Here is a 144,179-nt window from a genome sequence, read left to right as displayed (position 1 = left end):
ATACTCCAGCAGGGTACTCACCCATCCTCCTTGCTGTCGGATCCAAGCGGAGACATTTTCCCTGATGAACTGTAATACCCAGCTAATAACCTTCTTGATGATTTCTAAGTGGTTCTGTGTCAGTGCCTTGGAAAGGGGGATAACAAATATACATATAGTGTAAGGGGAGATTCATTCTGCTTTATTTGATTCATTTTTTTATTTAACCAGGTAAGTTGACTGAGAACACATTCTCATTTACAGCAACGACCTGGGGAATAGTTAAAAGGGAGAGGAGGGGGATGAATGAGCCAATTGTAAACTGGGGATGATTAGGTGACCGTGATGGTATGAAGGCCAGGTTGGGAATTTAGCCAGGACACCGGGGTTAAGTGCCATGGGATCTTTAGCTACCAGAGAGAGTCAGGACACCCGTTTAACGTCCCATCCGAAAGATGGCACCCTACACAGAACAGTGTCCCAAATCACTGCATTGGGATATTTTTTTTTAGACCAGAGTAAAGGGGGCCTCCTACTGGCCCTCCAACACCCCTTCCAGCAGCATTGGGTCTCCCATCCAGGGACAAACCAGGACCAACCCTGCTTAGCTTTAGAAGCAAGCCAGCAGTGGGATGCAGGGTGGTATGCTGCTGGCATTTAAAAACTTTACATTTGTAAGTTTCAATGATTTCATATTCAGTAACAGGCACATTCCAAGTATTACCTTGTAAATAAGCTTGTAGGCCAAGTGAAACAGGGAGACCACTCTGCCCCAGTTGATACCATCTGCAAAGATTTCCCTGGCCACTGAGAAGAACACATCCTGGGCACAGTTCACCTGGACTGTGCTTATTAGGCTGTCAGAGGAAGGAGACACAAATAATTAGAAACTGAGGAAAAGTAAGAGAGTTTCTCTTTCCATGTTTCTTGTTGTCAAGGAAATGAAACAATGATAAAATAATACAGTTCTACATTTGATGACACTTTGCCAAACCACTACAATAGGATATGGGAATATACTCATTTGTGTTCACATCCAGGCTTATATTCTTTGTTGCTTGAGTAAAATAGTACATGAAACCACCACCATCACATACACCAGCCAAATACAGTACCTTCAGAAAATATTCACACCTCTTGACTAATTCCACATTTTGTTGCATTACAGTGTGAATTTAAAATTGATTAAATTGAGATTTTTTTTGTCGCTGGCCTACACACAATAACCCATAGTCAAAGTAGAATTATGTTTTACATTTTTTTTATGTTTACAAATTAATTAAAAATGAAAAGCTGATGTCATGAGTCCGTAAGTATTCACCCCTTTGTTATAGGAAGCCTAAATACTGTAAGTTCAGGAGTAAAAATTTGCTTAACTACATAAGAAGTTGCATGAACTCCCTCTGTGTGGAACAATAGTGTTTAACATGATTTTTGAATAACTACCTCATCTCTGTACCCCACACGCACAGATAATTGTAAGGTCCCGCAGTGGAGCAGTGAATTTCAAACACAGATTCAACCACAAAGACCAGGGAGGTTTTCCAATGCTTCGCAAAGAAGGGTAGATGGGTAAAAAACTAAACAAGACATTGAATATCCCTTTGAGCATTGTGCAACTATTAATTACACTTTGGATGGTGTATCAATACACCCAGTCACTACAAATATACAGGCGTCCTTCCTAACTCAGTTACCGGAGAGGAAGGAAACCACACAGGGATTTCACCATGAGGCCAATGCTGACTTTGGAAGAGGAAGCCTGTACAGAATAAAAATATTCCAAAATATGCATCCTGTTTTCAACAAGGGACTAAAGTAATACTGCAACAAATGTGGCGAAACAATTAACTTTTTGTCCTGAATACAAGGTGTTATTTTTAAGACAAATCCAATACGCCACATTACTGAGTACGTCTCTCCATATTTCCAAGCATAGTTGTGGCTGCATCATGTTATGGGTATGCTTGTAATCGTTAAGGACTGGGGAGTTTGTCAGGATAAAACAGAAATGGAATAGAGCTAAGCACAGGCAAAATCCTAGAGGAAAACCTGGTTCAGTCTACTTTCCACCAGACACTGTGAGATGAATACACCTTTTAGCAGGACAATAACCTAAAACACCTAGAGCTGCTTACCAAGAAGACAGTGAATGTTCCTGAGTGGCCGAGGTACAGTTTTGACTTAAATCTACGGCAAGGCCTGAAAATGGCTGTCTAGCAATGATCAACAACCAATTTGACAGAGCTTGAAGAATTTTGAAAATAATTAAGGGGAAATGTCCAGGTATGGAAAGCGCTTTGTGACTTACCAAGAGAGACTCACAGCTGTAATCGCTGCCAAAGGTGATTGTACAAAGTATTAACTCAGGGTTGTGAATAGTTATGTTAATGAAATATTTCTGTATTTCATTTTCAATCAATTTGCAAACATAAAAATAAAAACTTTTGTCAAGTGGGATATTGTGTGGAGATGGGTGAGAAAAACAACAATTTAACCCATTTTGAATTCAGACTGAAACACAACAACATTTTGAATAAGTCAAGAGGTATGAATACTTTCTGAAGGCACTGTATCTAATATGTTAATTCAGAAGAAAATCATGTCATACTGTTGTAGCTCAGCATTTCTGTTCAGGTCATCAGCGATCAGCAGCAGCTGGTGTACCACGTCTTTGACTTGGTGGTCCTCTTGTTCGTTGGGTCTGCCACCAAGGTCCTCTGGAGCCAAACGCCTCTCTGGGTTTTCTGCACTGACCCTCTCGATGACATACCTTCATGGATAAAAATGTACAAATATTTTGTGAAAATGGATAATGCGATCATCAGGATGGATACTAATGGTAGTGCTAAGTTGATTTACCCTCTTAAAACAACAGCTCCTTGTTCCATAATTCTGTCGTCGATGACATCTGTTACAAAGAAGTTGTTAGTGATTTTATGTTTTTATTAATGTTTAATGACATTGCAGTTTATTGTAGTGATAAGATAGATGTGTTAATCACGCATTGTGCTCCAATTCAATTGGCAGATACTTTTTCTCTCTCCCAGGACCTGCATGTTCCCTTTATGATGTAGACTTTGTATGCCACTTCACCTGGGGGTTGAGTTATGCCGCGTTCAAAACAACTGGAAGCTCGGGAACTCGGAAATCTCTAACTTCCAACTTCAGTGCGTTCAAAACAACTGGGAACTCGGAAAAAAACGATCTCCGACTGGGAAAAAAACGATTTGAACAGTCATCCAACTCGGAATTCCAACTCGGGGACTCGGGCCTCTTTCTAGAGTTCGACTTTCCGAACTTATGATGTTGATTTGACCAAGTATTACACTTTTTGTTTCACATTTGTTACAGTGAAGTGACGTCAGAGGACATTCCTATGGCCTTCCAAGCTCAAAGTGTGTAGCCCAAAATAGTTCTAGATTTTTTGTGCTAGATTTTTTCATGTTGAAATAGCCGACCTCACTAACACTGTTTTCACCATTTCGCTAATTAATCCTACATGTTAAAAGATCAGGGAAAAACTAAGTCTAACTTCGACCGCAACTAAGGATTCTGACGGGACCCTATACATTGTGTTAGTTTACAATATTTTAGATAAAAACTTCAGGTGACGATCTTTCAAAGTATCAAGCGCATATTCATATTTACCTTCACCCCCGTCTGCACCCTGAGGCTCATCTTCGCCGGTTTTCCTTCTTTCTCGGGAGTCTGCCATCGACGAGAAGTACTGGGGTGAAGAAGTCCAACAGCTCCTGATCGCCTCAGCGGGTCTTGACGAATCAGTAACCGCAAGGCGGGGATCTAAAGAAAACACTTATTAGACGTATGTGTCGCTCGCATTGATAAGTAGCCGAATCAAAAATGTTTTACCGCTGTCTACACATTTCTCTCCAGAAAAATACGAAAGATAAGACAGAACAAGGAAGTAACACGAAAATACACAGTGGGTTGTGTAAATGCCCTGGGCTGCTTGTTGGGTGGGTAAACTGCGCCTCTTCTTCGTGTTTCTTTCCGGCAGACTAGACAACATGTTGCGTATTGCTGCCTTTCACAGTTTGGAAAGTGCATTGCACATTCGTCCACAAAGAAAATGTGTTGCACCACCATCTAACCCAGGGATGGGCAACTCTAGTCCTCGGGGACCTGATTGGTGTCACACTTTTGCCCCAGAACCAGCTAACACACCAGACTCCAATACTCAACTAGTCATGATCTTCAGTTTAGAATGCAATTTGTTTAATCAGCTGTGTTTGCTAGGGATGGGGAAAACGTGTGACACCACTCCGGCCCCCGAGGACCTGATCTGAATGTACAAAACATTAAGAACACCTTCCTAATATTGAGTTCATTTAAAAATGTACATCGATAAGGGATCATCGTTTTTTCCTGGATTCACCCGGTCAGTCTATATGTCCTCATATTTTAGTGCAAAAGAACTACAGGGGGTTTTGAGAGAAGGGTGTCCAGCCTCCCAGGCCAACGGCCTGGTGTAGGATCTGTTTGGGTCAAAGTAGTGGGAAGGGGTGTGTTGGGGATGGTGGTATATACACTGAGTGTACAAAACATTAAGTACACCTGCTCTTTCCAGGACATGCAGTTGAAGTCGGACGTTTACATACACCTTAGCCAAATACATTTAAACTCAGTTTTTCACAATTCCTGACATTTAATCCAAGTAAAAATTCCCTGTTTTAGGTCAGTTAGGATCACCACTTTATTTTAAGAATGTGAAATGTCAGAATAATAGTAGAGAGAATTATTTATTTCAGCTTTTATTTCTTTCAACACATTCCCAGTGGGTCAGAAGTTTACATACACTCAATTAGTATTTGGTAGCATTGCCTTTAAAATTGTTTAACTTGGGTCAAACGTTCCGGGTAGCCTTCCACAAGCTTCCCACAATAAGTTAGGTACATTTTGGCCCATTCCTCCTGACAGAGCTGGTGTAACTGAGTCAGGTTTGTAGGCCTCCTTGCTCGCACATGCTTTTCCAGTTCTGCCCACAAATATTCTATAGGATTGAGGTCAGGGCTTTGTGATGGCCACTCCAATACCTTGACTTTGTTGTCCGTAAGCCATTTTGCCACAACTTTGGAAGTATGCTTCAGGTCATTGTCCATTTGGAAGACCCATTTGAGACCAAGCTTTAACTTCCTGACTGATGTCTTGAGATGTTACTTTAATATATCCACAGAATTTTCCTCCCTTTGATGCCATCTATTTTGTGAAGTGCACCAGTCCCTCCTGCAGCAAAGCACCCCCACAACATGATGCTGCCACCCCTGTGCTTCAAGGTTGAGATGGTGTTCTTCGGCTTGCAAGCATCCCCCTTTTTCCTCCAAACATAACGATGGTCATTATGGCCAAACAGTTCTATTTTTGTTTCATCAGACCAGAGGACATTTCTCCAAAAAGTACGATCTTTGTCCCCATGTGCAGTTGCAAACTGTAGTCTGGCTTTTTTATGGCAGTTTTGGAGCAGTGGCTTCTTCCTTGCTGAGCGGCCTTTCAGGTTACGTGGATATAGGAGTCGTTTCACTGTGGATATAGATACTTTTGTACCTGTTTCCTCCAGCATCTTCACAAGGTCCTTAGTTGTTGTTCTGGGATTAATTTGCCCTTTTCGCACCAAAGTACGTTCATCTCTAGGAGATAGAATGCGTCTCCTTCCTGAGCGGTATGACGGCTGCGTGGTCCCATGGTGTTTATGCAGTGAGGGAAAAAGTATTTGATCCCCTGCTGATTTTGTACGTTTGCCCACTGACAAAGAAATGATCAGTCTATAATTGTAATGGTAGGTTTATTTGAACAGTGAGAGACAGAATAACAACAAAAAAATCCTGAAAAACGCATGTCAAAAATGTTATAAATTGATTTGCATTTTAATGAGGGAAATAAGTATTTGACCCCTCTGCAAAACCTGACTTAGTACTTGGTGGCAAAACCCTTTTTGGCAATCACAGACGTCAGACGTTTCTTGTAGTTGGCCACCAGGTTTGCACACATCTCAGGAGGGATTTTGTCCCACTCCTCTTTGCAGATCTTCTCCAAGTCATTAAGGTTTCGAGGCTGACGTTTGGCAACTCGAACCTTCAGCTCCCTCCACAGATTTTCTATGGGATTAAGGTCTGGAGACTGGCTAGGCCACTCCATGACCTTAATGTGCTTCTTCTTGAGCCACTCCTTTGTTGCCTTGGCCGTGTGTCAGTAAAATAACAATAGCGAGTCTATATACAGGGGGTACCGGTACAGAGTCAATGTGTGGTGGCACCGTTTGGTTCGAGGTAATTGAGGTAATATATACTGTACATGTGGGTAGAGTTATAAAAGTGACTTATGCATAGATAATAACAGAGAGTAGCAGCTGTGTAAAGGGGGGGCTTTGCAAGTAGTCTGGGTAGCCATTTGATTAGATGTTCAGTAGTCTTATGGCTTGGGGGTAGAATCTGTTTAGAAGTCTCTTGGACCTAGACTTGGCGCTCCGGTACTGCTTGCCATGCGGTAGAAGAAATAACAGTCTATGACTAGGGTGGCTGGAGTCTTTGACAATTTTTAGGGCCTTCCTCTGACACTGCCTGGTATAGAGTTCCTGGATGGCAGGAAGCTTGGCCCCAGTGATGTACTGGGCCGGTCGCACTACCCTCTGGGTCGGAGGCCAAGCAGTTGCCATACCAGGCAGTGATGCAACCAGTCAGGATGCTCTCGATGGTGCAACTGTAGAACTTTTTGAGGATCTGAGGACCCATGCCAAATCTTTTAAGTCTCCTGAGGGGGAATAGGTTTTGTCGTGCCCTCTTCACGACTGTCTTGGTGTGCTTGGACCATGTTAGTTTGTTGGTGATGTAGACACCAAGGAACTTGAAGCTCTCAACCTGCTCCACTACAGCCCCATCGATGAGAATGAGGACGTGCTCGGTCCTCCTTTTCCTGAAGTCCATCTCCTTAGTCTTGATCATGTTGAGGGAGAGGTTGTTGTCCTGGCACCACACGGCCAGGTCTCTGACCTCCTCCCTATATGCTGTCTTGTCGTTGTTGGTGATCAGGCCTACCACTGTTGTGTCATTAGCAAACGTAAACATGGTGTTGGAGTTGTGCCTGGCCGTGCAGTCATGAGTGAACAGGGAGTACAGGAGGGGACTGACCACGCACCCCTTAGGGGCCCCCGTGTTGACATTCAGCATGGCGGATGTGTTGTTACCTACCCTTACCACCTGGGGGCGGCCCGTCAGGAGGTCCAGGATTCAGTTGCAGTGGGAGGTGTTTAGTCCCAGGGTCCTTAGCTTAGTGATGAGCTTTGAGGGCACTATGGTGTTGAATGCTGAGCTGTAGTCAATGAATAGCGTTCTCACATAGGTGTTCCTTTTGTCCAGGTGTGAAAGGGCAGTGTGGAGTGCAATAAAGATTGCATCATCTGTGGATCTGTTAGGGCGGTATGCAAATTAGGGTGTCTAGGGTTTCTGGGATAATGGTGTTGATGTGAGCCATGACCAGCCTTTCAAAGCACTTCATACAGGCAGGTTACCTTAGTGTTCTTGGGCACAGGGACTATGTTGGTCTGCTTGAATCATGTTGGTATTACAGACTCAGACAGGGAGAGGTAGAGGCTGTGATTCACTTTGTAGTCTGTGATAGTTTGCAAACCCTGCCACATCCGACGAGTGTCGGAGCCGGTGTAGTACAATTCGATCTTAGTCCTGTATTGATGCCTTGCCTGTTTGATGGTTTGTCTGAGGGCATAGCGGGATTTCTTATTAGCTTCCGGGTTAGAGTCCCGCTCCTTGAAAGCGGCAGCTCTACCCTTTTGCTCATGGTGGATGTTGCCTGTAATCCATGGCTTCTGGTTGGGGTATGTACGCACAGTCACTGTGGGGACGACGTCATCTATGCAATTATTGATGAAGCCAGTGACTGATGTGGTGTACTCCTCAATGCCATCGGAAGAATCCCGGAACATATTCCAGTCTGTGCTAACAAAACAGTGCTGTAGCTTAGCATCAGCTTCATCTGACCACTTTTTTATTGACCGAGTCACTGGTGCTTCCTGCTTTAATTTTAGCTTGTAAACAGGAATCAGGAGGATAGAATTATGGTCAGATTTGCCAAATGGAAGGCGAGGGAGAGCTTTGCATGCATCTCTGTGTGTGGAGTATAGCTGGTCTAGAGTTTTTTCCCTCTCTGGTTGCACATTTAACATGCTGATAGAAATTAGGTAAAACGGATTAAGTTTCCTTGCATTAAAGTCCCCAGGCCACTAGGAGCGACGCCTCTGGATGAGCGTTTGCTATTTTGCTTATGGCGGTAATATAGCTCATTGAGTGCGGTCTTACTGCCAGCATCGGTCTATGGTGGTATGTAGACAGCTACGAAAAATACAGATGAAAACTCTCTAGGTAGATAGTGTGGTCTACAGCTTATCATGAGATAATCTACCTCAGGCGAGAAAAACCTCGAGACTTCCTATGGATATCGTGCACCAGCTGTTCTTTACGAATATACATAGACCACCACTCATTGTCTTTCCAGAGGCTGCTGTTCTATCCTGCTGATGCAGTGTATAATCTGCCAGCTGTATGTTATTCATGCTGTCATTCAGCCACGACTCAGTGAAACATAAGATATTACAGTTTTTAATGTCCCGTAGGATATACGTGCTTTTAGCTCGTCCAATTTATTTCCCAGCGATTGTACGTTGGCCACTAGTACGGATGGCAAGGGCAGATTAGCCGCTCTTCGGCGGATCCTCACAATGCACCCCAATCTCTTTCTCCCCTTTTTTTCCGTCTCTTTCTCCTACGAATGACGGGAATGAGGGTCTGTTCGGGTGTCTGGAGTAAATCTCCCTCGTCCGACTCATTAAAGAGAAATTCTTCATCCAGTTCAAGGTGAGTAATCACTGTTCTGATTTCCAGAAGCTCTTTTCAGTCATAAGAGACAGTTGCAGCAACATTATGTACAAAATAAGTTACAAAAAAATTGAAAAAACAAACAAAAATGGCACGGTTGGTTAAGAGCCCATGAAACGACGCCATATGACACATTCTGCACTGCTCTCACCTTGGAAACTTCCATCTGTCTCACTTGTGGACATTTCTGATCCCCAGCAACATTGCCACCCCCATTGCACCAAACGTCTGTGTTGCACCAAATGGCGCGCATCACAGACAACAGGGATCCCAAACTTCGGTCGATCCAACTTAACACTTAACTACACCCCAGTTATCACTCCTTTCAGTGGCGCTCTGCTCCGGAGAGCAAAGCAGGACCGGTGGCAAGACACTGCTTTCATCCCGAGTCTCGAATCGCCCTCTCCCTATGAGCAGTTGACACACAGAAAAATTCTCCTCAGGATACTTTGATTGAATTGACAGAACCCAACTCCTTCCATAAACAGATCATCCAAAAGGCATGGATCGACTTTCTCCACGAATCGTACTCCCACTGGACCACAGTCATCCCGGGCATTTTCCTGATCATTAGGGTGAGATTCGGAAGCCTTCACCTCACCTGACGACGCAGGTTCTTCCTCCTCACTTTTGTCAGGTTCAATTTCAAGTTCACTATCCATCGACTGCTATGTTTTCAGGCGCGTAACATGCCATTTTCTGTCCTGAACTTGACCCAAAGGAGAAAGTACTCTGCTTGTATTTCGCAGTTTGTGTTTGCACCTCACACCCTTCTGCTTCTTCTCGCCATCCACCCTCTTCTTTGCCTGGGCCTCCAACATGAATTCCATCTTCATGTGGGACTTCAGGAAACTCCATATCTAGCCGCTGGTACTGCCATGCTCCCTTCCCTGATCCTATATTGTAGTACAGTGTAGCCCAGGGGTTTTCAAATTGTGATTCGTGGCCAGATAGAAAGCATGCAGAAAGATAGAAAAAACTATATACAGTATATTTTTTAATAATACCATCTTTGAGAACTAACAATCAAATAAAGACTAGACAGCCAGGGAGAATCGAAAATGAAAAACGGGTATACATGACACATGCTCATTAATTTTGTTGTTTGAGTAAAGGAACACAGCATTAGCTATGGCAAAATGCATAGAATTGCAGGAAATTAGCTTTAAAACCACAAAATTGTCTTTCAGCTCCAGGTGAAACTGTGTAGAATTGCAAGAAATTAGCTTCAAATCTGCAAAATGTTCTCTCAGCTCAATGGAAAAATGTGTAGAATTGCAGATCATTAGCATTACAACAGTAATATGTCTCTCCACTGCAATGATACCTTTCTAGCTAATAGGCTATGTTAGAATTTACACTTCCACTTCCAATTATTATGTGGGGAGGTCAAATAATGAAACTGTCTACCAAACCTATTAATTTTAATTACCTGGGTCGCCGGTTTGCTTGGACGGGGGTCCCTGTGGAAGAAAAGTTTGAAAACCCCTGATGTAGCCTTGAGTAGCCTAGGCTAAATGATTGTCTTGCATGATTTAAAAGCTACATGCGCATGCATTACACGGACTGTCACTCACATCCTTAAATTGACTTAATTACGTTTAAATAGTCTAAATTACACAATAACAAACAGAACATTCACACACATGATTTAAATTAACATTTTAGTTAGTGAATTTGCGTTTATGCAGACACTGCAGTGCTTTATTCGTTTGAATTAAATCATACATTGCGTTCATGGGATTTACCTTTTCGCAAATTTTAAAACTCAAACTACAAACTTGTCAGGGGATGTCGCTGTTGCCTTATGGAATTATCCTCTACTGGAGATAACCTATCTGTAAGACGACACTGACCCAGAGCAGCACCAAAATAAACACAGCATTGTTACATGGTCACTAATAGCCTAGCCCTATAGGTGGTGCTGCGTCATTTCTGTTTTGATGAGCAGACATGCGATTTTAGTATCACAACCCACCTCTTTCACACTCCACCTGCTTCCCTCCAGCCAACTTGCTTGTCCGTTTTTTTCTACCACATAACAAAAACCCAATGGACTGTCTCACAATGCCTGCATGGAAGACACATGGGGTATTAGGCTCTACCATCAGCTCCTACATTGCCTATACACTCTAAAAACAAAAGGTTCCTGGAGTATCCTTTAGGGGTTCTTCAAATTGAAAATATGTGGGAACCCCTATAAGTTCCTTGAATAACCTTTTGAAGAGCCTTTTGGGGTACATTTTTGAACTACCCCCCCCCCCCCCGTTGTCATTATTATTATCATCCATAATGTATAGGCCTATGGGATATTCATTGAAGAGGTGTCACGCCTGCTCCCGCCCTCTCTCCCTAGCGCTCAAAGGCGCCAGGCTCCCTAGCATTACGCACTCCTGCCACCATCATTACGCACACCTGCTTTCCCTCGTCCCGCGCATCAGCAATTATTGGAATTACCTGAACTCAATCACCTGTGTCATTACCTCCCCTATATCTGTCTGTTCCCAAGCTCTGTTCCCTGCTTCAGGATTAATGTACGTATTTCGTTATGTTTACCCGGTGCTGACGCTGTTCCTGATTTTTGAATGTTACATGTGAATGATGCTTTATAAATGTGTTATGGAGGTTATTATGAATGATACTGCAACATCCACGAAGGAGTTTTTAATGGTTTCATAAAGGTGTTATGTATGCATTGTGTATACCCCCTTCATTTAAAGTGTTTACCAAAACACACATACTGGTACCAACACATAAAGACTCAACATGCATTACAAACACTCACAGGCCAGTAGCGGTGCCTGGGTAAATTGACTGGGGAAGCCAAGCCAGAAAAAAAAGCCATATTACAACTTATGTGTTGTGATAATTGCGTTGTTTGCTTTATAACCTGTTAGTTCATATGCCTTGCCATCGTGATATATGGGCCTAAGGCTAAGACAATAAGAAGACACAGCGGCACAACAAATTCAACCACACCTTTGTTTCATCACAAAACCGGAGAGCAACCTCTGTCCGGTGATGTCCACAAAGCATATTGCATGTGACAAACAGCATGCTCAAGCAAGTTAATGTTACCAACATTTTTGGACTACTAAACAACTGGAGAGTTAAGAAAACAAAGAAAACAGGAGCTGCCTCCACTAATCCAGCACCATTTCAACATTTTTTTTTAACATAATCAAATCACCAATGCTTAGTTTATTACAATGACAACTAAAAGATACCAAAAACCATTTAGTCCAGTCAACATAAGCTAAATACGATGTTGCTGTCCATGGATTTGATTTCTGTGTGTGTGTGTGTGTGCGTGTGCGTGTGTGCATTCGTGCAAGTAGAAAAAAACATGTTGACTCATCCTATTTGTAGAGAAGCGTCAATGCCATCCTCCTCTCTTTCATGTCGACGAAACGCTCTATGACTCTGTCATACAGTACACGCTTTTAGTTTTTGTTGTCCTGGGCTACATGGCTAAAATGCTTGCTCGATAGCCTAACTTCTGTTCATGGGCAACGATGAGCCAACTAGTTAACATTAGCCTACTACATCTAGCTACATATTGAACTTCATCCCTCTCAGGTCAGGGGCGCAATGTATGAATTTATGGTTGGATCAGAACCGCCATAATATTCATTGGCCAGTATGGAGAATTAAGTAAAACCACAAGACCAAATCCCTATTTCCATCCATATCCATGGCTAATTTAATAAAAGGACAATTCTAGCTACCTAGCTAGCCACCAGGGGACAACGACACAATGAGATGTAACAATTCAAGTTTTTTCTGTCAACGATGTTTTGCTTTTGAGGTGATTGGTATGAAGTCAAACCCAAACTGGCTTCCCTTGACACTTTCTTTTGGTGCGCTAGGACCATTCACAGTTGAGCACACACAGTTTATCTCAACGCAGATTGGCTATTATTTTATACTTTTTTATCAAGGGAGGCCAAATGCTCGCTGACTTCCTTTGCATCCAATTTTACGTGCGGCAACAATGTCATACTCTTTTTAACCAAATGAGATATAATTAGACAGCATTAGATATATGGGCTACACATACAAAGACAGAGGGGCACTGTTTCGGTCGCTCGGATGCTTTCACTGGTGAGATACATTCAGCCTGTTGCAAATTTAAGGAACATTATAAAACACAGAAAGACGAAAGATACATAGTTTTTTTTGGAGAAGCCTGGCATCCATGAATACACACCACTGTCACAGGCACACATAGGCATGTGACAAAATCACACAGAGACATACTAAGGCAAAACAAATATCTAAACAAAAGTCCATTGTATAATGGTCACAGTACCCAACCCTATGACACACCAAACACAGAAAAGTATTTGCAGTTTAGGGGCAAAGTGCCTTACTCATGGCAGTAGGGGGATGACACCTGAAAAAGCAATGTAGGTGTGGAGTAAACTTGTCTGAGAGCTTAGATCTGAAGACTGAGATTTTGCCTATGCTTAAACTTATCAGCGTTGTGGCCTGAAGAAGTGGCCTGAAGAAGACCTAGGTTAGAAACCAGTTAGAAACCAGTCTGTCCCATTAGTGCCGTGACCCAGATTTGTGAGCAGAAGGTGAAATGGGTGGTGGAGCGTAATGAAGGTGGCTCTGTAAACCATTCTTTGGTGTTGAGTAACCTGTCTTGATACCTAAAGAGGTTAGAGTGGCCGGCCAGTAACTGGAAGGTTGCCAGTTTGAATCCCAAGGCTGACATAAACAATCGGGGGTGGGGGGGGGTGAACCAGACAGTTGCTGGTGTTATCAACTGAGTTCAAACCTGTGCATCTTGTTACCTTGCTGAACTATGCTGGTTTAAATTCTGGGCCTGATGGGGAAAATCTGGTGGATGTGACCCTGCAACTGGAAGGTTGATGGTATCTAATCTTAGATGCTATTTCTTGCCGTTGAAGCACAGTTGGTAGAGCATGGTGCTTTTAACGCCAGGGTTGTGGGTTCAATTCTCACTGGGCACTAATATAAAAAAATATGAAAATGTATGCACTCACTACTGTAAGTTTCTCTGGATAAGAGTGTCTGCTAAAATGTAAAATGTTGTTCCCTTGAGCAAGGCACAACCACAAAACGGTTCCAAGGTGTAATCTTCTTTATCTTGGAGGAACTAACGCAAGTCTTCAGGTATCACACAGGGTTACTCAACACCAAACTACCTGTTACACTTCACCCCCATTCGGCTTCCCCTTCCTAGCAGAGACCCATCCTGGCACAGACTGGATACTAACCCTGGTCTCCTGTGCACCACAAGGTCTCAAGCAAGGTTACTCATCAGGATACACAGCCTGTTGTGTTTGGTGTGTCAGGGGTTGAATAATGTGACATCAAAAATACAAGTTTCAGTTGTACAATTCAACTTTTATTTAGAAAATCTCTCTCCACTAAAGGTGCTATGAATGCCTATCTATAATCAAGTATAGTGTTACCTGAGAACGTGTGTTTGTTTGTATGTGTGTCAGTGTGGTCATCGCAGGGACCAACAGGCGGAATTCCATCAAGACCGCCATAGAGGCAGCCGATAGAGCCTCTATGTGGCTGTGGATCAAGAGAAATGATCAGTGAGTGACAGTGCTACTTGGACACATGTCGGGGCTTGATCAACCCCAGCTGGGTCTCCTGGGCGAGGGTGTCTGATGCTGAAAGACCCGAAACACCCAATGACACCACATTATATCACTGATGATGTGTCCATGTGCATCGCAGGATTTATTTTTCAAAACCCTTTAGTATGACATACCCGAACAAGTAAAAAAACAGTGTCAAACTTTAGTGTGTGTGTGTACACATCTGTGTGGGTGCACATTGCGCGTGTGTTTATTGAGTTGTCATGTGCGTGTGTGATATAGTATGAGATTGTAATGTAGAATCATTAGATTTATCACAGACACAGTAGATGTTTTCCTTCTTGCTCAACACACACTTACAGGATTGGGCCTTTAAGAAGTGGCAGACACTTTTTTCTCACCTATGATGTTTATAAATATTCATATGTGGCAGTATTAAAGTCTCAGAGAGAGTTAGAGCAGAGAGACCCTTCAGACACTGAACATTGAGATACGCATCAGTCAGCTGGGTAAGACAGAGACTTTGTGTAGCTTCTTTTTAAAATGATCAATGGGGCTGTCATGGATTGTTCTTGCATCTACAGCACTGTCTATGAATTTGAAAGCGGTTTCCTCAGCCCCATCCCCATACATCAACAGAGTGGCTTGCTTCTGAAGTTAAACAGGCTTGGTGCTACTTGCTCCCTGGATGGGGACCAGGGGCCTCTTTTGTAAAATGTTTGTGTGCACAGATTTGACCATAAATTGTGGGTATGTTGAAATCCACAGCAAAAAAATTTAAACATTTCGTTGTTGAGCCAATTAACATTTTTGATAGAATCGAACGAGCCATGACAAAGACAGAAATAAATGTGGAACTACAACAAACATGACCCACAATCACAATATCAGATTACAGGTAATCATTTCAATCGGATAGATACGTCTGTTTTACTGTTAATTGAGATGATCAGGAAGATCATACTTTCTTGTGTTGATGACTTTTAGTTTAAAAAAGAGGTGGCATAACTAGGTCCATTTTGGAACAGAATGAGAAATGTTTTGATATAAATTTCACTTTCAGTATATCTTATAGAACAAGAAAAAAAACAGTGTCACACTGTTGTGCGTGTGTGTACATTTCAGTGTGTTCTTGTGAGTGTGTCTCTAAGGCTGCGTTTACACAGGCAGCCCCATTCTGATATTCCTTTCCACTAATTGGTTCTTAATTTGATCTGATTGGTTAAAAGACCAGAATTGGGCTGCCTGTGTAAACGCAGCCTATGTATGAGTATTCCTGTAAGATGTGCATGAGTTTGTTTGTGTTTGTAATTGGTGGTTAGTGGTGGTATGTGCATCAAATTGTGGTAAGTAATACATAAAAACATAGATTTTGGTATGTTATTACATGATCGGTTGAAGTTATTACATTATTCATCCAAAAAGTTGTGACTCACCTGATAACCTATTAACCACTGGATAACATATTAACTTGTTACATTAAGCAGAGAAAGTTATTACATTAACTGTGTTATTATATTAACCATTGTTACAAGCCCTTAGCTGTGGTAAATTTAAGCAATAAGGCCCGAGGGGGTGTGATATTTAAGTGATAATGCCTTAGAAGCCGGTGTTGGAGGATATATTGGTACGGGTATTGTTAGGCCCGAGACGAGGTCGTTCGTTCTAAATGTTCCATTGCCGTCCTTATCCCTTGCTTGCTAGCTAGTCAACTACAGGCTAACTTACAGTAATGTCAAAAAGTGCAGCCAGAATAACAGCAAAGTAGCTGCATTTGCATTTGTTTAAGCTGTTTTCTAGTGACATTTATTTGGATACATCCATCACTATAAACGCGATTTCACCTGGCATAGAAAATGTGCTCACTCGTCAAGACAATGTTGTTCAGATGAGCTAGCCAACAACACAGCTCCAGTAACACAATCACTTCAAGCTGAGGCTGGAAAGACTGCAAATTAGCTGCGTTTCGTTGTAGCTTTTTTAAAAATGATGACAGCTGAATCATAATTTCGACTGGATAAGAAACGCTGCCTGCCTGTCTGTTTCATCTCGACTCCCGACACATTCATTATGATGGGTCAGCAGATCGAATTTGAATATTGAAACAATGTTGCAAATGTCGGAGTGACAGAAAGCAAGGTTTATGCAAATCTCCGCTATTGAAAACGAAATGTTAGTCTAAAAAAAAAAGTGAGATAATATCTAGATGCTTTTTATAGTGGAGATCAAGTTTATAATCCCCCTCCTCTCCCCTGTAACTATTCCCCAGGTCGTTGCTGTAAATGAGAATGTGTTCTCAGTCAATTTACCTGGTAAAATAAGATGTTAAAAATAAGTTGCTGGGTTGACGAGACAATGGATTGCGCAGTGAGATGGAACAGAGTAAATAGTCATTTTAACGTCATAGCCGGTGGCAACTTGTGGAATAGAAACCGCTGGAATGCGGTTTTAACCAATCAACATTCAGGATTAGACCCACCCATTGTGTAAATAGCCAGCATACCACGGCTAACAGCTGTTCTTACACATGACGCAAAGCAGAGTGCATGGATACAGCCCTTAGCCGTGGTATATATATATAAAAATAAATGTTTTTGTCATACCTTATACCAAGGCTGTCAGCCAATCAGCATTCAGGGCTCGAACCACCCAGTTTATAATAGCCATCATACCACACCCCCTTGGGCCTTGTTGCTTAATTATAGTTTAGAGACCCTTGTGTACATCTCCCAACGTTTTTGTAACATGCCTGCTATTGGTTGATATACAGAATTGGTTGTACAATGTCGTGACCTTGTATTAGTTAATTTTGCGACTGCTGCTCATCGAATGATTAACGGGTTACAATTGCGTGATTAAATGAATCAGGCAATTATTAACTCATTAACCTGGGGCACCATGGGAAAATTAGTTTTTATTGAGTTTCTATTTCCCAAATTAACTCAAGAATATCAGAATATTGATTTTACAACAGTCGCTAATTAATCAATTTCCTCTACAGTCTCATTCTGAACGTCACATAATCCGGGAATCTGCACAAACCCGGGTCCCACCAATGAGTTCGTACCACACCAATCTTAGTTGATTATTTATTTACTAGAAAGCTAAAATGATAATAAAAGATACACATACACAAAATCACAGTCTAGGCTATTGATTAGACCTTAGTATAACGGGCCAACACACTATGACGCGTGTTACCCAAAATGGAGATTTCAAAAAGAGAGAAAAAGAGAAAGTACACGAGAGAAACATAAATTTGGATGCATTTGTCAGCTATGCTTATTTGAACCCTAACCTTGCCCCGAACTGCCGCTCTTGTGGGTCAGAATATAATGATGTAATTACGTGTTGAAGGTCTCCGTGGATACTCCGCGTGGACCGTTAATACTTCTCAATGACGCTCTTCTCTGGTGCAAATCTCTGTGTGTCCTCACGATGTCAGTGTCCTTTTGGCTTAGTGGCCTGATTCCTCGCCCTTGTTCTGAAAGGGATCTTCAGAGGACAGCCAGCTCTGTAGCTCAGAGCTCACAGCGTAGGAATGGAAACAGTGTAGATACCACGTAGGAATGGAAATAGTGTAGATACCACGATTCGATGGGGAGTGGAGACCGGGTGGTCCGGCTTGAGTTCACCCGCTTAGACACAGCTACTCATCCGTAGCATGGGTAGAAAAAATATTTCTTTGTCTTCAACCTTGTGTTGTGTTTTGGGTTCGTTGACTTTTCAGACCTTAGCTGCAGCACGGGTCACTTAGTCTGATATGTTAATTCTTAACTCACATGTCTTATACCCTCGGGTCAGAAGTGGACGTAACCGCCTTCTTTGGGATAGGTGGCAGTATTTTCACGGCCGGATAAAAAACTTACCCGATTTAATATGGTTACTAATCCTGCCCAGAAACTAGAATATGCATATAATTAGTAGATTTGGATAGAAAACACTCTAAAGTTTCTAAAACTGTTTGAATGGTGTCTGTGAGTATAACAGAACTCATATGGCAGGCCAAAACCTGAGAAGATTCCATACAGGAAGTGCCCTGTCTGACAATTTGTTGTCTTTCTGTTGCATCTCTATCGAAAATACAGCATCTGTGCTGTAACGTGACATTTTCTAAGGCTTCCATTGGCTCTCAGAAGCCGCCAGAAAGTGGAATGGAGTGTCTGCTGTCTCTGGGCGAAGAACAGCAGGAGAATTTGTAAGTGGTCAGGCTGGGGACAGTGAGACTGAGAGGCGTGTTCACGAGAATTCTCAATTTTTTTCTTTCAGCCTTTGAATGAATACAACGTTGCCCAGTTGGAATATTATCGCTATTTTACGAGAAAAATAGCATAAAATTTGATTTTAAACAGCGTTTGACATGCTTCTAAGTACGGTAATGGAATATTTAGAATTTTTTTGTCACGAAATGCGCTCGCGCTCACCCTTCGGATAGTGACCTGAACGCACGAACAAAACGGAGCTATTTGAATATAACTATGGATTATTTGGAACCAAAACAACATTTGTTGTTGAAGTAGGCCTGGGAGTGCATTCTGATGAAGAACAGCAAAGGTAATCCAATTTTTCTAATAGTAATTCTGAGTTTAGTAAGTCCCAAACTTGGTGGGTGTCAAAATAGCTAGCCGTGATGGCCGAGCTATGCACTCAGAATATTGCAAAATGTGCTTTCGCCGAAAAGCTATTTTAAAATCTGACACCGCGATTACATAAAGGAGTTCTGTATCTATAATTCTTTAAATAATTGTTATGTATTTTGTGAAAGTTTATCATGAGTAATTTAGTAAATTCACCGGAAGTTTTTGGTGGGTATGCTAGTTCTGAACATCACATGCTAATGTAAAAAGCTGGTTTTTGATATAAATATGAACTTGATTGAACAAAACATGCATGTATTGTATAACATAATGTCCTAGGAGTGTCATCTGATGAAGATCATCAAAGGTTAGTTCTGCATTTAGCTGTGGCTTTGGTTTTTGTGACATATATGCTTGCTTTGAAAATGGCTGTGTGATTATTTGTGTCTATGTACTCTCCTAACATAATCTAATGTTTTGCTTTCGCTGTAAAGCCTTTTTGAAATCGGACAATGTGGTTAGATTAACGAGAGTCTTATCTTTAAAATGGTGTAAAATAGTTGATTGTTTGAGAAAATTGAATTGTGGTATTTTAGTTGGTTTTGTATTTCGCGCCGTGCGATGCCATTGGCTGTTGGCTAGGGGTTCCGCAGGCGGAACGGGGTTCCGCTAGCGGAACGTCTGTCCTCAACAGGTTAAGGCAATTCTCTGGGCGTACCAAGTTAAGAGGCAAGGTCTAGATTTAACTCCAATCCAATTTTAGACAACTAACATCACATTTCATCTTTACCAAAACATTCTCTTTGATTTGAACATTTTCCACACAACGTACAATGTATAAACATCAAGCATATACTAGGAAAACTCTTAAAGTTACAATGTTTCCGTAATAACATCGTCCTTTAACCTTTAATAACCAGATAAAAATGACATTCATTTTCATATTCCATCTATCGTCATGACCACCATTGTGGCTGACGGAAACCATTGTTCCAAAGTCCCTTTATTGCATGTCTAATGTTCTGAGGCTGGTTCTCCATAGTGAGAGGATGTTACAACTTCCGCCGGAGTCGGTCCCTCTCCTTGTTCGAGTGCCGTTCGGCGGTTGACGTCACCGGCCTTCTAGCCATCACCGATCCACTTTTCCTTTTCCATTTGTTTGGTCTTTGCTTTTTACACACCTGGTTTCAATTCCCCCATTACATGTTCATTATTTAACCCTCTGGTTTCCCCCATGTTTGTGTGCGTGTTTGTTTTATTGTAAGGCTGTATCTGACGGCTGGTATATTGTTACCGGGTTTTGTTATTACGTCATTTATTTCGTGGTACCGGTATTTTTCCCGCACCATAGTATTGTGTTTATACTGGTGTTTTCTTGAATTAAATACCTTGTCCACGCATCTCAGCTCTCCTGCTCCTGTCTCCTTTCACCAGTTACCCACAGCCTTGACAGAAACACACACCAAAAAGGAATGGAGTCAGCAGGAGCAGGTGCCCCTGCAGTAGGGTTTGAGGAGCGAGTCCGGAGGAGGGGCCGTTCCATGCACCATCTGTGGCCGCAGAGGGCACACTGCCGGTCGGTGCTGGGGAGGTTCCTCTGGGAGTCGAGGCAGCAGGCAGGGCACTCTCGTGTCACCCCAGGTGAGTCGGAACCAGGCTCACCCAGAGCACCCTATTGCTCACATGTTTTTGTTTATTAATTTTCCTGAGTTTTCCCCGCATTCACAGCGTAAGGCGCTCGTAGATTCCGGCGCATCTGGTAATTTTATTGACAGATCATTTGCCCATAGTTTAGGGATCCCCATTGTTCCTGTGGATATGCCCTTCCATGTGCACGCCCTAGATAGTCGACCATTAGGGTCAGGGCTAATTAGGGAGGCCACCGCTCTACTGGGCATGGTTACGCAGGAGGGTCACAAGGAGAGAATCAGTCATCCCCTCTGAATATGCCGATTTGGCTCTCGCCTTCTGTAAAAAGAAGGCGACTCAATTACCACCCCATCGACGGGGGGATTGTGCGATAAATCTCCTGGTAGACTCAGCACTTCCCAGGAGTCACATGTATCCCCTGTCACAAGAGACGGCGGCTATGGAAACATATGTCTCCAAATCTCTGGGGCAGGGATACATTCGGCCCTCCACTTCACCTGCCTCCTCGAGTTTCTTTTTTGTGAAGAAGAAGGATGGAGGTCTGCGCCCATGTATTGACTATCGAGGCATCAACCAAATCACTGTGAGGTACAGTTACCCGTTGCCTCTCATAGCTAGTGCGATCGAGTCAATGCACGGGGCGCGCTTCTTCACAAAATTGGATCTCAGGAGCGCTTACAACCTGGTGCGTATCCGGGAGGTGGACGAGTAGAAGACGGCATTTAGTACCACCTCAGGGCACTATGAGTACCTCGTCATGCCGTACGGGTTGATGAATGCTCCGTCAGTCTTCCAGGCCTTTGTAGACAAGATTTTCCAGGACCTGCACGGGCAGGGTGTAGTGGTGTATATCGACGACATTCTGATATACTCCGCTGCACGGGCCGAGCCTGGTGCGCAGGGTGTTTGGTCGACTGTTGGAGCATGACCTGTACGTCAAGGCTGAGAAATGCCTGTTTTTCCAACAGTCTGTCTCCTTCCTAGGGTACCGCATTTCCACTTCAGGGGTGGAGATGGAGAGTGACCGCATTACAGCCGTGCGTACATGGAAGTGCAGCGGTTTCTAGGGTTTGTTCATGAAACGGGTTGAAAGTAAAAGATGTGCCAGCCACAGTTCTTGTCTGATTGAAGCACAGCTTTAGAAATGTTCCACAAAAATTGTAAACAATTCTAACTCAATGGCTCCTTGCATTGCAAAGTAGCTTTATTAGCCATTCATTTAAATGTTCATGTAGGAGGTGAACCCCAGTCTCCCGCTTAAAGCTTAAAGTCTCCCAACGTCATATCCAGTAGACCAAAATAATATTATTAAATCCCAGGCAGGGCTACCTCAACATAAAATAAAATGGTCATATACACATATTTTGCAGATGTTATCGCAGGTACAGTGAAATGCTTATGTTTCTAGCTTGCACAGTAATACCTAACAATACACACAACTCCAAAAAATATAAACAAGCAATGTCAGAGTACGGAATATTAGAACAATGCCCACATTCAATAAGTAGATTGAACGGGATCTTAAGCACTTGCAAATTCATTGGCATTCGTAACATTATGATTTGCAGGAATGTACACACACGCACTACCGTTCAGAAGTTTGGGGTCTGTTATGCGGAGTAGAACCCAAGAGCGGACTCAGACGAGGAGACTGGGATGAAGTAACCAAGGTATTTAATAAAACACAGGGGGAGATGGAGTGCAGGTCAGGGGAAGCTTGGGCAGGTTGCTGGAAACCAGGTGTGGAGGCTGAGGCTGGAGCGAGAGGGGTTGAGACAGGGTAAGCAGGTCCAGAGGGGAATCCAAGGGAGTAGTCGAGTGGGGAATCCAGGACAGAGTAGCAGGATGACGAGATGTGGGACTGGAGACAGGGACCAGAGCAGGCAGAACTGTAGCGGAGAGGAAAACAGCAACAGGCAAGGGAAACCAGGAACTTACAGATAACAGGCTCTGAATAGTAACAAACGGCTAAAAACAGACTGACTGAGCAGAGATTACGATCTAGCAGCGTGGAAGTGGCAGGGCTGAGTACATGTAGAGGTCTTGATTATGGAACAGGTTGCAGCTGGTGGGGATCTGCTCTGACTCCAGCACACCTGTCTCCGCCCATACAATCACACACACAACAGAGAGAGAGAGGGAGAGGGAGAGAGTACTGGGGGAGTGGTGGCAGGTCAAGGAGACACATGATGAGCAGTAGAGGGCGTGCCAGGAGCAGATGTGACAGGGTCACTTAGAAATGTCTTTGTTTTTGAAAGAAAAACAATTTTTTCGTCCATTAAAATAACATCAAATTATCAGAAATACAGTGTATTTGGGGTATTGCGTGTAGATTGCTGAAGGAATTGTTTTACTTAATCCATTTTAGAATAAGGCTGTAACGTAACAAAACATGGAAAAAGTCAAGGGGTCTGAATACTTTCCGAAGGCACTGTATATACAATATGTATGTACAGACAGTATGGACAGTATATGAATATAAAAGGTGTGTTACAGCAGTAGTTATAACGGACGAGCCTTGCCTAGAATACAGTATTTACATATGAAGTGGGTAAAACAGTATGTAAACATTATTAAAGTGACCAGTGTTCCATGACTATATACTGTACATAGGGCAGCAGTCTCTAAGGTGAAGGGTAGAGTACCGGGTGGTAGCCGGCTAGTAACAGTGACTAAGGGTCAGGGCAGGGTGTTCAAAATCACCTCCGCTGGAGATGCAATCCCATAAATATTGTTTTTCTACAATTTGGCCTACACGACTGCTGTATTTCCGTCTGACCCTCGTTGTATTATACTGTGTGTAACTGCAAAATCTTTTGGTTTTCCGGAGATCCAGGCCAAGAATTATAGGCCATAACTTTTTGTATATTAAAGGTTTGTAAAATAGTGGTACACCAGTACGGGCCATTTTGAAATATGGCTGCCTTGACCCCAGGGGCCAAATCTGGGGTGGCTCCATATCTAATTATTTTAAGGGTACATAAAACAGCATCTCTGCCAAATTTGGTGCTTTTATTAAAAAGTGAATGATTTATCAGCTTAACCGCCCCAATAGAGGTGATAAGTGAACTAAACATTAGCTTGTTTAGTTATGTTAAAATGGACAGAGGTTTGTATAGCAGTTGAAAACAGACATACTGTAACTGTGTGTTATTCAAATATGCATTCATAAATAAGCCTTAACAACAGTAGATAATATGATTTAATAATGACCCCTCACATACTGGGGTCAATCATGGGGAAAAAAATAGCTTGATGTCAAAATGTTACCTTAATACATAATGCCCAGGCACTTTGATGTCTCTTACAGACTATCTTCCAATAGGGAAGCTTTTAAAATGTATTACTGATTTCGCCCACAGTTGTTGCCTTTTAGAGTATTTGTTTTTCCTCTGCCTTTATGGCTGCAAGTGGACTTTAGAGAGGCAGTATACTGTGGTCGAATAACCTGAAACGAGTGCCTCCCACATGTTAGGGCACGGCTTTTTCTGACATCATCACATTGTGTAAACATAAAACACCATGTCTGGCAACTTGTGGAAAGGCGTTTATGACTACTCTTTAGAGTAGACATAGTGATCTCCCATAAAATAACACTTCACTTGCCCTTAGGGCATCACACTAACCAAAGTGATTAACTTGTGTGTCTGAGAATTAGCCTGTGATATTTGCCTCCAAGTCTCCAGAAAGGGGAGAGCCAAAGCATCACAAAATGGAAGTAGCCACAATCCACTACACTGCCCCTGTACTTGAGGCAAGTAGTGTATGTTTCTATTTTTGGGACAGCAAAATAACTCTGAAATTGTGAAAATTATAATAATGCCCTTTTAGTGTAAGAGCTTAAAGAAGAAATGCCTGGAATTTCAGTCTCTTCAGTTGGGATGGAGTTTTTGGCCCACAGCATGACATCACAATCTGATCTGATTATTCTGACCAATGACCAGTCATCTTTTATTTGCATATGTATCCTCCTACTTTGAAGGGGTGAGCAGGGTTGGCTCTAGAACAGGCCTGGGCAAAGGACACCTGGACTCCATCACCTCCTTGATTACCTGCCCTATTTATGTCACTCCCTTTGATTCCTTCCCCAGGCTTAATTTTGTTTCTGTTTCATGTCGGTGCACTATTTGTGTTTTCTTATTTATTAAATGTATTCACTCCCTGAACTTGCTTCCCGACTCTCAGCGTACAATGTTACAGAATAACACCTCAACAAAGGTAAGCATCAGATAATGTTTTTTTGTGTTGGTAAGTCGGGTCTGGGTTCCGCTGCCAGAGCAACCGAGGATGCCTCAGCCAGCTCTTCAGGCTTTCATGCTGGTACATCGGGGTGTCAAGACTCGGTTGGCGGGTCAAGCGTCTGTTGCCGAGTCTACTGAGGATGTCTCGGCTAGCTTGTCAGGCTTCCATGCCTTGGCTAGCTTGTCAGGTTTTCAAGACTCGGTGGGCTTGGCAGGCTCCCATGCCACAGCTGTCTCGCCAGGCTCCAGCGCTTCAGGCTGCTCGTCAGGTTCCTGTGCCTCTACGGAGGCGACCCGTCCACTCCTGATCCTCGGGAACGTCCCTTTGGTCGGCGTCCTGCTGCTGAAGCCGTGCGTCAGAGAGGGGGTGCTGTTTCGTCTGCTCCTTCTTTGGCGCTCTAGGTCACCGGGCGCCCCAGCCGGCTCGACAGGTTCCCGCGCTTCGGCAGAGGTGGCCGGTCCACTCCTGATTCCCGGGATCATCCCTGTTGTCTGCGTCCTACAGCTGAAGCCGCATGTCAGGGAGGGGGTACTGTCACGTATACTCCCTCTCTGGCCTCTAGGTCACCAGACTACCAATTATTACACACACCTGTCACTATTGCCACGCGCACCAGCGCTTATTGACACCTGGACTCCATCTCCTTGATTACCTGCCCTATTTATGTCACTCCTTTTCGTTCCTTCCCCAGGCGAAATTGTTTCATGTCGGTGCGCTGTTCGTGTTTCTTGTTTTGTTCATATTCACTTATTTATTAAATGTATTCACTCCCTGAACTTGCTTCCCGACTCTCAACATACAACAGTACCTATCCCAAAAAGGCTAATTGAGCATTGCATTAGCCCGTTAGTCTGCTAGCTACCCTGCCCCACAACTACACACACAGCCCAAGGAAAATGTTCTGCACTCAATGGAAACAGAAATGCCTCTTCCAGTCCTCACTATGTGTCCCAAGAAATGTCAAGTGTAGAGAAATATGACAAAGACAAAATGAGTGGCAGAGAAATGTTGGTTTGTTCAGAATAGATATAGGCAACACCAGCCCTCGGGGGCCGGCCAGTCGTGTATAGCCGTAGCAAGAATTGTGACCTTTTCTGCCTTGTTTTGAGACATGGTTCGATCCCACCCAGGGACATGATTATTTACAATACTTGTTACACAGTACTCAAAATGAATCATATGATAAAATACTGTTTTAAAATACTTATTACAAGTTTAAACTTTATTATTTCAGTATATGAAATGCTTGTCTTCAATTATTTTATAATAACGTAAATTTCACTGAGACCAAATAGTTTTAGAGAAGGGAACCCACTGTGCATAACTAGTTTTACAGGAGAGACGGGGACCCACTGATTAACTGAATGCCTCTGTAATGCCCTGATCTGTTTTACCTGTCTTTGTGCTTGTCTCCACCTCCCTCCAGGTGTCGCCTGTCCTCCCCTGTGTACTTATACCTGTGTTTTCTTTTTTTTTTTTTTTTTCCAGTTCGTCTTGTTTGTCAAGCTTACCAGCATTTGTCCTGTCGGCTCCTGTTTTTTCCCAGTTCCCAGACTATTTCTCACCCTCCTGGTTTTTGACCCTTGCCTGTCCTGACCCTGAACTCACCCGCCTGACCACTCTGCCGGCCCCTGAGCATGCCTGCCGTCCTGTACCTTTGCCTCTGAGGTAATAAACTTTGTTATTTCAACACGGTCTGCATCTGGGTCTTACCTTATCCTGATAGCCTCTCAGAGCAAGTACCTATATCCTGTGAGTTGTCAAAAAAATAAGTGAAGTAAAATATTTATCTGGAGACAAACACCCAATATTCTACCTTTGCAATTACATGCTTCATGATCAATACCAATTAAATTTCTTCATGCATCAAACCAGGATAGTTGTTTTAGGTCTGTTTAGTGTAAACAGTTTGAATGTAAATACATTGCTTTTTATTTTCTTAATGGCACTCGTCTGCTTTTCACCTCATATAACAACTGATGTACTTAGCGGCACATCTCAATAAGTGGTCCAGGTAAGTCATGACATACAGTGGCATGTGAAAGTATTCACCCCCTTGGCATTTTTCCTATTTTGTTGCCTTACAACCTGGAATTTAAATAGATTTTTTGGGGGGGGTTGTATCATTTTATTTACACAACATGTCTACCACTTTGAAGATGCAATCTTTTGAGAAACAAACAAGAAGTAACACAAACAGAACTCGAGTGTGCATAACTATTCACCCCCCAAAAGTCAATACTTTGCAAGTCTCTTGGGGTATGTCTCTATAAGCTTGGCACATCTAGCCACTGGAATTTTTGCCCATTCTTCAAGGCAAAACTGCTTCAGCTCCTTCAAGTTGGATGGGTTCCACTGGTGTACAGCAATCTTTAAGTCATACCACAGATTCTCAATTGGATTGAGGTCTGGGCTTTGACTAGGCCATTCCAAGACATTTAAATGTTTCCCCTTAAACTACTTGAGTATTGCATTAGCAGTATGCTTAGGGTCATTGTCCTGCTGGAAGGTGAACCTCTGTCCCAGTCTCAAATCTCTGGAAGTCTGAAACAGGTTTTACCTTAAGAATTTCCCTGTATTTAGCGCCATCATTCTGATCAGTTTCCCAGTCCCTGCCGAAGAAAAACATCCTCACAGCATGATGCTGCCACCACCAGGGGATGGTGTTCTCGGGGTGATGATAGGTGTTGGGTTTGCATCAGACATAGTGTTTCCCTTGATGGCCAAAAAGCTCCATTTTAGTCTCATCTGACCAGAGTACGTTCTTCCATATGTTTGGGGAGTCTCCCACATGCCTTTGGCAAACACCCATTATTTTTTTTTAAAGCAATAGCTTTTTCTGGCCACTGTTCCTTAAAGCCCAGCTCTGGAGTGTACAGCTTAAAGTGGTCCTATAGACAGATACTCCAATCTCCACTGTGGAGCTTTGCAGCTCCTTCACAGTTATCTTTGGTGTCTTTGTTGCCTCTGATTAATGTCCTCCTTGCCTGGTTTGAGTTTTGGTGGGCGGCCCTCTCTTGGCAGGTTTGTGGTGACATATTCTTTCAATTTTTTTAATAATGGATTTAATGCTGCTCCGTGGGATGTTCAAAGTTTTTGATATTTTTTTTATAACCCAACCCTTATCTGTACTTTTCCAACTTTGTCCCTGACCTGTTTGGTTAAGCTCCTTGGTCTTCATGGTGCTGCTTGCTTGGTGTTGCAAACTCTGGGACTCTTTCTGAACAGGAGTGTGTGTGTATATACACTGAGACCATGTGACACTTAGATTGCACACAGGTTGACTTTATTTAACTAATTATGTGACTTCTGAAGGTAATTGATTGCACCAGATCTTATTTAGGGGCTTCATAGCAAAGGGGTGAATACATATGCACGCACCCTTTTTTCAATTTTTTTTATTTAAAAGAAATACGTTTTTTTTCACCCCACCAATTTGGACTATTTTTCATGTCCATTACATGATATCCAAATAAAAATCTACTTAAATTACAGGTTGTAATGCAACGAAATAGGAAAAATGCCAACGGGATGGATACTCTTCCAAGGCACTGTTTCAAATGTGGGGGCTTAACTCATTTGTTCTCTATTGTTCCTCATGCAAGATGACATCAGATTCCCCTCAGACCAACACCTTGAATGACTAAAACATTGTCTGAGCACTTGTTAAAATGTATTTTATAACCTGTGTACTTTACTGTATTTATAGCTGGAATATCGCTCAAAAGTTCAGACATCGCTGGTGTCACGTTGTATAAATTATTGGATACAGGCGCAGGTATACGTAATAGGGGGTTTTAATACTCCACCTAACTACAACATGCCATTAAAAAGGCACGGGGACCAAGCCCAAAACAAACACGTATACAAAAACACAGATGTAACCCAAACGAGCGAGGTAAACCTCTAATAAATACACGGGACGAGACCCGAAATAAGTGCATGAAAGCCGTGACGACAACGACGCACAGGTACTCACAAGACCAAACGGGAACAATAACCGACCAAACGGGAACAATAACCGACCAAACACTGGGGAACAGAGGGCACATACTAATCAGGGGAATGGGAACTAGGTGTGCCTAATTACAGTTCAGTGACGCCTAGAAGGCCGGTGACGTAGACATCCAGAACTGGTGCACGGAATGAGCAGCAGTACCGGGGGTATCCGTGACAGCTGGAGGACGTCTTGCAATTGGATGACGTTACATCTACCATTGTAATGCACATGAAGACAATATAAAAAAACAAGAGAAGATTGCTTTACGTTGGGGTTTAATTTTATGAAATCATACTTGAGTAAAAGTAAAGTTACCTTAATAGAAAATTACTCAAGTAGGAGTGAAGTTCACCCAGTAAAATACTACTTGAGTGAGTCTAAAAGTATTTGGTTTAAAATACACTTACTTTTGATACTTAATATAAGGAATTTGAAATGATTTATACGTAAGTAAACCAGATGGCACAATTTGTTTTAATTTACAGAAAGCTAGTGGCACATTCCAACACTCAGACATCATTTACATACAAAGCATTTGTGTTTAGTGAGTCTGCCAGATCAGAGGCAGTAGGGATGACTAGGAATGTTCTCCTGATAAGTGTGTTAATTGGACCATTTTCCTTTCCTGCTAAGCATTCAAAATGTAATGATTACTGTTGGGTGTCAGGGAAAATGTATGGAGTAAGAAGTACAATATTTTCTTTTGGAATGTAGTGAAGTAAAATTTGTCAAATATAGACAGCCCAAAAAACAACTTAAGTAAAAATACTTTAAAGTACTTCACAGCACTGATAATATATACAGTAATGTGAAATAAATACAAATCGAACAAGAGTCCAAACTACTTCCATCAATGGAAATACATTTTCAGCTCCTATTTATTTGTGTGTGTAGAGTCACTCCCCCTTCCCTACCATCCATCTCTACTTTTCAGTCTCATAAAAGGCAGACTGTTGGAGCTCCTACCTGTGCCAGGTACAGGGAAAACACTTTGGCTAGGCAGTAGATATTTTCCTGCCACTCAAGGAAAGCCTGTGTGTGATGGCTGTTGGGGCCTTGTTTCAGTGACTGGTGGCAGAACCTGTACAGACGGACGGAGGGATTCTGCTCTAAGAATTCTCAGTTCGCTCCTTCCTCACTGCCTCCCTCTGCTTTGAGGCCTCCAGCTCCCATTGAAAGAAGGCAGCGGCAGCAAAATCCTCAAATAGCATCCTTGAATTGGTGAGGCTTTCTGCTGTGTAAGTGCAGGTGGCAGGGGACGTGACTGGGACACTGACCATTTTACTCTCTGCAGTAACATAATGCCACAGCTGTGTGTCCCTAGAAGCTTCTCTGGGCTGGTGTTAAGAGAAAAGCAGATGTACCCACTTCAGTATCTTTTCCTCCCCGTGGTGCCTGGCCAGTAGGACATCATTGGCAGCTCTAATGGGCTCTGTCCATCGGCCGTGGTCCAAGATGAAGAGGCAACCTCATCTCTTGATGGGTCCAGTGGAGAAGCTTTCAAGGGCAGTGGTGGTGTGGCTGGCAGAGGTGTGCTTGGAAGATCTTATCAATATTACTTTAATGACAGTCTTTTTATTATACACTAACCTAAATCAAGTGTGCGCTTGTGTGTGTGTGTGTGAGAGAGACAATGAGTTAGTGCCTGCACACTATGTGTGTGATGACCCTCCCACTCTGTCTGCCGTATTCTCTCTCTTTGTTCTTGTTTCCTTATTAGGATGCCGGTGGACGGAGTTGGAAGGGTCGTCAGCTAAATGGGAAACACCTGGGCCCGGGTGTGTCCCAGGATAAAGAGACCTCTTCCAGTGTCATTGGGGAGACTCTCTCCACGCAGACACTGTTGTTGATTGTAGTATTTTTGTGGCTTTTTGGTTATTTGCTTTGGCACCTTTCAACACCCTGCACTATTACATGCAGGCATGCAAAACACTCACTTACACTACTGAGTACTGATTACACACACCATTGTTAATTGTATTTAGTTTACTTTAGTTAATAAATATGTATTTTTGATACTCCTTGTCTCCACGTTGTCTCCCTTTTGTTGCGAACTCTGAGCCGGTTCGTAACAAGTGGGGGCTTGTCCGGGATCTTGAACTTGTGTTTGGGAGAAAACGTGGAGGTATGTTAAATTCTGTAGGTGCTTCGTTTGTATATTTTATTTTGAGTTTGGTGTTCCGTACTGGTTGCCTTTATTTGTTTGGTTTGTGTGCTGTGTTGGAGAGAGTACATTTGGTTAGTTTCCAGGCCCCTGCCTAGCCTGGAAACGCTTGTTCTACTCGCTGTTGGGACATTGGTCTGAGGAGGTGAGTGCAATCATCTGTGTACCTCAGTGGGAGATTTGGATAGGGTAGTGAACCTTACTACCCGGAGCTATAGCCGATAGGCTTAGCGACGTGTTTCATTTTGGAATATGTTGGGCATTGTTAATGTTTGTTGTTTTTGTGTGGTGTCTGTAGACTGAGCAGTTGTCTCGGGGGCACATCTGTGGCTTGGTGGAATCTGCCAGTGTGCTGGGGCGTTACTTCCTTGCCAGCGGGCTACAGTGCATAATTACCCACTGCAAATCTGCATGAAGACTAGGGTTGAGTTATTGTAGGTTTTGGGGAAGCTCCATATCTCATCTCTCTTTCTGTGGTGCCAGTGTGATTGTCATTTCTCTTGCTGTGGTCTGGTGTGCTCAGCAGAGGGGTTGAGTGAGAATTATTATTTTTTTCTCTCTTATGGTGTCTAATGTAGATGAGTTAATTTGGTTTCCATCAGAGGAACTGTTAGACTTATGTACTAAAGAACAGCTGTTGAAGGTTGCTGAACACTACAAGGTTGAAATTAGTGATAAACGTTTAAAAAAATCTATTAGGTTAATATTGAAGGCCAATCTGATGGAGAGTGGTATTCTTGAAGATACCACTGGGGCAGCCTCTGCTGAGGTCTCGCCGTCTCCCCGATATGTTACAATTACCGCTCCATCGGTTAGTCCTAGTAGTCTTCTTTTTGAACAGCAGAAAGAGCTGCTTCTGTTACAGCTAGAGCACGATCGTGTAAAATATGAAAAGGAATTGGAATTTAAACAGGATATGGAGCGTGCTAAAATAAAGCTGCGACTAGAGTTGGTTAGGGAAGGAAAGCTCTCAGGGGAGAGTTTGCTCTGGGAAGGTGACGCAGATTTACCTAGGAGTCGTTCCTCTTTTGGTCGTGCCCCGGACACATTTGACATTGTTGGGAATTTACAGTTGTCTCAGGGTCCCTTTCATTAAACTGAGGCATTATTTTCGTTGTTTGAACGTGTTGCTGATGCTAGGAGTTGGCCTGATTCTGACCGCACTTTAATGTTGCAGTGTGTGCTGACTGGTAAAGCGCAGGAAGCATATTCAGCTCTTAGTGTAGCCGACAGTGTTAGTTATGATAAGATTAAAACGGTGGTGTTACAGATTTACAAATTGGTTCCTGAGGCTTATCGCCAACGATTTAGAACTTTAAAAAGGGATGATAAGCAGACTCATGTTGAATTTGCGTGAGAATTATCTTCACAGTTTAATCGCTGGTGTTCCGCCTCTGCAGTTATGACTTTCCAAGGGTTATGTGAGCTGATTATGTTAGAGCAATTTAAGGACACAATCCCTGATCGTATAGCGACGTACATTAACGAACGAAAAGTAAAGACTGTCGCTGAAGCTGCGGTTTTGGCGGACGAATATGTTTTGACTCACAAAAGTGTTTTTGCAGAACCCCGTATTCGGAGTGAGTGGGGGGGTTTGGAGAGATTTGGACCTCGCTCACCGAGATACTTTGGTTCACGAGCAGAGTTTCATTCAACTAGGGTTGAGCCTGACTCCCCTGGTAAAGCTGACTTTGGTCAAGAGTGTCACTACTGTCAAGGCTCAGGTCATTGGAAAAACGAATGTCCGGTTCTCAGGTCTAGGGGTAAATTCAGCACGTGTGTTAGCGTTAAATCTAGGCCTACGGCGTTAGCTGCGCCTGTTCCACATCAGTTTACCCATGACACATTGTCTCAGGCCCAGGGGCATGTGAAAGTCAATATTGACCCAGACTATTTACCTTTCATTACGGAGGGTTTTGTGTCTATGTTAGGAAGTAAGAAGCTAGTGCCAGTGAAGCTCCTACGAGACACAGGTGCCTTGGAATCGTTTGTGTTGGAATCTGTTACCCTTCTCTGCTGAGACTGATTCGGGGAATAGTGTTCTAATTAGGGGAATAGGTTTGAACAATCTGTCAGTTCCATTGCATAAACTGATATTGGATTGTGGACTGGTGAAAGGTGAGGTTGTTGTGGGGGTGCGTCCTTCATTGCCTAATGAGGGTATCGACGTTAACCTTTGGAATAACTTGGCTGGTGAGCGTGTGTGGCCTGTTGTTTCCATCTTTAGTGGTTTCCACTAAACCGTCAATTGTAGGGATTCCTGATGAGAATGCGCAGTTTCCCAGAGGTGTTCTCTGCGTGTGCAGTGACGCGGTCTATGAGCCATGGTGACCTGGTCCCTGCTCCGGTAAATGAGAATACCACAAAGAAGTCTGTCACTGTTTTCCCTGTTATCCCGTTATCTGTATCCCGTTCCGATCTAATCGACGCGCAGCGGACTGACCCCACATTAGAAGAGTTGCGTGACCAAATTGTGCCTGTGGAACAGTTGGGAGATGTCGCACATGGATATTTTCTCTAAGAGGATGTCCTGATGAGAAAGTGGGTGTCTCATGGTAGTAGTTTTCTGGGGGAGGTGATTAGTCAGATTGTGGTACCAGTGAAGCTTCGTGAGTTGGTGTTGACAACTTCTCACAACGACGTTGATGGACATATGGGTGTGAGGAAAACCTACAATCGCGTATTAAGACATTTCTTTTGGCCTAGATTAAAGAGGGATGTTTCTGATTTCATCAACTTGTCACACCTGTCAATTAACTGGTAAACCTAATCAAGCTATTAAGCCGGTACCACTGTTTTCTATTCCTGAACTCAGCCAACCTTTTGAGTATCTGATTGACTGTTGGTCCTCTGCCTCGTTCTAAAAAGGGTAGTAATTATTTGTTGAATGTGATGTCAGACCACTAGGTTACCTGCTGCCTATCCTCTCTGGTCTATCACCACTAAGTCTGTGCTAAAAGCGTTGACTCAGGTTCTCTCACTGTTTGGAATCCCTAAGGTCATTCAGAGTGATTAAGGATCTAATTTCACATCTAATCTGTTTGGTCAGGTTCTCCAACAACTTCATATTTAACACAATTTGTCTAGCGCCTATCATGTGCAACGTCAAGGAGCACTGGAACGTTTCCATCGAATACTTAAGTCTCTGAGAGCTTATTGTACTGAGATGGATAAGGATTGGGAGGAGGGGTTGCCTTGGTTACTGTTTGGACATGGGGTGCTTGGACTTATCTGTTCTCCAGGATGACTAGAAGTCTCCCGAGCCTCCTCAGTCCCTGTTATCGTATGTGTCTGATTTCCGGCGACGCTTGTACTCCACTGGTGGAATGGTTAAAGAGAAGCTATCATCTTCACAGGACAGGATGAAGAGCATATTTGATCGCCGTAATGAGCCTTGTCACTTTAGTCCAGGTGACCAGGTTCTTGCTCTGCTGCCAATTGTTGGTTCTCCTTTTCAAGCCAAGTTTCAAGGTCCATATACAGTGGCGTGCCAGTACCCTAAGCAAAATTATCTAGTTGCCACTCCAGAATGGAGAAAAGCACACCAACTGTGCCATGTAAATTTGTTAACCCTATTATGCACGTTCCTCTGCGACTGAAGAGTGGGAGTTTACAGAGGATGGTAAACCTGTTCGTTTGGCTGATACCGTTACTTCCCTTGGTTATTGTAATGCTAGGTCTGTGCATGAGGAGGATGTTCCTGGTCCCGATGATTGCATACTGCAGGGTAGACTGAAAAATTCAGAGACACTGAATATTTTGAATAGCCCTCTTACTCATCTACCTGTTGATGGGCGGAAAGAGATGGTTGGTCTGATTCGGAAAATTCCAGGTTTGGTTTCTGATACACCTACACGTACAAACTTGATAGAGTATGATATTGACATTGGAGATGCTGACTCCATTCGTCAGCGGTTCTATAGAGTTTCTGTAGAGAAACTGTGTTGTCTGGATGCTGAGGTCAGGTACATGCTGGAGAGTAAGATAGCAGAGCCTTCTTTCTCCAGTTGGGTTTCTCCCTGTATCTTGGTCAGTAAACCGGATGGAACAAACAGATTTTGTACGGCCTACCGGAAGGTAAACGGTGTCACTAAGCCAGATTAATTTCCTCTTCCTCGGCTGGAGGACTGCGTTGATCAAGTGGGCGCAGCTAAGTTTGTGAGCAAATTTGACCTGTTAAAGGGCTATTGGCAGGTGCCACTGACGAGTAGGGAAATCTTTGCCTTTATTACACCCGCTGGTCTGTACTCGTATTCGGTTATGAGTTTCATGACTATGAATCGTTGAGAAGTGACTATGAATCGTTGAGAAGTGACTATAAATCGTTGGGAGATGTTCTATTCGTTGGAGCTGGTAGCTGACGGTCTCTTGTGTGCCCTGTTCCTGAATGTTATTGGACTGACCATTGTTTGGTTTGGTCATGTTCTATCTTTCCTCTTAAACTTGCTCCCTGTGCGTAAAGGTTGCTGAGGTCTGGGGAGGAGGAGGTTAGCTGGGGCAAAGGGAGGTGTGAACACGTAACCCCTCATTAATTTGGGACGTAGAGGCTGGTACGTTGTTCCGGGGTCCTTGTTGGTCCCCGGTTTTATGTCTGCCGCATTCGCTCTCTTTGTTCTTGTTTCCTTATTAGGATGCCGGTGGGCGGAGTTGGAAGGGTCGTCAGCTAAATGGGAAACATTTAGAGATAAATAGATAAAGAGACCTCTTCCACTGTCATTGGGGAGACTCTCCACGCTAACACTGTTGTTGATTTTGGTTGTAGTATTTTTGTGGCTTTTTGGTTATTTGCTTTGGCCCTTTTCAACACCCTGCACTATTACATGCAGGCATGCAAAACACTCACTTACACTACTGAGTACTGATCACACACACCATTGTTAATTGTATTTAGATTACTTTAGTTAATAAATATATATTTGATACTCCTTGTCTCCACGTTGTCTCCCTTTTGTTGCGAACTCTGAGCCGGTTCGTAACATGTGTGTGATGTCATTGGAATTACCCTGTATCCAGCAGGAACTCATCAGAGGAATCCTCTTTTGATGTGGCTGGAGCTGGTGTCAAAGGGGAGCGGATCAGGACAGCCTCATAAAGATGAACTGTGTGATCAATCATGTTGCTGTGCTTTTCTTTTTTGCATTCAGTCGCTAAATGTAAAATATTAACTTGTCCCGACTGATCAGTTTACCCGCCCTGGCAATCCCTGTTGTGTTCATATGACAGAAGTTTGTCAAGCTGACTCAGTCCTTGTAGTAGGACATTCAATGATTAGCTTTGGCATCAACTACTATCAATAGTGTACAGTAAAAAAGAGAAAATATTGAGATCTGTATTGACATAGGCGTAATCATGTGAACTTACAAAACCTGTTGGGCTTAGTCCTCACTCAAGTTTAACAACGGATGTAGATTAGTGTGTACGCACCTCTTGACCATTGTGATATGCATTAATTGGCACAACAGTTGCTGGCAAATGCATTACATATCCATTGTTCCACCTGAGTGTAGACTTAGCCTGGTCATGCTCCAATTCATGTCAGTTACTCTAAATCTAAATATCACCTTTAAAGATATCCACACAACTTAAGTGGCCACATTTTATTAATTAAATTAGATTTGAATGCGATATTTACCACCACTGTCTACACGGCACCCACAATGGTGGCGGCTTTTTGTTTGCTGTGTTTAAAAACAACAGCACATCGTTAAACCATGAGCAATAAAATATATGGAAATCATTCTCAATCTAAGTAACATCTATAAATGAATGAGACTAGGTGTGTCTCATCTGATTTGAGAATTGCTGATACCTTCTGTCTATTTTCTTTAGAAAATCTGGCACTAAACCACACACTTCTGTCTAGTGAGGGTGCACAGAACATTTTAGCTTTAATTACCTGGATGTCCCATTGACGTCAACATCACTTTTTCATGGGAGACCTGCTAGTATGAATAAATGCTTAAGTATTTTCACTCTTTAAAACAGATAAATGGCTAAACAAGTGACACCACCACAGTTGCATGAATTGCGATGCAGTTCCTTAGACCGCTGCACCACTCGGGAGGCTATATGCCTATCTTCCATTGTGCGAGCAAGGAGGCCTACAATCCTGACTCAGTTACACCAGCTCTGTCAGGAGGAATGGGCCAAAATTCACCCAACTTATTGTGGGAAGCTTATGGAAGGCTACCTGAAACGTTTGACCCAAGTTAAATAATTTCAAGCCAATGCTACCAAATACTAATTGAGTGTATGTAAACTTCTGACCCACTGGGAATGTGATGAAAGAAATAAATGTTGAAATAAATCATTCTTTCTACTATTATTCTGACATTTCACATTCTTCAAATAAAGTGTTGATCCTAACTGACCGAAGACAGGGAATTTTTACTAGGATAAAATGTCAGGAATTGTGAAAAATTGAGTTTATATGTATTTGGCTAAGGTGTTTGTAAACTTCCGACTTCAACTGTATGTGTTTGGCCGATTCGAGAACAGAGTATCGACAAGTTAAGGTTGGTTAAAACTTCTCTGTGCTACCCCAAACAGTACCTATCCTGTAATGGCTAACTGAGCATTGCATTAGCCCGTTAGTCTGCTAGCTACTCCCGGTTAGTCTGCTAGCTACCCCCCCCCCCATTCACTCACACACAGCACCAGGAAGATGTTCCGCACTCATTGGAAACCGAAACTCCTCTTCCAGTCTTCACTTTTTTTTCATCGTTCAATGAAGGGTGTGTCCAAAGCAATGTCACACCAGGAGGTGTAGGGAAATATGACAAAGCCCAAGGAGTGGCAGAAAAAAATGTTGTTTGTTTAGAGTAGGGATAGGCAACACCAGCCCTCGGGGGCTGGCTAGTCGTGCATAGACATAACAAGATTTGAATTGCCTTATTTGACGTTTTATGCCTTGTTTTGAGACATAGTTCGATCCCACCCAGGGACACATGATTATTTACAATACTTGTTACACTGTACTCAAAACATGAATCATATGATAAAAGTTTACTCTGTTTATTAAAATAAACATGAGTTTATTCCCTCAGAAGTTGGTGCACTGTACTTAAAACAATAATTACACATTTTAATAAGGTTGAATCCATTTATAAAATGTTTTTGTCTTCAATTCTTTATTATAATAACTTACAATTCCCTGAGACCAAATAGTTTTACAGGAGGAGGGAACCCAATGTGAATAACTAGTTTTACGGGAGAAGCAGGGACCGACTGTGATTATTTAATTTTACAGGATAGAGTGCCTCTTCAGAGCATGGCATCTATATCTTGTGAGATGTAAAGTTAAAAACCAAATATCTGAAGATAAACATACTTTCAATATTCTACCTTGGCAGTTCCATGCTTCATGATCAGCACCTATTTATTAATTTCTCTTTGCAACAAACCTTGATAGTTGTTTTAGGTCTGTTTAGTGTAAACAGTTTATGTGAATGTAAATACATTGAGTGCCATTTTAAGAAAAGAAAAAGCATCTGCTTTTCACCTCATGTAACACCTGATTTACTTAGAGGCACATCTCAATCGGTGGTCCAGGTAAGTCATGACATGAAAAAGATGGGGGCTATCCTCATCTGTTCTATATTTTTCCTGTATTGTTCCTTAAGCAAGATGACATCAAATTCCCATCAGACCAACACCTTGAATGACTAAAACATTGTGTAAATTTTTTTTAAAATTTGTATACTTTGTACTTTACTGTATTTATAGTTGGAATATTGCTAGGTAAAAGTTCAGATATCGCTGGAGGACGTCTTGCATTTGGAGGACGTTACATCTACCATTGTAATGCATATAAAGACAATATAAAAAAACGAGAAGATTGCTTTATGTTAAGGTTTAATTTAATGAAATCATACTTGATTAAAAGTAAAGTTACCTTAACCCTTGTGTAGTCTTAAAATGATGTATACTCCCCTTGTCTTAAGGGTAAAAAAAATACCCACCTTCACTAAACCCCTAAAATAAAGCAGCTTAATTTAATTTTAAACCCCAAATCTATTTTACATGAAGACACAACCTGTCATTCATCACAAACTTTGTGAATATCTGGGTTTTCCCTCTTCACAATGCAGAAAGACTGCATTTAATCAGTGGACACCACTCATTGTATTACAACACACCTGTCAATTGTTTTCTTTACTAAAGTAGAGGTTTATTGTTATTGCTAAAGGAACTGCGTTGGTGTAAACTATTTTTTGCAAGAGATAGCACTTGTATAGCCTAAGAAAGTTGCAGAAACTAGTTTTGAATGCATTTTTTTGAAGGGAAACAAGTCTTGAACTTTTTTGGCAACATAGTGATATATTTGTGTATATACTGTACAATGAGGAATTCAACTACAAAATACTAGTCTTCTCACATTTTTAAACCATTGCCCCCACCCACAAGGTGTATAAATAAGAATAAAATAAGATAATAGATACAAAACAAAAACATGAAGAACATAAATCAATCAACTCTCATTAGCACATGGAGGACAGTATGCAAGGACATGGACTTTGCAGATGTATTTATAACATGTGCAGCACATAGTATTTGTTTTACAGTCCTTCTTGGGGGCGCAGAATTGACATCTCCTATTGCCTGCCCCAGCTGTAGCCTCAGGTGGATCAGAACAAGATTCAGCCCCCTGAACAGCTTTCACAAGCGCTGCAGAGGCTGCTGTGTGGGGGTGGCTCTTTCTTTGAATGTTTTGGGGTTACAAGTGCCTTTCCCAGCTGTTCCAGGAACACCCTCCTCTTGTTTTGCTTATCAGGCATCCAGGTAGGGTTGCTCTTGTTCCATATCACGAAGGCATTGTATGAGGATACATCAATGATGTTATGGAAGATGACCAGGGGCCAGCGGGCAGTCATGCTCCTACAGCTGTACGTTCCAGTCACCTTGTCCAGGTTGTAGTCCAGGATGATGGCTGTCTTCCTGTCCTCACGATCACTGATCTCAGATGTTTTGTGCAGTGTGCTCAGGAGGACCACATTCTTGTTCCTCTTTGGGAGGTAAGAAACTAGAGTGGTGGTGGGGGTGAAGGCAAACTTTGATGAGAAGGCCTCTCTCCCCCTTGTTGCGAGGAGTGCAGGGGGGAACTCAGGCTTGTTCTTTCTAACTGTGCCAACCATGGTGATCTTCCTCTTCAGGAGCGACTGGCTGAATTCAATCAGTAGCACACACAATCTCAATTTCTTGTGTGTGTGCGTGTGTCTGACTGTTTTTTTGGTGTGTAAATGATTTTATAACTGTTTTAGGGTCATTTTTGACCCGGCAATCTTTGTACCCTGGTGGTGTACAGCTTTCATGGAAATATGAACAAAGGCGATGTTTCACTTTTTCAAATGTTGGGGTGACTCCAGGAAAAGTCATCAAATTTCAAGTTGAAAACATATTATTTAGGGAGTTTTCTCTGCTGTTAAACATAGTGGCGGGTCAAGACAACACAATGTTTAAAAGAAAATGACTCAAGTAGAAGTGAAGGTCACCCAGTAAAATACTACTTGAGTAAAAGTACAATATTTTCTTTAGGAATATAGTAAAGTAAAATTTGTCAAACATAAATAGTAAACTACAGACACCCGAAAAAACGACTTAAGTAAAAATACTTTAAAATACTACTTAAGTTTAAGTACTTTACAGCACTGATAATATATACAGCAATGTATGTACAGTAATGTAAAAGAATGAACAGTACCTGTGAAATAAATACATATTGAACAAGAATCCAAACTACTTCCATCAATGGAAATAGATTTTCAGCTCCTATTTATTTCTGTGTGTGTGTAGTCACTCCCCCTTCCCCACCATCCATCTCTACTTTTCAGTCTCATAAAAGGCAGACTGTTGGAGCTCCCGCCAATGCCCTGTGCCAGGTAAAGGGAAAACACTTTGGCTAGGCGGTAGATATTTTCCTGCCACTCAAGGAAAGCCTGTGTGTGTGTGTGTGTGTGTGTGTGTGTGTGTGTGTGTGTGTGTGTGTGTGTGTGTGTGTGTGTGTGTGTGTGTGTGTGTGTGTGTGTGTGATAGCTGTTGGGGCCTTCTTTCAGTGACTGGTGGCAGAACCTGTACAGACGGACGGAGGGATTCTGCTCTAAGGATTTTCTCAGTTTGCGCCTTCCTCACTGCGTCCCTCTGCTTCGAGGCCTCCAGCTCCCATTGAAAGAAGGCAGCGGCAGCAAAATCCTCCTCAAATGGCATCCTTGAATTGGTGAGGCTTTCTGCTGTGTAAGTGCAGGTGGCAGGGGACGTGACTGGGACACTGACCATTTTACTCTCTGCAGTAACATAATGCCACAGCTGTGTGTCCCTAGGAGCTTCTCTGGGCTGGTGATAAAAGCAAAGCAGATGTACCCACTTCAGGATCTTTTCCTCCCCGTGGTGCCTGGCCAGTAGGACATCACTGGCAGCTCTAATGGGCTCTGTCCATCGGCCGTGGTCCAAGATGAAGAGGCAACCTCATCTCTTGATGGGTCCAGTGGAGAAGCTTTCAAGGGCAGTGGTGGTGTGGCTGTGTGGCAAAGTCTTATTCTACACTAACCTAAATCAAGTGTGCGTTTGTGTGTGACATCAGAAGGAACTCTTCAGAGGAATCCTCTTTTGTTGTGGCTGGAGCTGGTGGCAGCTTTTTGTTTGCTGTGTGTTTAAAAACAACAGCACATCGTTACACCATGAAATCATTCTCAATCTAAGTAACATCTATAAATGAATGAGACCAGGTGTGTCTCATTTGATTGAGAATTCCTGATACTATCTTTGTCTATTTTCTTTAGAAAATCTGGCACTGAACCACACACTTCTATCTAGTGAGAGTGCACAGAACATTTTAGCTTTAATTACCTGGATGTCCCATTGAAGTCAACATCACTTTTTCATGGGAGACCTGCTGGTATGGATAAAGGCTTACGTATTTTCACTCTTTTAAACAGATAAATAGCTAAACAAGTGAAACCACCACAGTTGCATGAATTGCGATGCAGTGCCTTAGACCGCTACACCACTCGGGAGGCTATATGCCTATCTTCCATTGAGCTCCATTCTGAACGTATTGTCCATAGACTACATTCTAGGTGTACCTCATGATCGATAGAGACAAATGTCACGCCTGTTCCTGCTCTCCCTCTCTGGCACTTGAGGGCGCCAGGATGCCCTTCATTACGCACACCTGTCACCATCATTACGCACAGCTGCGCAATATGGGACTCACCTGGACTCACCTGATTACTTTGTTGATTACCCCCTCTTTATCTGTCTGCTCTTCACTTTGTTCCCTGTGTCAGCATTGATGTCGTTATTTTTCCCCTGTCCAGACACTGTTCCTGTTCTGTTTCATGTCAGTTGTTTCATTAAATATTCACTCCCTGTACCTGCTTCTCATCTCCATCGTTGATCCTTACAGAATGCTGACACCACTAAAGGAAGCATCAGGGAGTTTGGCGTTTTTGTTTTGGTTGGTGACGTCGGGTCCGGGTGCCGTTGCCGATGGAACCGGGGGTAGCTTGTTGGGCTTCCACGCCTTAGCTGGCTCGAGAGGTCTTCTTGCCTTCGTGGGCTCGGCAGGCGAACACCCCACGTCATGCTTCACCCGGCCCATCAGGCTCCCCCGCCTCAGCCAGTTCGCCAGGCTCCCACGCCTCAGTCAGCTCGCCAAGCTCCCACGTCTCAGCCGGCTCATCTGTCTTGTCCAGCGCCCATGCCTCTGCCAGCCCATCAGGCTCGCCCAGGTGAGACACCGGGTGGCGCTCCAAGAGCGCGGTGCTGTCACACCTGCTCCCGCTCTCCCTGTCTGGCGCTCGAGGGCACCAGGCTGCCCTTCATTACGCACATCTGTCACCATCAATACGCGCAGCTGCGCAATATGGGACTCACCTGGACTCCATTACTTTGTTGATCTATACCTGTCTGCTCCTCACTTTGTTCCCTGTTTCAGCATTGATGTAATTATTTTTCCCCTGTCCAGATGCTGTTCCTGTTCTGTTCCATGTCCGTTGTTCATTAATTGTTCACTCCCTGTACCCGCTTCTCGTCTCCAGTGTCGATCCTTACAACAAATGTAAAACCAGTAATATGGCAGAAAACTGAAGCATTTCCACTGTGAAGTTTATGAAATGCTAGTCTTATAACTTGCAGGAGTTGAAGAAAACAAAAACAAAGGCCCTGGGGCTATCATTTATTAATCTGGCCCTGCATGCGCAAATGACAGCCCACTAAGCATTTACCATTTGGGTCGACCTTGGAGAGGACCCAAATGACACACCTCCCACTTGGCAAAAACTGGTTGAATCAATGTTGTTTCCACGTCATTTCAATCCCCCAAAATATGTAATGAATTCTAGTTCTGTGATTTCAACAAACAGAACTCACAAGTGTTACATTAGCAAATCAAGTTACACCCCAGAGACCATTGTGACATATAGAAAATGTTGCCATTTATAAAATTGTTCTAGAGTAGCTCAAAAAGTCTGGTATACTTGGACCGTTGATGGTTGAAATGTGATGCTTCTCAAGCTGAAGGTGTGCGCTGAGTATGGGCACGGTGCAGGAACCCTGCAGTCAGAGCTAAGCTCTAAACCAGGGGTGCCCACTGGGCACAGACGTCCATTCAATGTCTATTCCACATCTATTCCATATTTCAACGTAATTTAATTGAATTGATGTGGGTACAACGTTGATTCAACCTGTGCGTGCCAGTGGATGGGCATTCCAATTTTGTAACTCAATATTAGGAAGGTGTTCCTAATGTTTGGTATACTCAGTGTATATATCTTTTTTTTAAGATGTAACATATCATACAACATGGATGACGTTGTACACAATTGTGCACAATTTTTGGGAACCCATTTTGGCTGGTGAGCGCTACTTTCAAAACAACCGGCTGAAATTATACAAAACCTTTAACGCATCTTTAAGAAGGTTATACAATAGACACCTAACAGCTGTAATTTAAGGGTGCTTGTGTAACCCTGGTTCTCTGATAAGTGAGAGACCTCACTCAAATATGGGGATTACGCCCTTCTAGGCAGATTCACAGGAAGCTCCAATCACACAACATCTATCGGAAACCGACAGGAAGCATGGTGAAAAGTGGGGAACCCCATTCATTATAAGGTGCCAGGGTCCCATCTTGTAGAAGTCTCAAAATAAATGAGGGGTAACCAACGTACCGGATAATACGTCTCTATACGTAGATGCTGCAAGCGATGCCCTTGAGTTGTCCTGAACACGGTAGCAAAGAAACCCTCAAGCCTCACCAGGGTAGCATACCCGTGCCAACTTAATGGGAGGCGTCATGCCCCTTGGGGCGGCACTCAGGAGACAGGGAGAGCAGTTCTCATGTCAAGCCCAACTGGAAAACCCCTCCTCCGCTTTAGGGGGGGGTCTGTCTTCTGCCCGAGAAGGGGTAGGGCCGAACACTGTATGAGCTGTGCCCTGCTCCTCTCCGCCGCTGGGAACGGATCCCTAGGTCAGGACTTCGAAGAGACTGCAGTGAAGGACAGCTTGCCCCAGGACTGCGTCTGTGGGGTCTGGAGCCCCTGGATGCCGAGAGCCTTCCACAAGCCTTCCACAAGCCTTCCACAAGTCTATAAAATCCCACAGAGGTAGGATTTTATAGATATATCAAGTCTCTGTGCGCCTTTGCAAGGGGACATAGAGTGATATATTTCTGGAGGCAGGGTGCTGTAGGCATGGAGTGGGGACAGTGCATGGTGGCAACTGATATTTACCCGTCCAGCCTCGGCTTGAACTTAAAGCGGTACCGAGGGGAGAGCTTTAGCTTGGAGGGCACTTGTGCCCAGAACAAACCATGTTTTAGCCCAGCTTTGGCTAGAGGTTGTTAAAACTAGCCTTGACGCGGTAGCTGGCTTGGTTTTAGAGTGTCTTGGATCGGAGGACCTTGTAAGTGGGACCAGTTAAGTAAACAAGGACGACCGACTGAACGTAAGTGATCTATGCAAGAGAGCTAAGCTAGCCGTGTGCTAGCTGAGGTACTCCGCGTGAGAGTTTAGCTTAGCTCAGGTTAGCAGTGGTAACGCTAGCCTTGCGCGTTAGCTAGCCTGTTTTATGCTGTCCCGTGGACTGAATCAGTGAGTAGTGGGACCGGTTCAAACAGTAAGCACAAGCAACTGGGTGCTAGGCGAACTATATACTAGAGTTAGGCTAGCAATTTGTCAGACTGTAGCTTATACCGAGCTGGCATTCGCCGCAAGGGCTAGTAACCTGGCTTAAGCTACTAGCCTGGCTTAAGCTGACACAGACCAGTTCTAGATAACGCTGTACAACACTCAAAGGACTCGGGTCACCGAGAGCCGCCTGAGCATGTTAACCGGGTTATGCATGTGCTAGACGATGCTTAGCTGTGAGGTTCTTGTAATTGGCATTATCTAGCTAAGAGGTCACCAAGTGGACTACTAGCTTAGCTATAGCTAGCACAGTGTTAGCTGAAGAGAACCATGTTGCTATTCGGTCTAGAGAGCCTCTTTTGACCTTACTTCCCTGCTGTGTAACTGGTCAGTTTAGCCTTAACTAGTTATTTCAGGAATTTGAGTGCTTGGCTTTGTTCGCCCAGTACGGGGAAGGTGTAGCCGTAAACTCAGAGAGAGACTGTTCTGTCAGCCAGGTTATGTGTGTACTAATCAAAGCTTGAACGTTGGGTCTGTACAGCTTAGCTAGCTAGTAGCATCCTAGTGGGTTAAACGCCTAGCTGTAGTTAGCACTTCGTTAGCCGGAGTGCACTGTGTGGGGGTGTTCCTCTACAAGCTGAAAATCTCCCACAACCGTAGTATGGAGAGACAACACCAGTTAGTCTAGCTACTGCGGGCGCTGATAAGCTAAACGAGGAGAGAAGTAATGCTACAAACTGTAGGTAAAAATAACTAGTAGAAAGAGTGAGCTTTAATCGTTTGCTGGCCAACCTTAGCTGTGGAGCTAGTCCTGGCTCGGTGGCTGAACAGGTCACCTGTGAACAGTTAAGCGGGACAGAAGTGGTTCAAGTCATGCTGAGGAGAGATAGAGATCTTACCTTTGCAGTAAGGAAGAAAACAAATCATAAAGTAGAGGATGGGAGCGTGGCGCCTTATAAGGAGTGGGGTTCTCTGACAGACATTGTGTGACTGGAGCTTCCTGTGACTCTGCCTAAAAGGGTGTGGTCCCATAGTGAGAGACCACAATTAGTATTTGAAAGAGATGTTTACATATCTTGCATTACTCGTCTCACATGTACATGTATATACTGTATTCTATACCACCTATTGCATCTTGCCTGTGCTGCTCGGTCATCGCTCATCCATATGTACACTACCGGTTAGAACACCTACTCATTCAACGTTTTTTCTTTATTTGTACTATTTTCTACATTGTAGAATAGTAGGGAAGACATCAAAACTATGTATTAACACATATGGAATCATGTAGTAACCAGAAAAGTGTTAAACAAATGAAATATATTTTATATTTGAGATTCTTCAAATAGCCACCCTTTGCCTTTATGACAGCTTTGCACACTCTTGTTATTCTCAAAGTCTTGAAGGATTTCCCACATATGCTGAGCACTTGTTGGATGCTTGTCCTTCACTCTGCGGTCCAACTCATCCCAGACCATCTCAATTTGGTTGAGGTCGGGGGATTGTGGAGGCCAGGTCATCTGATGCAGTACCTAATCAATCTCCTTCTTGGTAAAATAGCCCTTACACATCCTGGGAGGTGTGTTGGGTCATTGTCCTCTTGAAAAACAAATTATAGTCCCACTAAGCACAAACCAGATGGGATGGCATATTGCTGCAGAATGTTGTGGTAGCCATGCTGGTTTAGTGTGCCTTGAATTCTAAATAAATCACATTCACCCACACAGCGTCTCACAAAGACACCCCGGTTGGAACCATAAATCACCAATTTGAATTTCCACTGGTCACATGTCCATTGCTGATGTTTCTTGGCCTAAGCAAGTCTCTTCTTCTTATTGGTGTCCTTTAGTAGTGGTTTCTTTGCAGCAATTCGACCATGAAGGCCTGATTCACACAGTCTCCTCTGAACAGTTGGTGTTGAGATGTGTCTGTTACTTGAACTCTGTGAAGCATTTATCATCATAGCGCTTGATGGTTTTTGTGACTGCACTTGGAAGAAACTTTCAAAGTTCTTGAAATGTTCGGTATTGACTGAACGTCATGTCTTAAAGTAATTGTCGTTTGTCTTTGCTTGTTTGAGATGTTCTTGCCATAATATGGACTTGGTCTTTAACCAAATAGGGCTATCTTCTGTATACCCCCCTTACTTTGTCAGAACTAAACTGATTGGCTCAAACGCATTAAGAAGGAAATAAACTCCACAAATACATTTTTAAGAAGGCACACCTGTTAATTTAAATGTATTCCTGGTGACTACCTCATGAAGCTAGTTGAGAGAATGCCAAGAGTGTGCAAAGCTGTCATCAAGGCAAAGGGTGGCTATTTGAAGAATCTCAAATATAAAATATATTTTGATTTGTTAAAAAAAATGGGTTACTACATGATTCCAAATGTGTTATTTCATAGTTTTGATGTCTTCGCTATTCTTCTACAATGTAGAAAATAGTAAAAATAAAGAAAAACCCTTGAATGAGTAGGTGTTCTAAAACCTTTGACCGGTAGTGTACATATTCTTATTCCATCCCTTTACTTAAATTTGTGTGTATTAGGTAGTTGTTGCGGAATTGTTAGATTACTTGTTAGATATTACTGCACTGTCGGAACTAGAAGCACAAGCATTTCGCTACACTCGCATTAACATCTGCTAACCATGGTGTATGTCACCAACAACATTTGATTTGATTTGTTGATGCACCTTTTGGCAGCGATTACAGACTTGGTTGTTCTTGGGTGTGACGCTACAAGCTTGGCACACCTGTACAGTGCCTTGTAAAAGTATTCATTCCCCTTGGCGTATTTCCTATTTTGTTTCATTACAACCTGTAATTTAAATGGATTTTTATTTGGATTTCATGTAATGGACATACACAAAATAGTCCAAATTGGTGAAGTGAAATGCAAAAAATAACATGTTTCAAAAAATGCAAAAAAAATGTCAATGGAAAAGTGGGGCGTGCATATGTATTCACCCCCTTTGCGATGAAGCCCCTAAATAAGATCTGGTGCAATCATTTACCTTCAGATGTCACATAATTAGTTAGATTGCACACAGGTGGACTTTATTTAAGTGTCACATGGTCTCAGTATATATACACCTGTTCTGAAAAAGTTCCAGAGTCTGCAACACCACTAAGCAAGGGGCACCACCAAGCAAGCGGCACCATGAAGACCAAGGAGCTCTCCAAACAGGTCAGGGACAAAGTTGTGGAGAAGTACAGATCAGGGTTGGGCTATAAAAAATAATCTGAAACTTTGAACATCCCACGGAGCACCATTAAATCCATTATTAAAAAATGTAAAGAATATGGCACCACAACAAACCTGCCAAGAGAGAACCACCCACCAAAACCTACGGACCAGGCAAGGAGGGAATTAATCAGAGAAGGATACATAGAGACAAAATATAACCCTGAAGGAGCTGCAACGCTCCACAGTGGAGATTGGAGTATCTGTCCATAAAAAAATAAAATAAGCAAACACAATTGGTGTTCACCAAAAGGCATGTGGGACACTCCCCAAACATATGGGAGAAGGTGCTCTGGTCAGGTAAGACTAAAATGTAGCTTTTTGGCCATCAAGGAAAATGCTATGTCTGGCGCAAACCCAACACCTCTCATCACCCCGAGAACATCATCCCCACAGTGAAGCATGGTGGTGGCAGCATCATGCTGTAGGGATGTTTTTCATCGGCAGGGACTGGGAAACTGGTCAGAATTGAAGGAATGATGGATGGCGCTAAATAGAGGGAAACTTGTTTCAGTCTTCCAGAGATTTGAGACTGGGACGGAGGTTCACCTTCCAGCAGGATAATAACCCTAAGCATACTGCTAAAGCAACACTTGAGTGGTTTAAGGGGTAACATTTAAATGTCTTGGAATGGCCTTGTCAAAGTCCCGACCTCAATCCAATTGAGAATCTTGGTATGACTTAAATACTGCTGTACACCAGTGGAACCCATCCAACTTGAAGGAGCTGGAGCAGAATTGAAGAATGGGAAAAAATCCCAGTGGTTAGATGTGCCAAGTTTATCGGCACCTACCCCAAGAGACTTGCAGCTGTAATTGCTGCAAAAGGTGGCTCTACAAAGTATTGACTTTGAGGGGGGTGAATAGTTATGCACGCTCAAGTTCTGTTTTTGTGTGTTATTTCTTGTTTGTTTCACAAGAAAAAATATTTTGCATCTTCAAAGTGGTAGGCATGATGTGTAAATCAAATGATACAAATCCCCCCAAAATCTATTTTAATTCCAGGTTGTAAGGAAACAAAATATGAAAAATGCCAAGGGGGTGAATACTTTCGCAAGTATGTGGGGCAAAAAAGTATTTAGTCAGCCACCAATTGTGCAAGTTCTCCCACTTAAAAAGATGAGAGAGGCCTGTAATTTTCATCATAGGTACACGTCAACTATGACAGACAAAATTAGAAAAGAAATCCAGAAAATCCCATTGTAGGATTTTTAATGAATTTATTTGCAAATTATGGTGGAAAATAAGTAATTGGTCAATAACAAAAGTTTCTCAATACTTTGTTATATACCCTTTGTTGGCAATGACACAGGTCAAACGTTTTCTGTAAGTCTTCACAAGGTTTTCACACACTGTTGCTGGTATTTTGGCCCATTCCTCCATGCAGATCTCCTCTAGAGCAGTGATGTTTTGGGACTGTCGCTGGGCAACACGGACTTTCAACTCCCTCCAAAGATTTTCTATGGGGTTGAGATCTGGAGACTGGCTAGGCCACTCCAGGACCTTGAAATGCTTCTTACGAAGCCACTCCTTAGTTGCCCGGGTGGTGTGTTTGGGATCATTGTCATGCTGAAAGACCCAGCCACGTTTCATCTTCAATGCCTTTGCTGATGGAAGGAGGTTTTCACTCAAAATCTCAGGATACATGGCCCCATTCATTCTTTCCTTTCAGTCGTCCTAGTCCCTTTGCAGAAAAACAGCCCCAAAGCATGATGTTTCCACCCCCATGCTTCACAGTAGGTATGGTGTTCTTTGGATGCAACTCAGCATTCTTTGTCCTCCAAACAAGACGAGTTGAGTTTTTACCAAAAAGTTATATTTTGGTTTCATCTGACCATATGACATTCTCCCAATCCTCTTCTGGATCATCCAAATGCTCTCTAGCAAACTTCAGATGGGCCTGGACATGTACTGGCTTAAGAAGGGGGACACGTCTGGCACTGCAGGATTTGATTCCCTGGCGGCGTAGTGTGTTACTGATGGTAGGCTTTGTTACTTTGGTCCCAGCTCTCTGCAGGTCATTCACTAGGTCCCCCCGTGTGCTTCTTTGATTTTTGCTCACCGTTCTTGTGATCATTTTGACCCCACGGGGTGAGATCTTGCGTGGAGCCCCAGATCGAGGGAGATTATCAGTGGTCTTGTATGTCTTCCATTTCCTAATAATTGCTCCCACAGTTGATTTCTTCAAACCAAGCTGCTTACCTATTGCAGATTCAGTCTTCCCAGCCTGGTGCAGGTCTACAATTTTGTTTCTGGTGTCCTTTGACAGCTCTTTGGTCTTGGCCATAGTGGAGTTTGGAGTGTGACTGTTTGAGGTTGTGGACAGGTGTCTTTTATACTGATAACAAGTTCAAACAGGTGCCATTAATACAGGTAACGAGTGGAGGACAGAGGAGCCTCTTAAAGAAGTTACAGGTCTGTGAGAGCCAGAAATCTTGCTTGTTTGTAGGTGACCAAATACTTATTTTCCACCATAATTTGCAAATAAATTCATTAAAAATCCTACAATGTGATTTTCTGGAGAAAAAAATTATCATTTTGTCTGTCATAGTTGACGTGTACCTATGATGAAAATGACAGGCCTCTCTCATCATTTTAAGTGGGAGAACTTGCACAATTGGTGGTTGACTAAATACTTTTTTGCCCCACTGTATTTGTATTTGGGGAATTTCTCCCGTTCTTCTCTGAAGATCCTCTCAAGCTCTGTCATGTTGGATGGGGAGCGTTGCTGCACAACAATTTTCGAGTCTCTCCAGGAAATATTTGATCGGGTTCAAGTCCGGGCTCTTGCTGGGCCACTCAAGGACATTCAGAGACTTACGTTGTCTTGGCTGTGTGCTTAAGGTCATTGTCCTGTTGGAAGGTAAACCTTTGCCCCATTCTGAGGTCCTGAGCGCTCTGGAGCAGGTTTTCATTAAGGATCTCTCTGTACTTTGCTCCGGTCATCTTTCCCTCGATCCTGACTAGTCTCCCAGTCCATTTCCACCATACCAAACTGTTAACTGAGGCAAAACACACGTTGATTGTTACTCAGTTGATTACTACATGAAGTTATTGAATGGATACATTCATTGGGATTGTGGTTTGAGAAGACCGCAGCCTCTATCAAAGGACTGATATCATGAAAAGACTACAGACAACTCATCAAATGAACAATACAAGGATACCAATGCTTGGATAAATTTGAAGGGGGAATTATTTTTGTTACCACCCAGAATGATATCCCTTTTATTGTATATTTCACTTGTATATAGTAATTACTGTGTTTAATGCTAGTGGTTAGCAATTGAGATAGGCCTGTAGTTTATGCACCAGCATTTCACCAGATCACTGCAGGAAACATTTTGCATATGTAAAGTCACGGTTGTTGCAGAAGCATTTGGTAGGAAAATATATGCAGATTTTTTTCAAACGAATTACATCCACCCCCTCAACAGGTATTTCCATTCCATTTTCCATCAGTATCTTCAACATTTTCAACAAGACTGTATGCAGACACAGGCTACTTTTTAAAGAACAGGTGGTTGAATCCAGATGTGAATTATGCGCAATATTATACTTTTCTATGCATGTACATTCACTTTAGTTAGAAGTCTCAGGTACTCTGGCTCTGATCTGAGAACAGCTGGGAATGTCATCCTTTTGGTTCTTATTCCATGCTTCATAAGAGTCCCTACACGGCCAGGCTGGAATGTGTGTGCAGAGATTACATTTGAAAACATTCCTAATGTGTTGTATTGCGTTTCCTACTGTCATCCTAGGCCTACCTGATATTGATATATCATTATTCTGATTCACAGACTTGCAAGACTATTTGTGAGCTTAATTCAATGCCAAACTCTGTTTGTTGTGTCACTAAGGTGACGACGACAATTTTACATTTCCTGATTCTCAAGGAGGGAGTAGCAGGGACGTTGCGAACAGGTAGACACAGTCAGAGAGGAAGAGGCGAAGGGAGAGTATTTACTCCGCTCAAAATCTGTCCGCGTGATATGAGCCTGGAGGTCTATAAGAGAGGGTCGAATTAGGTAAGGCATATTTCATCAAATATAAGTTTCGTAATGTTTAGGCTTTTACAAATGTATTGACATAAGTGAATGCAAGTGGCATTCTGGTAACTTTGAGAAAAACGACTTAGCCTACGCGTGTGAACATGGAACAACTATCTGCCCTCTCATTGGCTAGAATGGTCCGACCTGATCGCGCTTGCCCGTAATCATTGAGGACATGTATTTCCATTATTAGAGCGGTCATTCGGGTATCTTGTCACTTTAACAGATCATCTTTGACACAGGTGAGTAGCTGACAAAGGTGATACTGGAATCATGTGGGGAAGTGAAGTTTTGTTGACTTGTGTGTCTGGACATCATTGCTTTATTGTGCTTAACTAAGGTAGGCCTAATTGCTGTCTTTCAGTAATTTCAGTAAATATTGTTTGGTTTGACCAAGTTGGTTCAAAGCCCAGATGCGCCTTGTTTTCGGGGTGGGGGTTTCCCTATAAAATACCAGTTTTTCCCTGTGTTATCCTGGTAGCCTACTCTTAAAGAGTATACTTTCCAGAATGTTTCAAAAACGGATTATCCACATGTAAATATAGGTCTAACATCGTACACGGATATAGTCTATCAAGTGTGTTTTTATCACGACGAACTATTGCGACATATACATTTTTTTTAAAATATTTTGTTATGGAGATTTACATTTGTACCATGATGATGCGCCTGGCAAATTTAAGCATCGTACAGAACGAAGTTGTTTCCACTCAGGCTGCGTAAAATTCAAATTCCGCGGGTATCGAGAATGTCCCTCATGAAAGTTAGATATAGTGGGCGATTGGGCATCTACATTTGACATGCTGTACACGTTATAGGCTACTTCTGACATTTTTCGCGAACGCTTCATCTCTGACTGTCACTCTGGGTTCCTATTTGAAGAGAGAGTAGCCTAAATTTATTGGACACACAAGCGTTGCGTTGCGCACGGACTGTTGTCTCCAGGTATTGACGTGGTCGCCAGGCTCGAGGTAAATTAAATGCCCTCATTTGAATTCCTCTATAATGGGTTCTTTCGTTGAAAATGTAACCATTGATTAAGTCCATTTGCTGATTTTGGGGGTTCACAAAATCAGTAATCGAGTTTTTGATACGAGTATGAAAAGCTGAGTGCATGACAGTACCGGCCAAATAATGTGCAGGTCAAATCATGACATTATTAGAAATCATATAACCATATGCACTGTAAGATGTTGCCGCGTTGCTCAGTCAAATTAGTCTATCGTAATTCATGTATTTCAAGCATGAAACATCCCCTGTGTTTGACGGATAGCCTCACACCTACCCATGTTGGAGGAGACATCAGATCGTGGCGTGGGCGGCACCAGCTGTCTCTTGCTGGTGCTCTCACAACCATATTGACCATCCTATTGATGCACTGCACTGAAATATATTACAGCTATTTTGCACGACGTGTTGTGGGAGGGCACATAATGGACATGATGTAGTTCGTAACGCGTATGGATTTGATCTATTGTTTAGAGAGAGAGAGAGAGAGAGAGAGAGAGAGAGAGAGAGAGAGAGAGAGAGAGAGAGCGAGCCTCTGTAGTAGGCTAGCCTTCGTGGGGAGGCAGGGGGACGTTCTGTGGGAAACCCATCGTTTCCATGCCACACCGCAGCATTGAGCCCACGGGCGCAGTGAAGGCATCGACTATATGGTTTTCAGAGCGTGGAGGAAAGAGAGAGGAAATCTGTTGAGATCACCGGTGTAAATAGTCTGTTCAAATGGAGAGACATGGTGATGATGATGATGATCCGATGCAAACCATAAACAGTCATGATAAAGTCTCTGGTAAGTTAATGCTGTTTGATTAATGGTTAATTTGAAATTATTTTCTAAATGTACAAGCTCCAATAAAAAAGAAGCGCACCACAGGTAGGATATGGTTGCATAAGGTATAGAGCTACATTTGATGGATGGATATGCGGCAGGTTAGCTGTTAAGAGCGTTGGACAGTAAGGTCGCAGGTTAGAATCCCCAAGCCGACTAGGTGAAAGATCTGTCCATGTGCCTTTGAGCAAGACATTTAACCCTAATTGATCCTGTAAGTTGCTCTTGATAAGTGTCTGCTAAATGACTAAAGTAAATGTAAAATGTAAGAAGGCAGGCTGTAGCCTAATCTTTAATTATACGAAAGCCCACTCGATATATTTTTAACACATAATTTTTGCATGTTTATATTTTAGGCATTTTTGGGGGTTGGAAACGATTTATTACACATTTGTCATAATGACCATTCACTGTAAGGTTATAGCCTACTGTAATGTAGCTTTGAGAGGTTTGTTTACCTGGCTGTCAGTGCTGAGCAGTATTCCCGAGACAAGTGTTCACTGTGTTCACACCCTCGGCTACAGTAGCTGATAGAGAAAGACGCACAGACGGATATATTTATGGAAGCACGACTCCATTTAAGCATGCCTTATACTGTCATCCAAACTATTATCACTTGAATTCATAAAAACAAATGTGTTAACAAATATGTTTTTGATATCTTTTGTTATATACAGTGTCTATCTACGACTACTATTGAATTATTCTAAATGTTGAATGGGATGAGGAATGGAATTAGCAAGTATGAAGACTGGTTCATAGTTGGGAAATCTAATTGGTGTAATTTAATTTTGCTTTAGCTACTCCATCCCATTATATTCCTTCAGCTCTCAATAAGTTCACATAGTTTTGTTTCATGTTGATATAACAAATCAAGCTTCTAAATCGAAAAATAAAAAACTACTATTTGGCAATTTTGATCAATATAGCATCTTTATGGAGAGATACAAAATATATTTTTTGTATCATTACTGAATATTACTGAACTGTAAATTCCAACATACAATGTTGCAGTGCAAGACAACATCAGGTCAGTAGTTTTGATTGAATGGAGCTGTCAGTGTAATTATATAATGTAATCCTTCAACCTATTATGCTCCATATCAGGCTCCTGCTCATTTCAGCACACACTCTTTTTTTCTCTCCTAAAGAGCACCCAAGGGTCCTTATCTGTGAAGGTTATTACAAGGACTTGACTTACGGCATATATGAGTCTTTAACTGTCAGAAGCTGTCCCTAGCATTGCCAAGGGTAGGGGAATCCTTGTGAGTCATTGCCCAAGAAAAGGCAGACACTTGGTGGAGTTCCTTTGTATTCCCTCTAAAAGGTTTTCTCAATGTAAAACGATTCTTAATGTTTGTCTAGGTACGCTCAGATATTAAAATATTTATAGAAATATTGTCATACAGGCATGTGGGGTGACAAATGAACAAAAGACCAATCGGTAAACCGGGGCAACATTAGCCTTTAGGTCGTGAGAGATTCATGGAGGTGCTTACACAACCAGTGCCTTTACATTAGCTCTCTGAAAAAAAAACATTTTTTGCTCAACATTCACACAACATGCATGTAGATGTTGAGTGCAATTAAACTATGGTCAGATTCTCAGTGATTATAGTCAACTATATGGGTACTTCCTCATCCACATTGTTAGTTTACCCTAGAAATGAATACCCAAAGCATGTTGGTTATTTTATGTGGCTGTCAAGAACCTCATCAGACAATATACTGTACGATGGTGGGATGCTCTTCATGCTTCTCATGCCATTGAGCTGGACAGTACACTCTTAGCACCATTTGACCTGGAAGCACATTTCAGAGAATCAAATACTTACAGTATATTGTTCCATACTAATCATATCTCTTTCCTCCCACACAGGTCAAACTTTCCTAGTACACAATCTCTCTGGTAGTCTTCTCCCTGAGTTGGAAGAGCAAGGCACCATGAGGAGGAATGACTATTATATCCCTGTATCCTGCGAGGAGAAGGCAGCTGACTTTGGGAACACTAAGGATGGTGGCGATAGCAAATATAACAAGTATGACTCCATCGTAAGTGCTCTTCTCTACATTGAGAATTTGTATTTGTATTTATCAGGGATACCCATCAGCTTTTGCCAAGGCAGCAGCTACTCTTCCAAGGGGTCCAAACACATGAAGGCACTTACATCACACACGTGCATTGTAATATTGTTGTATGGTGGTGTTATACATTTTGTATTGTAGATATGTAGTGGTGTAATAATGTTATATGATGTACTGTTTTATCTTTTGTTTTATGCGTATAGAATGCGTGTGCTGGTGTGTGTGTGCGTATGCGTGTGTCTGTACCTGTGTGTGTATCTCTTCACAGTCTCCGCTGTTCAATAAGGTGTATTTTTATGTTTTTTTTATCTGATTCTACTGCTTGCATCAGCTACCTGATGTGCAACTCTCATAGTCTGTTCTTGACTTGGAAATTGTGAAGAGACCTCTGATGGCATGTCTTGTGGGGTAAACACAAAATCATTTAACTTTTTTTCCCCTCAAGATCAAAGCATTTAATAAAGTAGTTAAAAGTGTGTAAACAGCTGATGGGCATATCTAATCATGGGTGGAATCTTTGTTTTGATCTTCAGTCATCATATTTACCACACTAAGATGAACTGTGTATAATTACTGTATGTTAATGACCTAAAACCATTCAAAATGATCTCTTCAGCACTGTTCAACTGCCTTTTTTTAATTTGATTTATCTTTGTTTAACTAGGCAAGTCAGTTAAGAACAAATTCTTGTTTTCAATGACGGCCTAGGAACAGTGGGTCAACTGCCTTGTTCAGGGGCAGAACTACAGATTTCTACCTTGTCAGCTCGGGGATTCGATCTTGCAAACTTTCGGTTACAAGTCCAACACTCTAACCACTAGGCTACCTGCCGCCCGATTTTGAAGAAAGAAATGGTGCAAATAATGAATTATCATAGGAAGTCGCCCTCATGTACTGCCCTGTGTTAGCAGTGTAGAAGGTTAAAAAGTCAGAATTGGTGTTCCTCTCTTGATGAGGACAACTGCCCCATCACTGTGGAAACTGTATTAGGTCAAACTTGTGGACCTTCCATTGGGTCAGAGGGTCATTTGGACAGTAATTGCGGTCTTGGTCTATCTAATCACAGACACACTGGAATTATTAAGCAATCTGATATACGCACCTAAAGCAGGCAAGAAAGGTCAAGTACATTGTTTGGAACACCTAGTCAATTAAATCAGTGCGGAATGTGGATGTATTGTTATGTATCAAGTGACTGCTAAAACAGACACTGATGGATGTTTTGTTGTTGTGAGGACCTTTATGTATTCATTAGGATATAAAAATTATGCAGTATTGTTATTCAGCTATCCTATAGTGACCCTACGGATGTTATGTTCAAACCTCTCCCACAGGACTCTGCTGTTAGTGAATCGGCATGATAGTTAGATGGCTTAGATCTAGTAGCTATACTCCTGTAAAGGTTTATATGCAAATGTCTAAGAAGATATGCATGCCTCCCTAGATTAGAGGGCCTGTGGCTGAGTAATAACACTATTGATATGCATGCTGGTTTTCCTCACAGCACAGGAGTTTAGGAGGTGGGTGGTTGAAGGAAGGGTTCTGGTTCTCTCCGTTCCTGTATCTGTAAAATGCCGTAACCACATCCTTATTTTCCCCTGTGAGGAGCGACCTTTGCTGTGACTTCCTGTTCTGAGGGGGCTGAGGCTTGTCGTCCAGTGGGATGCTTGTATTGAGATGTTTTCCAACAACTAGAGCTCTTTTGTCTCTCGATTATCAAATGGGTTTGTTTTCCATAAGAAAGCTACTGTTTGTTCTCAACAAAAGCGATGAATTTCAAGCAAATAATTGCAGAGCAAATATTGTGTTTGGGTGTGCCGTACCAGTAGAGAGAACATACAGGTGAGGCCATTCAAACTAGAGTCCATAAAACAATATCTACATGTGTTTAGTTTGTGTTAATGCATACAACCCATTTTGAATCAGTTATTTTAAGTAAAAAATACCTATATCCCTATTATATATCAATGTGTGTCACTATACCTGACAATTATTTTGCAGTAACACATCTATATAGCGCAAGGGGAAAATATTTGAACTTAATATATAAATGTGTAAACATGACTGTATAGCATTGTATTCATGAACCCTTCCCCGCAGAGTAGGATTATGTCAGATTGAAAGTTGTGGTGTTTGTTTATAACATGCTATATGGCATTTAGCTTTTCAGATATCAGCTGTTATCAGATGCAGTACATTTTATTTGACAAGGTCATGAGTTCAATGTGGACAAGTGCAGTCCATTCTTGAAAGATGAAATACAAGACATGCGACATTTACACAATCCTCATCTGTAAAACATACATCTTTTGATTTTGTAAATGGGGACAATGTTACCTTCAACATTTATAATTTATTATCCCTTGGGCCTCGCTGGGCCAGGGGCTCAAGGTGAGAGGGGTCGAGGGCATGTTTTGACAGGGGTGGCCTAGGGGAACTCGGATCTGCACTGTTTGTTTTGTTTGTTTGCATTTTTAGATATAGTTTTGTTTTTGATGTTCGTTTTGTTTCTGTTGTACAGTACCAGTCAAATGTTTGAACACACCTACTCATTCAAGAGTTTCTTTATTTTTACTATTTTCTACATTGTAGAATATTAGTGAACACATCAAAACTATGAAATAATACATATGGAATCGTGTAGTAATGGAAAAAGTGTTATATAAATTGAAATATATTTTACGTTTGAGATTCTTCGAAGTAGCCACCTGTCGTGACTATATTTTCATTAATCTGATGACTGTTATTTATCTAGTCAACTATGTTTAATTGTTACCCAATTAAATTAATAATTTAACAATTAACTCAGGATTTGGGGCACCACGAGAGAGGTTGTTTAAAGAGTTCCTATCTCCCAAATTAAACTCTAAAGGTCTTTACCCATCACATCCATAAAACAGTCAACATATTAATCATAACCTAGTATCATATCATTATTCTGAACAGTTATAACCCTCCTGCATCTGCAAAAACCCCAGCCTTACTTACAGTATGATTCAGTACTACACGAATTGGTTTAAATGTTTATTTATTAGCAAACTAAATGATAACACAGGATAAACACACACACTTAATACATTAGAAACAGGACCCTAGCGGACTGAAACAATAATGCCGCTTGTTATAAAAGAGATCGGGAGGGCGAGAGAGAGAGAGGGACAGACATATAATACTTTGGTACATTTAGAAACTACTCTCACAATAATCATATACTTTGCACACGAACCACCGCCCGTTTGGAGTAAGAAATCATGATTGTAGTTACGTGTAAATGTTTTTGGTTCATCGTATAGTCCTGAACAGAACTACAGAGTTGATTTCCCTTCCAGTCGCTCCTGAAACTGCCTCTTTGAAGATAGTCTAGCCAGCCGTGTCGATGGTTCCCATTGGGTGATGAGAGTAGCGTACTACAGTGATTTGAGAAGAGTATTAGAATGGTCCCACTTAAGTTCACTTTTCTAGATACTTTACTTAGGACAGCTAATCAGCCGTACCAGTGATTGTCCAGGAGGTGACGTTATCGTCTCTACCTCGTGTTGAGATTTCAGAGTTCAATGAGCTGCAGCTACACGCCTCTCTGGTCTGATATGTTAATTCTTAACCCCTCGTTTTATACAGTTCTTCAAAAGGGGCGGTTCGTCAGGCTGACACTCTCTGACCTCACTCAAGGGGCGGTGACTACTCACTTGTACAAAGTTATAGAAGCCATTTCCTCTCATAGTTTCTAAGATCACATCCCTCTCTTAACAAAAATACTTTAATTGTTTTTCATATTTCATACATAATGTAAACTTCATACATGTAGTGTATAGAGACCGTCATCAATTAAAATTCCAAGATATTTATATGCGGTTACAGTCTCAATCTCATTGCCCTGACAGGTAGTAATAGATGAAAAGTTCAGAGATCTATTTAGTGTTTTCTAAAGCAAGAAATAGATATCTGAACCTTTCACCTATTACTACCTGTCAGGGCAATGAGATTGAGACTGTAACCGCATATAAATATCTTGGAATTTTAATTGATGACGGCCTCTCTTTTATATTGCATATTCAACACCTTACAAAAGAATTGAAGTTGAAGTTGGGATTTTATTTTAGGAATAAGGCCTGTTTTTCTTTTGAAGCTAGAATGAGGCTAGTATCAGCTACATTTATGCCTTCACTAGACTTTGGGGATACTTTTGTATATGAATGCTTCTGCTCAGTGTTTGAGATCAATTGACACCCTTTACCATGGCGCATTGAAATGCATTTTAAACTGCAAAACCCTTACGCGCCACTGCACTTTATATACCAGAGTTGTCTGACCTTCTCTAGTCAATTGTAGGATCAGTCACTGGTATACTTTTATTTACAAAGCCATTTTGGGTTTACTACCATTTTATTTGGGCATTTTTATTGTTTAGAAATGTAGTGGGTACTTTCTTCATTCGCAGGACTTTATCCTGCTAACTGTTCCAAATGTCCGAACTGAATTTGGTAAAAGGGCTTTTATGTACTCTGCACCATCGGCTTGGAACGCCTTTCACAAATACTTTTAAACTGGAGGAACTTGATTGGTGTTTTTAAATCACTGATGAAGGATTTTGAGGCTGATTCCCTGACCTGTCAATGTTTTTAATTTGCTGTTTTATGATTTTGTTATACTCTTGTGAATTATATGGTTTTTACTAGATTACGTGTAGTTTTTAATGTTGTCTGTCTGTAATTGTGTAATGACTTGGTGCTGCCTATCTTGCCCAGAGCGCTCTTGAAAAAGAGATTTCAAATCTCAATGAGCCCTTCCTGGTTAAATAAAGGTTAAATAAAATAAATAAATAAAATAATATACTTTTCAAGTTACAGTATTTCCTTTATAACATTTTTAATGACATCACAAAATAACAACCAAAATTACATTATTATTCTTTAGATCGCCTCTGACCATTCCCACGTTCTATGTTAGAAATATTGTTCCAGTATTCACTTTAGAACGTGTTAGAGTTTCATCGGGAAACATCTATGAAAGAAAGTGTCACGTCCTGACCAGTATAGGGGTTATTTGTTATTGTAGTTTGGTCAGGACGTGGCAGGCCTTCAGTGCGTCAGCCCAGTCCAGCTCGTCCTGCTCCTGCTCCTCGCACTAGCCCTGAGGTGCGTGTCCCTAGTCTGGCGCCCCACGCATCAGGCCTTCAGTTCGCAGGCCCTGTCTGGAGTGTCCGGCAACAGTGCCCCGTCCAGAGTGTCCGGCAACAGTGCCCCGTCCAGAGGGTCCGGCAACAGTGCCCCGTCCAGAGTGTCCAGCAACAGTGCCCCGTCCAGAGTGTCCGGCAACAGTGCCCCGTCCAGAGCTTCCGGCGACAGTGCCCCGTAGAGAGACGGCCCACAGTCCGGAGCCAGCAGAGACGGCCCACAGTCCGGAGCCGAGAAAGACGGCCCACAGTCCGGAACCGAGAGAGACGGCCCACTGTCCGGAACCGAGAGAGACGGCCCACAGTCTGGAACCGAGAGAGTCGCCCTACAGTCCGGAATCGGCGCAGCCAGAGTCGCCCTACAGTCCGGAATCGGCGCAGCCAGAGTCGCCCTACAGTCCGGAATCGGCGCAGCCAGAGTCGCCCTCCAGTCCGGAGCTCCCAGAGTCACCCTTCAGCCCGAGGTCTCCAGCGACGCACATCAGCCCGAGGTCTTCAGCGATGCGCCATAGCCCAGAGACTTCGGGAGGGGTAAAATGTAATAAGTATTTAGCGGGGGTGGACAGGTTAGGTTGGGGAGTAAGGCCAGATCCTGAGCCACCTCCGTGGTAGGAGGTTGGGGGGGGTGTAACACAAGAACCGTCGGTGACGGTGGCCACCCTCCCTTCCCTCCCTTTAGTAAGGATGAATTTTTGTTTTGGGGGTTTTTATTTTTAATTTTTTTGTGTAAGGTGCATCCGGGGTCGGCACCTTTGGGGGGGGGGGGGGTACTGTCACGTCCTGACCAGTAAAGGGGTTATTTGTTATTGTAGTTTGGTCAGGACGTGGCAGGGGTGTGTTTGTTTAGAGTGTTTCGGGGTTTGTTGGGCTATGTTCATATTTAAGAGGGGGTGTTTGTTTAGAGTGTTTCAGGGTTTGTTGGGTTATGTTCTAGTATCTCTATTTCTATGTGATGTTTATTGGGTGGACCTTCAATTGGAAGCAGCTGCTCCTCATTGCTTCTAATTGAAGGTCCTATTTAAGAGGGGTGTTTTTCTATGGGATTTGTGGGTAGTTGTTCCTTGTTTAGTGTTTCTTGCACCTGACAGGACTGTTTCGTTTTGTTCTTTTTTGTATACGTATTTAGTTGTTTCTCCTTCTTCAAAATAAAAAGAAGATGAGTATACATATTCCCGCTGCGTTTTGGTCCAATCCATACGACAACAGTGACACAAAGGCACATTCCTGTGTGAATTTGGAGATGGAGATAGCTGAAAGTTCTAATCCCTGATTTACAACAGGGTGTGAACTGTCAACCCCTCACCAGCTCCCTCCTCCACCCTCTGTGGATGAGAGAGGGTCTGGCCGAAGTCATCCACTGCAAAGCTGATCCGACCCATCTGGATCCTCACAGGACAGTCCCCCTCTGGTGGGTTCAATCTTGGAAGGATTCTGCAAGTTGCAACCCACCACAAGAATGACTACGAGGTGTCCTGGTTTGTGGATTATCGTGACAGTCTCCCTCTGGTGGTTTAACCTGGTAGGATTTCTGCAAGCTGCAGACCCCCACAAGAACGGCCATGGGATGTCCTGGTTGTGGATCGTTGTTTCGGACTCGCCATCCAGTTGTCCAGGCTGGTGGATCTAGGCAGTCACTTAGGCAGACGTTAATAACGCACAACACTCATTCAATACATCATTACATTTCTTCCCCAAATGAGCGACGCTATTGCACTGGTGATTATATGGGGAACTTGTTTGTGGCAGTAACACTTCCTAAGTGTCAAAGAAAATGAAATAAAAATGAATAAAAACACAAACAAAAGATATACAACATCTAGTTACCATCCGACTTAGTGGTGTGTTGTTTAGGGCACTATCCTAAGTTGATAACTACATGATAAGTCTACAGCTGTACGGCACTAGCTTCGGACAGTCTACAGGGATGAACTATGGACCTCTGGGGAGAAACTGGTGATTATTGTAGCTGTAGAATCAAAGGGGCTTCAGGGTCTATTTTCAACTTTACCAAGACTGGTATTTTACTTAGACCCTTAATTGATCCTAGTATAAATCCTCATTAAATGTTCCGTTGTGCATGTGCATTTATGCTTGCACAAGCGCACATGCCAAGGGCAAGAAAACCAAGAATCCTGGTAGGCTGCAACCTGTTCAGTAAGAATCGGTGCCGACCTCAAGCCATAAGTTCAAATCCCCAAGCTGACAAGGTACAAATCTGTCGTTCTGCCCCTGAACAAGGCAGTTAACCCACTGTTCCTAGGCCGTCGTTGAAAATAAGAATTTGTTCTTAACTGACTTGCCTAGTTAAATAAAGGTAAAATAAAAAATATGCCAAGGGGGCCTGTAGTGGTTTTACTACAAGTCAATGTGTCTTACACCATTTGTAGTGGCGATAGGTATGAAGGAGTCTTATTTCATAGCTATGTTATCCACAGAGGAGATAACCTCATGACGGAAGTACTCTATAAGCACTGAACCAGTCATACGCGGTTTGATCACGGTTCATGACTAATAACTTTCCACCTGAATGGAGGGTTCTATTTATTAGCGGCATGTGTGTTAACCATCGGAAGAGTGTTTTGGAGATTCCCTTCCACGTGTTGCAATCTGAGTGATTACTACCTCCTCTGTCGCTGTTATCAAGGGCAATTCGAATTGTTAGGTCTCTAACCTTCTTACTGATTGTGGCTGGAATGACTGTTGCTGGGGGATCAGCTACCCTACCAATTTATCCAGAAATGTTATCCTACCGAAACACATGATTAGAGCATTTTCCAAGTTGCATTGTAGTTGAGACTACACATGGCAAGGAATTATTATTGTTACCATTTGTTTTTGGAGGTGGAAAGTCCGCTGGACTTATTTTATGACCAGTATGGACACCTCAGTGATATCTCAGATGTATTCTAAGGTTATCCCCGTTGAGGGGCTTGTCCGCTCCTCTCTGTTCTCATGGGGAAGTTTACAACTTGATTTGTTTCCTGATCGGGCTGCCTCATACAGTGTTGTACGTAGCATGAACTCCGCCACTGGCCTCGACGAGGCTTATCATGGGTCTGGGCCAGTATTCCTCCCCTTTGTGTCTCGGGACCCCCCCACCAGCGGTTGTTGTTGGCATCCGAGTGTAACGATGACACTGTGAGTCGAGAAGCAGGTGCAGGTGAAATGTTTAATAAAACTCCGAACATGAAACAAGACAGCGTAACAGTGGCGAGATAGCATGAAAGCAGGAAGCAATACCAACTGAGGAATGAACATAAGGGAGGGACATATAAAGGGGAGGTAATGAGGAAGGTACTGGATTTCAGGTGTGATTCATGATGATCTGCAGGTGCCCGTAATGAAGGATGCCAGGTGTGCGTAATGAACAGGAACCTAGGGGAAGCTAATGAAACAGGAACCACCGGCCTGAGAAGGGAGACATGAAACGAGGGTGGGATATGATAGTGACTGGGCAACTGTAACCTATACGTCACCTCGTTGACCCTCCGGAGAACCTTGAACCGCCCCACAAACCAAACCAGGGGCTCAGTTTCTTGCAGGGCAGGCGGAGTGGGAGGTTCCTGGTAGACAGCCAGACGTGATCCCCAGGGTGGAACACAGGGGTCTCACTGCGGTGGCGGTCTGCCTGTTCCTTTTGACAATGGACTGCACGCGGTCTGCCTGTTCCTTTTGACGATGGAACCACTCATCAACCGCAGGAGTTTTGGTCTGGCCCGGGGTCCACGGCCGGCTGAAAACCCAGAACACACTGGAAGGGGGTCAACCCAGTGGAGGAGTGACACAGCGAGTTCTGGGCGTACACTGCCCATGGAAGGAATCGTGCCCACTCACCCTGCCGGTCCTGGCAGTGACTCCTCAGGAACCTCCCTAGCTCCTGGTTCATCCTCTCCACCTGCCCGTTGGACTGAGGCCGGTACTCGGAAGTGAGGCTAAACGTGACCCCGAGCTTCTCCATGAAAGCACTCCATACACTTGATGTGAATTAGGGGCCACGGTCGGAGACTATGTCCTCCGGAAGGCCATAATGCCGGAAGACCTGCTGGAAGAGTGCCTCAGCGACCTGGGGAGCAGTGGGGAGACCAGGAAGAGGGATTAAACGACATGACTTAGAAAATCTATCCACTACCACCAGAATGGTGGTGAAACCGTCAGAGGAGGGGAGATCGGTTACAAAGTCAATGGATAAATGAGGCCCAGGGTCGTTGAGGCACGGGAAGCGACAGGATCTTCCCTGCTGGTGCATTCTGGGGCGACTTGGTTTGGGCACATTCGGAACAGGAGTTGACATAACGAGTTACATCTTGCGCCAAGGTGGGCCACCAGTACTTCTAAGCGATGGAGTGGATAGTGCGAGAAATACCTGGATGTCTAGCGATGACAGCTGTGTGTGCCCAGGTCAGCAGTCGATCACTTATCCCTGTGGGAACGTAAATACGCTCAGGAGGACAGTTCAGGGATGCGGGCTCCCTCTCTGACACCTGGCGGATGTCCACTTCTACGTCCCAGGCCACTGGACCTACGACTCGGGAGGATGAGATTATAGGTGCACTCTGGACAGGACCCTCTCCCGAATCGTAGATACGGGATAAGGCATCAGCCTTGATGTTCTTGGAACCTGGGCGATAGGTCAGCATGAAGTCGAACCTGGTGAAGAAAAGTTCCCACCTGGCTTGTCGCGGATTCAGTCTGCTGGCTGTCCGTTTATACTCCAGGTTCCGATGGTCGGTGAGGATGATGAAAGGTTCCTTGGCAATTTGAATGGGTTACCCTGTCGTTGAGACAAAACTGCCCCCACGCCCACCTCTGACGCGTTCACCTCAACCACAAAGGAAAACGTGGGATCTGGGTGTTTGAGCAATGGGGTGGAGGTGAAACGTCCCTTGGAGACGAAAGGCCTTGTCGGCTGCTGGTCTCCACACCAACCTACGAGGCCCACCCTTGAGGAGAGAGGTGAGAGGGGTGGCGACGGAGCTGAAGTTCCTGATGAAGCGGTGTAGAAGTTGGCAAACCCCAAAAACCACTGTAACCCCTTTGTGGTGTTTGGGACTGGCCATGACCTAATCACATCTACCTTCTTGTCATCCATCCTTACTCCCTGCGGGCTGATTTGGTACCCTAGGAAGGAGACAGCCTTCTGATGGAATTGGCACTTCTCAGCCTTGATGAACAGGTGGTTTACCAGGAGGTGTTCCAGAACTGCTCGAACGTGAATGATGTGATCCTCCAGGGTAACCAAGTAGACCATGATGTCATCGATATACACAACCCCCTGGCATCCTAGCATGTCTCTAAACATCTCGTTCATGGAACACTGACGGAGCATTGGCTAAGCCAAATGGCATCACCAATTACTCGTATGGCCAGACATCGTGCTGAATGCCATTTTCCACTCATCCCCCTCACAGGATGTGGATGAGATTGTAAGCACTCCGCAGGTCCAGTTAGCAGAGAAATTACCATGGCCAACTTGTACCTCTCGGTGGTGGGAGCTCCCTCTGATGCAAAAAATAGAGGGAGCACTTAAGTAGGAAACCACGGCATTTGGATGGTGTAGCGTCATATTTATCCGGGAGGCTCAGTTGGTAGAGCATGGCGTTTGCAACGATTCCCACGGGGGCCAATACAAAAAAATAAAAAATAATAATGAAAATGAAATGTATGTATTCACTACTGTAAGTCGCTCTGGATAAGAGCGTCTGCTAAATAACTCAAATGTAAATGTGGGATACATGGGCATTGCTGACTTGAGCGGGTTGATGATTGGGCTGATGTACTGGCTCACTGAGTTGACTGGTTGTAGATGCGGGTGTGTTTGAGACGTTGCACACTGCGATGAACCTCCTCCATAGCCGATCCCAGTTGTGCCAGCTGGTCATGATGTTGATGTAAAAGATGACCCTGTTCATTGACCGTCTGAGAGAGATTCGAATTTCATGCTGCTTCCATGGTTTGAGTCGGTATTCTGTAACGATGACGCCTTGAGTCGAGAAGCAGGTGCAGATGAAACGTTTAATAAAACAACGAACATGAAACAAGACAGCGTATCAGTGGCAAGATAGCATGAAAACAGGAAACAATACTGACTGAGGAATGAACATAAGGGAGGGACATACAAAGGGGAGGTAATGAGGAAGGTAATGGAGTCCAGGTGTGAATCATGATGGTGTGCGTAATGAAGGATGCCAGGTGTGTGTAATGATGAATCCCAGGACAGGTGGTTAGTATTCCGGTGACATTGCGCGCCGGAGGGGAGGAGCAGGAGTAGACGTGACATTGAGGCACAAACGAAAAGGTTGGACCCTTTGTACGAGTTGTCAGCAGCCGCGTTGTTAGTAGATTGTGGTTCAAAATGCTCAGTGGCTGTCGTGGCCTGCCTTTCACCACAGCGTCTGCGTGTGGCAACTGTTCCAATACCTGCGAACTTAGACAAGGATATCTTTCGGCGATATCGCACAATGTTTCACCAGTTGGAATCACCGGGTCAGTGGCGGGACTGACGCCGTTAGTTTCATAGAAAGGGGTTTCAGTCCCTCTCAAAGCGGAAATGTATCATCGGAAGCAGAGTCCACTCTGAATGTTGATGCTTTGTTTCCTGGGATGGCCGCGGTGCTTGTGGAAGTGTCTGAAGGACAAGAGAAGTTAATCTTAGCTACAGTATCACATGACTCCAAGGAGGAGGGAAGTTGCTCACTCACAGAGACTGCTGGCTCGAAATCATGAAAGGAATAGTCTATCAGATTTGCTGACTGAATGTGACAAGATATCGTAATATCGGCTTGAGTCAGATTCTGCATCAAGAGGTGTCAATGTATTTTTCTATAGGGGTCCTGTGGACAGATACTCCTTGTGGATGACTGTGTTGCAGCCAGCGTTAGGAGAAGACTGTGTGGTCAGTGGAGACGGCACGGTTATCTGTGACCATACCTGGTTGGTTTTCCAATCCATTAGTGAGATCAAACAATCCATCAAGTCTGCTCCGAGTACCAGGTGTTCAGTTTCAAGGCTGGTAACATACACAGGGTGAACAAGCGATACGTCTTGGAAGTGTAGTTTCAGCATGAGTCGCATTGTGAGAGGCAAGGTAGTCTGAGTGAAACATCGAAGTTCAGTGTCACATCGTTCCGTTTTTAACCAACGTTTAGCTAGGTTCACAGCCCTTTTGAGATCATTAAACAACATTTGAGAGATGAGCGATATTGTTGAGCCCGAATCAATAAACGCATCACAGGTTAAGCAGTCCTCTAGGACTGTTTCCACGTAGCGACTTTCAGAGTTGTGTTTTGTGGTCATATTCTCCAGAATGTGGATTGACTGTTCGCAATGGCATGATGTGTCATTTGTCTTCATGGTTAAAACAGATTGACTTGTCTGAGTTTGAGTGGAATTGGCTATTGCGATGTGGTTGACCTTGTGCTTCGCAACATTATTATTCTGTTTTTACTTTATTTATAGATTTTCAAATATAAGAACAAAAACAGTACAACCCGAACCCCTCCTTCTCCCATCCATCCATCCATCCCTCCAATCCACCCTCCAATCCACCCACCCACCAACCAAGGCATCATAAGGATATACTATTAAAGTAAATAAAATAGGACAGAAACACACAGAAAAACAGTAATAGAAACAAAAACAATGGAAAAAGTGCAATAAATATTATCAGCACAAATGGCCACTAGAACAGATATGACTGCTTACCAAAATATGCAAGTTACACTAAGTAAAAGACAGGCTCTCCACGTAATATATTAATGGGGACCAGGTTAAGTCAAACTTTTGTCGGGACCCAAGCACAGTGTACCTAACCTTCTCCAGAGGCAGAGATGACATCACCTCCTTAACCCACTGCATAAAGTAGGGCGGCTTTGCAAACTTCCAGTGAAAGAGAACAAGGCGGTGAGCTAGCAGCGAGGCAAATTGCCTGATGCATGGTAGCATTCTGGTCTAGGAGAAGTACCCCAAAAATGGCAGTGAACGGCTTGGGGCTAACAGCTGTATTACACATATGTGAGAATGCCTCAAGAGTGGGGTCCCAGAAGCCACTCATAGATTGGCATGACCAAAACATGTGTCCCACAGTCGCTGGACTCTGGTGGCATCTCAAACTTTTGGGGTCCACATTTGGGTATATTTTTGCTAATCTGTCATTTGAGTAATGGAGACGGTGAAAAACTTTAAAATGAATGAGCCCATGCCTTATGCAAAATGATGAGGTGTGGCTACGTTCAATACGTTGCTGCCTTATGTCATCGGGAGCTCACCACCCATGTCTTGCTCCCATGCAGGTTTTGTATTTGCCAAAGAAGGCGGATTAATGTTCTGTATTATGTCGTATAATCTGGAGATTGTGCCCTTCAGATACGGGTTAAGATCTAATCACATCTCGACTGGACACTTGAGTGGCTCGAGTGGAAATGAAGGGAAATGTTTTTTAGCAAAGCTGCGAGTTTGCAGATATCTAAAAAAGTGGGTATTGGGAACATTATGGTCAACCCTCAGAGTATTGAATTTGACAAATGTGTTGTCAACAAATAGGTCATAATAAAACACCAGACCGTTCCTATGCCAGAACTGGAATGCTGTGTCAGTCTGTGACGCTGGGAAGAGATGATTAGATGTTAATGGAGAGAAGCTGCTTGCTTGTTTAAGGCTAAAGTGATTTTGGAATTGGGACCAGATTTTAAGGGAGTTCTTGACAATGGGGTTCAAAACATGGGTGCCAAGGTTCATGGACAGTGGGGAGCACAGGAGCGAGACAGGGGAAGTTGGAAGGCTTGACTGTAGCTCCATGATGGCCCAAGTTGAACCATCCTTGTTTTAAAATGTAGAAACCCAATAAACACATTTAGATATATTTGCATGACTAGTATTAGTGTAAAGAAATTGGAAGGCCTGCGGGCTTAGGTCTCTACTAGATATACCTTTCTCATTCCTGTTTTTGACTTACTCCAAATGAAGTTGGAAATGTAGCTGTCCAGTTTCTTGAACATCGACTTTGGCAGAAAAATGGGAATCATTTGGAATAAGTACAAAAATCTAGGTAGTATAGTCATCTTAACAGAATTAATGCGACCTGCTGATGAAATGGGAAGACCACCTTATGAAATCCTGCTTAGTGCGCTCCAGAAGTGTTTTGAAGTTATGTTTAAACAGAGCCTTAAATGAGCGTGTGACATGTATCCCCAAATAAGTAAAGACCTGATGCTCTACCTTAAACAGGAAGTTGGCATACCCAATACCTTCTGCTAACTGATTAATGAGGAGGAGCACACTTTTTGTTAGGTTTAACCTATAACCAGAGAATGTCCCAAAGCCTTGTAGCATGTCCAAGAGATAGGGTATAGACTCCACAGGGTTAGAAATGTATAAAAGAAGACTTATGTCGCCCCTTAGTATTCCCTTAATCCTCTCCCCCAACCACAGGGCGATAGCAAGAGGCTCAATAGCCATATCAATTAGGAAAGGGGATAAACAGCAACCCTGCCTGGCCCCCCTGTGAAGAGGGAAGTAGCTGGAGGTAACAATGTTGGTGCGAACAGAAGCCACTGGGAACGAGTACAAAATCTTAATCCAGGAAAGGAATGACGGGCCAAACCCAAATCTCTCTAGTACTGTAAATAGATATTCCCAGTCAACCCGGTCGAAAACCTTTTCAGCATCAAGAGAGATGACAACTTCTGGCTGTAGAGTTGAGTGGGCAGAATCAAGAACATTAAATAGCCAGTGCATGTATAGAAAGATTGCCTACCTGTCAGAGTTAATTATTATATTAGGCATCACTGTCTCTAAACGGCGTGAGAGGACCTTAGTGGGAATTTTATAATTGCAGCACAAAAGGCTTATAGGGTGGTTTGAGCCACAGTCTAGGGGGATTCTTGTCCTTTTTAAGCAAAACCGAAATACTCGCCTGGGTAGGTGTCTGCGGCAGTTTCTGTTCCCCCCACGGTATATGTTCCCCCCACCAACCCCATCCCCTTGGGATGACTTAAGAAAAAAGAAAGAAAATATATATACAAAATATTGAAATAATAAGTAAATGGGAAAACAAACCCAGTATAATTGAACATTTGTATAAATGTAACCCTCGGTTGAACATCCTAACAACCCAGAACGCCGAAAAATGATTGGCAAATGCTTGGTAATTAATACCCGTCCTGCACTGCTCGCTCAGCTATACAACCTGCGCTCCTGTTCCAACTGCCACTAAGCACCAAGGCGGACCAACCAGTCAAATAGTAAAGAATAATACACGTGGTCCTTTGGGAGTATGTATTAAACATGCTCACAGTATGTTATTAGAGTATCCTATTAAGGCATGGAAAGAGAGCTCAGTGGCTAGCCTTAGGTAGCAACTAGGCTAATTAGTACCGCGCCACCTAACACTGAGGCTGTACAGCCGCAGCTAGTTGGTAAAAGCTAATTGTGCCATGTACTGTAAATAAAATAGTATTCAAACTATATTGTCCTTGTGAGAACATTTCATCCTATACATATCATCATTGTTCATAATGTTAAGTTACTGGAAGAATAATTGTTATTTTTTGGCAGCAGGGTGGAGGCACGTTTCTAATCAAGATATGAGTTCACTAGTTGGTCCTTTGCCGCGTTAGCATGGTTAGCGCAGGGGCAGAGTATGGGCCTACAATGGCTAGTTAGTTGTATGTCACCTGTCCTCCGGTGGATGTAGGTGCTTGACGATGTATTCTTTGGCCCTGGTTGGATCTAAGAATGTCTTCTGCTCGCAGGAGGGAGTAGTGATCTTCAGTACAGCTGGGTAAAGAATGCCGAACTTGGTGCACAGACAGCGGTGTAGGAGCCCCCTCACCTCGTTGAAGGCTGACCTCTTCTTCATGGCTGCCGCCGTGTAGTTTGGGTAAATGCAAATATTCTGGCCGTCGTAGGTGATGGTAGCCGCTCATGCCTTACGGAAGACATCCTCCTTCTCCTGAAGGTAGTGGAATTTAACTACGATGGGTCTGGGCAGCTCCCCATTCTTCGGTGCAGACTGTAGGCTTCTGTGCGCACGGTCAAGGGTGGGGGCGTAATTGAGGTCGAGAATTTCCTGGAGCAATTTAGCTATGGACAGGGTAGGCCGCAATCCGCAATCAGTATTTTTTCCCCCGTCTTTTGTCATTCGTTTCCCAGTTCTCTCCACCTGTCCCTTTATGTCAACCGTTTCTTGCTCGTGCTTCTGCTGTGCACTTAGGATCGATGTCAATCTCTGCTGGCGGCCATATATCAGGGCTATACTGGAGAGAACCTTTACAAGGCCTGCGCCTGAAGGTTTATTCTGGAGGGTGTCTGTCGCAATTTCTGCAGTTTCTTTTCTTCTTATGGTATAGTTTGGGTTTATATCGCTGCTGAGATCAGCGATCAATCTTTCTATGGGTGAGGGTTCATTAATTAGCGGGAGAATGGGGGCCACCCCCTCTGATAGCTTGCTCATTATTATATTTTTTTTTTTTAATGTTTTATTTAAAGTTTAGGTTTTGAGTCGTTGGAAGCTGCAAAAACAATTTTAATCTACACTAACGGTCAAAAATGTTAAAACACCTACTCATTCAAGGGTTTTTCTTCATTTTTACAATTTTCTACATTGTAGAATAATAGTGAAGACATCAAAACTATGAAATAAAACATGGAATCATGTAGTAACCAAACGGGTGTTAACCTCTCTAGGGTCGGCGGGACGAAATCGTCCCACCTACTCAACACCCAGTTGAATCCCGTGGCGCGTTATTCAAATACCTTAGAAATGCTATTACTTCAATTTCTCAAACATATGACTATTTTACACCATTTTAAAGACAAGACTCTCGTTAATCTAATCCCACTGTCCGATTTCAAAAAAGCTTTACAACGACAGCAAAACATTAGATTATGTCAGCAGAGTACCCAGCCAGAAATAATCAGACACCCATTTTTCAAGCTAGCATATAATGTCACATAAACCCAAACCACAGCTAAATGCAGCACTAACCTTTGATGGTCTTCATCAGATGACAACCCTAGGACATTATGTTATACAATACATGCATGTTTTGTTCAATCAAGTTCATATTTATATCAAAAACCAGCTTTTTACATTAGCATGTGACGTTCAGAACTAGCATACCCCCCGCAAACTTCCGGTGAATTTACTAAATTACTCACGATAAACGTTCACAAAAAACATAACAATTATTTTAAGAATTATAGATACAGAACTCCTCTATGCACTCGCTATGTCCGATTTTAAAATAGCTTTTCGGTGAAAGCACATTTTGCAATATTCTCAGTAGATAACCTGGCATCACAGGGCTAGCTATTTAGACACCCACCAAGTTTAGCACTCACCAAAATCAGATTTACTATAAGAAAAATTGTATTACCTTTGCTGTCTTCGTCAGAATGCACTCCAAGTACTTCTACTTCAATAACAAATGTTGGTTTGGTTCAAAATAATCCATAGTTATGTTCAAATGTCCTCTGTTTTGTTCGTATGCACGAACAAAACAGAGGATATTTGAACATAACTATGGAAGACACTATCCGAATGGTAAAGAAAGGTGACACGCACGACGCATTTCGTGACAAAAAAATTCTAAATATTCCATTACCGTACTTCGAAGCATGTCAACCGCTGTTTAAAATCAATTTTTATGCCATTTTTCTCGTAAAGAAGCGATAATATTCCGACCGGGAATCTGTGTTTAGGTTCAAAGACGAAAGAAAATAAAAACATAGGGTCCACTCGTGCACGCGCCTCAGCCCATTGTCCTCTGATAGAGCACTTGCCAAAAGCGCTAATGTTTTTCAGCCAGTGGCTGGAATTACATCATTCAGCTTTTTCCCGCCTTCTGAGAGCCTATGGGAGCCGTAGGAAGTGTCACGTTACAGCAAAGATCCTCAGTCTTCAATAAACAGAGTCAAGAAGCTCAAGGAATGATCAGAGAGGGCACTTCCTGTACAGAATCTTCTCAGGTTTTTGCCTGCCATATGAGTTCTGTTATACTCACAGACACCATTCAAACAGTTTTAGAAACCTTGGGGTGTTTTCTATCCAAAGCCAATAATTATATGCATATTCTAGTTTCTGGGCAGTAGTAATAACCAGATTAAATCGGGTACGTTTTTTATCCGGCCGTGTAAATACTGCCCCCTACCCCCAACAGGTTAATCAAATTTATTTTATATTTGAGATTCTTCAAATAGCCACCCTTTGCCTTGATGACAGCTTTGCACACTCTTGACATTCTCTCAACCAGCTTCACCCGGAATGCTTTTACAATCCAACGGTCTTGAAGGAGTTCCCACATATGCTGAGCACTGGTTGGCTGCTTCTCCTTCACTCTGCGTTCCGACGCATCCCAAACCATCTCAATTTGGTTATAGTTTCTAAGATCACATCCCTCTCTTAACCTTTTCATACATACCAACAAACTTGTGTGATCATTCTACAGTGGTCCCTGTAGCGTACGCTCAAACCGGTATGATTAGAATGCTTATTTAGAACGTCCATTTTCGATTGACGCAACAATCAGCATTTGAGCTGGCCACACTGTTTTTTCACAGAAACATTTTGCACAAACACAGTCCTTATAAAGTTATGTTCAGAATGTGACCAGTTTGTTTTTCGATGCAATGTTCAGACATTCACAGTAGCTACAGCATAACACAATCATCCAAAACAAAAAATGTAGACTACATTTGTCCTAGTGCTAACTGAGGAAAGATTGAGGTAACACAAGCGGTCATAATTGTATAACTCTCGGTTGACAGAAACTACAATATGAATTAGCTAATAGCAATTACTATTTATAATTAATCACATCATGGGGTGAGCTCACCATTGAATAAAATAATTGAGTAAAACACTTTCTAGAAATTGTAAGTAATCCGACAATGTGCGCGCCCCCATGTTTGTTTTTTCACATCAATTAAAGATAATTTGAGGAGACAAGATTAGTTTTGTCTATAGTATGCATGTTGAAGAGGGTGTGTCGTCTACCATCTTTCACATCACATCATTCACTTCCGGAAGTTTACTCAAAAACTGAGTGAACCCTCCCTCACCTCATTTTGTTATAGCAGCTTTGGTCCGACAGACGTTTACGTGAAACCCATAATTCATTGCATGTCAACAAACATGGCTCCACACATAGCTGGAATTAGCTTAGCTCATCATAATCAGTACAACCTTCAAAAAAGTATTTTACACACATAATATGTGTCCATTACAATCTATGCAAGAATCAGAATGCATGATTTGTCACCAGTACTTGAAAACGTGAATAAAACAGTAAATTAATAAATAATTACCACACAAAACATTTTGTGATAGTGATGTATTGATACAAGTGGCGCGTGCCGGCAGTCAACCACGTAACCTCTCACTCCCACTCTGAGACATTCAGTGTTGTTGTTTATGTATGTAGCTAGCGAGCTAAGCTGTAGCATTAGCAATGTCTTTCATAAGGAGACAACTCACAAATGGGGAAATCCCATAGATTTTTATAAATTCTGACAATGAGTCTGAGTATGAAAGTCAGGAATCAGATTCTGACAGTGACAGTGAGGAGCTGCCCCCAACCTTGTAGCCATTGAGAACCCTGAATGTGAGGACCGCTTGTCCACTGACGAAGTCCCAGGTCCCTTTGAAGATGCTGGTGGTGATGGAGGCAGACTGACAGTGGATGCAGTACAGGAGTTCTGTGGTAGCTGGAAGGCCGCCAGCCATTTCACCCCTCCTGGCCCTGCTGTTTGCTTTGATGAGTCCCAGTCTGGAGTGCAAAGCCCCTTTCCATTCCCCCTGAGGCAGTGCTTCAAGCTGTTTCTGACAGAGAAGCTGTTGGAAGACATAGTAGAGGAGACCAATCGCTATGCCTTGGAGCTACAGGAGAAAAGAGAGCCAGGAGTGAGGGGGAAACTCACTAAATGGGTGACAACCACAATTAGTGAAATGTATACCTTCCTGGTGACAGTCCTTCTCATGGGAATAGTAAAGAAGAACTCCCTAAGAGAATACTGGAGCACAGATCCTATGTTTGTAACTCCCGTCTTTGCCAACCTCTTTTCCCAAGACCGCTTCCTAGTGCTGCTGCGATGCCTGCATTTTGTCCACAATGCTAATGCCAACCTAAATGACCCGTTACACAAAATAGCAAATGTTCTTATCAGCCTGACATCAGCATTTGGTCAGGTCTTTGTGCCATACAATGACTTACGCATTGATGAGTCCCTGATGTTATGGAAGGGTAGGCTGGCGTTCCGTCAATATATTCCCTCCAAAAGGCACAGGTTTGGGGTCAAGTTCTTTGTCATGTGCGACGTGAAGACAGGATTTGTCCAGGATACAGTCTACACATCATACAAAAGCTGTCCTCAATCTTCCGCTCGAAAGATGCCCACTTCCAGTTATGATATTGACAAATACTGTTTGTGTGTGTGGTTTCTGAAAGTACAGAGTAAAGAGGAATTATTACTAATTAGAATACAATATCAGGATATAGCAATAAAACAACATTACAAAGAAGCAACATAATAACGCTGCTATAAAAATAACATATTAAAAAATATTTAACAAAAACATTTTAAAAATAACATATAAGAATCTGCTCCACAAGGGCAGGGCAGGGCAGAACAGAGCTATGCTAAATAGGCTGAATGAAAACAAACCATGGTCATAAGGCCAGGGTAGTTTCAAAATACAACACAAGCTAATACTTCTCTGACGCAATTAGCATTGTTTTACAGAGCTAATAGAAGAATGTAGCTAGCTACATAAGCACAATTGAATATAACACCATAAAGGTTATATGAAATTAGTAACGTTACCTCGCGTGTCCGCGGTTATAAGGATTACACAGAAATATATTAAGCTACATACATTCAGTGAGCTACAGTAGAAACGACATAACACGACATACAGAAACTATTATAACGTAATAAGGCACTTACTTTGATATGAACGCACACATTTCCAAATGTATTATCATGTAGTAATGAAAACAACAATGAATGTGATGCGGGCACCAGATGGAAAACATGAACACGTATGTGCAGGTCCTGTTTTGACTGGGGATGTGCAAATTTCTGTAGATTTGATTTGCAGAAACAATTGGTGCTTAGGGAAGTTTGTCCGGGTCAGTAATGCCCAAAAAATGTGTTGTCCGCAAAAGTGAAATGGCCTGCTTTTATGTGAATTAATAAGGAGGCGGAACACACCTGTTAGAAAATAATTTGAAATTGACAAGTTGAAACAGTCTATAAATAAAAACAGGTTTGAGAGCCTTGGTTTGAGAGCAGCGCAGATTAACTGTCCTGTTTGAACAGTTAGCGTATTCTGACATCTCGTGCATTAAATAGATATTAGATGTATTTGGAACTCCAGTATGAAAAGGTCAACAAAAACACTTTCATAATTTTTTATATTTCATACACAATGGGTAGGATGGAGACTTCGTACATGTAGTGTGTATACTTTTCAAGTTACAGTATTTCCTTTATAATTTTTCTTATGACATCACAAAATAACAACCAAAATTACATTATTACTCTTTAGATCGCCTCTGACCATTCCCCACATTCTATGTTATAAATATTGTTACAATATTCGCTTTAGAACATGTTAGAGTTTCGTCGGGAAATGTCTGTGAAAACAAAGGCACATTCCTGTGTGATTTTGGAGAGGGAGATAGCTGAAAGTTCTAATCCCTGATTTTCCAATAGGGTGTGAACTGTCAACCCCCCACCAGCTCCAACCTCCCCCTCTGTGGGTGAGAGGGTCTGGCCGAAGACATCCACTGAAAAGCTAATCCGACCCATCTGGATCCTCACAGTGCAGTCATTACACACCCTTTGCCTTGATGACAGCTTTGCACACTCTTGGCATTCTCTCAACCAGCTTCAGGAGGTAGTCACCTGGAATGCATTTCAATTAACAGGTGTGCCTTGTTAAAAGTTAATATGTGGGATTTCTTTCCTTCTTAATGACAAGGTAGGGTTGGTATACAGAAGATATCCCTATCTGGTAAAAGACCAAGTCCATATTATGGAAAGAACAGCTCAAATAAGCAAAGACAAATGACAGTCCATCATTACTTTAAGACATGAAGGTCAGTCAATCCGGAAAATCTCAGGAAGTTTGAAAGTTTCTTCAAGTGCAGCCACAAAAACCATCAAGCGCTATGATGAAACTGTCTTTCATGAGGACCGCCACAGGAAAGGAAGACCCAGAGTTACCTCTGCTGCAGAGGATACACTGTTTAGAGTTTACCAGCCTCAGAAATGCTTCACAGAGTTCAAGTAATACATACATCTCAACATCAACTGTTCAGAGGAGACTGCGTGAATCAGGCCTTCATGGTCAGACTGCTGCAAAGAAACCATTACTAAAGGACACCAATAAGAAGAAGAGACTTGCTTGGGCCAAGAAACAGGAGCAATGGACATTAGATCGGTGGAAGTCTGTCCTTCGGTCTGATGAGTCCAAATTTGAGATTTTTGGTTCCAACCGCCGTGTCTTTGTGAGACGCAGAGTAGGTGAATGGATGATCTCCGCATGTGTAGTTCCCACCGTGAAGCATGGAGGAGGAGGTGGGATGGTGTGGGGGTGCTTTGCTGGTGACACTGTCTGTGATTTATTTAGAATTCAAGGCACACTTACCCAGCATGGCTACCACAGCATTCTGCAGTGATACGCCATCCCATCTGGTTTGCGCTTAGTGAGGCTATCATTTGTTTTTCAACAGGACAATGACCCAACATACTTCCAGGCTGTGTAAGGGCTATTTTACCAAGAAGGAGAGTGATGGAGTGCTGCAACAGATGACCTGGCTTCCACAATCACCCGACCTCAACCCAATTGAGATGGTTTGGGATGAGTTGGACCGCAGAGTGAAGGAAAAGTAGCCAACAAGTGGTCAGCATATGTGGGAACTCCTTCAAGATAGTTGGAAAAGCATTCCAGTTTAGTCTGGTTGAGAGAATGCTAAGAGTGTGTAAAGCTGTCATCGAGGCAAAGGGTGGCTACTTTGAAGAATCTAAAACTAAAATATATTTTGATTTGTTTAACACTTTTTTGGTTACTACATGATTCCATATATGTTATTTCATAGTTTTAATGTCTTCACTATTATTCTACAAAAGAGTAAAAATAAAGAAGAACCCTTGAATGAGTAGGTGTGTCCAAACTTTTGACTGGCACTATATATTATTTTTTTAACATTCCGTTTAATTTAAAACCTTACTTCAATTTGCTGCCCAATCTAATTTCACACTAACATTTCACACTAACAAATAATGTATTCAAGGACAATGAAGCAAAAATGTTTTTAGGTCACAGGCGAAGACAAACACCAGAGTCAATTTGTTAACATATGTTCCTCTATGAGTCGTACTGTCAAGAAGCGTATAATTGATTTGGTCACTGGTCTTCAGGTACAGTATGTCTTCATGAGTTGGATTAGGACAGTATTATGAGATAGTCTAACGTAATGTGTTGCAGGGTGCAAAGTTTATTTTGTCATCTTTTGAGGAGCAGCATTTCATCTGTACAAAATGATTCAATTCCCACTCCTTGAAGTAGGCAGTAGCAGAGATGTGGTTGAGTGCACTGATTTATCACGGTGGAGGGGAATTGACTGTCCACAAGGCTTAATAAGCTATTGCAATTTAAAAGATAAACAGATGTACACACAACAAACTCTCACAGGCTAGAATGCCACATGCCTTCTCCTCATGATCTGCCAACATGTCTCCATTAAAACTATAATCCCCCTTTCTCTCTCTTCTCAGCCCTTGAACTCCCTCAAGTCAGATGAGGCAGCCTCAGGCCCAAAACAGGGGCCTACATTCCAGGATGGCCAGCGGCGGGTGGACTACGTTCTCACATATCATATCCAGAAACCCCGGAGTTTTCGTCGCAAGACATCCCACTTCGGGGATTACCGCATCCTCAGGAGCCTGCGCCGCAGTCTGAGCATGATGAGAGGCCGGGACACGCCACCACCGAAAGAAGACCCTGAGGTTGCTGCCCACAAGCATCGCCTTGACTACCATGAGGATGACAAGCGCTTCCGCCAGACTGAGTTTGAGGATAACCTTCGAGAGATGGGCCTGGAGCTAGAGAAGGATGAGGGGGTGAGTTAGTGGCCTTGGACTGTGTGTTTTCACCACACGTTTGAAAACCTCAACAGTAGAACATCTCAAGGTATTTTTGGAATAACCTAGCAATTAGACTGCCTAACCTAACTGATTCCAAAAATGTTGATCAACCTATGTTGTAGTAGACACCGGCGTAATATTCAAGCCCTGGTGTGGTTGTGCATTTAGACTAGACGCTTGCTTGTAGCTGCATTCATCACATCTTGGCAATCAAATGTTCAGATATTGTCTTTGAGGTCATGTTGTTCCATTGAGCGTGGCTTAATTCTCCATTCCTCCTTATATTGACTGGTTGACATTTGTCCATCTATTGTTCATGTAGCGATTGTAGAATGCACCTTCTTCATACTGGAACAAAGCACATTGAACTTCCTCTTGCGTTGAGGGTTTACTGTGATCAGATATGATTTTTCAAATCTACAATTGACCTGCATTCGTCACATAATTGATCTTTATCAAATGAACAGCTTTCATCAAATATAGATCTGATAAGAAAGGGCAGCATGTGCAATAGATTTTCTCTACAATGGGAGTAATTCTTTTCAGCCTTACAAGCAAAAGAAGGCCTAATGTCATAGGTTATTATATACACTCTAGAGAGTGGCTATTGACCCATTAATCATTACTCATTTATCATTCATCACTTGTTCACCCCGTGATGATTGTGTTTTCAGCCACTGGTAGCTCGTGGGTACTTTATATGCGCTACAGTCAATTATGAGTGCATGTCTACCTACAGTTGAAGTCGGAAGTTTACATACACCTTAGCCAAATACATTTAAACTCAGTTTTTCACAATTCCTGACATTTAACCCAAGTAAGAATTCCCTGTTTTAGGTCAGTTAGTATCACCACTTTATTTTAAGAATGTGAAATATTTGTAGAGAGAATGATTTATTTCAGCTTTTATTTTTTTCAACACATTCCCAGTGGGTCAGAAGTTTACATACACTCAATTAGTATTTGGTAGCATTGCCTTTAAATTGTTTAACTTGGGTCAAACATTTCGGGTAGCCTTCCACAAGCTTCCCATAATAAGTTGGGTGAAATCTGGCCCATTCCTCCTGACAGAGCTGGTGTAACTGAGTCAGGTTTGTAGGCCTCCTTGCTCGCACACACTTTTTCAGTTCTGCCCACAACTTTTCTATAGGATTGAGGTCAGGGCTTTTGATGGCCACTCCAATACCTTTTCCTGCCTCATGATGCCATCTATTTTGTGAAGTGCACCAGTCCCTCCTGCAGCAAGCACCCCCACAACATGATACTGCCACCCCCGTGCTTCACGGTTGGGATGGTGTTCTTCAGCTTGCAAGCCTCACCCTTTTTCCTCCGAACATAACGATGGTCATTATGGCCAAACCGTTCTATTTTTGTTTCATCAGACCAGAGGACATTTCTCAAAAAAGTATGATATTTGTCCCCATGTGCAGTTGCAAACTGTAGTTTGGCTTTTTTATGGTGGTTTTGGAGCAGTGGCGTCTTCCTTGCTGAGCGGCCTTTCAGGTTATGTCGATATAGGACTCGTTTTACTGTGGATATAGATACTTTTGTACCTGTTTCCTCCAGCATCTTCACAAGGTCCTTTGCTGTTGTTCTGGGATTGATTTGCACTTATCGCACCAAAGTACATTCCTCTCTAGGAGACAGAACGTGCCTCCTTCCTGAGCGGTATGACGGCTGCGTGGTCCCATGGTGTTTATACATGCGTACTATTGTTTGTACAGATGAACGTGGTACCTTCAGGCATTTGGAAATTGCTCCCAAGGATGAACCAGACATGTGGAGGTCTACAATTTTTTTTTAGGTCTTTGCTGATTTATTTAGATTTTTCCATGATGTAAAGTTAAGAGGCACTGAGTTTGAAGGTTGGCCGTGAAATACATCCACAGGTACACCTCCAATTGACTCAAATTATGTCAATAAGCATATCAGAAGCTTCTAAAGCCATGACATAATTTTCGGGAATTTTCCAAGCTGTTTAAAGGCACTTAGTGTATGTAAACTTCTGATCCACTGGAATTGTGATACAGTGAATTATAAGTGAAATAATCTGTCTGTAAACAATTGTAGGAAAAATGACTTGTGTCATGCACAAAGTAGATGTCCTAACCGACTTGCCAAAACTATAGTTTGTTAACAAGAAATTTGTGGAGTGGTTGAAAAACGAGTTTTAATGACTCCAACCTAAGTGTATGTAAACTTCCGACTTCAACTGTATATTAAATAATTGATTATTAATATACGCCTACTGTATGATGGCTAGTAAATTAATTAGCTAACTAACGTTAGCCTGCCTAGCTGGAACTTCCAAAAGATATCCCAAAAAAAACATATTTACTTTTTACGAGATGTGTTTGTGCCATCATGTGCATTAGTAGCACAATTTCTAACTTATTTGCTTTTGTTTTTACTTACACTTGTATGTTGACTTCTCCATTGAGTTTTCACTGACTTTTCTTAGCGGATGTACAATCGTTGCGAATTGAATTATGGTATCACAAGGTATGACCCAGGTGCAGACAGTGAAGAAAAGTGATGAAAACAAAAGTTTTTTCCTTGAACAGGGGAAGGCAAATGACAGGTCAAGGCAGGCACGGGTCAATAATCCAGAGAGGGTGTAACGTACAGGACAGCAGGCGGGCTCAGGGTCAGGGCCAGCAGAACGGTCAGAACCGGGAAACAGACGACAGGAGCAGGAAAACAGGCATGAGCAGGGAAAACAAAACGCTGGTAGGTTCTACGAACAAAACGAACTGGCAACAGACAAACAGAGAACACAGGTATAAATACACAGGGGATAATGGGGAAGATGTGCGAAACAGATCAGGGCGTGACATATGGGGAGTTTCAGGCATAATTGCACACTCGCAAAGCCGACTGAAAACGAGGGCTGAGGGGCTTACGTTGCAAACTTCCCTTGCTTGGCTAATCATTTGACCCGCCCTCCAAGATGGCAACGGGGATTCCCCAAAGGGCACAAGGCGATGGTAAGTGGACGAGGTTGTGTCTTTTAAGTGTTTGGACCGCAGCCATTGTGTCTTCCATTCAGATTGAAATACCTACAGTATACAGCATAAAACATATTTGGGATTTAAAAACCATGGGAAACTGCCCTGTATGAAAGAGTAATGGTAAGGCCTAGTTTCTAACCACTCCATTTTGCAAACCACTACTGAAACCACTTAAGTAAAGATTTGACATGTGTTTACTGTTCTATCTTTTATCGTTTATGTGTTTTGTAATGTCTGTTACGTGACATTTTGCAGAAAAATGGTAGGAGGTATGTGGTTCTGTGTGAGTTGGGATCCCATTGCATGCATGAAGAGGTCTCAAACCATTTAGTGATTGTTGCTCACATGGGAAAAGTTTTGTTTTGAGTGATATTAAGGCAAATTCAAAATTATTTCATACTTATTGACAACATCTGTTTGCTTTGTTGAGTAAGTCGGAACAACCCTCCCTGTTCTATTTTATTAATTTACTTTGTCCATGAATGAGGGTTGTTTGTGGATAATCGAACCATAGCCCCAAAATAGAATTGGCAGGATCTGTTCTGCTTGATATTGCTGTGAAAAGTGTAGTCTGCCACAGTGTTCTCAACAGACAGGGCCAGGACCCTGAAGTGGGCTGGGAGGTGTGAGGATGTGGGTCAGAAGCATATGAGAGGGACTTACATAACCACTGTTGTTTTTGATAGAGGAGATTGTGGAGAGAGAACTTTTATCCGGTATATATTAGACTATGAGACATTGTTTTCTATTCAAGTGGATACAGCCTTTGGCTGACTCAAACCAACAACAATCCTTGCTATTGTAGCATTGCGACTTTTTTTTCAGTTGCAATGCTGCAGTAACATTGCTGTGCTTTACCTTGGAGAGACTGATTAGTCCTTAGAGATGTGACGGTAGCTCCATTCTAGGGACGCATATATCACGCAGATAAAACAGGCGAAACTTATTTCATCACACATTAAAATATCCATGAAAACCTTTTGCCTTATTATTGTTATTTTATTCAACATCACGTTCTCCGTTTTCCAGAACAAAATCCCAGGAATTGGCTTCCTGAAGATCCATGCTCCCTGGAATGTGCTCTGTCGGGAGGCAGAATTCATGAAGCTCAAGATGCCCACCAAAAAGGTATGGCCTGCCTTTAGATGGATCACTGTAGATCACTGGTCAGTTTCTATGGGAAGGCAGCTCCCGCTCAGACCAGTCAAAGTTCTTCCCTCTCTTAGCACCCCAATGCTCAAACAAGCTTCCCCCTAAAGTCAGGACAGCGAAGTCCCTGCACAACGTCTGAAATGTCTAAAACCCTATCTCTTTTTAAAGAGTACCTTAAATAACTCTCACAGCGCCCCGACGCCACCCTCCCCACCCCTCTCCCCCCAAAAAATAAAAAAGGGACTTGTCTTTTTCTATTAGCACTGACGTTGCTGATAAACACATTGTTGAGGGAACATGTCCTTGATACGATTGTGATGGGTTGTTGTCTCACCTAGCTATCATAAGATGAAGGCACTAATTGTAAGTCGCTCTGGATAAGAGTGTCTGTTAAATGACTAAATTGTTAAAACAAACAAGAATAATGTAACTGATAGCCTTTCATGCACTCATTTCTCAACATGTTTTCTTCCCGTTTTCCCTTTCCCTTCAGGTGTACGAGGTCAAACAGGGAAGTGATGTGGTGGAGAGGATCAATCTGTTCATCCGCAAAGTGACTGCACCACTTCATCCTAAAGTGGAGCCGAATAGAGCCCAAAATGTGAAGCATCTCTCCCACCCTTTCTCCAGGGAAAAGCAGCACCTGTGAGTATAGTAGTAGCACTGAGACCTGTGGCATTGGTCCAGGGGTTTGGTCTCATCATTGAACATTAAGTACATTCTGACAAGTGATCAACGATGCAGAGCTCAAAGGTTAGTGGGTGTACTTCCAGTACTATGCATGTGAGAAATTCAAAGTGGCTTGAAATGTTTATTGCAATCGGAAAGAAATGTATTTTCAATGCAAGACATGGGTACAATGCCACAGTATAGCTATTGAAATCATTACAGCACTGGATGCGGCGTTATTAACACTAGAACCGCTAAAGCAGTCATTTTGACTGCTCATAAATTTTAAAACAATTATTACTCTGCCATTTTTTTCAGTTTTGCCCGCGTCCGTCCTTGACTTTTCCTAAATAAGTCAATATAACACACTGGCGTTGTTAGAATCTTAATATCACAAACAGAACTGGAATTATAACCAGTTTTATGAGGACATGACATTTCAACAAAACAATATTGGGGGAGTACATAGTGTACATAGTGAGAGCGTGCGTAATTTACAATGGCGAGAAGACCAAGATGAATGGATGCACATGTTGCCTTAGCGATGCTACAATGAAAATGACTCAGATGGCGGGGAAGAAATGAATCATGATGATTATTCTTCTGATTCTGAGCCTCAGCCTGAATAACCTACACCTTCTAGGCTTAAGTACAAAAAAAAGCCAGAATGGTGGGCACTGCGTAGGTTCCCCCGCCACAACCAAATAGAACAGTGAGAGTAGAGAGCGGAAAGGATGGTACCATTTAGATAGAACAAGCCAATGACACTGCTACATGGAGATTATCAACACCACATGTCATTGCGGAGTAAGGACACTGCCTGGGATCTGTCTGTTGATGACCTGGAAGTGGTCATTTTAATCCTGTATGTCCGTGGAGTATTCGGTGGAAAGAGCGTGTGTATTGAGAGCTTTTTGTCAGACTTGAATGGGATACTTTTATTTCGAGAAAACATGTCACGGGATTGCTTCAGAGAGATCATGCGTTACCTCCATTTTTATGACAAAGAAACAAACAAATTCGCCATGGTATCCAGCGAATAAATAATTGACTATTTTTCACTACTGTCATATCGACACTTCTTGTAATGCCATTATTGCTTATGTGCTGATTTTCACTATTTATCAAACACACTTATAATGATGCTTAGGCTACTGATGTTTTCATCATTAGACTATGCGACTTGCTGACTGCGCACCTTGGTGGTTGGGGTATTATTTTTTGGGAGGGGGTTCATTATAAAAAATAATCTGTTAGCGTGTTCAATGGAGGTACTGTATGCTTTCTGTTTCATAGCTGTAACAAAGGCACGACTAATAAAATTGATTGAACACCTGCATTTTTGTGTTTAAAAAAAAAATATATTATTTACATACTGTATAGCCTACAGTAACATAAACAAATGAAAATGCAATTGTTATTTGAAATAAAATAAAGAGTATTCTGTTACCTTAGACCTTCATAAACACAAACAAATGATACTTTTTGCGATAGCACATGTGAAATATGAATTACACTGTAAGAATGTCACAGTCAAAATGACTGCTCATTTGCTTGAAGGGGGTCCCACAAGGCCCAGCAGTTTTAGTGTTAAAGATTGTAATTAGTCAGCTGGATGCTTTTATGTGCAGAATATGTGATTATGTATGAATGATACAGGCTGCTACCTGTAGCTATTCATCTCAGTAGGTGCATTTCCCCATAATGTGATATGGCTGAGCTGAAATAAATGGAATTTAAATTGTCCTTCTACCCCCGCAGTCTTCACCAGTCTTGAGCTCTTTGTCATTTTTGACATGGCTAATGGCCCCACTGTGCCATGACGGTAATAATGTAGAGGTGCAATCAACAGGCACAAAATCAAGGCACAAAATCAACGGATACAAAATCTGAACAATGATGTTGTTCTGGAAGACACAACCTGCGATTCAATATTATTTTTAAACAGAGACTTATCCTCTGATGTTCAAGGAATAATTCATCCGCGTTTGGATGTTAGAATATTATGTATTGTAAAAAGCACAATATTTTCATGTGTTTTGAGCGAGGCTAGTAAACAAGCTAGATTTTATTCAAGAGAGTGGGCATAGAGGTTACAGGCTATTTTGAGCTCCTGACTCTCAATGAACACTGTGTAGGCCAGGCTGCTGACTAACCCTAGCTACCAAGACATGTTGCAACCATATTCTCCTTGTAACCACCTTGTATTGTATGTCTGGTCTAACTAATGACTTGGCCACACAAAAAACACAAAAAACATTGCTGTCCACGTACCTACAAATCTGATATGATATGTCTGCACGGAACACTAACATAGTTTCTCCTGGTTGAGTACATGGCTCTTTAAATAAACCACTGACAGAAGGCTCCTCTGTCTTCTGTATTAACAGGTTTGATCTCTCAGACAGAGAGTCTTTCTTCGACAGCAAAACCAGGGCCTCAATAGTAAGTACTATAGATCTGCTTGAATGATGGGCAAGTCAATAAGAAGCCCTTCACACCACAAGTAAACGTATTTGTTTTGTTCATGTGATTTATTTTTCATTGGATTCTTTCTCAATCAGCAGATGTTGCTCCCAGTGGAGATGGTGTAGAACTTTACCACTCAACAGAAACATCAATACTGAGCTAAAATGACTTTGGAGATAGCCATGAAGTTTGAAAACAACTTGCCCATCAATGCATTTAGAGTTGTTCATTAATGGCCAGAAGTTGAGGTCCATTTCTTAACAAATTCATTGCACAAGACAGGATGTCTGCTCTATTTGGATGTGATTATTACCTGAGATCATCTTAATACATTGCAGAAGTATTTTTTTTTTTTAACATTTATGTTATTTACACATTTAGGTTTATGAAGTGTTGAAACGTACAAGATGCACTAAAGCCAAATACACCATGGGTAAGCCGAGCCATGTCCCCTCTCTCTTGTGGATATTACAATGAATTTGGATCCTTTAGGGTTGTAAATGACATCTGTCTTATCTTTCTAGACAGCACTAGTATGCTGTAGTAGAATATTATTGCTATTGTGTGCCTTCTGTTTGATAGTAAATTTGATCTCTTGAAAATGACAATTACAGGAATCACCAGTCTCCTTGGCAATGGTGTTTACACTGCAGCGTACCCTCTTCACGATGTGGGTATATTACCACACATATTATCAATACCCATGCAAAGCCAAGCGCTCTGTGACCAGACAACACTCATTGTGTCATTGCTTGTCTTGCAGGGGGATGTTGACAGTATGGGGCCGGAGGCCAATGACAGAAAGGTGAGACGAGCAAATCATCGGTCATGTCAATATGCAATCAATGAAGTCACCAACTAATTCACTATTTGTGTCGCTGTTAGCGATGATCATAAACCATTTTATTGTGAGGACAGGAAAGTCTTGTCGATAGCGACAGAGCATATTGAAAAGGTTAAAGCACAGAATTCAAATGCTGTCTAAACGCAAGCCCTCAGCAACGATGGAGAGGAAAAGCCCCATTTGGCTTAGAGAATAATTACACTGTATTGAAAGTGTCACCACGGCAACAGGCTTAATCTCTTTTCACCATCCTCAAGCATTGTACAACAACCAGTCTGGTCGAATCTAAGCGATTTAAGCCCAGAGCAAAGAAAATCTAAGGAATTTCCAAGCTGCCGTATGGCAGTGGTATGTTTTTCCCCACCCATCTTCTGTAGTCCGTGCACATAGCAAATGGAGTGCTCTCTCACAGAAATTACTTATGTCCTTGAGATGATGGCATGATCACATTTTAGAGGTGATGTTGTTATGAGTTGTTCCATGGTTTGTTGTTTTTCCAGTCCTGTGTTACGCCGGTCTATGATGAGTCACAGGCATCACTAATTTGTCTTGCAAAGTGGGAGCTCTGTTTGGGAACAGAGAGGGCCATTGGGGTGGAGGATAGAAACCTACTGAAGCTCTGTTTGGTGCTGTGCCATTGGGACTACAGTTCACTGTTCAGTAAAGAAAGATATTTGTGAGACTCTGATGGCATGACCCCTGGGTGCCCATTTCCCTGCCTAAGAGCGATGGCACTTTATTAGTGAAACCTCATGTCTGACAGGCAGAGAAGTACAACATGAGACCAACAGTGAAATGTACTTCTATAATTTCATGTAGATGCACGCTAGCGACTACTGAGTTGCAATATAAGAGTTATCTAAATAACATTTGATGCTCAAGGATGATCTTGACCTGTCAGACGACGCAGACCACAGCACCCTGTCCCTACATGCTGATCCTGGGCCGGTTTCATAAAACATCTTAAGGGGTTTCCTTAAGTACAAAAGTCCAGAGAGGACATATGAATCAAAATGATTCCCTCGTTATCGAGATCACAACTTATTTATCTTATGATCACGACATAAAAGTTGTTTTGTCGAGATCACGAGATAAACTCTATAAATAGGAGTGGACGTAAAGATGATAGATTGTCAGTATGGCTGAGGCGGCAGAGTCCACAGTGGATCAGTGCATGCGTTTTTATTGATTGCTACACTAAGGGATGGTACGTTTCATGCTAACATCATGCTTTCATTTGTGTTTGGAGCTCATTATCAGTTTATAAGTTAGAATGTTAGCAAGCTAAATATTCCTTACCTTGAGCTAAGGGTTTCTGAGCTCGTGGGGCATTCAAGCCCAGAATGATGCCTGACAGGCAGCACTGTCTCCCAGGCTGTGTGCCACCCCAAAGACCATAGCCAATCGCATGCAAGCAACAACGCAGCTAACTTGGCTAGCCTTGTGAGCAAGCAAGCTAGCTAGGTAATCCTGTTAGCTAGCTAGTATCTTGGGCTTTGTAGTAGTCACATTATTATTTTTTTGTTTTGTTTGTTTTTTACCACCTTTTTCTCCCCAATTTCGACTTTGTCTCATCGCTGCAACTCCCCAACGGACTCGGGCGGCGAAGGTCGAGTCATGCGTTCTCCCGCCAAACCGCGCTTCTTAACACCTGCCCACTTAACCCGGAAGCCAGCCGCACCAATGTGTTGGAGGAAACATAGTTCAACTGCAGGCTCCCGGCCCACCACAAGGAGTCGCTAGAGCGTGATGAGCCAAGCCTCCGGCCAAACCCTCCCCCATCCCGGACGATGCTGGGCCAATTGTGCGCCGCTATATGGGACTTCCAATCACGGCCGGTTGTGACACATCCCGGGATCGAACCCAGGTCTGTAGTGACGCCTCTAGCACTGCAATGCAGTGCCTTAGACTGCTGCACCACTCATTACTGGGAGGCCCAGTAACATTATTTCTGACACCTTTATCAGAATCCCACAGTTCTTCCATTTCTACTTAATGAGAATAGTATACAATATTATGCATTATTTAGAAAATGCCACCAGAGGGGGTCAGAGTTTAACATGTTAACCTCTACAGGATCAGTTGGTCCCCCGTGGGATAGTTGAGCTGACGTAGGCTAATGTGATTAGCATGAGGTTGTAAGTAACAAGAACATTTCCCAGGACATAGACATATCTGATATTGGCAGAAATCTTAAATTCTTGCTAATCTAACTGCGCTGTCCAATTTACAGTAGCCATTACAATGAAAGAATACCATGCTATTGTTTGAGGAGAATGCACAGTTATGAACTTAAAAATGTATTAATAAACCAATTGGGCACATTTGGGCAGTCTTGACACAACATTTTGAACAGAAATGCAATGGTTCATTGGATCAGTCTAAAACTTTGCACATACACTGCTGCCATCTAGTGGGCAAAATCTAAATTGCTGCTGGGCTGGCATAATACATTATGACTTTTCTCTTGCATTTCAAAGATGATGGTACAAAAAAAGAACCAAAAATTCATGTTTTTTTCTTTGTATTATCTTTTACCACATCTAATGTGTTATATTCTCCTATATTAATTTAACATTTCCACAAACTTCAAAGTGTTTACTTTCAAATGGTATCAAGATTATGCATATCCTTGCTTCAGGTCCTGATTTGGGTATGTCATTTTTGGCGAAAATGTTAAAAAAGGGGCGGATCCTTAAGAGGTTTCAAAATGTGTTCTGCAACTGACTAAAGTGAAGGAAACTTTAAGGGAAAAGATCATGGGAAAATAAACTTAAGGGGTTTTATGCAACCGGCCCCTGGGCCTTAATGGCACTGATTCTGTGTACAGATGTACTCAATCACACAGACATAATGTACTTTGCCTTTGGCAAATCTCAGGCTGCAAATATAGCATTGAGATCACAGCGCAGCTGTGACTAGTAACGGCCATGCAATATTTCATAAGGGCTTTGTGATGGGACTGACCGTTTCCTATCAGCATTTTTTAAATGCATAATCTGCGTGATGAATTTCAATCATTTATGAGCCCAAACCGACTTGTCCTCTGTTTTATAATGAGTCTCAGAAGTAAGATAAGAAGCTAGATTAAATAGTAATTCAATTACATTTTGTTTTCCATCATGGATTTGCCTCTAAGTATTTTGTTTAATTAAAGACGTTGTTTTACCCGTTATTGTCTTGTCAGATCTTGTATGAAGAATGGGCAAGTTACAGTGTCTTCTACAAGTACCAACCAATTGGGTTAATCAGGTGAGAGAATCCTGCTCTTAATTGTAGGACATGACAATGCGGAGAGTACATACTATACTGTATTGTAGCAATCAAACAGACAAAGCAGTATATCATGGGCTTGAGTTAATGTTAGTTAATCACCATCTCTGAATTGATTCCTGATGTATGTACTCTGTGCTGCTTTCCTTCCTCTCCTGCAGGAAGTACTTTGGGGAGAAGATTGGCCTGTACTTTGCCTGGCTGGGGGTTTACACCCAGATGCTGATCCCTGCTGCCATAGTGGGGGCCATAGTGTTCCTGTACGGCTGTGCCACTGTGGACAACGACATTCCCAGGTACACTGACCTCCCACAACTACAATTAAACCCACAACTACAAACAACGTCACTTATAACTAGACGTACAACTACACCAATATGTTTAGATTTCTAATGGCATGGAAGCACTAGTGATGGTTTATCAAAAACCCAAGAGTTGCTAAACACAGTGTTGTAACAGTTGCCTTGCACAGATATGCCGTAATGTTTTGTTATTGCTTTTCATTTTGAGTCTGTGTGCGTTCTTGGTATTTAAAGTAAATGCTGCCTACAGCCAGCACTTCTATGCAAAATACGGGTTGTTTTTTCAATATTTTGTTTAACAATACATGATTGTGTTTCTTTCTCTTGCCTTGTTATAGGCTCTGAGATTAAATAGGCCATTATGTCGTGCTCCTATTGCACAGCAATACTGTAGCCTACCCATACTGTCATAGGCTACCTGTCTCTTAAATGAGCGATGGAATCGTAGCCTAATATTTGTTGTGTAGCAGTAAATAAATGCTGCTATGTGATCTTCTTACCAACGGCAAATGCATCCGTTTTATCGTTAGACCTGTGTTGTTATTAGCCTACCATTATTATAATTACTGTTCATCAACCACCTCCATTTCCCAAAATGACAATATTTGCTTGCAATACTGTTGATTAACCACTAGAAGTTGTGCAAACGCATGGTCTGAGATTTGCGTGGAGATACGCACACACTTTCCCGTCAAATTCAAAATTTGATAAATAACAACCTTTGCGGGAACTGGCGCATGCAAGAATTAGTCTTTTTTGTTCACTACTACATACTTTCATTCCTCGTTGCTGTTGGACTCTATAGCCTCTAAAACTGGTAACTGAGTTTATGCTGATTATGCTCATTACGGTTAGATCTCTTTTACTGAGGTTTTCCACTAATTTTCTTCTCCCACGCAGCATGGAGATTTGTGATCCGAGAAACAACATCACCATGTGCCCACTGTGTGACCGCGCTTGCAGCTACTGGAAGCTGAAGACCGCATGCGGCACGGCCAGGGCCAGCCATCTTTTTGACAACCCGGCCACTGTCTTCTTCTCCATCTTCATGGCCCTCTGGGGTGAGCCATCCTTCCCATGTTCTCTCTCTCATCTTCTGCCAATAAAACAATGCCATCTGCTACAGACCACAGGACCAGGCAGAGTCCTGCAGGGCAACCTGGTCTCAGAGCCAACCTACTTTTGTTTTTTACTTAAGTAACCTTCTGTCTTATGTAACCATACCAAACATAACATATAATACTAATTTGAGTGTCCTGGATGTACATTTACTATGTTACGTCTATTCTATGAGACCAGGCTGTGCAGGGCCACGGGAGACCAGTGTCAGTTGCCATTAGAAGACAGTCATTTGAGTTAAAATTGTGGTAAAGGTTCGGATTGTAGGTTCCTATATTAAGAGGAGATAAGATCATAACCTGTTTGAGTTTCAGAGATGTTGATCTTTTGGACTATATTTGAAGTTTAAACCCTGGTCCGTTCACTTTGCTATGTCTTTCTCATACTGTAGTCATTAAGCAGTCCCTCCAGGATTTCGTGGTGATAAAAAAAAAATACTTGTGGGCAAAAATGCCTGATTATAATTATACTGCGGCAATTATGATATTGTTCATTGCAATATGCAATGATTTTGTCCAATTTGTCACAAATACGCTGATGAAGGAAAAAGTTTGACGTGTGCCTTGTTTGAACCATATTATGTGGTAAATGTGCCGTGATTGATTGACATTGCGAGTCCTCTTTGTTATGCAGTGATCTGTGATCTGAAATTATTTGACTGTTTTATGTGGTAATATTGCAGTAATTGGTAAAATGTGCGAGCTCTTGCATAATAGTCCTGAAAACCAAACCTTAGGCAGTGACTAGACCTAGGGTCTGGTTTCAATGTTGGACTATTTTGGCATATACAGTAGCAGGGGTATTCAACCAGGGGTCCGTGGAGGTACTGCAGGGGGTCCGCATTTTTTTCCTGTGTATCGCTAGCAACAACAGAATAAAGGAATTTTGAATTACATAAGTACAGTAGAAAAGAAGAGAATCTCTTCTTTCTAATGATGTCAACTTTATCGCTCAATTGCTAATATTGAGCAAATGACACTCATTGAAGCAAATTACACTCACTGGAGTATCTGACAGATTTTAACCGGCCCCTCGAATAGGCTACAGTGTGGCTAGTGCCACTGGCTCCTGGTAAGCTTTCTTGGATTGGATATGCATTTTTGCCAATACATGGCTAACCTTTGTTTAAACAGCTGCTCTTAGGAGTTTTGAGTTACCTTTCTAGCTAATGGGCTATGTTAGTTTACTTTCTCTTCCAATTATGTTGGGAGGTCAAAATAATAAAAAAACTATCTACCAAATCTATTCATTTTAATATGTTGCCATATTATTACATTTTTTGCTTACGTATGATGGGGGTCCCTGACCCGCCGGTTTGCCTGGGAGGGGATCCCTGGGCATAGAGGAACTTCAACATTGCCAACGTCAGTCGTCACACTTTAATAAAATACAAAATAGTAGCCATCAAGATGGAGATAAGGAGGTGATTTTTAATGAGTGCATTTCATAAGTGGCTAGTTTGCATCAATTACCTTTACTAAAACCACTGCAAAGGTTTTGCCTTCAAAATTTTGTTTTGAATCGCGACGTTCTGATTTGTCTGCCTCGTGATTTGTTGGGAGAGTTTTCTGTCTGAATAGGACCCACCCCAGATAGAGTAGTGATAGTAGTGATAATTTGGACAAGAACATCTGATACAATAAACAAACATTATTTCTAGTAGTAGTTCCTCTATGCCAAAGAGTCCATCATTGAAACCAGACCCTGGTCACTGTTCCCTAGTGTCTGGTTTCCGAGACAACGCATAATAAGCCGGCTATTGTTGATTTTGCTAAACAAATTTTGATTGCAAAATCCTGGCGGGACTGATTTTAAGGATGGGTTGTGTTTTGTTTCCCAGCTGCCATGTTCATGGAGCACTGGAAGAGAAGGCAAATGAGACTAAATTACATCTGGGATTTGACTGGCTTTGAAGAGGAAGAGGTGAGTCTATGCCCTTGTTTTGGAACCTGTTTGGCCAATTTGGACAAGAACATCTGATACAATAAACAAAAATGATTTCTCCTCTTAATCATGTTTTTTATGTTTTATATTATGGTGGTTCCTGAAGCAGACGCACAAGGTTTGAAATTGATTTAATTTAATTATTAACTTAATTTTCTAGCAGCTTTCTCTGAAGCTGCTGTTACTCAATACTAACCAACTTCCCCCAACAAGGTTTATGTCACTCTCCTTCACTCTAACACTCTTATCTATTTCAGAAAGAACTCATGGTATTTTACCTGTAAAAAAGAATAAGGCATTGTTTATATGACCCCCTATCAAACAGTCCCTTATTTGCCACTTTGAGGGGTGAGGGGTGGGAGTAGCCTAGTGGCGATCTGGCCATAATTTCAAGTTTCAAAGTTTATTCGCCACGTGCACGGGATACAACAGGTGTAAAACAGTACAGTGAAATGCTTACTTGTGAGCTCTTTCCCAACAGTGTAGTGATGAAAGTAATAATATAGATAAAATAACAAATACAACTCAAGAAATAGGAGATAAGATCAAGACAATACCGCAACAATGTCAAATCAAATCAAATGTATTTATATAGCCCTTCTTACACCAGCTGATATCTCAAAGTGCTGTACAGAAACCCAGCCTAAAACCCCAAACAGCAAGCAATGCAGGTGTAGAAGCACGGTGGCTAGGAAAAACTCCCTAGAAAGGCCAAAACCTAGGAAGAAACCTAGAGAGGAACCAGGCTATGAGGGGTGGCCAGTCCTCTTCTGGCTGTGCCGGGTGGAGATTATAACAGAACATGGCCAAGATTTTCAAATGTTCATAAATGACCAGCATGGTCAAATAATAATAATCACAGTAGTTGTCGAGGGTGCAACAAGTCAGCACCTCAAGAGTAAATGTCAGTTGGCTTTTCATAGCCGATCATTGCGAGTATCTCTACCGCTCCTGCTGTCTCTAGAGAGTTGAAAACAGCAGGTCTGGGACAGGTAGCACGTCCGGTGAACAGGTCAGGGTTCCATAGCCACAGGCAGAACAGTTGAAACTGGAGCAGCAGCACGGCCAGGTGGACTGGGGACAGCAAGGAGTCATCATGCCAGGTAGTCCTGAGGCATGGTCCTAGGGCTCAGGTCCTCCGAGAGAGAGAGAGAGAAAGAAAGAAAGAGAGAAAGAGAGAATTAGAGAGAGCATACTTAAATTCACACAGGACACCAGATAAGACAGGAGAAATACTCCAGATATAACAGACTGACCCTAGCCCCCCGACACATAAACTACTGCAGCATAAATCCTGGAGGCTGAGACAGGAGGGGTCAGAAGATACTGTGGCCCCATCCGATGATACCTCCGGACAGGGCCAAACAGGCAGGATATAACCCCACCCACTTTGCCAAAGCACAGCCCCCACACCACTAGACTCAAGACTAGGTCTTGAGTCAGAATTTAATGTACCACGTTTTTTTACCCCCACCCCTTTCTAGATATAATGAAGAGGCAGTATAAAGAAGGCATTTTTTTGTCTAAGTATAAAAGGAATATCTGTTCTCTCTCTCTCTCTCTCTCTCTCTCTCTCTCTCTCTCTCTCTCTCTCTCTCTATCTCACACACTAAGGTGCTTCTTAACATCCCCTGTCCTCATCTTTTTTTAAACATTTAGGCACTTGGCAGCACCTCCTGTTGGTAGCAGTTGTTTACCTTATACCTGCCTTACCACCAGGGTATCTGGTAAACTGTGCTTCATGACTGACTGCTGTGGTTCTCCCTTGGCTCTTTGCATGTCAGTGATGGTTAAAAAAAGACACTCGCTTTACCTTCTCTGTTTCTGTCTGCTCGCACAGATATGGGCTTGCTTCTGTTTAATATAAAATGACTGCAATTAGGCACTAGGCAGCACCTCCTGATGACTGACTGCTGTGTTGACTGGTAGATGGGGGTAAGGTGATGGGGGTAAGGTTAAGTAGACAGGCAAGATAATTAATATAACCTGTAGAGGTATTCTAATAGGTGTCCTTATCAGAATGAGGGTAAAGTAAACATTTCCAAATGCATGAGTGCCAAACCCATTTTTGAAAGCCTGCATCCCCTCTTACAGATACTGTACTCCTAACATTGTTCTGTCACGCATTTCCTCCTGTATGCTAGAAATGTTGGTGGTGTACTCCACCGCACTGAGCTGAAACACTTAGCAGATGACAGCGTTTTCTGTGTGGGTGCTGCTATGTACTTGACAACTGGTAAAAACGGCATTTGACCTGGATGATGTCAGTTCCTCCGTCTTGAGGGAAATGTGTTGATACCGCTAAGGTGATACCGCTGGACGAGCATGTTAATTCATGTGTATCTGTCCCCCCTAGGGCCACCATAGGGCTGAGTATGAGATCCAAGTCATGCAGAAGACCCTGAAGAAACAGGATATGTCTCCCAAGGTAAACCTTTCACTATGCCTGTGCCTCTTGGTGGGCTGTTAAACAACACACTATCAATATTATTCAATTATTTATTTATTCTATGTATGCATCCATGCATAGAATAAATAAATTGTTGAAGATTATTCATGTGTTCAGTGTTTCTCTGTCTATTTTTTTGCTGCGTCAAGTGTCTGTTGCGCTGGTGCGCTTGATTTATAGTGTCAGAGATGGGGACTGGAACCATCATAATAGAAGCACACAGAGTGCTTCTCCCCTCTCTCTATTCTCTGGGCGACATTTCCCTTTCGCAAACACACATGGCGTTTGTCGCCTCCACTTTTTGTTCTCGCGTGAACTCCACCATTGTAAAGTTATCAACGTAGTCACAGTCCAGAACGTGATTTAATGTCACAGAAGCATGCCAATCTAAAGTTGGACTCCTGTATAGATGACCTCAGTTCTACTGTCACTGTCTCCACATGCACGTCTCATCTTCTCCTAGGCTGTAAAATATAATGTATCCTGGAGTTGTCCACAACCTATACCCCCCACCCTCAGATATAGCTATCAACTCTTTTATTAGTCTTGGATGCTCTGCAGTCTATCGTAAGATGAACGACCTTTGCCGTCTCTATGTACTGCTGCATAACAACAGTTAGCACATACATGTTGGATATCAACACATGCCAGGGTGGTTGTTTATGTCTGGTTTTCTCTGTTCAGCAGCAAAACTGCAGCTCAGGCATGTCAGCTCCTTTCTCATCAGACCTCGAAGGGGTCATTACTTTTTTTTTTATACACATTGAGATGTGATTTGACTGCACAGTTTCGTGTCCGGGAGCTCCCATTATGTGTGCTTGATTGGAGCGGCGTCAGTCCGCTCGGGGCGAGAGTCCCTCAGACTTGTTTGAAAAGGGCTGTGTCACGATCGCTGTCAGACAGATACTACTGCTTCTTTGCTTCTTTATGTTTGCTCTTATTTCTCACTTGATTATGTATTAATTCCTCTGTTTCAGGATAAAAAAGTGAAACTGACATGTACAGACCGTGCACCAGCATATATGACGGGACTTTTCACTATGCTTTTTATGGTAAGTTGATGTGCCCAGGGCCCATATGGCTCGTTAGTCTCTGGTATTAGATACAGGGACATCACTAGTCTAGTAATTGAAAGCAATGCAGATCTTCTGTACACACACACACACACACACACACACACACACACACACACAATTAGGCCTACAGGTAACTGCCAGAATAATGGAAACACTTGAGTAAATGAGGGATACAAAGTATATTGAAAGTAGATGCTTCCACACAGGTGTGATTTCTGAGTTAATTAAGCAATCCCATCATGCTTAGGGTCATGTATTATTTTGGCTACCATAGCGATGCCCCCATAGGATGACAATGCCCCCATTCACAGGGCATGAGTGGTCACAATGGTTTGTTGATCATGAAAACAATGTATGCCATGGCCGTCTCAGTCACCAGATCTCAATCCAATTGAACATTTATGGGAGATTCTGGGGCAGAAATATGTGTTAATTTATTAATAATAAAAAAACTGATATCACATTTACATAAGTATTCAGACCCTTTACTCAGTACTTTGTTGAAGCACCTTTGGGTAGCGATTACAGCCTCGAGTCTTCTTGGGTATGAAGCTACAAGCTTGGAACACATGTATTTGGGGAGTTTCTCACATTCCTCTTTGCAGATCCTCTCAAGCTCTGTCAGGTTGGATGGGGAGCGTTGCTGCGCAGATATTTTTCGGTCTCTCCAGAGATGTTGGATTGGGTTCAAGTCCGGGCTCTGGCTTTGGCCACTCAAGGACATTCAGAGACTTGTCCCAATGCCACTCCTGCGTTGTCTTGGCTGTGTGCTTAGGGTCGTTGTCTTGTTGGAAGGTGAACCTTTGCCTCAGTCTGAGGTCCTAAACGCTCTGAAGCAGGTTTTCATCAAGGATATCTCTGTACTTTGCTCTGTTCATCTTTGAGTTGATCCTGACTAGTTTCACAGTCCCTGCAGCTGAAAAACATCCCCACAGTATGATGCTTCCACCACCATGCTTCACCATAGGGATGGTGCCAGGTTTTCTCCAGACGTGATGCTTGGTATTCAGGCCAATGAGTTGAATCTTGGCTTCATCAGACCAGAGAATCTTGTTTCTCATGGTCTGAGATCCTTAAGGTGCTTTTTGGCAAACTCCAAGCGGGCTGTCATGTGCATTTTACTGAGGTGTGGCTTCCTTCTGGCCACTCTACCATAAAGGCCTGATTGGTGGAGTGCTGCAGAGATGGTTGTAATTCTGGAAGGTTGTCCCATCTCCACAGAGGAACTCTGGAGCTCTGTCAGAGTGACCATCAGATTCTTGGTCACCTCCCGGACCAAGGCCCTTCTTCCCCAATTACTTCGTTTGGCTGGGCGGCCAGCTCTAGGAAGAATCTTGGTGTTTCCAAACTTCTTCCATTTAAGAATGATGGAGGCCACTGTGTTCTTGGGGAACTTCAATGCTTCAGAAATGTTTTGGTACCCTTCCCCAGATCTGTGCCTCGACACAATCCAGTCTCGGAGCTCTACGGACAATTCCTTCGACCTCATGGGTTGGTTTTTGCTCTGACATGCACTGTCAACTGTGGGACCTTATATAGACAGGTGTGTGCCTTTCCAAATCATGTCCAATCAATTGAATTTACCACAGGTGGACTCCAATTAAGTTGTAGAAACATCTCAAGGATGATCAATGGAAACAGCAGCTCAGCTCAATTTCTAGTCTCATAGCAAAGGGTCTGAATACTTTTATTTTTTATACATTTTCAACATTTCTCAACCTGTTATCGCTTTGTCTTTGGGCTAGGGGGCAGTATTTTGACGTACGGATGAAAAACGTGCCCAAAGTAAACTGCCTGCTACTCAGGCCCAGAAGCTAGTATATGCATATAATTGATCGATTTTGATAGAAAACACTCTAAAGTTTCTAAAACTGTTAAAATTATGTCTGTGAGTATAACAGAGGACAAACCATCCAGGATTTTTTATTTTTGAGGTGACAGTGTTTTCAATGAGTTTCTATGTGTATCTAGATTTATAAGGCACTTGCTTGCAGTTCCTATCGCTTCCACTGGATGTCAACAGTCTTTAGAAATTGGTCGATGTTTTTCTTTAGAGAAATGAAGAAGTACGGCAGTTCAGAACGAGGGTCCAGCCGAGTGCTCTCTAATGTTTTGATGCATGCTCCAGGTCACGCGCTTCACGTTGTTTTTATCCGGTATTGAACAACGTTTATCCCGTCTTAAATTGTATCGATTATATTAAAAAATACCTAAAGATGTATTAGGAAAGTTGTTTCAAATGTTTGGACAGTGCTTACAGGTAACTTATGAGATATTTTGTAGTCATGCTGGGCGAGTTGGAACCGGGGTTTTTCTGCATCAAACGTGCCAAATAAATGGACCTTTTGGAGATATAACGACGGAATTAATCGAACAAAAGGACCATTTGTGAAGTTTATGGGACATATTGGAGTGCCAACAGAAGAAGTTCTTCAAAGATAAGGCATGAATTAAATCGTTATTTCTGACTTTTGTGTTGCGCCTGGCGGGTTGAAATCTGATTTTCATGTGTTGGTATGCTGGGCGCTGTCCTAAGATAATCGCATGGTTTGCTTTTGCTGTAAAGCCTTTTTGAAATCTGACACGGTGGCTAGATTAAGGAGAAGTTAAGCTTTAATTTGGTGTGTTGCACTTGTGAATGTATGAAAGTTAAAAAAAAAGGTATCATTTTTTTTAAATTTGGCGCTCTGCAATTTCACCGGATGTTGTCAAATCGAGGTTTGAGCCCAAAGAAGTTATGAGGTATTGTGTTTAGATTCCTGAGAATTTTTTTTAAATTTTATCCATTTTAGAATAAGGCTGTAACGTAGAAAAATATTTTCCGAAGGCACTGTATATGATTTAATGAATTAAATGTATTTTCGTGTCAAATCACCAGTTGGCAACCCATCCCTTATGGGATTAATTGACACATAAACAAACATTACAATAATTCACTGTAATAATTCAGTGCTAATTCTTCTTTAGTATTTTACAGATTGAAAGCTGAAAAAAATTATTATCCACAATCTGCTCTGGACAAGTCCAGTCCTGGAGTGTCTTGACAAAATGAAACAAAAATATTTAGGCTGACATCATCCAGTCTCCAGAAAAATGAATTTTAATGGTATGCAAATATGTGCATATTTAATTCGATATATAATTTGCATATTTCAACACAATATTTCAGAAACGTTGTAATACAAAAAATGTATTTTATTTGTGTTTACATTCAACTGGTAAAAGTTGATTTGTGATATGATTAAGATAAAAAAATATATACCTTATTAGGGTGTGGTGCTGGTCTTAAACAGTTCATGAAGTCGAAGGTCATCTTCTCTTGTCTCCTCTGCAGGTTGGTGTGACCTTTGCCGTAGTGTTCGGGGTCATCCTGTACAGAATTTCCATCAGGGCTGCCTTACACATGAGCTCCAATCCAACGGCTCGCACCAACATCCGGGCAACTGTCAAGGGCACTGCTGCTGTCATCAACCTGGTGATTATCATCATCATGGATGAGGTCTACGGTGCCTTAGCTCGCTGGCTCACTCTTCTTGGTTAGTCCCTCAACTATGAAAAGGATGCTGTGATCACACAATCATACCATATTAGCAAAGCTCACCCTGTGTATTAGGCCCTGCAGTCTATCCGGGAGTGCTATCTGTATTGACTGTATTTACCCAGTTTTAATACATTTATAACTACCTTTCTCAACTACTTTTCGGTGTCGGTTACAAAAGCTACAGTTCTGGATTATAACCCCCTCGATCACTGAATCCTCTTCAGATTTTTATCAATCAGGTGATATAAACTCATTTTGTTTGTATTCTCAGAGGTGCCAAAGACCGACAAGAGTTTTGAGGAGAGGCTGATAATCAAGACCTTTGTTCTGAAGTTTGCCAACGCCTTCTCCCCCATCGTCTACCTGGCCTTCTTCAGGGGCAGGTTGAACTCTCTTCTACTCTATTTGACTAATAAGCTTCTCCACAACTCAAACATCTTAGCAGATATCCGCCATTGATACACTTTCACCATAAAACCTGATTATGTTTAATCATCTGTTTTTTATTGTGATTTACACCTCTTAAGGATAGTGGCCAATGAATGTTACCTTTTTTCAACCTGTATGTCCACAGAATGGTTGGGCGTCCTGGGGACTATTTGTACGTTATCGGGTCATACAGGATGGAGGAGGTAATCAACTGTATTCGTCTTTGCTTATCTTTAAACATTGACCAGAATGCCTTTAAATGTTGACCAAAATAAGTCCAAATGCTTCATGATTCAATGCTGGATAATCAATGGAAATATTACCATATGCTGTAATGGTTATAACCCTCCCTTATTTACAGGGGCAAGATCCTCTATAGGTATACCAGGGCAGTTGTATAGGTTCCAGGCCAGGTGCCCTTGAGCCCTATCCTAAAGACAATTGGCATTGTAGATAACATCAAAGCTAACCAACCTATTAGAGAAAGCAGAAGTGTAACAATTATAGGCTAGCCCTTCCAGTCTGTTAGATGGAGATTACCTCTGTTATCTGCGTGTCTGACTGGGTTGACTGCTGTCTCGTCTGTTACACCAGTGTGCCCACGCAGGTTGCCTGATGGAGCTGTGTATTCAGCTCTGCATCACCATGCTGGGCAAACAGCTCATCCAGAACAATCTGTTTGAAATCGGCATCCCGTAAGTACAGTGCAGAGCAGGTGCCATACTGTCTGGATGAAACTAGGACATAATCACACACCCACTCACACACACCACACCCACTCACACACACATGCGGGCACACATACACACACGCAAACGCACAAGCACTAAAATAAATATGCTCAGGACTCATATTACTACCGTTTCTTTTCTCTCGCTACAGTAAAATCAAGAAGCTGATCAGGCGTCGGAAGTCTGACATGGACTCTCAGCAGCAGGAGGACTATAACATGACCCTACAGCGTCATGAGAAGGACCACTTCTTGGGTCCCTTCGTGGGCCTCAGCCCAGAGTACATGGAGATGAGTGAGTCATATGTCAGTCTGTCCAGTAAAGCTCCTGACAGCTTACTGAGGATCAGCTGCCCTCAGGCCACCCTATTCCATATGCTCCTTATCACACGAGACAGAAGCGAAATTAACTACTGCAGTGTGATGTGAGTAGAGATTTGGCGCAAAGGATCATAGAGATCATAGATATACTATTTCATTCTAGGGGTGTGATAAGCATGTCTGATTGGCTTTTCCCTTTTAAGGTCAACTAATTACTGCCAATGAATTACTTCTAATGTACTGTGCACGACATACATAATTAGTCAACTAATGTAGCGTGTACATTAGTTGACCAATTATTTTAAGCTTTTAAGCTCTTGCTATTGAGGTCAGGTCTTTGTGGGGGGTTTTTTCATGCAGGGACGATACAACCATGTTTGTATGAAATTGGCAACTTTTATAAATGTCACTGATTACTGGAATTAGCAAGCAAGAAAATGTTATCCTCAGTAACCACTTCTCTTTACACAATAATCCCTTTATCGTCAGCGTAGCGTGACATTTGATTTAATGATAAGACATTTTACTTCATGCCGCTCACGGAATTAGATCCTCATTAGTTGTAAAACCTCCGATGTGGAACCCTTTCTAAAAATGCATATTCTCTGCATGAGATAATCTTCAGTGGAGAAGCAGAGAACCATTCTGTCTATAATGCCCACGTAATCAGCATAAGTGGATTTAGTTGACCTGATTTTACTTAAGTTCTTAGATGTCTTTATCAGCGGCTTCTTTCCTTGCAGCATCAGACTGAATAACTGGACAATCTCTACAGCATGTACATTGAAAAGACACATTGTGTAAGACGAAGATGGGGGAAACCTCAAACGTCTGTACATCTGTGCCATAACGTACTTATACTACTACATTACTTACTGTATACCAGGAGCGTTGGGCCAGTAACCAAAAGGTTTCTGGTGTAACAGTATAGCTTCCGTCCCTCTCCTCACCCCAACCTGGGCTTGAACCAGGGACCCTCTGCACACATCAACAACTGACACCCACGAAGCATCGTTACCCATCGCGCCACAAAAGCCACGGCCCTTGCAGAGCAAGGGGAACAACTACTTCAGGTCTTCAGGAGCGAGTGACGTCACCCGATTGAAAAAGCTATTAGCGCGCACCACCGCTAGCTAACTAGCCATTTCACATCGGTTACACTGGATCGAATCCCCAAGCTGACAAGGTAAAAATCTGTCGTTCTGCCCCTGAGTAAGGCAGTTAACCCACTGTTCCCCGGGCGCCGATGAAGTGGATGTCGATTAAGGCAGCCCGCCGCACCTTTCTGATTCAGAGGGGTTAGGTTAAATGCGGAAGACACATTTCAGTTGTAAAACTGACTAGGTATACCCTTTCCTTTTCCCACACCATATCAGTCATGAGAAATATTACGGCTCCCTCTCACTATCCGTGCAGTGGATAAACCATGAATAATTACTGTATGGAATTCATTCACAGTATTTTGAACTAAAGTGTTTATAATGCAGTTCCATGACCGTACCCTGGCACACCAGACCATACCCTGATACACAGAAGCCATAAAGAAGGATTATGGTGATGATTCCAGGGTTAGTTAAATATGTCTAGTTGTTATTTATACTAGTTATACTGTACAACTTTATCAACTAGAAATAGTTCATCTCTGGGTAGCAGCTATAGAAGCACAGTCATATTGTTGTGGCATAGCAGTCCTATCTACACCGACTCAAAGATTCAGTCCATCTTTAGGTTTTTTGGCATGCCTGTTTAAGTGGCTTTTTCAAGGGTGCTCAACTGAAAAACAGCTAGGATTGATATATGGATGCAGGCACAAAAGGCCAGAGTGTTTGAACCCATTCAGAGTGTGAAGTGGGCACATTTAAAAAAAAAAGTTTTTTGATTGGATCTCTGGAAGTTTTACCCAGTACATTTCAGTAAAGTTTCTGACCGTGGCCATCCGAAAGCAAGTGCAGAAACATGGAGTGCCCTCATTCCACCATCTCATTCATTTTTGCTTAGACATGTTCATCTCTCATATGTTCTCCTTGTAGTATGTACTGTGTATTTCAAATGGAAAAAAATGGAAACACATATATAGCGTAGTATGGTATTAGAAGTAGATTATTATAGGCTTGTGCTCCTCTTTCCACTTCCCTCTATACTCGTGCTCCAGTTATCTAATTTGAGACTTAATCTACCCAGCATGCTTTGTGTTGATTTCCTTGTGGTCATAATGTCCATCTGAATATATCTGTTTTGTTTTTTAACTCGCAGTCATCCAGTTTGGGATGGTGACCCTGTTTGTGGCCTCCTTTCCCTTGGCGCCACTCTTTGCGCTGCTCAACAACATCATCGAGATCCGTCTTGATGCTAAGAAGTTTGTCACAGAGGTCAGGAGGCCCATCGCAGGCAGCGCAAAAGACATTGGTAGGATTCTCCACACTTTAACAGCACTGGTCTATTGATGTTATAATAAAAGGGACATTTTTACCTAATTTCTTCCACTTTTCAAATTGAATTTTACTTAATTGGAGATTCCCAGAATAGATACCAAGTTGAAATAGGTAGCAGGAGTTTCCCATCTGAAAACACAGGTCCATCACAAATGTTTTGGTCATGTTTGTGTGATTACATCATTGAGTCAGTCTCTGACTTTGACCAAATACTGTGGCTATTTGGTTTGAATGCAATACATTTTTATACTACAATAATGCAGTAAAATCTAATGATCCTTAAAACCCCTTATCATTATATCCATTCAGTGACTATCAATGGGATATACATTTATTTTTTGTCAATGTTTTTCTGGTGGTGCACATTTATGGTGTGACCATAATACCTTTTTTTCAACCAATTAATAAACCATTGCATCTACCATGTTTAATTAAAGTAGGTACATATAAAGCCCGCTTGTCTACCCAGTTATTGTTGTTTCGGGCAAATCTCCATATCTTATTTGTTCTCTCAGGCATCTGGTATAATCTTCTGAGAGGGCTCAGCAAAGTAGCAGTCATTGTAAATGTAAGTACATACCTTCACATTAATAAAAACATTTAAAGTGCTCATTATTTCCAGGTCTGTCATTAAGATTATACAATGTTGACATTTGAAGATCATTTTGGTCATAACACCTCTCCCCTCTCCTCTGTCTGCTCTCTCCAGGCGTTTGTGATCTCCTTTACGTCAGACTTCATCCCTCGACTAGTCTACCAGTACATGTACAGCCCTGATGGCTCCATGCACGGCTTTGTCAACCACACTCTGTCCTACTTCAACGTCAGTGACTTCCAGCCTGGCACTGCCCCTCTGCAGCCTATGCACCTGGGGTATGAAGTGCAGATATGCAGGTAAGACATTCAAAATATTATTGGCCCCCTCGATGAAATCAGGAAGGGGACTATGAATCTGTCTCCGTCCGTACGTGTGTGTACGTGCGTACGTACGTCACATGCAATATCTCAGACACCACTGGACCGATTTTGACGAAACTTGGGTGAATGATGTCTTGCCATAGAGGTCTGACATTTACAAAATGACAGTGATTGGCCAGATGGTAGTGCTATAACAAACGATTGAAAATGACAACTTTGAAAGGTCACGCTCCTCACTCTGTTTGGCATAATGTCATGAAATTCGCTACATACTGTAGGTCCTTCTCCTCACAAGTAAAATGTTTGCCTCAGCGACCCATAAGGTCCACCATGATGGATTTTCCGCCATTTTGAATGTTGTGAAAAACACAAAAAACGCTACTCCTCTAGCACCGAATGATTGATCTGCACAAAACTTGCATGAAAGGGCTCAACGTAATATGTTCCAGACTAGTAATTAAAACAATATGGCCGCTGTTGACCAAAGCTAACGGTAATTTACCAAAGTAACCGGAGTCTTCAATAATTTGGGCAATTAACAGAATCTATGCAAATCTATGGTAACTTTTGTCATTTTTTATACACTATTGGTCAAAGGTTTTAGAACACCTACTCTTTCAAGGGTTTTTCTTTATTTTTACTATTTTCTACATTGAAGAATAATAGTGAAGACATCAAAACTATGAAATAACACATATGGAATCATGTAGTAACCAAAAAAGTGTTAAACAAATCAAAATCAAAAGAGTGTGCAAAGATGTCATCAAGGCAAAGGGTGGCTATTTGAAGAATCTCAAATATAAAATATATTTTGAATAGTTTAACACTTTTTTTGGTTGCTACATGATTCCATATGTGTTATTTCATAGTTTTGATGTCTTCACTATTATTGTACAATGTAGAAAATAGTCAAAATAAAGGAAAACCCTTGAATGAGTAGGAGTTCTAAAACTTTTGACCGGTAGTGTATCTGTGTCCATATTGTCCATGAGTTTATATTAGATAGACCATATGGTTCAAGAGAAAAATAGCCTAATTAATGAAAAAAGCATCTAATCAACAATGGCATTATTTTCAATAAACTCTGCAACTCTTCCAACTACTGACTTTTTTCACAACTGCCACCAGTTTGATGATGTTGAACATCTCATTCCAAGATCATGGGCATTATTATGGAGTTGGTCCCCCCTTTGCTGCTATAACAGCCTACACTCTTCCAGGAAGGTTTTCCACTAGATGTTGGAACACTGCTGCGGGCACTTGCTTCCATTCAGCCACAAGAACATTAGTGAGGTCGGGCACTTGTGTTGGGCGATTAGGCCTGACTCGCAGTCGGCGTTCCAATGCATCCCAAAGGTGTTTGATGGGGTTGAGGTCAGGGCTCTGTGCAGGCCAGTCAAGTTCTTCCACACCGATCTTGACAAACAATTTCTGTATGGACCGCACTTTGTGCACAGGGTCATTGTCATGCTGAAACATGAAAGGGCCTTCCCCAAACTGTTGCCACAAAGTTGGAAGCACAGAATCATCTAGAATGTCATTGTATGCTGTGGCGTTAAGATTTCCCTTCACTGGAACTATCCCGAACCATGGAAAACAGCCCCAGACCATTATACCACCTCCGCCAAGCTTTACAGTTGGCACTATGCATTCGGGCAGGTAGCGTTCTCCTGGCATCCGCCAAACCCAGATTAGTCCGTCAGACTACCAGATGGTGAAGCGTGATTCATCACTCCAGAGAACGCGTTTCCACTGCTCCAGAGTCCAATGAGAGCGAGCTTTACACACTTTCAGCCGACGCTTGGCATTGCACATAGTGATCTTAGCCTTGTATGCGGCTGCTCGGCCATGGAAACCCGTTTCATGAAGCTCTGATGAACAGTTCTTGTGCTGACATTGCTTCCAGGGGCAGTTTGGAACTCGGTAGTGAGTCTTGCAACTGAGGACAGATGATTTTCAGCACTCGGCGATCCTATTCTGTGAGTTTGTGAGGCCTACCACTTTGAGGCTGAGACGTTGTTGCTCCTAGACATTTTCACTTCACAATAACACCACTGACATTTGACCGGTGCAGCTCTAGCAGGGCATACATTTGACGAACTGACTTTTTCGAAAGGTGGCATCTTATGACGGTGCCATGTTGAAAGTCACTGAGCTCTTCAGTAAGGCCATTTTACTGCCAATGTTTGTCTATGGAGATTGGATAGCTGTGTGCTTGATTTTATACACACCTGTCAGCAACGGGTGTGGCTGAAAAAGTCCACTAATTTGAAGCAATGTCCACATACCTTTTTATATATAGTGTACATATTGACATAGTCATTTTTTTAAATGTATTTATTTATTTCACCTTTATTTAACCAGGTAGGCTAGTTGAGAACTAGTTCTCATTTACAACTGCGACCTGGCCAAGATAAAGCATAGCAGTTCCACACATACAACAACACAGAGTTACACATGGAATAAACAAAACATACAGTCAATAATACATTACAAAAAAAGAAAACAAAAAGTCTATATACAATGAGTGCAAATGAGGTAAGATAATGGAGGTAAGGCAATAAATAGGCCATGGTGGCGAAGTAAATTACAATATAGCAATTAAACACTGGAATGGTAGATGTGCAGAAGATGAATGTGCAAGTAGAAATACTGGGTGTGCAAAAGAGCAAGATAAATAAATAAATACAGATTGGGAATGAGGTAGTTGGATGGGCTGTTTACAGATGGGCTATGTGCAGTGATCTGTGAGCTGCTCTGACAGCTGGTACTTAAAACTAGTGAGGGAGATATGAGTCTCCGGCTTCAGTGAAAAATAAATACAAAATAAATACAATTGTATAATAAAAGGGATCACTCTAAAATCCTCATATTAAACACCAATGTTATTCACTAAGTTGATGGTTTCGGATAATGTTTTACAGCTTTGTCATTCTATGAAAAATATACTGCTCAAAAAAATAAAGGGAACACTTAAACAACACATCCTAGATCTGAATGAAAGAAATAGTCTTATTAAATACTTTTTTTCTGTACATAGTTGAATGTGCTGACAACAAAATCACACAAGAATAATCAATGGAAATCCAATTTATCAACCCATGGAGGTCTGGATTTGGAGTCACACTCAAAATTAAAGTGGAAAACCACACTACAGGCTGATCCAACTTTGATGTAATGTCATTAAAACAAGTCAAAATGAGGCTCAGTAGTGTGTGTGGTCTCCACGTGCCTGTATGACCTCCCTAAAACGCCTGGGCATGCTCCTGATGAGGTGGCGAATGGTCTCCTGAGGGATCTCCTCCCAGACCTGGACTAAAGCATCCGCCAACTCCTGGACAGTCTGTGGTGCAACGTGGCGTTGGTGGATGGAGCGAGACATGATGTCCCAGATGTGCTCAATTGGATTCAGGTCTGGGGAACGGGCGGGCCAGTCCATAGCATCAATGCCTTCCTCTTGCAGGAACTGCTGACACACTCCAGCCACATGAGGTCTAGCATTGTCTTGCATTAGGAGGAACCCAGGGCCAACCGCACCAGCATATGGTCTCACAAGGGGTCTGAGGATCTCATCTCGGTACCTAATGGCAGTCAGGCTACCTCTGGCGAGCACATGGAGGGCTGTGCCGCCCCCCAAAGAAATGCCACCCCACACCATGACTGACCCACCGTCAAACCGGTCATGCTGGAGGATGTTGCAGGCAGCAGAACGTTCTCCACGGCGTCTCCAGACTCTGTCACGTCTGTCACATGTGCTCAGTGTGAACCTGCTTTCATCTGTGAAGAGCACGGGGCGCCAGTGGCGAATTTGCCAATCTTGGTGTTCTCTGGCAAATGCCAAACGTCCTGAACGGTGTTGGGCTGTAAGCACAACCCCCACCTGTGGACGTCGGGCCCTCATACCACCCTCATGGAGTCTGTTTCTGGCCGTTTGAGCAGACACATGCACATTTGTGGCCTGCTGGAGGTCATTTTGCAGGGCTCTGGCAGTGCTTCTCCTGCTCCTCCTTGCACAAAGGCGGAGGTAGCGGTCCTGCTGCTGGGTTGTTGCCCTCCTACGGCCTCCTCCACGTCTCCTGATGTACTGGCCTGTCTCCTGGTAGCGCCTCCATGCTCTGGACACTACGCTGACAGACACAGCAAACCTTCTTGCCACAGCTCGCATTGATGTGCCATCCTGGATGAGCTGCACTACCTGAGCCACTTGTGTGGGTTGTAGACTCCGTCTCATGCTACCAGTAGAGTGAAAGCACCACCAGCATTCAAAAGTGACCAAAACATCAGCCAGGAAGCATAGGAACTGAGAAGTGGTCTGTGGTCCCCACCTGCAGAACCACGCCTTTATTGGGGGTGTCTTGCTAATTGCCTATAATTTCCACCTGTTGTCTATTCCATTTGCACAACAGCATGTGAAATTTATTGTCAATCAGTGTTGCTTTCTAAGTGGACAGTTTGATTTCACAGAAGTGTGATTGACTTGGAGTTACATTGTGTTGTTTAAGTGTTCCCTTTATTTTTTTGAGCAGTGTATAAATTATTATTATTTCATATATTTCACATGTGATAAGGCCACACAGAGGGCCAAAGATAATTACAGACAGACCACCAGAGCTGTTGCCAGAGATTTGAATGTTCATTTCTCTACCGTAAGCCATCATTTTAGAGAAGTTGGCAGTACGTCCAACCGGCCACACAACCGCAGACCACGTGTAACCACGCTAGCCCAGGACCTCCACATCCAGCTTCTTCACCTGCAGGATTATCTGAGACCAGCCACCTGGACAGCTGATGAAACTCGGGGTTCACACAACTGAAGAATTTCAGCACAAACTGTCAGAAACCATCTCATTTGCATACTCATAGTCCTCGCCAGGATCTTGACTTGACTGCAGTTCGGCGTTGTAACCTACTTCAGTGGGCAAATTATTAATCCCAGTTTCAACAGTACCAAGCAGATGGCAGGCAGTGTGTATGGCGTCGTGTGGGCGAGCAGTTTGCTGATGTCAACATTGTGAACAGAGTGCTCCATGGTGGCGGTGGGGTTATGGTAGGGGCAGGCATAAGCTACGGACAAGTAACACAATTGCATTTTACCGATGGCAGTTTGAATGCACAGAGATACCGTGACAAGATCCTGAGGCCCATTGTTGTGCCATTCATCCGCCGCCATCACCTCATGATTCAGCATGTTAATATACAGCCCGATGTCGCAAGGATTTGTACACAATTCCTGGAAGCTGGAAATGTCCCAGTTCTTCCATGGCCTGCATACTCACCAGACATGTCACCCGTTGAACATGTTTGGGATGCTCTGGACCTACATTCACGACAGCGTGTTCCAGTTCCCGCCAATATCCAGCAACTTCACACAGCCATTGAAGAGGAGTGGGACAACATTCCACAGGCCACAATCAACAGCCTGATCAACTCTATGCGAAGGAGATGTGTCAGGCTGCATGAGGCACACCAGATACTGACTGGTTTTCTGATCCAGGCCCCTACTTTTTTTTTAAGGTATCTTTGACCAACAAATCATATCTGTATTCCCAGTTGTGGAATCCATAGATTAGGGCCTAATGAATTTATTTCAATTGACTGGTTTCCTTATATGAACTGCAACTCAGTAAAATCTTTGAAATTGTTGCATGTTGCGTTTATATTTTTGTTCAGTGCATATATACACTAGATGACTGACAGAGTGCGCTGTTTTGAAGCCCCCGCACATCCGTCTTGACGCAACCCCACCATTGTAAAAAATAAGCATTTATTCATGTCTAAAAAAATTGCCATGTTTATGACATGACGCCTTAATGCATACTTTTAAATTATATTATGTGAGCTAAACATAAAATAAAAAATATATAAAAATGTTTTTCCGTAAAGTAGCTAACGTAGCTACCGCCAGCGACATGTGATACAGCTGACGGTTGAAGCAACTGCTGCCCAATGGGAAGCAACATTGGTAACTGGGAAACACCTCGATATAACACTGTTGCTCTTGTCATTCACACCGACTTGTCATTACGTTAGCTTATTGGCATGTCACGATGACATCCAGACGGTAACCAATACTGCAAGTTATTTCTCCCTCGCCCATCGAAATAAACATCCCTTTCTTTTACAAGTTTTAACTAGAGCCGTGCTGCTGTTGTTGCCAGCTAGCCAGCATCAACTAGCTAGCTAGGAAGGGTTCATCAGGACGACTGACTGAACCCAATCCATTCGTCTCCAGTCGAATCTCATCATCAATTTGGGCACCAGGCGTGTCCTGGTAATCTCCCCCGTTTGAAATTGTTGCCACTAATTGTCCCAAGTGGGGGGGCGCTGCATCATTCGTGGGGGACGACATGTTTACTGTACCTTGTTTCAAAACAGGTGTTACATCGTGAGAATGTGTGTGAAGTCTATCATACTGGTTGGATGTGTTGTCATTTATAGTAAATCATTTTGCCAATTCTATCCCCTCTCCAGATACAAGGACTACAGAGAGACACCGTGGTCCAACACCCCCTATGACCTCTCCAAGGAGTTCTGGGCTATACTGGCTTGCCGGCTGGCCTTTGTCGTTGTTTTTCAGGTCAGATGCCTACACAAAAACAAACATATGAGTCATTGAGGGTTCAATCTTTTTATGCTGAAAGCATTTTGTCATATCCTTTTGAATGACTGTTTTTGGAATTTTATTGAAGGAATTGTGAAAGAAATGCCTCAATCTGTACCATCTTTTCTCCTTCTAGAATGTGGTGATGCTGATGAGTGACTTTGTTGACTGGCTGATCCCAGACATCCCCAAGGACATCAGTCTGCAGATCCACAAGGAGAAGATCCTCATGGTGGAGCTCTTCATGAAGGAGGAAGAGGGCAAAAAGCTCCTCCGAGATAGCCACGCCAAACAAAGTCCTCTTCAGCCCCGATCTCGCCCTGCCTCACATACACCTTCTAACTGCTAGTGCCCTGGTGGGTGGCTCCATCTGCCCGTTCATCTGGTCTGTTCAGAAACCTTCAGCCCCCCTGTCTGGACTTGGACACTCCACATACATACACAGTGGCCTACTCAAGAAAAGAGGGAGGCAGTTATTGGCAGGCTTCTGCACGTGCACCCCTTCTGACTTATAGCAAGTCATTGCCCAACCTTTGGTGAATCAGGCAGAAGGCTCAGAGGGCTGTTTTTCTCTTTTGCACAAAAATTATACAATGCAGGAAAACAACATGTAGATCTTTTTTGAATATGCAATTTTGCTAGCTAATGTTTTTATTTTGTAACTTTTGCCTTTTTAAGACACTGAGATCAGGTAAAGGAGCATGCCATTCTGCTTGTTTACCATGCCAATTTTCCCTTATGTCATGTGTTTTATGTCCTGTTTGTTATTATATTAATTCATATCTATCATGGGCTAGGTTTCCATCCAATCGGCGATAGATTTTCATGCAAATATTCTACAATCCGCATAAAAACAATATGCACATTTTCCCACCAGAGATGTTTCCATCAAATGTACATGTTGCAGATAAAAGTATGTGCATGATGACTTAGTGCACATACAAATATATTTAGCGGTTAAATTCCAACATACCGAACAAAAAATAGCCTACAAGTTAAAGGTTTCCATCACATTTTCAAATTTACTGATGTTTTCTCACTATTTTTTTGAACTTTATATAGCGAGCGTGCTAATTCTGGTACTGGCAAGTGTGCTCTAGCCAACGTATCTGCGCTCTGTTGGCTGGACTGCGTATATAGCCTACGTGATGATATTATTATGGACAAAAGAGCGAGATTACTTTTATTTGTCAAACAGCAGCCAAGCATCGATGATCATGTCAACAACTATTTCAAGGAGAGGAAGAAGGTATTTTGTCAGCTCATTTTGTATATAATTTGTAAGTAAACTACTTTTTAATGCATATCCAATACATAGTCAATATTGAATCCTATCAATATACACAGTCTATAAAACATTATTGACTTGCACCCCTTTTGCCCTCAGAACAGCCTCAATTCATCAGGGTATGGACTCAACAAGGTGTCGAAAGAATTCCACAGGGTTACTGGCCCATGTTGACTGCAATGCTTCCCACAGTTGTGTCAAATTGGCTGGATGTCCTTTGGGTGCTGAACCATTCATGATTCACACGGGAAACTGTTGAGCGTAAAAAAAAACAGCAGCGTTGCAGTTCTTGACACACTCAAACCTGTGTGCTTGGCACTTACTACCATCCCCGTTCAATGGCACTTAAATCTATTGTTTTGCCGGTTCACCCTCTGAATGGCACACAAACTATCCATGTCTCAATTATCTCAAGGCTTAAAAATGATTCTGTAACCTGTCTACTCCCATTCATCTACACTGATTGAAGTGGATTTATCAGGCGGCATCAATAAGGGATCATATCTTTCACCCGGATTCACCTGGTCAGTCTATGTTGTGGAAAGAGAAGATGTTCCTAATGTTTTGTATACTCAGTGTATATGGTTTGTAAAACAGGAGAAACTTTCATACATTTTTTCTTAACACAAGAAAAACAACATTATTAAAACCTTTTTAATAACTTCACATATTTACAAATGAAGCACAAAAACAAACGAGAAGAGAAAAAAAATGCTATCCTTTGTTGTACCATGTCATGTTTTGCTTGTTTGTGACCACTGTTTCTTATACAGTAGGATCTGTAATTCTATGTCTGTGTTTAGGAATGTGACAGACCTTTGATTTAGTCTCTTTTGTGCCATGAGACTTCTGATCAAACAGAAACAAATGTAGATACTTCACTTCAATAGAATGACATGAAACCTGCCCCCTAGACTGTTGGAATGTGTTACATTATTCACAATTAACAATTATTATATATATTTTATATTTTCAATGATATGTACGCTATTTAACTGTCTTCAACTTCTATTTTGTGTGTCTACAGTATTGAAATGTATCAACATTGACCTCTTGCAATATAATATGTTTTGAATATTACATTACTCCTGGATGGAAACCCAGGTGTTTGTACTTTGACACTGATTATATGAGATGTCTTTCATTTTGCTTATAGAAAGAACTCTGATGGCCATTAACAATAGTCTAAAATGTATTTGTTAGGACATTGCAGAATATTGCATCACCTCATATTTTAATTTCTGATGCAAGGACATGTTCTTGTTTTTTTTTTCCAACTACTAATATTTTATGTTCATTGTATGACTTATAGGCCAATGCTGAATGGCAGCCACCATACCTTGCTTTTGAGCTAGTGGCATCTTATTCCCAACTGATATTTCAACCCTTGATATTCACCTTGATATACTAGAGCAGTAGAGAAAAACGTGGTGTTTAAATATTTGCCTGAATTGTACAGCAACATTACAACTATATTTGATTAGGATAGCACTACATTTATTTCATATTTCAGGCTTATATTTCCACTGGAGGTCTGTCAGCCTAAAGTAAAAGTTTTAGGATATTTTAATAACAATAAAATAATACAAGTTATGAGAAGTGTATATGTATTTGTATCATGTGTTCGTTATAGAATTGATGTCTACTGTTAGCAAATGCAATACAATGTTTTCACCCTGAACATGGAACAAAAGCACCCCCAGTGTAAATCAAAAGCAAAATATTGGCAAGAACTGTCGTGTGTGTGTGCGTGCGTGCGTGCGTGCGTGCGTGCGTGGGGCAAGGAGGGAGTAAGCAGAGGGCGCACGTGGACATGACTGAGGCTAGGAGAGGATGGGGTGAGAACGTGAGAAGGTGTGTGGAGAGATGTAGAGATAATCCATTTCATTTGTTTTTAAGGATATATACAGATGGTTGAAAGGATCCAGTCAGTGGAAGGGTGGGGGCTGGGGTGTATATCCCAGATTTTAATGTTGGAGTGTGTAAACGGTTAACTGATTGTGTCAGTGTATGGGGCAGAGATGATGGCCATGATTGTAGGTTTGAGATGGGTGGAGGAGGTGAAACCACGTGGTGGTGATCTGCTCTGATTCTGGCTTCAGTGTTGACTACTGCGAAGACGGGCAAGTCGAATAGGGGAGACTTGTTTGTCGAGATGATGGTGCTGTTAATGGGATTGGACAGGATGGGAGTGGTGGTCATCTTTTGTAGGGTTCCCACCCATGTGGGTGTGGAGGGTAATGAGAAGGGGGGGGTAGATGTTTAGGTCCCGCTGGACCGCAGAGAAGTCAAGTCCTTGATCCGGGTAAAAGGGCTGGATCTTTGGCAAAGGGAGTGGGATGCTAGTAGTAAGGTGAGGTAATTTTATTGCATGCATCAGTCAGTAAAGGAAGAGGTGGGGAGTATGGGGTGTAAGGAGAGAGGAAGTTGTGTGGAGTAGACTATGGTTTGGGCATAGAGGTTTGAATGCCACGTTGTGGATGATAGGGAGACATGGCACAGGTATGTGTGATGAGTGTTTAGTGAAGGAAACAGTGGAACATGTGTTGATTATTTTGTGAATTGTATGGCGTAGATAGGGAGAGATTGTGTGAAAGGGTTAGAGAGGCAGGACAGGGTTGGGGTTTGGGTGGTGTAGTGGGGGGAGACAAGAGGAGGGAAGTGGTGTCTATTGATCTATTTCACTTTCTTAGAGGAACAGGACTAATTAAGAGAATTGAATGTAGTTAGGTCGTGCCTGGCCTCCCACTACAGTACAGTAGGTGGCAGTGTATGCACCTTGAAAGTTAGATGCGCCCCACCAACCCAATCCCAAAGAAGAAGAAGACCTGTCGTGTGAGATATTTACTTGGTTCACTACAGTCAAGATGAGTACGTTTAACAGCGTTTTGCTGAAGATTTCAGGTGAACTTGTTGGTGATCAATTGGAGAAAATGAAGTTCCTGTGTATTAAAGAAATAGGAAAAAATCGTCTCGAGAAGATGACCAGTGGCTTACAACTTTTCATGGTCCTAATGGAAAGAAATAAACTTGGACCCGACAACACAGTATTTCTAGTTTCGCTTTTGACCGACATTGGTCGCCTAGATCTTGCGGACAAACTTACCAACTGTGAAAGTCAATATGCTGGATCACCGAATTATTTTCCTAACGATGAGGAGCAAGGTAAATGAAGTGGTTTTCCCCACTCCCGAATATTAATGGCAAAATGTTGAAATATCATAACATAGGCCATTTTGTTCTTGGGCTGTGACGCCTGTTTCAACAGTTACTGTAAAGTGGAGGTGTTGCTTAGTCATTCTACAGAGGGAAGTGCCCAATGTCTTGTTGAATGTATGTGAGAATGTATCAGAGATCATGGCTACATGTTATCTGGGGAACCCTGTCACTACTGCTATGGAAGATATTAGGCTACATTGTCACTATCTTTCTGACATGCTCTCCCATACAGTAAATGTTTGCCAATGTATTGTATTTCCTCTGAGGGCAAATATAAAATGCAACTGCCTCAGATAATGTATATTCTGTATATAGTGCATTGTGTTGGAAATATGACTTTTGTAGTTGACTTATTTACATTCCATGGCATCTTCTCTTTTCCCAGCAAAACTTGACGTTGCAACAGAAGTGATCACTAACCGCATTGGAAGGAAGTGGCAAACATATGGTCGTAAACTTGGTCTGTCAGAGGCCAAACTGGACCATATCGCGCAGAAGCACCCGAATAACCTGGAAGAGCAAGTGGTGGAGCTTTTGAAGGAATGGCGGAAAATGCAGAAAGCTGAGGCCAAAACAGACACTTTGATAAAGGCCCTTCGCTCCTGTGATCAGAACTACACTGCTGATCGGATACAGACAGAACTTGAAAAACTTAATGCCAATGGTGGACAGTGAAAGTGTGACAAACAATCTTCATCTTTTCTTAGGCCTCTTATGTTGTTTACTCAATGCATTATTTATTCATTGCTTTCACAATGAGTTTGGTGCTTTTATAAGATTCAGTAAATCACCACAATTTGTTGGCAATATTGGTATACCAGTATACTCATGTACCAGTATAATTTTATGGAGATTTTCCCAGTGCGCTCTGGGTACATGCATTCCTACTACATATTGTTAGGGAATTTGGGAGAAACTTGATTGAACTATGGATATAAAATTGTATAGATAATGTGCATTTAAATGTGATATTGATGTATCCACTGTTGAGATTAGTAAAAAAAAAAGTCTGTTTCCCTCAAGCTGGTAAAAATACTTTTCTAATTATTTAATGTTGGAGTAAACTCAAAAATGGATTTGTTTATGATTGTAGTCATGCCATTCCAAATTCAACAAAACCCACAAATGTTTCTGTTTGGGGTTACTGTGAACATGTTCCATAGTTGCTGTAATACTTGTTCAAAGCATTATAATACTTATGTTGAGTAAAGCGTGTTGTATGGGCACATATTTGGAGAACTGTATTGAAATGGAAATATAGATACAGATGGAGCTTTTGATTTCAATTGATCAGATTTTTATTGTGATTTATTAGAGACAAATTACATTAATAGTTCTACCACGAGAGTTCACTCTACTCCTTCAGCTGAATGATCTTGAGTCCATCGGAAGTGAGACCACAGGTATCCAACTGTTACTATTGGGGGGGGGGGGGGTAAGGAGAAAAAAATGGTGATTATTTAATCATACACATAAAGCTATGTCCAGTGTGATCAGGGGCGAAAATCTGATATCAACTTTGGAGGGGACAATTACATGAAATTTTCTCAAGAGCAATTCCTGAGGGGGACACCAAAAGTAGTGCTGTAACACATAGCCTACATTGTAATATGGTAAATGTATATTGAGGAACCAAAGAAATAAGGTGTTTGCCGTACTCCTAACTACCGGTACCCAAAACTACACAACTAATCACAACAGCAATACCATTGCCTTTAACAAATCTTAGTTCAGTCACCAGTTTAAGTTGAGAGTGGGGGTATCCATGGCATTTTCCAATTATGTTCCTATTTTACAAGTAAAAAAAATGAAGAACCTTTCATAATGTTGCCAAACAAAGACTCAACACACTTACCTGAGACTCCCTGTCTCTGCCAGTCTGTCCCTGCATATCTGTCCCCAACTCTGCTGTCTGTGTGCCATCTGTTGCCTGCTCTGCCTAATGACATCATTGTGAAACATTTCCATTAGAATTTCATTTCTTTCTTATGAACATTTTATCAACTAGTCTTTGAGATATTAGGCTACTAGGGTTCTTACTTTGCGTTTTGGTGTACTGAAAAATACTCTGATGTCCGTCTTTTATTTTTCTGCCATTTTTCTACCTGGCTGGCTGGCTACACACACACACACACACACACAGTGTGTAGGTTATTTACAGTAGGAGATGGGCTTCTATCATCTTATCTTTTATCATTCTATTTGGGATTCGATCTAAAAGGTAGCTAGCAAATGTGAAACGGATTAAAATGACAAGAGTTGACAGCTGTATGAGTTCACCATTTACACAACATATGCTGCAACCTTTTGTAATTTTAATAGTTTGTTTCATATTGGCTGGCTTCCAACAATAGCTGAATTTGCAAATCTAGCGAGCACCAATTCCGTTTCAGTGGTGTTTGCTATAATCTTTGCTACCCGGGTTAAATAAAGGTGAAATAAAATAAATAAATAAAAGTTCCCTTGCGACAATTTAGCTTTTGCAACGAGACCATTAAATATATTTAAGACAATGGTAGAAGAGAGTGTAGTTCTGTTCAGTTTGGACTTCAGTTTATTGCTAACCTTATCACAGGGACTTTGAAGCACTAACTTACATCATCTGCATGCTGATCTTGGAATAAATTGATGATAGCAAAGATTCCATCTTTGACGAGGCCACATAAATGGAATAATTACTAGCTAGCTTAATAGTTAATATTTGCCCGCTAGTGCTGCATATTCAGCTAGTGTGTGTGCGCGATTGACTGGATTAACCTCACGCCTTTCAGACAGTGGATACCACCCCTCTGTTACCTTGCCAACTAAGGAACTGGCAGTGGATCAAACCATTGTGAGGCAAATGGTGGGGGGGTCGCAATCTTTTGAAATTTAAAAACATGCTATTAAGTGTCTATAATCAGCACAATTGCTTTCATTGCGTATTATTAATATTATTTAAATTACATAGTTATGTTTCAGTGATATATTGGGGGGGACAAATCATATTTTTCCCAGGATGGGGGGGTCGTGTGTCCCCCGTCCCCCCCGGGATTTCCGCCCCTGAGTGTGATATATCCTCCCACCCTCAATGTCACAATTCTTACATTGTTATTAAGCTCTAGATCAGTGGTTCTTAACCTGGGTTCGATCGAACCCCAGGGGTTCGGTGAGTCAGTCTCAGGGGTTCGGCGGAGGTCAAGACACACACCCGACTCATATGATTCGTGATGACGCCCCGCTTGGCCATCATTGGCTGCAGGTGATCACGCAACATCGCTTGGCCTATCTGTGCTGCAGGGAATTTGGCGCGCTCAGTAGTCGAATTGTGACTGTCGTGATGGTACGTCGTGTGATTTCTTTCTTAATATTTTAATCCCTTCATACTAACTATGTCGAGCAAAAAAAGAAAGTGGTCGGACGAATATGTACAATATGGATTCACATGTATAACGGAACGTGATGAGAGTCAGCGTCCTAACTGCATGATTTGCAATGCCAAGTTGAGCAATTCTAGTCTAGCACCGGCAAAACTAAGAGAACACTTCCTTAAGCTGCATGGAGATGGACAATACAAGAACACAACGCTCGCTGAATTCAAGGTGAAGAGAGCCATTTTTCCAATTAAGAAGGGTTCGGTGAATGCGCATATGAAACTGGTGGGGGTCAGTACCTCCAACAAGGTTAAGAACCACTGCTCTAGATATATTAGCACTGGGGAAGAGGTATCTAGGGGGGCGGAATGAGGAGGTGTGATCCGGTCACGCAGCCTTGGCCTAGATTGAATCATCCAAACCCAAGTACAGCAAATTGTTCAGCCTGTCAATGTCGTTCTTACTCATCTGAGTGGCCTCGCCGAAAGACACGTTGTTGTTGTCGGGGAAGGGCACCGTGGTGGGGCGGTTGTTCTTGGAGAAGGCATACCTGTAACCACACCAAATCACAATACATCAATATTCAGGCCTACTCAACAATGTCACTGCTGAAGGTACAATATAGCTTGGCCTGAATGAAAGCTTACTGACTTTAAGCGTCAGCTGTCAGAGCAACTTACCGATCGCTGCAGCTGTACACAGCCCATCTAAATAGCCCATCCAACCAACTACCTACCTCATCCCAATATTAGTTTTTGTTTTTCTGCTCTTTTGCACACCAATATTTCTACTTGCACATCCTCATCTGCATATATATCACTCCAGTGTAAATTGCTAAATTGTCATTTATTTATTGCCTTACCCCTTACTTCATTTGCACACACTGTATACCTGATTTTTCTATTGTGTTGACTGTATGTTTGTTTATTCCATGTGTAACTCTGTGTTGGTGTTTTTGTTGCACTGCTTTGCTTTATCTTGGCCAGGTCGCAGTTGTAAATGAGAACTTGTTCTCAACTGGCCTACCTGGTTAAATAAAGGTGAAATATATATTGTTTTAATTACACCCTCCCATCCACCCCGACCAAACACCCTCCTTTCGTTTTGGCCTTAAGTAACCTTATGTCTTATGTAGCCATACCAAACATAACATATAATGCTAATTTGAGTGTCCTGGATTTACATTTACTATGTTACATGTAGTCTATGAGACCAGGCTGCCATTCTAGCCAATGAGAAGGCAGATACAGGTGTGACAACAGGGACAACTCTGATATAAAGTGTTTTTTCTCAAAGTTGCCCGGGATGTCATGTGTCCTACTCATTAGACTAATGACAACCTAAGCATTACACAACTTCCATTTGATCAAATAAGCCACACATACTGTAGCAAATAAGCTATTCTATTTTTTGTTAACCAAATTCGACACTCATTGACGTTCATACAAAAACTCGCCACATGCTTGAGTAGACATATTTTTGGCCCAGTTATTCCTCTCTTCTCTTCCTCTCTGGCCTCCCAGAACGGCTTCGCCTGGTACAAACCGGGCTACTTTAATCGAATCCCCTCGTTTGGAGAAAAGGCCATTCCTTTCATCCAATCAGCATGTCCGAATGGAAATTTGGACATTGACCCATCCCACTGTAGGTTAGAGTATCTTGTCAGCATATAAAGAGGAAAGTTGCAAAAAGGATCAAAGTTGTTGATGAAGACAAGCGGTGTAATAATCCTCTCGTTTCTTGTTGGAGTATGTTTCATGAGCAATGATGTGTTCTTGGGAGCTCCAGCCACCCTAGTCATAGAATGTTCTCTCTGCTACCGCACGGCAAGCGGAACCGGAGCGCCAAGTCTAGGTCTAAAAGGCTTCTGAACAGCTTCTACCCCCAAGCCATAAGACTTCTGAACAGCTAATCAAATGGCTACCCAGACTATTTGCATTGACACCCCTCCCCTTTTTTTACGCTGCTGCTACTTGCTGTTTATTATCTATTATCTATGCCTATTCACTTTACCCCTAGCTACATGTACATATTACCTCAATTACCTCGACTAACCTGTACCCCCGCACATTGACTCGGTACAGTTACCCTGTGCATATAGCCTCGTTATTGTTATTTTATTGTTGCTCTTTCATTTTTTACTTTAGTTTATTTAGTAAATATTTTTTCTTAACTCTTATTTTTCTTAAAACTGCATTGTTGGTTACGGGCTTGTAAGTCAGCATTTCACAGTAAGGTCTACACCTATTGTATTCGGGGCGTGTGACAAATAACATTTGATTTGATTTGATTTAAGACCTATTTGCAGGCACGAAGATTGTGATTAAAGAGCACATTGGGAAAGATGGAGTCAGTCAGATTGACCAGGGGGCCTCATTTATCAAAGGTGCGTGCACACAAAAAAGTCTCTAAACCTTGTGTGCACCAGTTTTCCCACAAAGGTTGATATTTATAATCTCCATGCAAATCTCAAACCATGCGTGTCCACAACTTCTAGAAGATGAATAACTGTTTTGCAAGCAAAAAGGTTTGGGGAAAATGGGAGGTGTTTGAATTATAATAACAGTAGGCTAATAACGGCGTTAAAAGGTAGGCCTAATGAGAAAACAGATGAATTTTCCATTGGTATAGCAGCATGTTGTCTAATATGTTTATTTTACTTTTATTATATAGGCCTAAATCATAATGCAGGACATGTCTCTCATCTTCTGACATAACTGGTTTAAATTATTCACGCTGCACAACAAATAGTAAGCTACCATTAATCAATCGCTTATTCAATAGCCAACTAATGCTCGAAAGTAAATAGACTGGTAGCCTTGACAGTATGGGTAGGCTACATAGGATTAGGAGCATGACATCATAGCTTTTTAATTTCAGAGCCTACACCAAGGCAGGAAATATGAACAGGAGATAGAAACACAATCATGTATCGATAAACTAAATATTGAACAACAATGCGTCTTTTACATAGAAGTGTGGGCTATAGCATTTACTTTTAAATTGTTCACAGAATGCAACATTCTGTCCACACCTCTACAGAAATAAGGTCATATTTGCCATTGTGCTTTCTTTTAGGAACTTTCATGGCCCATTTCCAACTTCTCCAAATCATACGGCAAATGAGGGCATTTTTGTTACCATAAAAGGATGACGTTTTCCAGGCGGGGTAGTAGCCCTCGTTCACCACCGCACAAATATAATATGTGTCTGATTTATCAATATACTATGGATCTGAGTGTGTGCGACAGTTTGATAAATCCCAATCATTTGTAGTGCAAGCAAATCCTAGAATCTCCACGTACGCCAGAATGTAGTACGAAATGTATGCATGGTCAATAAGTGAGGCCCCGGGAGTGTTATGATGTTGATTTTATGTGTCAAAACAGCCAAAAAAGCATGAATTGTGGTTCTGAAAAATACAGAAGGATGAAGTGGAATGCTCTGATTTTCGAAGTAGGGCGTAATGATATGATTACACTGCCACCTGGTTGAATAAAGATGGCTGAATAGACGCACATGCCTGGTTCTTCTAGCGACAGCTAGCATAGTACTACATGGTGTCAGAAGTAAAGTAAACGATAGTTTCACTGAAAGCTATGGAACCACTTTCACCCTCACAAATCCTGAGCCTGGAGGGCAACATATCAGAAAATCTGAGAATATACAACAGTTCAAGATCTGAGTGCTAGCGAAAAAAGACAGAAAAACGGAGAGATGCAATGTACTGCTACACTGTGTGGGAGAGTAAGCACAAGAGCAATTCAATACACTCACATTCGTGGACGGAGAGTGAGAGTGAATCAAACCGAACATCCCAAAGTTTGAGGACTACTGTACACAAAGACCGGACGAGACATTCAACCAGTTTGTCAGCGACCTATCAAGAAACTGTGAGTACGAGCATTTATTGGATGGAATAATCAGAGACCGTATTGTGGAAGGCATAATGGACAATGACACTCGGAGGTGAACAAACCTTGGACAAGTGTATTGACATGTGCCGTGCAGCGGAATGCACAGTAACCGATGGTAGACGAGTGCTCCCGTGGCTGCGGGAGACAACGCCGTTAATACTGTCATGCAGCTGTCATGCAGTGCTCAAACGCCAACACGGCGCACATGCGCGGAGGCAGATCTGGATGCATTGCACAGAGCAGAGAGGACAAACAGTGTGAAATCAAAAAGAGGGAATAAATTAAAGCAATGCTGATCAAGATGGCACCATAGCAAACTGCAAATGCTGTCGAAAAACACATGCTTGATGAAGATGCCCAGCTTATTGAAAAACATGCACAAACTGCCAGATCCTAATCACTTTGCTAATGTTTGCAGCAGCAGAAATGTACATGAACTCCTTGACTGACTCGAATGAGGAGCTAACCTTAATCTTCGCTTACCTTTTGGAATAAACAGCACCCAAGAAGTGTTCCACAAGAGAATGGCACAACTTTTCATAGACATTGAAAGAGTGGTGACATACAGTTGAAGTCGGAAGTTAACATACACCTCAGGCAAATACGTTTAAACCCAGTTTAAAAATTCCCTGTCTTAGGTCAGTTAGGATCACCACTTTATTTTAAGAATGTGAAATGTCAGAAAAAATAGCTGAGAGAATTATTTATTTCAGCTTTTATTTATTTATTTCACATTCCCAGTGGGTCAGAAGGGAAGCACTGCCTTTAAATTGTTGTGCCAGACTTGTGTCAAACTTGTGTCAAACATTTCGGGTAGCCTTCCACAAGCTTCCCACAATAAGTTGGGTGAATTTTGGCCCATTCATCCTGACAGAGCTGGTGTAACTGAGTCAGGTTTCTAGGCCTCCTTGCTCGCACAAGATTTTTCAGTTCTGCCAACAACTTTTCTATAGGCTTGAGGTCAGGGCTTTGTGATGGCCACTCCAAACCTTGACTTTGTTGTCCTTAAGTCATTTTGCCACAACTTTGGAAGCATGCTTGGGGTCATTGTCCATTTGGAAGACCCATTTGCGACCAAGCTTTAACTTCCTGACTGATGTCTTGAGATGTTGCTTCAATATATCCACATAATTTTCCATCCTCATGATGCCATCTATTTTGTGAAGTGCACCAGTCCCTCCTGCAGCAAAGCACCCCCACAACATGATGCTGCCAACCCCCGTGCTTCACGGTTGGGATGGTGTTCTTCGGCATGCAAGCCTCCCCCTTTTTCCTCCAAACATAACGATGGTCATTATGGCCAAACAGTTCTATTTTTGTTTCATCAGACCAGAGGACATTTCTCCAAAAAGTATGATCTTTGTCCCCATGTGCAGTTGCAAACCCTAATCTGGCTTTTTATGATGGTTTTGGAGCAGTGGTATCTTCCTTACTGAGTGGCCTTTCAGGTTATGTCGATATAGGACTCGTTTTACTGTGGATATAGATACTTTTGTACCTGTTTCCTCCAGCAACTTCACCAGGTCCTTTGCTGTTGTTCTGGGATTGATTTGCACTTTTCGCACCAAAGTACATTCATCTCTCTCCTTCCTGAGCGTGGTCCCATGGTGTTTATACTTGCGTACTATTGTTTGTACAGATGAACGTGATACCTTCAGGCATTTCGAAATTGCTCCCAAGGATGAACCAGACTTGTGGATGTCTACCATTTTTTCTGAGGTCTTGGCTGATTTCTTTTGATTTTCCCATGATGTCAAGCAAAGAGGCACTGAGTTTGAAGGTAGGCCTTGAAATACATCCACAGGTACACCTCCAATTGACTAAAATGATGTCAATTAGCCTATCAGAAGCTTCTAAAGCCATGACATAATTTTCTGGAATTTTCCAAGCTTTTTAGGCACAGTCAACTTAGTGTATGTAAACTTCTGACCCACTGGGATTGTGATACAGTAAATTATAAGTGAAATAATCTGTTTGTAAACAATTGTTGGAAAAATTACTTGTGTCATGCACAAAGTAGATGTCTTAACCGACTTGCCAAAACTATAGGTTGTTAACAAGACATTTGTGAGTGGTCGAAAAATTAGTTTTAATGACTCCAACCTAAGTGTATGTAGACTTCTGACTTCAACTTTACATAGATGACCTACTCGTCTTTGGAAAAGACAAGAAGGAACATGACAGCAGACTGGAACAGGTTCTGGACAGGGCCAGAAGTGTGAACTTGAAGTTCAACAAGGAAAAGAGCAAAATAGACATTCGAGAGGTGAAGTACCTTGGTCACACACTCAGCCAAGATGGAGTCAAGCCAGACTCTAGCAAAGTAAAGGAGTCGATGAAATGGAGACACCCAAGGACAGGCAAGTCTTGGAGAGGTTCCGGGGTATGGTGAAATACCTGGCAAAGTTTATTCGACACGTTTTAACACTCACCGATCCACTGAGAGAGCTGTTACAGAAAGACATTGCATGGCACTGGAACGAATGACATGAAGATGCAATGATACTAACATCAAGAAGACCGTAGTGTATAACACACAACATCACTCAGATGCTACAATGTAACACAGCCGGTAGAGCCATCAGTGGACGCCTCCAAAGCAGGCCTGGGAGATTCAAAACGGATCAGTTGTGGCATACACTTCAAAAGCACTAACCAAGGCTCAGACCAACTATGCTCAGATTGAACAGGAAACACTGGCCATTATGTTTGGATGGCTGAAATGTTGTCAATTCATATATGGCAAAGGGACAGAAATCCGGACTGACCACAAACCACTGGTTTCCATCTTCAAGAACCCCCTGGGAAGCACATCACCGAGAATACAGTGACTCCTCCTGAAACTGTAACCCTACCAGCTGAATGTGGTCCACAAGCCTGGAAAATAAATGTATGTGGCCGATACACTCTCCAGAGCATTTTTCAAAGTCTGGGCCAACTGTGCGCTGTCCTTTGGGGCTCCCGGTCACGGCGGGCTGTGACACAGCCTGGAGTTTGTTCCTGCGATGCAGTGCTTTTGACCGCTGCGCCACTCAGTCGCTATCTGATGTGGTGCCGTGCCTTCTCAACCTTGAGGCACACTTGAAGTCAACTACTGTTGCAAAACATTTGGCACAGATCCTCCTGAAGTCACTGCGTGAGTGCTTTGCATGCATGCATGCTGAATCTTCTGGCAGCCAACTTCCATGCAACCCCTGCAGCAGCTTGCCTGATAGACCTAAGTGTGTCTCTGGCACTTCACTCAACAGAGATGGAGCCACTGATATGGGTGGCAGAGTCTTTTGTATTTCAGCAAATCAGAGTGTACAGCCGTGGAGCAGCAGGACCCCAGCAAGATGCCAGCACGTTGAATCCAGCAAGCATCTCGAAATATAGCTTCTTCGCATCGGAAATTGTGTCTGAGGTCACTGTCCAACCTGGCAGGGCATTAAGTGGGCTTATATTTATCCAAAGCTGTGCCCTGTGGTACTGGATCTGGTTTCTGCCCCTGCGTCCCAAGCGTTAGTGGAAAGAATATTCAGCCTGTCATCAGGCTTGAGAATCCAAACGAGTACCTCTCTGGAACACAGAGTCTTATTGAAGATAAACCAGAAAATCTTGTTTGGTTGAACAGAAACACACACTGGCGCTGCCCATGCTCTCACAGAAATCATCATGACACAGAGATCTTATGTATATCCAAGTCTATGGCCCTTGCCCAGGGACAAGAATTGAAATCCCCCAGAAATGTACTATTGGCCTACAACACATAATAAAAGGCTCCTAGTCTACCACGCATAGGCTACTTTCTGTCCCTAACACTAAAACTAAAATAAATAATATAACAATGAAATATAAATGGTTTTATCAAACTGAAATAAAAACTAATAAATTATGACTGAACTAACTGAAACTAAACTGAATTTCAAATATAAAACTAAAAACTAATACAATCAAAACTAAATCACAAACCTAACCTTGCTATCAAGGCACAGAATCAAAAACAGAAAACCTTCTATGACCAAACTGGAAAGGACCTGCCTGCATTGAGGAAGGGTGACTACGTGTTCAGGACTGCCACAGGACTACCACAGCCGTTGTCACTAAGGTAGAGGAACAGAAATCCGGACCTATGGTACTGGTCCGGATTTCTGTGACACAGCCTGATTCATTTAACAATTAAAGTAATCGTCCACGTCTCCCATCTCCACAACCACAGTCTTCAGCTGGGAGTAGTACTCGATGGTCACCTGGCCGTTCTCCCTGCCAAAACCAGGGAGACTGTTTTCTAACCTTTAGTAGAAAACAAAAGCATAGAAAAACCCTGGTTGTTAATATTATTGCACCCATTGACTTCAAGCGAAGAAGTGGTGCCATCTAATCGAGCTAAATGGGGCATAAGAGCCTTGTGAGCCTAGCTAGCTAACGATGTGTAGCCGACACAGCAATAGCTACTGTTCACTGCTCATGGTATAAGTGCGAAGTGACACGTGTCAGAACATGGCCATTATTCTAAAAATAAGCTTTTTAAAATTGTGCGCAACCATCGGCATCTTCTAAGAACGGAAGATAATGAAAAAGAGGGGAAACCACAGGCCACGGACAGGCCTGTGCCATCTCACAAAGCCCCCCCTCAAGAAGAGAACACGGACATATGCCCACTGCAGGCCCTCAACGTACTCTGAGTAGATGGGCAGTCAAACACACTACCAGATATGAGTGAGAGAAAAAAAATGTTAAAAACAAAGACTGCAGTTAAAACAGAGACATTATAGACCACACGGGAAGTTAAGTTTAAAGAAAATTGGAAAAAAAGTTATACACATAACACTGTTCTTTAGTCAGCACAAACTGTTTACACTATTCCTGTGGTTTGATAATAATAATAATACTCAGCCTTCCCCTATATCTTGTGTTAGCAAATGTTTTTGTATTTTTAGCTGGGAGACGCGTTTATATGATTATGCTGCCACCTGCCGGAAGAGGAAGTTAATGGTGCAGTTGAATAAAGATGGCCGAAAAGACACACACCTGCTTCTGGTAGCGACAGCCAACATAATATTACATAGGGCACCGATAAAATGTGTTATCAGTGGCATCTCACCAGGTATTGATGCTCAATGGTTTAGGCTGAATATGCCAGGAGTTGTGGATGCACTTCTCTTGACCCGTATGGTAACCGGAAAGGAGGATGAAAGTCTATCGGTTTTACTGTTGTTTGATGAAGTTTCTTCCGATACAGGTGAGAGTGTATGTCCAAAAGCCGCTGCACGTGTCAAGTGTTTGAGGAAGGAGTCTGAGGAAGCACAGTGTTGCAATTGTGGTAGGAATCATGTTCCCAGAATGCCCTGTAAAGTAGCTGATCAAATCAAATGACTATCATTTTTAGCTACACTGAACAAAAATATAAATGCAACATGTAAAGTGTTGGTCCCATGTTTCATGATGTGAAATAAAAAAAAATCCCATAAACTTTCCATACACACAACAAGTTTAGTTTTCAGATTTTGTGCACAAATTTGTTTATATCCCTGTTAGTGAGCATTTCTCCTTAGCCAAGATAATGAGGAGTATTTCTATCTGTGATAAAGCCATTTTGTGGGGAAAAACTCATTCTGACTGGGTGGGCCTATACCCTCCAAGGCCCACCCATGGCTGCACCCCTGCCCAGTCATGTGAAATCCATAGATTAGGGCCCAATTGTTTAATTTCAATTGACTGATTTCCTTATATGAACTGCAACTCAGTAAAATCTCTGAAATTGTTGCATGTTGCGTTTATATTTTTATTCAGTATAACTAATTTAATTTGCTTGTGATAGCTGCTGATACTATGCTCCATTTTCAACCAACCTTTATTGGCAATACTTTTTTAGTTCTCAATTCAGAAGGCATCAGTATCATAAACTTCTCTGTCCTGTTGCAGGTGGCACTCCAAAAACAATAGACTATTTAGAAAAATATTAAATCCACTTTTTGATACTCGCAAGGAGGTTCCTTGCCATCTTAGCTGCCGGAGATCTCGCATTTCCCACAACTTTGCAGCAACTAACGTTAGTCATGTCTAAGTGCCGCCAGAGATACTGGATATAATGACAATGGGATTATTTGTCCACAGAGCAGCACAACGGTCTTTCAAGTTCCCGCCTATTACACTTTTAGATTGGTGGATACATCTTGTTATTTGAATACTTTTTAAAATATTCGATGAGGGTTGTTGATGTCAATCACCTGTATTCAATGGAGAGTGAGATGCAATGCTAGCTTAATGAATACGCATATACCTCCTCAAAAACACCCACTGGGACAGACATGATTTTACATTTGGTTGTCAACTAACGTGAATTGAACATGAAATATAAAAATAAAGGTCACCATGTCATTGGATTTAGGTTGATTCAACAGCATCATATTGAATTTATGGGGAGGAAATGATGTGGAAACAAAGTTAATTCAACCAGTTTTTTCCCAGTGGGCAGGGCCAACTCTGATATACAGGGTTTTTTCTCAAAGTTGCCAGGATGTCACCTGAATCACGCTTATATCAATACACTCCTAACAGCCGAAGCATTACGAAACGTCTATTTAAATCAAATAATCCTCACGTATCAATATAGCAATACATTTTCAACTGATCAAATTCAATACTCTACTTTGGACTGGATGTGTCAATGTGTAATTTATATATGTATAATCTATGAGCACACCAAAAAAATGTATGGGGCACAAAGTGCGTGAGGATGACTGTGGGGTTGTCCAGAGGGCAAATTGGAGAATTTTGCATTTTTCAAACACCTGAGACAGATTTTTCCTGCAATCTAAAGCCATAATCATTAGGCTTAATTCTATGTCAAAACTTAGTCATTTTGTCTGCATAACTAAGCATACCACTTCAGCTGTCTGTATCCTCCTGACTGTTGGTTATTTTTTTAAATAAACTAATTATGCTTCTCTGCATCTTTGCAAAAAATCTGGGCAAATGAATGTGAGTCTTATTCAGTACATTTAGTTATTGCTTGCTTTTCTAAAGTCTACCAACCTTGCCAGCAGGCATGCCAACTAAGATACACTCAGCAGAAAAACACTGTCAACTGTGTTTATTTTCAGCAAACTTAACATGTGTAAATATTTGTATGAACATAATAAGATTCAACAACTGAGACATAAACTGAACAAGTTCCACAGACCTGTGACTAACAGAAATGGAATAATGTGTCCCTGAACAAAGGGGGGGGTCAAAATCAAAAGTAACAGTCAGTATCTGGTGTGGCCACCATCTGCATTAAGTACTGCAGTGTGTCTCCTCCTCATGGACTGCACCAGATTTGCCAGTTCTTGCTGTGAGATGTTACACAACTCTTCCACCAAGGCACTTGCAAGCTCCCGGACATTTCTGGGGGGAATGGCCCTAGCCCTCACCCTCCGATCCAACAGGTCCCAGACGTGCTCAATGGGATTAAGATCTGGGCTCTTCGCTGGCCATGGCAGAACACTGACATTCTTGTCTTGCAGGAAATCACGCACAGAACGAGCAGTATGGCTGATGGCATTGTCATGCTGGAGGTTCATGTCAGGATGAGCCTGCAGGAAGGGTACCACATGAGGGAGGAGGATGTCTTCCCTGTAACGCACAGCATTGAGATTGCCTGCAATGACAACAAGCTCAGTCCGACGATGCTGTGACACACCGCACCAGACCATGACGGACCCTCCACCTCCAAATCGATCCCACTCCAGAGTACAGGCCTCAGTGTAACGCTCATTCCTTCGACGATAAACGAAAATCCGACCATCGCCCCTGGTGAGACAAAACCACGACTCGTCAGTGAAAAGCACTTTTTGCAAGTCCTGTCTGGTCCAGTGACGGTGGGTTTGTGCCCATAGGCGACATTGTTGCCGGTGATGTCTTGTGTCTGATGTCTCATTAGCAAATGTATTTATTTACATTTTATTTTATTTATTTAACCTTTATTTAACTTGGCAAGTCAGTTAAGAACAAATTCTTATTTACAATGACGGCCTACCCCGGCCAAACCCGGACGACGCTTGGCCAATTGTGCGCCGCCCTATGGGGCTCCCAATCACGGCCGGATGTGATGCAGCTTGGATTCAAACCAGGGACTGCAGTGACACCTCTTGCACTGAGATGCAGTGCCTTAAACCGCTGCACCACTCGAAGAGAAAGAGCAGGTGAGAAAGAGCAGGTGAGCCAGCTTGATGGAAAGCAGAAGGGGGCAAGCAGAAAGTACCATGTCTTGGTAATCTGTATCTTGCAATGTCTTGTCTTGCAGGAGAACCCTATTAAGTTCCATGTAGAACCCTCTGTGGAAAGCATTCTACGTGGAACTCGAAAGGCTTCTACGTGGAACCAAAAAAGGTTCTTCAAAGGGTTCTCCTATGGGGACAGCCGTAGAACCCTTTTAGATTCTAGATTGCACCTTTGACCTAAGAGTGTACTGGCTAAAAACTATACAATAGTACCTGAGAATTAATAATGAATGATCTGCTTAACGTGAACAGATTCTGGGCAGAGTAAACACTTCACATCTAGAAGAGGCTGACAGTGCATCACACAGTGCCACCCAAACAACACAAACAAAGATTTCCACAAACATAAGATGCCATTTCTCTAGGTTTGTGGTCACAAAGATGGTGAAGGGCACATTATTATATCCTTCTGATTCCTGATTACAAGCAAAAACAAAAGTAGGAAGTACCAGTGACTCGCTCAATACTGAAGTGGTCAGATGACGCAGATGCTAAGCTACAGGACTGTTTGGCTAGCATAGACTGGAATATGTTCCGGGATTCATCCAATGGCATTGAGGAGTATACCACATCAGTCACCGGCTTCCTCAATAAGTGCATCGATGACGTCGTCCCCACAGTACCCCAACTAAAAGCCATGGATTACAAGTAACATCCGCACTGAGCTAAAGGATGGAGCTGCCGCTTTCAAGGAGCAGGACTCTGACCCGGACGCTTATAAGAAATCCCGCTACTCCTTCCGACAAACCATCAAATAGGGAAAGCTTCAATATAAGACTAAAATTGAATCCTACTACACCAGCTCTGACGCTAGTCGGATGATGGCAGGACTTGCAAACTATTACAGACTATAAAGGGAAGCCCAGCCACGAGCTACCCAGTGACACGAGCCTACCACATGAGATAAATTACTTCTATGCGCATTTCGAGGCAAGCAACATTGAAGCATGCATGAGAGCACCAGCTGTTCAAAACAACTGTGTGATCACGCTCTGCATAGCCGATGTGAGTAAGACCTTTGAACAGGTCAACATTCATAAGGTCACAGGGCCAGACGGATTACCAGGACGTGTACTCAGAGCATGCGCTGACCAACTGGTGAGTGTCTTCACTGACATTTTCTGACATGTTTCAAGCAGACCACCATAGTCCCTGTGCCAAAGAACACCAAGGTAACCTGCCTAAATGACTACTGACCCGTATCACTCACATCTGTAGCCACAAAGTGCTTTGAAAGGCTGGTCATGGCTCACATCAACACCATCATCCCAGAAACCCTAGTTCCACTCCAGTTCACATACTGCCCCAACAGATCTACAGATGACTCCCACACTGCCTTTTCCGACCTGGACAAAAGGAACACCTACGTGAGAATGCTGTTCATTGACTACAGCTCAGCGTTCAACACCATGGTGCACTCAAAGCTCATCACTAAGCTAAGGATCCTGGGACTAAACACCTCCCTCTGCAACTGGATCCTGGACTTCCTGAACGCCCCCAGGTGGTAAGGGTAGGGAACAACACATCGGCCACACTGATTCCCAACACGGGGGCCCCTCAGGAGTGCGTGCTTAGTCCCCTCCTGTACTCCCATGACTCAATGGTCAAGCACGACTCCAACACCATGTAGTCATGGCTCTATGTAGTGCTGTGTGCCTCCCATTGTCTGTTCTGGACTTGGGGACTGTGAAGAGACCTCTTGTGGCATGTCTTGTGGGGTATGCATGGGTGGTTGAGCTGTGCGCTAGTAGTTCAAACAGACAGCTCAGTGCATTGAACATGTCAATACCTCTCATAAAAACAAGTAGTGATGAAATCAATCGCTCCTCCACTTTGTGCCAGGAGAGACTGACATGCATATTATTAATATTAGCTCTCTGTGCACATCCAAGGGCCAGCCGTGCTGCCCTGTTCTGAACCAATTGCAATTTTCCTAAGTCCATTTTTGTGGCACCTGACCACACGATTGAACAGTAGTCCAGGTGCAACAAAACTAGGGCCTGTAGGACCTGCCTTGTTGACAGTGCTGACAAGAAGGTAGAGCAACGCCTTATCATGGACATACTTCTCCCCATCTTAGCTACTATTGTATCAATATGTTTTGACCATGACAGTTTACAATCCAGGCAGTTTAGTCACCTTTAGTCAGTTTAGTCACTTTCAGCTCCCTCCAAAGATTTTCTATTGGGTTCAGGTCTGGAGACTGGCTAGGCCACTCCAGGACCTTGAGATGCTTCTTACGGAGCCACTCCTTATTTGCCCTGGCTGTGTGTTTCGGGTCGTTGTCATGCTGGAAGACCCAGCCACGACCCATCTTCAATGCTCTTACTGAGGGAAGGAGGTTGTTGGCCAAGATCTCGCGATACATGGCCCCATCCATCCTCCCCTCAATACGGTGCAGTCGTCCTGTCCCCTTTTCAGAAAAGCATCCCCAAAGAATGATGTTTCCACCTCCATGCTTCACGGTTGGGATGGTGTTCTTGGGGTTGTACTCATCCTTCTTCCTCCAAACACGGCGAGTGGAGTTTAGACCAAAAAGCTCTATTTTTGTCTCATCAGACCACATGACCTTCTCCTATTCCTCCTCTGGATCATCCAGATGGTCATTGGCAAACTTCAGACGGGCCTGGACATGCGCTGGCTTGAGCAGGGGGACCTTGCGTGCGCTGCAGGATTTAAATCCATGACGGTGTAGTGTGTTACTAATGGTTTTCTTTGAGACTGTAGTCCCAGCTCTCTTCAGGTCATTGACCAGGTCCTGCCGTGTAGTTCTGGGCTGATCCCTCACCTTCCTCATGATCATTGATGCCCCACGAGGTGAGATCTTGCATGGAGCCCCAGACCGAGGGTGATTGACCGTCATCTTGAACTTCTTCCATTTTCTAATAATTGCGCCAACAGTTGTTGCCTTCTCACCAAGCTGCTTGCCTATTGTCCTGTAGCCCATCCCAGCCTTGTGCAGGTCTATAATTTTATCCCTGATGTCCATACACAGCTCTCTGGTCTTGGCCATTGTGGAGAGGTTGGAGTCTGTTTGATTGAGTGTGTGGACAGGTGTCTTTTATACAGGTAACGAGTTCAAACAGGTGCGGTTAATACAGGTAATGAGTGGAGAATAGGAGGGCTTCTTGAAGAAAAACTAACAGGTCTGTGAGAGCCGGAATTCTTACTGGTTGGTAGGTGATCAAATACTTATGTCAGGCAATAAAATGCAAATTAATTACTTAAAAATCATACAATGTGATTTTCTGGATTTATGTTTTAGATTCCGTCTCTCACAGTTGAAGTGTACCTATGATAAAAAAATTACAGACCTCTACAAGCTTTGTAAGTAGGAAAACCTGCAAAATCGTCAGTGTATCAAATACTTGTTCTCCCCAGTGTATGTATATTCTTTTATTGCTCTAGGGATGTAATTCTCTCCGGCGACGGTCCTTACAGAATGCTGAAGCCCCCAAACGAAGCATCGGGGAGTGCTGGCTTTCCGGTTGGTGGTGACGTCGGGTCCGGGGGCAGCCACCGATAGAACCAGGGGTGCCTAAGCCAGCTCGTCGGGCTGTCACGCCCTAGCTGGATCGGGAGGTTTCTTTCCCCGGTTGGCTCGGAAGGTGTCCATCCCACGTCAGGCCTCAGCCGGATCGTCAGGTTTTTACGCCCAGCCAGCTCGTCAGGCTGCTACGCCTACGCCGGATTATCGGGCTCCCACGCCTCAGCGGGATCAACAGGCTCCAATTCCTCAGCCGGCTCGCCAGGCTCTCATGCCTCTGCCGGTTCATCAAGATTTCACGCACAGCCGGGCTTGTCCAGTGCCCGTGCCTCGGCCGGCCCATCAGGCTCGCCCAGGTGGGACACCGGGGGACGCCCCTAGAGGGGGGAGGGGTACTGTCACGCCTGCTCCCACTCTTCCCCCCTGGCACTCAAGGGCGCCAGGGTCCCCAGAATTACTCACTCCTGCCACCATCATTAAGCACACCTGCCTTCCCCCGTCATCAGCATCAGCGATTATTCGACTCACCTGGACTCAATCACTTCTGTCATTACCTCCCCTATATCTGTCTGTTCCCCCGCTCTGTTCCCCGCTTCAGCATTTATTGTCATATGTCCTTGTATTCCCGTGTGCTAATTTAAAAATCTTGTTACTTTCCTTGTAAATGTATGGAGAGCTATAATTCAAACCTATTTTTGAGTTCCTAGGTCGAGCCATGTTTTAACTAACTAGCATCATAATTAACATTGGTTATTATAATAGCTCAACTCCCAAACAAGACCACATTTGGTTGGCCCGGTCCTGAAACAAGTCTTTACCAATCATAGATGTCTAATGTTTCACAGGTTCGGACATCCCAATACCGCACAGTAAATCCCAGCGGAGCACATCACAGAACAGTAGAGTAGAGTTCAGTACAGTACAATACAGTCAATTATACTCTAGTGTGCTCTACTGTACTGTACTGAACTCTAGTCTACTGTACTGTACTTTACTGTACTGAACTATAATCTACTGTTTTATAAGACCAGAAATCAAAGCCTTTGCTTATTCCTTGAAAAATGTATGTACAGTATGCCTTAATTTAAAAAAATATATAGCCTAGACTTAGTTTTCATTTGTCACCAAATATGATGTGCTCCTATGTTAATGCTCATGGTGTCACGTGTGCTTCCTCTCCAGCCTCTAGGTCACCAGGCTGCTCGTTATGTCGCACACCTGTCACCATCGTTACGCGCACCTGCGTGTCATCAGACTCACCTGGACTCCATAACCTCACTGATTACCTTCCCTATATATGTCACTCCTTTTGGTTCCTTCACTAGGCGAAATTGTTTCTGTGGCATGTCTGTGTGTTGGTCGTGTTTCTTATTTTGTATTATGTTTATTTATTAAAACACTCACAGCCCTGAACTTGCTTCCCGACTCTCAGCGCACATTGTTACAGAATAACACCTCACCTAAGGGAAGCATCAGGGAGTGTTTTGTGTGTGTGTCAGTGGGAATGATGTCGGGTCCGGGAGCCGCTTCGTCAAAAGACGAAAGTACTTATTTTTCACACAGCTGGAAAGCCTAACCAGCCTTATGATATTGTGTGCATTGTGGGTGACTTCAATGTAAAGACTGGCTCCGACAGCAATGGCTTTGATAGCGCACGAGGACCTGATGCCTTGCATCCGAAAAGACAATAGTAACAGACTCCTGGAATTTTTAACCAGCCACAGTCTAAGGACTGAACAATGCTTCTACTCTCATAAATACACACACTCCAGATTAGTAATGATGGCCCCACAATCAAATAAATAGATCACATACTCAACAATCCCCGCTGGTCATTGTCTTGTTGAAAAACAAATGATAGTCCCTCTAAACCCAACCAGATGGGATGGGGTATCGCTGCAGAATGCTGTGGTAGCCATGCTGATTAAGTGTGCCTTGAATTCTAAATAACTCACAGATAGTGTCACCAGCAAAGTACCCCCACACCACAATACCTCCTCCTCCATGATTTACGGTGGGAACCACACATGCAGAGATCATCCGTTCACCTACACCGCCAAAAATCTCAAATTTGGACTCCAGACCAAAAGACAGATTTCCACCGGTCTAATGTCCATTGCTCATGTTTCTTGGCCCAAACAAGTCTCTTCTTATTATTGGTGTCTTTTAGTAGTGCTTTCTTTGCAGCAATTCAACCATGAAGGCCTGAAGAGTTGATGTTGAGATGTGTCTGTTACTTGAACTCTGTGAAGCATTTATTTGGGCTGCAATTTCTGAGGTTGGTAACTCTAATGAACGTATCCTCTGCAGCAGAGGTAAGTCTGGGTCTTCCATTCCTGTGGCGGTCCTCATGAGAGCCAGTTTCATCATAGCACTTTTGACCGGTAATGTATAACACAGGTTTCTATCCATGACCCTCCATCTTCACCTAAAACGCAATGCATCCTCCTCCAATGAACCCAGGTTTAATGTTGCTAAACTACAGTTTCCAGTTGTAAAACCCATCTTCCAACTTATGCTGCAGAACCGCTTCTCTGTTCTCGCCCACAATATACCAGCCAATCCAGAGAAGATCTTCAAGAACGACATCACTGAAGCAGCTGGAAAGATATTTGGGCACAAAATAACAAAGGAGGACATCTCAGGAGTATAAGTGAGGCCAGAAGAGTGTACTGTGGCGTACAGCAGGTCAGCCACCATTTGGAGATTCGTCAAGGCTTGGTGACAGACGGAGTATACATCACGAGGCGATGGCTCCATCTGCTGGACGTGCCAGGTCTCGACGGGCTCTCCGCCCAGGACTAATTGGGGCTGATTGGGGAGTTGGTGAGTAATCAAGGGCTGATTGCTCACCAGCTGTACAAGCCCCATAAAGCTGCCAGAAAGGCAGCACACAGGAGAGGACTGGGGGAAGTAAGGGGATTTCTGTGTAGTTGGATACGGTGCCTGAGCTAAGACGGTTGAGTTTGTGTGCCTGACAGGATACAGCAAGACCCGGAGCCCAGAAGACGGTATACCGGAGAGGGTCTCATGGGGGAGACCTATCCTTTTGTTTATTATTTAATAAACACCCTTGAAGCCGAGCTAATCATACTCTGTCCGTGTCTGATCTGTGTAAACATCTTGACCAAACCCCCTGGTCTGCCAGAGTACATAAATACAGAAGCCTGAACTCCTTGTGCCAGAAGTACAAACAGAAGTGGCATGACCCCAAGGCTGCCTCTGATGAAGCCAAGGCTGCCTCTAAGGCAAGCAACTATTGAGCTCTTTACAAAACCCTCCGGGTTCTCACTGGGAAGACTACTCCCCCCATGGCATAAGCGAAGGCGCTAGATGGGTCTGAACTGGGGCCCCCGGAACAACAACTCGAGCAATGAAGTAAACACTTCTCCACACTCCTCAACCACCCTGCTCCACCTCCCTCTCCACAGTGGAAGACTACACCACCAAGTCAGAGCCACCTTCTGAAGAAGAGGTTGAGAAGGCCCTAGGAAAACTGAAGCTAGGCCGAGCAGCAGGTGCAGACAACCTCCCTGAGCTCCTAGTGAAAGGAGGTTAGTCCACTGTAGTCCTCTGGCTGCACAGCCTTATTAACTCCATCTGGCAGACCATGACAATCCCCAAAGACTGGCTCCTGGGAGTCATTCTACCTTTCTGGAAGAAGGGACCCAAGGACCAATGCCGCAATTACAGAGACATCACACTCCTCAGCATCCCAGGAAAAATAATCACCCACATAGTCCTCAAACGCTTACGCCCCCTACTTCTGCAAAAACAGCGCTGTGAACAAAGCTGTTTTACCCCTGGCCACTCCACTACCGACCAGGTCTTCACCCTCAGGCTCCTCGACCAAAATAGAAGAGAGTACAGAAAACCTCTGAATGCTGCCTATGTGGACTTTAAAAAATTGGCTTTTGACAGCATGGACAGGCAAGCCCTCTGGAAAGTCTTTAGGATCCTAGGAGTTCCAGGGAAGCTAACCGGCCTGCTGTCCCTGGTATACAGGAATACCCTCTCCTGTGTCCTCGCCAACAGCCGAACCCCTCCAACATTTAACATCAACAGCGACTTGAGGCAGGGCTGTATTTTAGCACCTACCATCTTCAACACAGCCATCGACTTTGTCATGGGAAGGACTGTCACCTGAAGCATGTGTGGTACCAGCTATGGGAATCTCAGATTCTCTGCTCCTGAGTGGCGCAGAGGTCTAAGGCACTGCATCTCAGTGCTAGAGGTGTCACTACAGACCCTGGTTTGATTCCAGGCTGTATCACAACCTGCCGTCATTGGGAGTCCCATAGTGCGGTGCACAATTGGCCCAGCATCATCTGGGTTAGGGTTTGGCCGTGGTAGGCCGTCATTGTAAATAAGAATTTGTTCTTAACTGACTTGCCTAGATAAAAAAAGGTTAAATAAAAATAAAAATGACCTGGACTATGCAGACAACATTGCGATCCTGGCTAAACTCATTGACATTTTACATATTGCCCTTGAAATCATGGATGAGGAGACCCACCCACTCAGGCACATAACCAACCTGGACAAAGCAAAAATCCAGTCCTTAAAGATGCACTCCGGGATCTTAAGCACAACAAATTTGTAATCCCACGATTACAAATTTGTGTAGTGTCCCTGGTAGATGGCAACCAAAATGTTTCAATCAAGATCTTAAGAGACACTGGAGCTTTAGATTATTTTATTCTGGAATCTGTTTTGCCGTTCTCTAAGGAGTCTGATACTGGCAGTTGTGTAATGGTACGTGGTATGGGTTTTGTTCCATTCTCTTCTCCTTTACATAAAGTTACCCTAAAATGTGGTCTGGTAGAGGGTGATGTAGATGTTGGGGTTAGACCCCAGTTGCCAGTAGAGGGAGTCCACATGATTTTGGGGAATGACTTGGCAGGTAGTAAGGTGTGGGCAGATGGCAAACTAAACATCTTTACGAAGCACCCTTGCTGGGGACACTGAAGGTTATCTCCAGATCGCAACTGTGTCTCCTGAGGTATTTCCAGTTTGTGCTGTTACCCGCGCTGTTTCTCGTAATAAGGTTGAGAGTAAGCCAGAAAGTCTTGTGTTGCCAGTCAAACTCCAGACAGAACAGTTGACTAGTTCTAGAGATTAATTGATGGCTGAGCAAAAGGCCGATACTACTTTGGATGATCTGTTTGATAAAGTTGTTCCTGATTCAGTGGTGAGGAAGAGTGCTCAGTGTTATTTTCTTCTTGATGGGCTGTTGGTTAGGAAATGGGTTCCACACTATGATCAGGGTCTAGGAGAACCAGTCTTTCAAATAGTTGTACCTACTACTTTGCCAAATAAAGTGTTGCAAACTTCACATGGTGATGTGGCAGGTCATATGGGTGTTCGTAAAACTTATGATCGCATACTCCGTTATTTTTTCTGGCCACGTTTAAAGCGGGATGTAGCTCAGTTTATTAAAACTTGTCATACATGTCAGCACACAAGCAAGCCAAACCAGGTTGTAAAGCCAGCACCTTTGTATCCAATACCAGCCGTAGGGCAACATTTTGAGCATCTTATTATCAATTGTGTTGGGCCTTTACCACAGTCCAAGTCAGGTCATAGCTACTTATTAACTGTTATGTGTCAAGCAACTAGATAGCCGGCAGCTTTTTCCTTGCGTACCATAACTTCAAAATCATTAGTTAAAGCGTTAACTCAATTTATTTCAACATTTGGGATTCCAAAAATCATCCAGTCAGATCAGGGGTCTAACTTTACCTCCCATTTATTTGCTCAGGTTCTCAAACAGCTTAAAGTTAAACACAATAAGTCTACTGCGTTCCATGCCCAGAGTCAGGGAGCTTTGGAACATTTTCATCAAACTTTAAAATCCTTGCTTCGTGCATACTGTACAGAACTGTCTGCAGATTGGGAGGAGGGGTTACCTTGGCTGTTACTAGCTGCTCGTGAAGTAGTGCAGGAAAGCACAGGGTTTAGCCCAAATTACTTAGTGTTTGGTCATAAGTTGCGTGGGCCTTTAGCGGTGCTGCAGGATGGTTGTTTGCCTGAGGAACCACCTCAGAACCTTATTGACTATGTAAATGGTTTTAGGTTGAAGTTGCATAGGGCTGGTAAACTGGCGAAAGGAAAAACTAAAATGTTCTCAACAGAAAATTAAACTGAAATATGACGGACAGGCTGAGCTGCGTGAGTTTAGTCCCAGTGATCGTGTACTTGCTCTTCTGCCTCTTGTAAGTTCACCTTTTCAGGCAAAATACTGTGGCCCTTTCACTGTGTTGTGCAAAATTGTCTGATTTGAACTATCTTATTGAAACCCCTCGTCATAGGAAGTCCTCTAAATTATGCCATGTGAACCTGTTAAAATGTTATCACTCCCGTGATCTAAGCAAAGTGGAAGGCACTCCAGCGGTGAGGTCAGCGTTGACTGCTGCTCCAGTCACTGCATCTTGTGGCTTTAACTTTGTGGAGGGGGGAGAAGAGGAGGTAGTTAGGGTTTCGGAAGAGGTCTTACAAGGTCGGTTGAAAAACTCCCAGACTTTGCAAAACCTTGGTGTTTTGGTAGATCATTTAGACTCTGAGAAACGTGATGAATTGGTAGTTCTTATTAGAAGCTACCCTGTTTTGTTTTCTGACACTATCGAAA

General features: G+C 42.7%; 3 protein-coding genes and 2 long non-coding RNA genes across 10 annotated transcripts in view; 2 read left to right on the top strand and 3 right to left on the bottom strand.

The window, feature by feature from the left end:
* LOC115202897 (apoptosis regulator BAX-like) overlaps positions 1-3,990 on the bottom strand; it is a 5,837-nt gene extending 1,847 nt beyond the window's left edge. The window contains exons 1-5 of the mRNA XM_029767059.1: positions 3,631-3,990; positions 2,842-2,890; positions 2,591-2,752; positions 704-836; positions 22-126 (exon numbers count right to left, since the gene is read on the bottom strand). Coding sequence (XP_029622919.1) covers positions 22-126; positions 704-836; positions 2,591-2,752; positions 2,842-2,890; positions 3,631-3,697 — 516 coding nt within the window. The 5' untranslated portion in view covers positions 3,698-3,990. The remainder of the gene's footprint in view (positions 1-21; positions 127-703; positions 837-2,590; positions 2,753-2,841; positions 2,891-3,630) is intronic.
* Positions 3,991-52,377: 48,387 nt separating this feature from the next.
* Positions 52,378-115,375, top strand: LOC115202896 (anoctamin-1). 6 transcript variants are annotated; one of them, XM_029767055.1, is made up of 26 exons: positions 52,378-52,499; positions 56,234-56,406; positions 80,393-80,737; positions 84,802-84,900; positions 85,418-85,569; positions 87,984-88,038; positions 88,444-88,495; positions 88,677-88,732; positions 88,826-88,867; positions 92,094-92,158; positions 92,341-92,475; positions 93,382-93,542; positions 95,441-95,523; positions 95,651-95,662; positions 97,901-97,972; positions 98,971-99,045; positions 102,404-102,605; positions 102,882-102,993; positions 103,185-103,242; positions 103,634-103,734; positions 103,922-104,064; positions 106,344-106,496; positions 107,038-107,090; positions 107,232-107,416; positions 113,912-114,017; positions 114,178-115,375. In XM_029767055.1, exons 2-26 carry the CDS (start codon positions 56,299-56,301, stop codon positions 114,388-114,390), a joined length of 2,838 nt encoding a protein of 945 aa, XP_029622915.1. In that variant the 5' UTR covers positions 52,378-52,499; positions 56,234-56,298; the 3' UTR covers positions 114,391-115,375. The 6 variants fall into 6 exon arrangements, with proteins under 6 accessions (XP_029622915.1, XP_029622918.1, XP_029622917.1 ...); XM_029767058.1 differs by lacking the exon at positions 52,378-52,499 and adding an exon at positions 52,568-52,765; XM_029767057.1 differs by lacking the exon at positions 52,378-52,499 and adding an exon at positions 52,786-52,863.
* Positions 115,376-118,124: 2,749 nt separating this feature from the next.
* LOC115202892 (FAS-associated death domain protein-like) lies at positions 118,125-119,838 on the top strand. Its single transcript, XM_029767051.1, has 2 exons — positions 118,125-118,494; positions 118,934-119,838. Exons 1-2 carry the CDS (start codon positions 118,197-118,199, stop codon positions 119,221-119,223), a joined length of 588 nt encoding a protein of 195 aa, XP_029622911.1. The 5' UTR covers positions 118,125-118,196; the 3' UTR covers positions 119,224-119,838.
* On the bottom strand, positions 119,829-120,451 carry LOC115202893 (uncharacterized). Its single transcript, XR_003880080.1, has 2 exons — positions 120,404-120,451; positions 119,829-119,965 (listed from the first exon to the last, which is right to left on the bottom strand). It is a non-coding gene; the product is annotated as an uncharacterized LOC115202893 (long non-coding RNA).
* LOC115202894 (uncharacterized) lies at positions 120,447-131,067 on the bottom strand. The gene is made up of 3 exons (XR_003880081.1): positions 130,902-131,067; positions 122,366-122,451; positions 120,447-120,487 (listed from the first exon to the last, which is right to left on the bottom strand). It is a non-coding gene; the product is annotated as an uncharacterized LOC115202894 (long non-coding RNA).
* Between the last annotated feature and the right edge of the window lie 13,112 nt (positions 131,068-144,179).

Source organism: Salmo trutta, chromosome 12, assembly GCF_901001165.1.
Source record: "Salmo trutta chromosome 12, fSalTru1.1, whole genome shotgun sequence".
Taxonomy (NCBI): domain Eukaryota; kingdom Metazoa; phylum Chordata; class Actinopteri; order Salmoniformes; family Salmonidae; genus Salmo; species Salmo trutta.
This window is presented reverse-complemented; position numbering and strand designations above follow the sequence as displayed.

Excerpts from the sequence above, each read along its gene's own strand:
- LOC115202896 (XM_029767052.1), top strand. The coding sequence starts at position 54,249 with ATGGAGAGACATGGTGATGATGATGATGATCCGATGCAAACCATAAAC. Across the intron at positions 103,735-103,921 it reads CTGTTTGAAATCGGCATCCC|TAAAATCAAGAAGCTGATCA; the intron begins GTAAGTACAGTG and ends CTCTCGCTACAG. Across the intron at positions 106,497-107,037 it reads AGGCAGCGCAAAAGACATTG|GCATCTGGTATAATCTTCTG; the intron begins GTAGGATTCTCC and ends TTGTTCTCTCAG.
- LOC115202892 (XM_029767051.1), top strand. The coding sequence starts at position 118,197 with ATGAGTACGTTTAACAGCGTTTTGCTGAAGATTTCAGGTGAACTTGTT. Across the intron at positions 118,495-118,933 it reads TCCTAACGATGAGGAGCAAG|CAAAACTTGACGTTGCAACA; the intron begins GTAAATGAAGTG and ends CTCTTTTCCCAG.